Genomic DNA, 144,179 nt, shown 5'->3' with positions numbered 1-144,179 from the left:
CTTGTCCCAATTGACTCTCATGGCTGGCATAAGCGTTTTCATTAATGTTATTATTCGCTGAGGAAGAGCAGTAATCAATTGATCGGGTTTAGTAGCAGCCACTTGTCCAGCATCTGCCGCTGTAATGGCAGCCCAATCACCACCTAATTTATTTGCGTGATCTTGGTGACGAATCTTAGCCCATACCGGTTGCGGTACGACGTTGCCAAACAACATGTCGATATCGGCAAGATTCATTACCGTAGCATCTACGAGCTGCGATAATTCCTTATAATACCCAGTAGGATTTTTACGAGGATCGGGCAAAGATTGTTTCACCTGAAACACTTCCGATCGTTTCCATGGGAGGTGTATCCACACTCTCTCAAAATGCGCCAATACCGGAGGTTGAGCATTAGGATCAGCTGGTATCCAAACCGGCGGAACTTCACGCATGGGGTACTGGCCAGATTCGTCTGGTTGTTTTTCAATATCCTCCAGAAATAGTGCATGAGGAATGGGAGCGGGACGAAGAGATAGCAACCGCTCAATAGCACGTCGAACATTAGTATCTACTATCAGTCCAGTTGCGAACTGAAGCCGAAGTTCAGACAGGGCGGTGAGCACCTCGTCAGGCGCATTGGCCGCTATCTGATCATGTAGGAACTTGCACATTTCGTCAAACACATATCTCTGAGTCGGTATGTTGAATTGACTAAATGTTTCAAGAACAACTCGGGGTGGATTTCTCTGAGGATTTACCATCCAACCCATCGCCATATTATATAGCGCAACGCGTTCCCTGTTTCCAGGAAGCTGACTACGTCTCTGAGGACCATCGGAACCAGCAGACCCATGAACAGGTCCGAGCGACTGAAAGAAGCTTGTCGCAAGGGGAGAATTACGGTTACGAGTAGAGGGAGAGTGATACGACACAGGACTAACAAGAGAAGGAGTAGAAACAGTAGCAACAACAGGGGTTAACAAAACAGGAGCAGTAACAGGAACAGTAGCGGGAACAGGAGTATGTGGAAGCGGAGGAGCAGTAGGAATAGAAACAGGCAAAGGAGCAGGAACAGTCGGAAGAACGGGTGCAGGTTGAGGAACAGGCGGAGGAACAATAGGTGGAAGAACAGGTACGGCAGGGGCCACAGGAGCTGCGGTACCCTGTACGTACGGAGGTGGCGACTTCATAAGATAGGACATTAAAGGATCCTCAACTGCCTCTTCCTTCTTATCCGACTCCGTAGGCAAAGCAGGATAACATTTATCTATGGTCATACGCTGTAGCCTCTCAAACACTTCCTTATCCTTATCCTCCTTATCACGCTGGAACTGCTCAGCTTTCTTCACTATGGTAGCAACAGTATCTCGCTGACTACGTTTATTTTGTCTGATCTCTTTCTGTCGGGCTTCTTTACGCCACAACCGAAAGGCATCAAACATGGCCGGCCTTGATTTACGTTCGAACAATTTTATTTCCAGATTATCTAAGATCGACGCTTCGAAGCTACCGTGAGGTGGCCAACGAAGGTCGCCGTCTTTCTTTGTATATTTTATCCAATAATCGTTAAAAGCAATCGGGCCTAGCCCATGTTTGCTATATAAGTCATAAGTAGGAGTTCCAACCGGAGGTATCGGACACGAGTCCTCCAGCAGGGAATCCGCACCACAAGGTCTAAAACAGCTAAACAAAGTACTGCGACCAGGCATCTTGCACGCTAGCCGAGTTTCACAAACTTCAAGGGTTACGGGATTTACCAAGTCCCAGCAAAGAACAAAACCCTCGGTTTTTGGCGGCTGCAGTCGTCAAATAATACAACAACAAAGTACGCTAGCAAAGTGTCACCGACAAAAACACTCACACAGCGTTAACAACAAAAACACTCGCTAAAGTGTTCAACAACCAAGAACTCTGGGAGCGACCCACAAATACTTAACTCAAAGATCGATGGCGTCACCAGGAAGGCCCGTCAATCGTCTCGCTATACCAAGGTCTACGCCAGGCGCCAAAACAGGTCTACAGTCAGGGCAGCAGTCCGTCGCAGCCGTCAGGAGGCGGGAATCTTCGCGGGAAAAGTCTTCGGGCCACTTATTTCGACAACAGGATCGATGAAGCGGGGTGCACCTTCCCTCAGAGATTTCACACGAAGTTCCTCACGATCGTCGGGCTTGGACCGGTACCACTGATGCAGCCCCACGTTGGGCGCCAACTGAAGGACTGGGTTCTTTTGGACCCAGCGGTGCCAGGGCACAACACCTGAAACCTTCGTGGGTAACCTGCTCCGGCGTACAAGTCACAGAGACACGGGACACTTCCTTCGGCGTCAAAGATTCAAGGTTTATTTGCTGCAGGGAACACAGAAATCACAGGAAGTACATCGAGTGTAGTTCGGGGAGACTGCTTCAAATTGGTTCTGTGGATCGCTCCTTTTATACAGTTTTTACCCATAGGATAACATTGAACACAAAAGTTTACAACCCGGTTCCCACAATTAGCCCCCAGAGGGGTCGCTTTGGTCACTTAGAAACACACAAGGTCCGGAACATAAGTGCGGAAACATTTGGCGGTTCCCAACTGTAAAAACCATCTTCCCACCATTAGCAAATTCCAATCAGCAGTAAAGTAGATCGAAATAGGAACGAAGACAGGTGTAGAGGAAGGCAGAGACAGTGGGGAGATCGGAAAGGGTGTAAAAGGGGAGGTATCGGGAAACACGAGATACAGACATCAAAGGGACGTGCCTAATGAGATGCACGGCTGAGACAATAAGTCCGTGCGGCAAGATGAGCCTCAAGCGGCGCCATCTGCCTTACAGCAGCAACCCCCTCATCATAAAGACACTTACAAAGAACATGTGTCTTCCGCAAATATCTTGGGAGTCCCAGGGTCGCGAAGCGGACAGCGTCCGTTCGCTGGCTACTTGAGGGCAAGAGACAAAATGGATGCCGTATCTAAGATGGAACCCGTGGGTACAGATGAAAAACCCACATAACAAACGAACGGTTTAAGTTAGCACAGCGAAACTGCGCACACTTACTAAACTCGTCATTTGCGGTTCATAGATACCAGACTCGACCATATTCGTGCGAGTCGAAGACACCACTTACAATCGTCACGGAACCTCACAGTTACAGTTAGGAATTAGCATTTAAAAAACCTTAGAAATTCACTAGAAAAACCAGAGGTTTCAGGCACATTATAGTTAGGAATTAGCATTTAAAAAACCTTAGAAATTCAATGAAAAAACCATAGGCTTCACCCATGTTATAGTTAGCTGGACATTGCTCTCATACAAAATCATTGAAATTCCTCCTTTATAGTTAGTTCAGCTAACTATAACTCGCGCGCCCGCAATGCACTGCTGATGACGTCACATATTACATCTCTCATGACATGGTCAGTGACATCACTCATGACATTACTGATGACATCTCAAATGACATCACTGATGACATCACTGAGGACATCATCCAGTAAATGTGTGTCTTTATGAAAAAATAATTTTTTTTATATATGTATATCTAAAGGTTGATCGAAGAATAAATGGGTAAATAAGTGTCTAAATGGATTTTTCTTTTTGTAAAATTGATTGTATGACGTACTCATTAAGTGTATCTTAGTGAATACATGTATTAGCGAGTAATGTTTAAATATGTAAATATCTGTATTAGTGTCTCTCCTTGTGTATAAGTGGCTGCATGGGTTGGTGAGTAGCTACATGAGTGTCTATATGGGTTATTAGTTGTTTTTTTGAGTATCAGTATGAGTGTCTGTATGGTTTGGTGGGGGGTATTACTTAGCGCATAGATGCATGAATGACTCACTGTATGTGTTTTGAAGACAGCATGTGTGCAGGACTGTATCGATGGATGAGTATGTGTATGGGTGTGTTAGTGAGTGAACGACTGTCTCAATAGTATCTTTATAAGTAACTACATATGTTTTAAACTAGTATATGTGAGTATTGATGTACATAAGTGAGTATAAGTGAGAGTGTGAGAGATTGGAAGAGTTCCTATATAAATAAGTATGTGTTTCTATAAGTGATTGTTTAGGAGAATAAGTATGTGTATCTTTCTGTAGAAGTAGGTGTAGTGGTGTGTGCATAGCTATATATGCAAGTAAATGGATGTTTGATAGTTTATTTGCATGTGTGAGTATGTGTGTGAGTAACTCTATGGATGAGTATCGTGTGTAACAGGATGTATAGGTGTATGAGTACATATGATGAGTGAGTACATGTATGTGTGACTATATAGAACTGTTGGTGAATGAGTGGATGTGTTTGTAGATGTTGGAATTACTGAACAGGTTGTTGTAACTCTTATTGGTATCTCCATTGTTTAGACATTTTTAGTTTCTATTTTTCAATGTGTGCGTCAAAGGTTATATTACGCTGAGAGGAGGTCTCCCACTCTTTCACAAGGATAATGTCATCAGTGATGTCCTCAGTGATGTCATTTGAGATGTCATCAGTGATGCCATGAGTAATGTCACTGACCATGTCATAAGTGATGTAATATGTGACGTCATCAGCAGTGCATTGTGGGCGCGCGAGTTATAGTTAGCTGAACTCACTATAACAGAGGAATTTCAATGGTTTTGTATGAGAGAAATGTCCAGCTAACTATAACATGGGTGAAACCTATGATTTTTTCAGTGAATTTCTAAGGTTTTTTAAATGCTAATTCCTAACTATAATGTGCCTGAAACCTCTGGTTTTTCTAGTGAATTTCTAAGGTTTTTTAAATGCTAATTCCTAACTGTAACATCCCTGAAACCTATGGTTTTTTCAGTGAATTTCTAAGGTTTTGTAAATGATAATTTTAAAATATACTAATTATTATATTTCTTTCTTTTTATAGTAATTTCCTACATTTTTATTATAAATACTTATATTTATTTTATTTTTAAAGTTACATTTCATATTTTTAATGTAAAATAATAACAAAAGTAAATTCAAAAAGAATGCACTGCTAGTGAAACTGCCTGGGTGAATTTGTAAGTGTTTGTTAGAGGCAGATTTACAACACCCTTGTGCCTCTTTTACACCGCCGTTGTATCACTTTTCTGATGAAGCGATGGTGCAAGGGATGCACCATGGTATGCGGTATTTAGAATGTGACGTCTCTGGGAGGTGCGTCACATTTTAAATCCCTGTACCCGAAGGAGACATTCCTACATAGAAGGGGGGGGGGGCGTTCCGGCACAGGAACACCTCCTAAAATTGGCTGACTGAAATATACAAGATTTCACTTTGTCACTTTTGGGCTCATACTGTGTCAAAACCCTGCACTACCTTGAAGCAGGTATAAGGATTGACACAGCAGTCTGAGCATAGGGCCCCCAGAGCATTGCTGGAGATACGTTCCACTTGCAACATAACTCAAACAAAGCACCACCTTTACTGCACAGATACATCACATATATGTGCCATTTATGTCCCATGGTACACCGCATTGTGAATACAGCACATCCATGGTGGTGGTGTCACGAAGCACAATAACTAACATATTCCTTGGGATATGCCAGTTATTGTGTATGTGCCCATTAGCGTTTTAATATAGTGAATGGATTACTACATACCGATGAATGAGTCACTACAAAACTAAAACAACAGTGACAGAGTGTTTGGTTGAAGTGTAAGGATACAAACTGGTAAATTGAACATATAAAAGACAAATTTGCAAGTACATAGAAGACTGCATACATCGTCTATAAGGGTTTGAAGTAGTCTATGCCCTAAGGCCTATTTTAATGCATGACTACTTAGGTAGTGACTGGATGATTACAGTTCTGCAAGGAAAGAACCTGATTGAATGTATAACAGCCTCAGTTTTACCACAATATACAGATAAACACATAATGCTGAATAGCTCACTACAATATTGAAACACTAGTGTGAGAATGTTTGCTGGAAGTATAAAGATACACATTGAGGAATTGAAGGTATAAAACATAGGTTTGCTGGTGCATAGAACAATGCATGCACAATCTATAGAGGTTTAAAACAGACTATGGACTAAGGCCTCTTTTAATCCATGAGTACCTACATACTGACTTTATCATTACACTTCTGCAAAGAAAGTTCCTCGCTAAATTTATTAAAGCTTCAGTTTTACCACGGTACAATGGAAAAGAACATACTGCTGACTGGCTCACTACAATACTAAAACAGCAGTGTCAGAGTGTTTGGAGGAAGTCTAAGGATACAGACTGGGGAATTGAAGGCATAAAACACAAGTTTACAGGTGCATACAAGACTGCATCATTACTCCATACGGATTTTAAGCAATCCATACCCTCAGACCCACTTCGCATATTTTAAATCAATACAAACGATTAAAGAATATATAACTGAATCTATAAGTGCTTCACTTTTAGTACAATAAATACATTAGTAGATAGTGCTCAAACCTTTATTATTTGTAAACAATACATTTATTATATTAACATCTCATAATTTAACACACATTCCAATAGAAGTGCATCAGATATGTCATACAGATCAATTCCCTCGTTAGCAATTTCTGAATTAATTTGTTCTAAACTTTCGACATAGTTTAATACTTCCAGAAGTTCTCCATCCAAGCTTTCCTCTTCGAAATCACACCTCATGTCTCCAGCACTAATTTCCTCTTCTTCACTCTCATTGCCTGTGACAGATACGATTAGTTCTTCAATTATACTGAAGGAAATATCCAAAATGTCCTCAGTATGAGGCTGTTCTCTTTCCATAATTTTTCCTTTATGTTCTCGTTCCTTGTATAAAAATATAAATAGTTGATTTTATCACTTTTCGTAATATATAATACAAAACTAAAGTTTTCACCTATTTTGGCCTCCAAAAAATACTATATAAATACTATTATCTAATAACATTCCATAGTAGAGTTTTAGTCCATGGCAAAGTTATATAAATCTAATTACTTATAACGATATCCTGTTCTTAGCTTTTCATAAATTTCATAAATTTATGACTATAGGAAAAGACTCAGGCTTCCTTCTTAATTCAAAAGTCTGTTTAGTATTCCTTACTTAATGTGTTATTTTCCTTTAGGACCTTGCTTAACACGAATGTTATAGTTTCTTGTTTTAAGTTATAGAAAATACATTGACTGAATACATTCAATATTGTCTAAAATGTCAGGTAAGTTTACTTACTCACTAACTTGTCATACAACGTTCTTTAACTCTCTCAGAAATATTTTCACTTTCTCTTCAGGAATGTCTAAGGAGCAATTGAAAATGAGTCTGAACTCTGGAACGTCTTCAGTGAAGTGCGCACTCGTTAGTGAGCGCGCGCCTCACCAAGGATTCCCCACAAGTCTGTGGTAAATAACTAGATAGCTACCACGTCTTTCAGCCGCGGCCCGTGCAGGAAGTTGCGGTGGGGCAGGCAGGCGGGGCGGGGGAGGGGCATGGTGGGTGTGATAAACAATGGAATCTGGATGATTGCAGGTAAGTAAACAGTTACATTAATAAAATGAATTTCGTTCCGTTCCCTGCATCAAAGGCTCAACAAAGGCCATCAAAGATTTTGACCTTGGGTATCATTGTAAATTCCACTAAGCAGTCCTACGGGATCCGTTAGTCCTATAGCAAATAGAAAACTTTTCCATCAATCTACACACTCAATCTACACACATATACAAATAAATAAAAAATCACATTTATTCCCACAGTAAATTAAAAAAGAAGCACACTTTTATATTGCTTGAACTTTTGCACCCTTTCCAACTAACACAACTTTCAACCTTCCCCCAATCCACAATACGCCAGTTACCATAGAAACACTTCAGGGAACACCTAACTCAGCACACAGGTGAAGGGTTCATCATACATTGTTGCAAATCAAAACAGCAAGTATGCTTGACTTGAGAATATACCAGCTTATCTTATGTAACGTTCTGTTCTATCAGTTTTTCTTAACCAATTAAAATAAGGCTTTTAAAAAACAGAAACATACACCCTAGTTTTCTGTAAAATGTTGTCAAACAACCAATCATTTCTTTTCTTATTTCAAAACTGCATGTTGTCCACCATTTTAGAAAAATGTTACTTTTCAAACTGCCATTTCATTTACAGAGACCATTAGAGTGCATCCAGACGTCTCTTCAAAATGCTTACAGTGTGGATTGTGGGACACAGCTACATTTTCTGGAGTCAAAGGTACGCACAAAAGAAAAGAATTCTCAAAGACCTACGTTTACCAAATGTAGACATTAAATGGATTGGACAGAGAGGATTAAAGTGGCATCAATTGATGCCATTGGTGAAATCCTTTGTACATCTCCAACATCCTGACCTCATAATTGTGCACTGTGGTGGCAATGACCTATGCACTGTGACTGGGGTAGGTCTGGAAATGCTTATGAAGGACTCCTTTAGAGAATTGATGGCACTTTTCCCCCAAACTGCCTTTGCCTATTGTAATATATACCAAAGGCAGAAATGGAACTGGTCCAACCACTAATGTCCACAGAATTGAAAAAGCTAGGAAACATGTGAATAAATCTGTTTCTGCCTTTCTCCGAGACTATCGAATGGGGTCCATCTACCACATCAATTTGCGTTTCAATATGCATGACATCTATAGGAGAGATGGTGTGCATTTTACAGATGAGGGGAACAGAGTCTTCCTCATAAACGTATTACTCTGCATCGGTACTTACTTGAAGGTACTAAAATCCCCCAATAAACACAAGGGCTTTTTTTAGAGCCACCCAACATTTAAAAAATAAACTTGATAAATATCTAAAATAATTTTTATTTTTCTTGCTTACGTACGCTTACTGGACGACTTCCAATATAAAAGCTGTATGTCAACCATACGAGCTTGGTACGCGTACGATAAATTTACCATATAAAAAAATAGCCTTTATCACTAATATTCTATAATTCCCAAGGACCCCATCTCCCGGGCCTCAAATCTAACGTTGCGGATCGTGGAAACAGCCCCAAGGCCTACATGATCCCCAGCCGGCTCCCCACTCCCTGCGGGAGCCGGCATTGCTATTCCTCACAGAGAGCAGCTTACATGCTTCCTTTCTAATTTCAAACATGATTTCAACAGTTTCTTATTTATAAAATAATATAGTACTGCACGCTAAAGCAGAAAAGTCAGCACAATTATGACAGAATACAAACTAGTAAAAAAATATATATACTTCTACACTCAACAAACTCGTAAGCAGAGTACACAGTTTAATTTAAAAGCACCCTACCACAACTAGTTTTTGAAACGCATTGTACAATAAAATGCGTCACAAAATAGGCTACATACATGCTGACTCTATAACTTCACATAGAAAAAAGAAGGCACTCTTACGGTACTAGGAAAACACAACAAAAGTACAAGTCCCAAACTTCTATTGTACTGATTTCTTAGTTGCAGGTCTAGTTGTCAGATTGACACGCACACTCCCTCATGGCTGGTATACACTCACACCACACCCATCCAGCGCATTCGTCACTACACACGTGACTCTATCTATAAAAAAGACGGAACGCACGTGTTGTAAGCCATTTTAGAGTTGTTCCCAAAGCACCGAACTAGGGGCCCACTACTACATGCGTGGCCTCTTTGGTCACTGAGTTAGTAGTGCCCGAAGCACTGAGCGGGTCAAGAACCTGCGATGATGGGAGCACAAGTATGTCGTTAGCCATAGAGATATCAAGACTCGGCACCATATATGAGACGTCTTTGTTGGAGATCATGACTACATCATGAAGAAACTGTTGTTTCCCCAAAAGGTGAGCAGTGACACTTGAATAAGCATCAGAAGGAGTCAAAAGGTTGTAGCTGAATACATACAAAAATGTGACTTAATATTTTACAAGAACGCACTCCTATATAATGTATTAATGTACATGTATAATTTTTTTTCACAATAGCACTACCGTTTTTTATAATCGCTGAAATGTCCAGAATATATTCACAATACAATCAGGGACATATTATCAAGAACCACTGTTAAAATGATAAAACGGCGATAATCAGCTTGATAATTCGCCCTTGTTAATTCCCATAGAAGCCCATGTTAAAACCAGAACATGGGCTTCCATGGGAATTAACAAGGGCGAATTATCAAGCCCATTATCGCTGTTTTGTCACCAGTTTCCTGCCGATAACATGGCCATAATTTTATCACCGGTTCTTGATAATATGCCCCCTGGTATGTACAAATATGACAATGAACATCTATAAAACTGCGATATTATCTAACTCCAAATTAATTTTGCAACAATTATCAATCATAACATCTTTCTTTTAATTCCTTTTAGATGTACAACTTCACAATCAATCATGTAGCAATGACGACGGCAATAGCACAAGGTGAGCAAAGAAGCTTGTTTCTGAAACAACAACTTATCTGTAAAAGGAGACAATCTATAGTATCCAGCAGGCGCGCAAAACACACATTGGGCTAACGAGGCTTTAGCTAGGATGACATACCTTCCTGCGCCCACACACAGTCGCACCCTGGTACGTCACAGGTCTTTTAAAGACATTTTGCTTGTTAATGAGGCTTTGATGATCCCCCCCGCTTACAGCCCCTGCAACTCCACTCTTCTTTTTGTTTGAACTTAAGCCCCCCAAAAAATTTTTTTGACTGTGGTTGCCCTTCTGGCTTCATGTACACCCCCCCTGTTGTATGTGTGTGTCTCCCACGTTTTAAAGTCCTTTTTTCTCTTTCTGTTTCTTACTCTCTCACATTAGTTCTTTTCCTTTTTTAAAGATTTCGATGATACTATCTCCACTCTGCTGAATACAACCTTATCTGAATTCAAATAGTTAACTGTCTTGATTACAGTGAATACTTCTTCCACACGTACAGCACCATCTTTCAATCACCCCGATGGCACTAGGTGACAAAGAATTGAGGGCCATATTATCAAGCAATGGTGATACATTATCGCCGCTTTTATCGTCAGGAAACTGCCGATAAAGCGACGATAATGGGCTTGATATTATGCCCTTGTGAATTCCCATAGCAGCCCAGGTTCTAGTGTTAACCTGGGCTGCTATGTGCATTCACAAGGGCATATCACCAAGCCCATTATCGCCGCTTTATCGACAGTTTACTCCCGATAAAAGAGGCGATAATGTATCGCCTTTGCTTGATAATATGGCCCTTTCTTTCCGAATCAACAACAAATTATTTGTGAAAGGAAAGACTCGGTAGTCTGCAGCAGCTTCACAGTGTAGAAATGTATAATTACCTCCAACAAATGACAACAGATAAGTTACAACAGTCTGACAAACAGATCTACAAGCTTATTACGCCACTTCTCTGTCACTTTTAACATGGGGAATGTGACGCAAGGAGTTTGTAAATCTACGTCTGACTTTTCAAGAAAAACTCTCAATTCCAGACTGTGCGAGACAGTTTTAATGTTCTTTTCTCTCTCTTTCTCTCCCTCACTCTCTGTGACATAATTTCTCTTTCTCTCTTAAACTTATAGACACTGCTGTCTACTTGCACATGTAGAAGAACAGCCCAACTCAAGTTGTGAATTCAACTGGCCGAAGCGTTTGGCCGCAGTGTTTATACAACGGTAAGCACAGAGGCCTAGAACTACAAAACCTTCATTGCAATGCATTAGAAATAAGTCTGCATCTTTACAATCCCGTTGTGCGACTTTTCTGTCAGTAACGCAATGGGCACTACCATATAGACACCACTTAAAGGCGGCATTATAACAGAAGTGAATTGTGCCAGGCACACTGCACACGTAAAACCGTAGAGTTACCTTGACTTGTAAAGCTTCAGCTCATTTACTCACATCTACAAAATTCTAAACTCTAATTTTCTTTTTTGTTTTGCAGATTACCAATTGGACATCTTTTTGACTCCATTTCACAATTTGTGTATAATATTGTTCTTTTTTAAAGTTATTTTTCTAGTTGCTTCTAATATAGTTATAATTAAGTTTCATTTACAGTAATTGTTTTAATAAAAGTTAATTAAAAAAACTACATACTTCTTTTATTTTGGGGGGGGGTGGGGTTTGACGGTCCACAGTACAAATAATGTTGAAATACTATAGTAAGATGTTCAAGACTAGGATTGAAAACTACTGAGTTATATTTCCTCTGGATAGACTACAACTTACAAAAGAAATCAAAATAATAAGAAACAATGTGTACCACATTTACAAACTTCATGCCACATTTTCCCATGCAAAACTTACCCCACTACAAAATTAAATGTGTGGACCTCATTCACGCCCCTCAAACCACGGAAACAATCACCCCACAAAAATGTCTATATTGTATGAGGAGCTGTGTGGCCCTCCGCCTACTGCACTGAAGTTCACGACGCCCAGACCCGGTTGCTGCAGTTTCCTGGGGGGAAACAGCCATTACAATGCGGTCATAAGCACGCATGATCGTCACCACGAACCCATTAGCACGCATAGCTTTACTACGCATGCCTTTACCACACATGCTTTTAAAACTACTATGCATTTACCACATATTATTATTATTATTATTATTATTATTATTGCATTTATTGAGCGCACAGCTACCCGGAGGTTTCCCGGCGCTTGCCTTGGGAACCCGTCCTGGCTTTTCCCTGTGAGATAGCCCCTACAGGGCATCCCCAAGGTGAAAGCCAGGCATCCCGCCGCAGGGGGGCCGTTGTGGAGATTAAGCAAGCTTAATGCCCAGAGTTGCAGAGTGTGAACCCACGATTAGGTCAGGCACCGAAGCGAGAATTATTGAGTCCGTGGACATTTGAGCTCAAGACCCTGCCGCGTCGGGAATTGAACCCTGGTCCCGGGTCTGACCTCAGCTTCCGGGTCTGCCTGCTCTACACCGTGAGCCACACTTCTCCACACATAATCTTCATAATGTCTTTGTGTTGACGGACACGCATTGTAATGGCTGTGGCTTACATCCTTCAAATTAGTTTTTACGTATACGTCTCACCAAGTCTGATAACATCAGAGGCCAAGGACAAACACAGTGGTGTCTGTGGCAGGAAATATCATCGATCACAGAAAATAGAAGACGGTAAAATGAAAGTATTAGATATAATAAAAAAACTGTGAAAAACTACTAAAATGGCAGTGGGCGGAGTACGTAATCAACGTTTGGCACCTTGGCACTGCGTTTCAAATAAATATAGATAAAGCATGATTATTAATATATTACAAAAGTACAGCAGCGGATGACACACATGACCCGGGAAAAGAAAGCGGCAAATTTAATACCTGAAATAAAGAAAGGTTTGCTTGTTAAACTTGAAGAAAAAGAAAAAAACGTGGGCTTCTAAACGAGGCTGCGCATGAGTAGAGAGTACAACTGCTGCACAAAAAAACAAACGGAAAGTTTTACATACTATCATAGAAATATACCTCTTTTTTTAACCAGTAAACTTAGGTGCATATTATGAAGGACCGATGTTAAAATTAACGCTGTTTTATCGGCAGGAAACTGCAGATAAAACGGCGATAATGAGCTTGATAAAACGGCCTTGTTATTTCCCATTTAAACACCAGAACACGAGCTTCTATGGGAATTAACAAGGCCATATTATCAAGCCCATTATCGCCGCTTTAGCTGCAGTTTCCTACCGATAAAAGCGGTGATAATGTATTGCCCTTGCTTAATAATATAGCCCTCTTTTTTTTTTCTTTTAGCCCCAAAGCCCCCACGATCCCAGATGGCTCCGCACGTCCTACCAATCTCCTTTCCTACTTGAAAGAGAGAGCAGATTAACTTGCTCTCTCTTTCAAATAGAAAAATGGTTTGCTGTGGTAAAGTGGGAGCGGCGACGGTACCGCCCTACCATACCAACAGCAGTGTCCCGGGAGTACGCAACCCGACACACTGCAAAATGGGAAATGGTGCTCCCCTAGACCATCAATGGTTCCACTAAGAGGGCCGCGCAACGCCCTCCCAGCATTAATAAAAAACCCTAGACAGTGCAGGTACCCAGAGCTGGAAGGTCATTTTACATATTACTGCCCCAGAAAGGTGGCGTTCCCCGCAACGTGTACGGGGAGAGAGGGAGGGAGAGCTCAAATTTTTTTTTTTTAAAAAGCCCCGAAGGGTGCCGCTCCCCGAGACTGCGGGGAGTAGAACCGTAACCCCCCCGCATACTTCAAAATAAAACCAGACGAGTGGCATTCCCCAGTGCTCAGGGCACCTTAAAAGCCCCCCATTATGGAAAGAAAATGCACCCGTAATGTGCCCCCGGGGACCTAATGAATAAAACGGACTTCTAGTTTTTTTTCACCTTTTCCACCGCATACGAGTACCCCGTGATTTTTTTATTTAAAAAAATAAATAAAAATTGAGCCTAAAGATCCATGTACCACCCCCTGAGCAAGCCTATAGACTCAGAATGTTTCTACCCTGCCCCCTTTCCTAATTTCTCAACTTTGTTTTACTGTTTTCTTGTCACTCGGTTCTCACGACAAACAAGATGGCTGCCAACACTTCCTGGTTAGGAGTGTTGACAGCCAATCAGCATGCAGCTCGTGCTCGTAATTGTACAGATTTACATACACGTACACCGCGATTTTTCCTTTAACAAAAAAAAAAGTAGAGCCTAAACATCCATGTACGACCCCCTGAGAAAGGCTACACGGCTGGAGGGTCAGAATGTTTCTAGCCTGCCCCTTCCCTTATTTCTCAACTTTGTTTTACTGTTTTCTTGTGACTCGGTTCTACCGAGGCACAGGATGGCCACCAAAACTTCCTGGTTTCGAGTGTAGACAGACACTTGACAGCCAATCAGCATGCAGCTCGCGCTCCTAATTGAACGGATCTCAGTCCGCTTGTAGAACTCTGTCTCTAGATATCGCTATTATTTTACTTGTAATTTTCTCAGAAACTACTGAACGGATTTACACCATTTAACAAAAAGCACAATCTGCAAACCGAACTCTACCTCTCTGCCAAATTTGTTGTATTTCCGTTCAGCTGTTCGAGCTGTAGCCCTGGCTAAAGGTCCCTATGGAAAATTGCATTGGGAAAACATGTTTTGGGACCCCCTTTTTTCTCAGCCCCCGCTTCACAAATCACCCCCAAACTTTCAGGGAAGGAGCGGAGCAGAGCAGGCCATTTTCTTGGAGAATTTCGAGAATATTCGTTGACCGACGCCAAAGTTATTCCAAATAGAATGTTGCGAATTTCCTATGGAAATTAGGCCCTAACTATAACTACCTACTGGCGACCGACAGTAGGTAATATATATATATATATATATATATATATATATATATATATATATATATATATATAGTAGGTAATATATATATATATATTATATATATATATATATATTACCTACTGGCGGTCGCCAGTAGGTATATATAGTTAGGATTTTTTCCCTACGGGATTTCTGAAAATTCTATGCCTAATAACTTTTGCGTTTGTGGACGGAATTGGCTGAAATTTTCAGGAAAATGGCACATTTTGTTTCTGAGCAGCCCTTGAAAATTTGGGGGGGTTTTGTGGAGGGGGGGCGAGAAAAAAGGGGGGTCCCAAAACGCCTTTTTCCCATGTTAATTTCCATAGGGCGGTTGGACTCACTTTTAGCCCGAACGGCTGAATGGATTTTCACGAAAATTGGCAAAATTGTAGGGACTGTTAGCCCGATGTGCCTTTGCTAGGTCTCAATATATGTGCTTCAGTGGATTTTGAGAAATTAACGTTTAAATCAAGATATATATCTGTAACAGCGCTCCGGACAGCGATCCGGTTAGCGAACCTTTCGCGTATCGGAACTTTGCGATGCGAAGCTGATTGGCCCTCCGGTGTCTGTCAACATTCTAAACAGTCCGGAGCGGCCGCCATCTTGTCTCTCGGTAGGATCGAGAGACAAGAGGAGGCCAAAACAAAGGGGGAAATTACCATAAGGGGGCATAGTAGATCCTCGTTGACCCCCTAGGTTTTATGTGGAGGTTTTAAAAGGGCCTAAGAGGGTCCAAAAAAAAAAAAAAACAATTTTTTTTGCGTGGTAAGCGCCAAGTTCGCGAACCGGAAAGCGTTCTGGGCAGCGAACTTTATGGATAAAAGAATGAAAGACTTTTCTAATACTGTATGTTAATTGTTTGTTGTTTTTCTTGTTTTTTTTGTTTTCTTTTTTTAAAGTGTTTTTTTTATTTTGATTCTTTTTCATAATTTATTAAACTTTCTAACATTTCAGTGTCTGAAATGTCATTATTTTCTTGAAATATTGTTTGCAATCTGTGAGGTTGCAAAATGTCCTCATTTGCAAGGAGGACATCTACTGCTTGGACACATTGCAGCAGTTCATTATCCAAGCTTTCATCCATAAATTCCATGTCAATTTGTTCAATTAATTCCTGGCTGCTCTCTTGCAGGTCCATCTCAAAAGAAACTTGCTGCTCGCCTTCCATTTTGCCTGAAATTTGGATTAAAAAAATATAGTAGTAGAGATAGGGCACTGTTGGGATTAATTTTAGATAGGCAGTTTTTATCAGTGAATTTATCTTTTGGCAGTGTATAGTATGAGAGTGGAAATAGGACTATAAAAAAGTGTATGTGATTTAACCAAGACAAGCCTTACTCCATTCATAACTATAACAGAGAAGTCTATCTAAATACATTACTACTATAGAGGGATAGTGTATATCTAGCAGAAAAAGTCTACTATATTAAGTTATAGTGCACAATATATTAAATTATAACTTACCTTCACAAAGAAGTTGAAGTTTTTTGAAGCTATTGAAATAGGAGGTACAACAAGAAGTAGTAGTCAAAATGGCTGTGTTTCCTTCTCTCCCTTTATATATATACAGGTATATAACCAATCAAATGTCAGGTAATAAAAGTAGAAAATGAAAGTAACATTTTCATTGGTTGTCAATTCCAACAATTCAGATGTGTTTTGTGAAGTAATTTACCTCACGGTACTTGGAGAGGTCTACAGGCTAAATGGCTAAATGAAATTTCAATGAAATTTGTGAGAATGGAAGGGATTGTTATGTAGTATGAGCTAATCTATATTTGGTGAGAGTGTCTCTAGTCGTTTTTCTGTAAATTACTTTCCCACCTTTTTTTAGGACCGCTTTCCGGAAAGCGGCCCGGTTAGCGAACCTTAAGCGTCACGGGAGTCCACCATTTTGTGTTTCGGTCGCATTAAGATACAAGATGGAGGGCAAATAATGTTTAGAATGGGTAGAAGGGGTCATGGTAGACTTATCTTGACCCCCTAGGTTTTCTGAGCGTGGCTGAGGAGGCTTATATGTGCGGAAAAAAAACATTTTTTTAAAAAATCCGCGAGGTTAGCTTTCGGTTAGCGAACCGGGTAGCGCTCCGGGGAGCGAATTTTGTGGAAAATTAGTGAAAAAAGTTAGAAAAAAATAATAATTGTGAGTGATCAGATGAAGGGTAGCTCTGAGAAGAGCTTTTGGGTTTATGGTACATTTAGGTACTTATAAGTAGGTACCAATGCACAGTCTTAAATTCAGAATGAAAATTCTGTTGCCCTCATCTGAGAAGTGAACTCCATCTCCTCTGTAGATATCTTGCATGTAGTAACGCAAGTTATTGTTGTACAGAGAGCCCATTCCATGGTCTCTCATGAAAGCTGAAACAGATTTGTTTACATGCTTCCTCGCTTTCTCAATTTGTGGACAAAATTGGTTGGACCACTTCCATTTCTGTCTTTGGCATATATTGGAATATACCAAGGCAGTTTGAGGAAAAAGTGCCATTAATTGCTCAAAGGTGTCCTTTAAAAGCATTTCTAGACCTACCCCTGTCAAAGTGCCCAAATCATTACCTCCACAGTGCACAATTAACAGGTCAGGTTTTGGCAAATGCATAAAGGTTTTCACCAATGGTATCAATTGGTGACATTTTAATCCTCTTTGGCCCAACCACTTAATTTCCACATCTTGTAAATTGAGGTTAGGTAAATTTCTGTTCTCAGCATACCTTTGAGCCCAGTGGATGTAACTATGTCCAACAATCCAGACCTTAAACATGGTGGGAGAAGGTTGTTCTGCAGTCAGATGAAGTGTGGTAATGAAAGGGCAGTTGAAACAGAAGGAGTTTCTAAAGAAAAAAAACTGTGGATTTACAATGCTAATGATTCATTAGCAGTGATTGGTGCATTTCCATTTCTGAAAACAGAAAGTTAGGGTGCATGGATGTGTTCTTTGAAACATGTAATTTGAATGGTCAAGGAAGAAACATTTAATGAAAGATTGCACTGGATACGCAGGTGCACTGAGAGTTCAGAGTTCAATTGAAACATTGTTGTGTGAATTTGCAAACATGAGAGGTCTTCCAGGAGGTGGTTGCTATGGAAACAAGGCAGACAGGGCAGAGGGGGGAAGGGTTTTGATTTGAAAAAAGTGAGGGAAGAGGTATGATTGGCTAATATGAGACATATGTGAAATGAATATCTGTATTTCTGTGCTTTCAATAGCTGCAGCCTTTGGAGTGCATCCTTTTTCTTCTGCTGAAGACAATTTGGTGTATTTCTTAGACTGTTTTCAAAACTCAAAAAATATTTGCTAAGGTGAGAAAAGATTTATTTAATTTAGATAGAGAATAGTATGATTTAAGGAGAAAATGATGAAGAAAGCTGTGTTTTTAAAATGTGGTTTTGTCTCTAGTGATATAGTAATAGAATTAGTTTCATAGAGAAATTGTAATTGCATATTTGGTGTAACATTCTGGCATGCAGTAACACAAGTTATTGTGGTACATGGAGCCCATTCCATGGTTTGTTATGTAAGGTGAAACAGATATGTTGCTTTTAAAAACGATTTAAGAAATCAATTACATTTCTGGATATGTACTGCTAGAGCTTCATAGGTTGTTTTGAGCCATATTTATAAGGTATTTGAGTGTCTAAGATGTTATGTTTTCCTTTTAAAATGTAAAGTGTTCCTCATGGGGCAAGTGTCTTGTAAATACGCTCCCACTTGTGCTTGGCAAATTTAGATTTTGATTATGGGAGTTACCTAGCCATGTTAATAGTGTCCCAAAAATGGTGCTAGGGAATTGCAGAAAACACTTTCATGTGTCTCAAGGACATTTTTAGTCATTTCTTCATGAATGCAGGTATACAATTGATTTATATGCTGTGTTTAAAAACGAATTTTGAAATCAATTAAATTTCAGGATATGTACTGTTAGAGCTTCATAGGTTGTTTGGGGTCATATTTAGAAGGCATTTTAGTGTCTTTGATGTTATTTTTCCCTTTTTAAATGGAAAGCGTTCCTCATGGGGCCCTGAGCAGTTCTTAGCCATGTTATTTAATAGCAAGTGGATAACATGGCTAAGAGCATTTGCTGGAAAATGCATGAATATTGCTGACTTTTCTGCGATGTTATGTTTACCTTTTTAAATGGAAAGTGTTCCTCTTGGGGCAAGTGTCTTGTAAATACGCTCCCACTTGCGCTTGGCAAATTTAGATTTTGATTATGGGAGTTACCTAGCCATGTTAATAGTGTCCCAAAAATGGTGCTAGGGCATTCCAGAAAACACTTTCATGTGTCTCAAGGACATTTTTAGTCATTTCTTCATGAATGCAGGTATACAATTGATTTATATGCTGTGTTTAAAAACGAATTTTGAAATCAATTAAATTTCAGGATATGTACTGTTAGAGCTTCATAGGTTGTTTGGGGTCATATTTAGAAGGCATTTTAGTGTTTTTGATGTTATTTTTCCCTTTTTAAATGGAAAGCGTTCCTCATGGGGCCCTGAGCAGTTCTTAGCCATGTTATTTAATAGGAAGTGGATAACATGGCTAAGAGCATTTGCTGGAAAATGCATGAATATCGCTGATTTTTCTGCGATATTCATGCATTGCGGCCGTTTTTTTTCACATTTGCAAGCACTTCTTAGCCATGTTATCCAATGGGAGGTGGATAACATGGCTAAGAGCATTTGCTTCAAAGGTTGTTTGGGGTTATACACCATTTTTGGGAAATTATTAACATGCCTATCTAACTCCCATAATCAAAATCTAAATTTGCCAACCGCAGGTGGGAGCGTATTTACAATAAATTTGCACCATGAACAACGTAAAATAGCATACTAGACACTCAAATGCCTTATAAATATGACCCAAAACATCTTATGAAGCACTAGTAGTGCATATTTCCAGAAATGTATTGGTTTTCATTTAATGATTTACTTCATTGGTAGGCCTTCACATGTTTTTTTACCTTGGTTTTTTTCAGTGATAATCTTATCTGCAACCATGTGTTGGCCTCACCTCAAATAAACAAAACAGGTGATGGACTGAATGTGGATCAATGACACACATTCACCCCAGTCTAAAGATCTGGGCCTAAACAAATCTTTAGATAGGCTACATCTTATCGTCATCCTGAATTAATGATTTAAAATATTAGGGAGTGATTTATGAGTGTTGTATGCCTGTTTTGTACCATTGAGTGTCATTTTTGTGATGCAGTGCTGGTGGAAAATATTTGCTATGTTAAATAATTAGTACGGCATTAAGTTTTAGATGACTGTTATTTATTTACTGTTTGGTAATAGTGGTTAATAACATTTTATATTATATTTTTCCACAGATTCAACTGCAGATTCTTTCATAGTTTGTAAAATGCCTTCCAAAAGTAGAATAAGAAAGGCTAGAAAACGTCAAAGACAGCAGGATGATGTTTTATTGCAGCAGTCCTCTTCCCCAAATACTTGTCAAAACACCAAGAAAGGTCCGGGTAAGAGCACGAAATCATTCTTAAGAAATATTTGTAGTAAAAAAAGTTTTGCTCAAAAAAATGTTTCAGTTCACAAAAAGAAAAGTAATTTAAATGGAAAGGAGAGACCCATCACAAATGTTACTGGTAGAGGAAGAGATAACTCTGTGCATGATAGTAGAAGGAAACAACAGTTTAGGGACATTCGAAATCGAATGTTCCGTAATAGGATATTAGTTAATTTATTGAAAAATATTAAAAAGAAAGGCCAACAGAAAGCGGCATTTTATAAGAAGAAGAAAAATGTAGAGAAAATTATTGATCATGCTTTTGAAATTAAGCGAAAGTTGTTTATTTTGGTAATCAATAGAATTAGGAAACTAAGCAAGGTAATTTCTGATTTCAAAACAAAAAGTAGATGGAAGAGAGTAGTAAATCGTACTAACTTTTGTGAAGTTTTTTCCGGAGAATGGATGCATAGTTCAAGTTCTGAGGCATTTTTTAATGAGGAGACTTATTTTCAGGATAATGATTTGGTGCATGCAGTTGACATCAGTGGTCGAGCTTATGAAGTGAAGGATGGTTGTCCAGTTGAAAAAGAACAACTTGTGACAACAGAGACAGAAGAGGCGCTAAGTGATGAGGTTTTAGGAAGACGTCCTAAGGGTCCTGTGTACATTTGGAAGTGTAGTTCTATTTGCAGTGTGCGACAGGTTTCCATCAATTTGCTTTGTGATTTTATACGGACATTTAATAAGAAAAGTTTGAAGCAGAAAATGAAGTTGTTGCAAGATTTAGATCCTTGCAGAGTGAGACAAATGACAGGTTTGCGTGGTCATTCACTGGCTTGTCTTTCCAGGAGAGTATGCCAGAGTGTTTTTCATCATTTCAGGATGCTAGCAGTGCATCATAATAAAGTGAGAAAATTAGTGAGAATGTTGTATTATGCTAAGAGTCCAGCAATTATGCTTAAACAATTATGTGCTGCTCTTTTGCATGGTTCTGAAATAGATGTGAAGAATATTTGTGAAGAAATTGAGTTTTGTTACTTTGGTAGTAAAGATGAGAATGTTCAAATTGACCCTGAAGTAGAGGGTAATGTGGAAGATAATGTACAGGTTTCCAGTACAGATAATTTTCAGAAGGAAATTGCCACGTTTCAGATGAAATCAAGTGAGAGGCCTAATTTCACTTGTGTATGTTGTCGACGCACTTATTATAAGAATCAGACTAAGGTAGTGGATTTATATGCAAAAAGTGAAAGGGAAAATAATAGTGAATGGAAGGATTTTGCCACATACTTGATGGTAGAAAATTATTTTGATTTGGGATCGGATCAACGTGTGTGTACTTATTGTTGTAATAAATTAAACCAAAACCAGATGCCTGCTAGGGCAGTTCATAATAATCTGGAATTGGTTGAGATTCCTTCTGAATTGAAGGATTTAAATACTTATGAATCTATTTTGATTCAAAGTATCCATCCCTTTCAGGCTATTGTAAGAATGGAGCCAAAGACAGGGAAGTTGCCTCCAGCAGATTTACAGAGAGGATTAAAGGGAAGAGTTGTTTATTTGCCTCTAGATTTGAACAAAAACATTAACACAATTGGAATAGAAAAAGTGGAAGAGGAACCTCTGGTTATCTTGGTTAATGGGGTTCCGACAAAGAATAAGAAAATATGGCAAGATTTAGTGGATGTTAGGAAAGTCAAAAAAGCAACAGTGTATTTGAAGAAAAATATTAAGTACTATAAGAATGTATATGTTGCAGAAGAGGAAGTAAGTGATGAAGAGGATAGCGATTTGTGTGCTGGCCAAATTGAGAAAGTAGAGGCCTCTAAAAGTGAAGAAATATATGAACATTATAGTGTTCATCCTTTGCATTCCAAGGAAGTCATGGGGAATGCTATTGAGTTGTTTCAAATGAAACAAGCCAAAGGGAGTCCCATTAGTGTTTGGGAGGAAAGTTTGGAAGCTCGGTGTTTCCCACAGCTATTTCCCACAGGTCAAGGAGGAAGATATGATGAGCGACCTCATCAAATTCCTGCGTCTGAATACCGGACTTTACGATTGTATGCAGAAGATCCTAGGTTTCGGCAATGCATTCCCTATTTGTTTCATCTCCTGTTTGAAAGCGATCTGTCTGGACTGTCATATGCAGTGAACCACATCTTAAAAAGTGGTATACAGATGCGAAACATCTCGGCAAGTGACTTTATGCATAAAGTCAATGTCCAAGACAGTATTTTGGATTCTCACTTAATTAATCTCATGGCGTGTCAGCGTGGTACTAATGAGTACTGGTACCGTCGTCATGGTGATTTAAAATGTATGCTGAGGAACTTAGGAACTCCAACATGGTTCCTCACTCTGAGCTGTGCCGAGTATGGCTGGGAAGACTTACTTGAATTTCTACGAGAGGCAAATGGAAATATTGAAAACATTGAATTCAAGACACCTGGAGAACTGTGTTCTTTGGATCCAGTGAATGTATGCAGGTACTTCAATCATAGATTTGAAGCTATGATGTCTTTCATCACAAATAAAAAGAATCCACCTCTTGGAGAGGTGTTGGATTTCTTCTGGAGAAAGGAGTACCAAGCAAGAGGTGCCCCTCATATACATATGTTGTTGTGGATCAAGGATGCACCTAAATTTGGAACAGATCCGGATGACTTAGTGATGAATTTCATCGAACAGTATTCTACGTGTGCTGTTCCAAACGCAACGGAGAAGAAAAGTCTAAGAGAACAAGTTCTACGTTTCCAAAGCCATCGTTGTGGAAAGTACTGTCGTCGTAAATTCAGAAACAAGGACAAGTTCTACACCAAATGTCGTTTCAACTTTCCACGACCGGTGATTTCTAAAGGAAGAGTGAACAGTTTGATGTCTTCGCTGCGACATAATGTGACGAGGAAATCACCCAAGAATACATACAATTTGAAAAGGAACGAAGAGTCCAAGTACATCAATGACTACAACCCAGTGATTTTGTCCATGTGGAATGCTAACATGGATATACAGTTTGTGGCTGACAACTGTATGGCTGTGGCTCGGTATGTGACATCTTACATCACCAAAAAAGAAAAGACCGAACTGAAGGATATGTGGGAGGACATTTCCCATGAAAAGAGCCTCAGCAAGAAGGTGTACAGTTTCAGTCTGAAGATGTTGTCGCATCGAGAAATCGGAGCTTACGAATGTTCTGACCGGTTGTCTTCAGCAAGTCTCTATGCCAAATCCAGGAGTCTCGTTTGGGCGAGTCTTGGTCTTGCTGCAACGCGAAATCGAGTTCTAAAACCTGTCCGGGAAATTGAGTATTTGGCAGAAAAGGAACCAAACAGTACCGACATTTTGAAGACCAAGATGTTGGATACATATTATCCAAATCGAAGCAGTCACTTTGAGAATGTTTGTCTATATGAGGTTCTCCAAAATTATATATTCAAGAGGAACATCAAAGAAGATATTGAGAAAGGAGTGTATGCTGTAATTGGAAGTGAGGGATGCCTGGTCAAGCAAAGAAAATGCCAATTAGTAAACCATCGAAAATTGAGTGGTGAATCTCCAGAAAAAAAGGAGTTTTTTTATTTAGCACTTTTGCAACTTTTCAAGCCTTGGCGTGCAGAAGAGGAACTGCTTGGAGATTTCCTCTGTTACGAAGACTCTTTCAATGCAGCCAAGGAGTCCATAGAATGTCCTGCTTTTTCTAAATATCAAGAAATGCTAACTTTGGAAATTGAGCAGGAAGCAACGATTGCAGCCGAGATTGCCAAAGACAGTTCTCAGGACAGTCAGAGTTCTGTTTCATTGAGTCAAGATCCACTTGGAGGACCTATTATCGAAAATGAAGCTGCCACTGCTATGAATGAAGTAGAAAGAGCCATGGCACATGCTCAGGAGGATTCAGTTAACTTAGAAGACTTGGAAAAACAACTCAACGTTGAGCAGAGGAAAATATATGATGAAGTTACCAAGGAAATTGAGCACGGATTAAGTCATGAGAAGAACAAGTGCTCATGTACATCGTTGAAACCTGTCCGACTGTACGTGAGTGGAGAAGCGGGAACTGGAAAAAGTTTCCTCATTAAAGCAATCTCTTGTTATTTGCAGGAAAGGACTGAGTCATCGCTGTCTTGTGTTGTCACCGCTCCTACTGGACTGGCAGCACATAACATTAAAGGTATTACTTTGCATCGTCTACTGATGCTGCCGGTGGAGCATGACAACAAATTACAATACAACAAGTTATCTGGAGATGCTTGCTGTGAAGTTTCAAGAGTCTTGAGGAAAATGAAACTACTTATCATTGACGAAGTAAGCATGGTTTCCAATGTCATGCTTGCCTTTGTGCATTTGAGAATGCAAGAAGTACTTAAAACTGAATATGATGTGTTATTTGGTGAGAAACACATCATTGTTTTCGGAGATCTTCTGCAGCTGACACCAGTAAAAGGTCAACCTGTGTTCAAAATACTCACGCATGAAGATACCAGGAAGTGCCTAGGGAGCATTGGCAACGTCAATATATGGTTAAACTTCAATTATGCAGAACTGCATCAAAATATGCGTCAGGCAAAGGATGAAGATTACAAGAATATTCTACAAGATATTAGAATTGGAAAAGTGACTGAGCATGGGAAAGAAGCTTTAAATGCACGATTACTGTCAAATTTATATCCCACACAAGAGATTGTGCCTGAGAATATTTTTCAGAAAATTACTGAGAAGAAATCCGGGATATGTCTCATGCCAACTCTTGCAGAATGTGCCATCTTCAACAACAAAATGTTGAATTTAGAAAAGCAAGAGATTGTGAAACTTGAAGCTATCGACAAATTAGAGCATATGGGATCAACAATTATTTTGTCAGACAATTTGAAATCAAAATTGGATTCATTAGAGAAGACTATATCTAAAACAGCGGGTTTTGAAAAGACTTTGAGTGTGTTTAAATTGCCGAATCATTTTGAGAAGGAATTTACATGTAGAAAGAGGTCTGGTAAATGGATCAATGGGTAATGTTGTTGATTTTGATAAATACAGAAATAGAGATGGAATAGAATTTTTAAGAATTAAATTTGATGGCATTGAGGAAGTACAGCAAATTGGTCGTTGTTCTGCTAGGTTTTTGCTTGTTAAAGACTTATATGTTCGCCGTAAACAGTTTCCTGTTTGCTTGGCATATGCGGTGACAATCCATAAATCGCAAGGTTTAAGTGTAGACTGTGCATTGGTGAATATTGGCAGTTCTGTGTTCAAGGAGGGTATGGCATATGTGGCATTGTCACGAGTTAGAACTTTATCGGGATTGTACTTGATTGACTGTGATGTCAGAAACATTTGTGCGGATCTAGATTGTGTTAAGGAATACAATAGGTTAAGAAGAGAGTATGCGCCACATTTGCCTCAATATCCTTTGTTTGAGAAACGTGTGGTAGGCCGGAAACGTAGAAATAGCAGTAATAGTAGGGAGGTTGTTGCAAAAAGACTAAAAGTCAATGAACCGAAAATTGTTAGCAGAAAGAAAGTGGATTCTGTTGAAGATGTTGTTGGTTTTCAATTTGAAAACAGTTCTGGTGTCAACTGCTATGCAAATGTAGTGGTTAATGTTCTCTTTTCACTAGAGAGTTTAAAAGAACAGATTCTGTTGAATTCAGAACAAATTTTATGCAGTTTGTTGAATTCTGTTTTCGAGAAATGTAGCACTGATCGAACAAAAGTAGAAAGTGTGTCTGAAGTTCGTTATCTGTTAGATGAATGTTCAGGTCAAACAGACTTCTCTGAAAATAATCAGCAAGATTGTCAGGAGTTTTTAATGTATATGCTTGATATATTGCAAGATGAGGGTGTAGATGTAGATCAACTGTTTGGGCTTTCTTATCAATGGCAGCATGACTGCGAGAATTGTAGGGTATCAAGTACTACTAGTGTAGACTCAGAAAGATTTATATATTTAACTTTGCCAGACAGTAAATCAGTCTCCTTTAATAAGCTAGTAAATGCAGCTGATCACAACATGGAGTGTAGCCAATGTAAATCTGAAATGATGTCAACATTACTTATACGTAGATATGGCCAGTATGTCATTTTAATGATGCAACGATGTAGGCCTGATGGATCAAAATTGTCAACTTTAATAAAAAATTTCGTGGCTTCTCAGCTTTCAATATCAGGAAGGACTTTTGTAACTGTAGCAATTATCTATCACGATGGTCCTTCAACTACTTCAGGACATTATACAGCTTATTTAAAGTCTCGAAACGGCTGGTCATTCTGCAATGATTCCGTTGTAAGTTTAAAAAAAAAATTGCCGTTTGACCTTAAAAATTCTTACCTGGTGTTTTTAAAACCAAAATTTTAAAGAAAGAATCTCGAGATTTCCTATGAAGAATTGGAAAAGGTTCATCAAGTTGAGGGAATGTAAGTCTGCAATGCTGTCTAGATTATTGGTCCAAAACTTTTAATTGTAATGTTATTTTGTAAAATCCGACTATATAAACCTGATGCAAGTAAGTCTGCTTCATAGTAAGCAGTATCAGTGTCATAGGAAAAGGAGAACATGAGTGACAAAGAAGGGTAAGATATTAGTAGTCCAGGATTGTGAAAATTATCTTAAATGTTTTCTTTTTGAAAGTTGCGAATATAGAAAATGACGGGATTTGATTGGAAGAATTACAAGACTTGTGAATAGCTGCATCATGATTTGGCCAAGTGGAAACATGTGGTAGATTGTGAGAAGTCTTTTCTTGTATGTAGCATATTTTTCGAATCGTTGGAGGTTTTCTTTCAGAAAGTGGCGGGCTGACAATATTTATAGCACAACACAGTGGACGCTGTTCATAGGACATCCTTCGACGTCATTGAAAGTAAGTTAATTTTAAGGAGTTTTGAATTCAGATTTCTTATGTTGAATGGGTTTTTTAAACACAATCATTTTGATTGTGTTTTTTTTTCCCCGCTGTTACATGATGAATACCTTCAAGTCACTGATTTAAGTGAAATTTGATACATTCTGAGAACAGCAAAAATAAACCATTTAACATGTATAATTAATGTTTTGCTTTTTGTACTTATGATATACATTTAGAAATGTGAAGTAGATATGGAGAAACTGAGTCTTCTGTAAGTGTCAATTTTAATCCTTACAGTGCTGTACTTCTGGGTACTGTTTTTTTTTTAAAAAAATGAATAGGCCTCACCTCAAAGAAAGCTGTTGAAAGCAGACATCTTATTTGCATCCTGAAACAATCATTTAAAATGTTAGACACAATTTTATGATGGCTTTACATCTTTTTTGCGCTGCAATTGCATCACTATTGTGAGACATTAGCAGTGCAAAAAAAGCACCATGTTCCAAAATAGGCCTCAGTTCATCAACATCAAGATACAGTTCTTTGTAAAATATATATATTTAGGATTGTGTAGGGGACGTAGAGAAGCAGAGACTTCTGTAAATGTCAAAGTTGTTGAAAAACTGTTTGTTCTTGAACCTTTTCCCTTGTCTTTTCTAATTTTTAAGTACATGTTTTAATATTTTTGGAAATGTTTGTTCTCTGTTTTACAGATTGAAAGTATGAAAAAATATTTTAAAAAGGTAACAAGAATTATAAGGTAAATGTTTTCTACTCTTTTTACCCGCAATGCACTGCTGATGATGTCACTGACACTATCTCTCATTTACTCTCTATAGCTGTCTTTCTTTTTACATTATTCTCTGTTTACTTCCCTTATACTAACTCTTCTTTTTTTTAAAAAAATATTTTTTTAGTTCGCTTACAGTTCGCGAACCGGTCAGCAAACTTGAAGCGAACCAAAAGAAATAGAGCTTGCCAGAGTGATAAACATTGTAGCAATTTTATTTGAAAGGGGAGGTAGTTCTGAAAAGAACTTTTTGTTTTTGTTTTTGTTGTTTTATATATTTTTTTTTTTTTTCTGAACATTTTTTGATTTTTTTGTATTTTTAGAACAGTTTTATGTTTTTTTGTGTTTTTTATGGAGGGGAAACAACAAAAAAACAGGCATTGAAAACGGCTCAACAGGAGCAAAAAAAAAATTACTGCTTGGGTGCATTAGGGCACTTATGGTTTTCGAACACCATATTAATCAAGTTGATGCTCATGTTCCCATACGACAACATAGCACCACAATATATACAAGTAAACCTCATATGTTTGAAATTTGGTTGAATATTTGGCACAGTTTCCTGTGCCTCTCTTCCTGACAAAGACATTGTTGAGGTAGATCTGGCCACAGGAGTTGTCGGGGGATTGTCTTGTAGGTCCCTTAACTCAGCCCGGCTGTAGTTCAAGGGATGCCACCTGGTCATATGTCGATGCATAGTATAGTTGCCCATACTATATTTCTTCTCTGTGCCTCTAGACAATCTGTAATCACAGATGAGGCAGGTGGCATATTTCGCATTCACCTTCTTCTCCCCTGGAGGGATGGAAAAAAACTGCCAGATGAAACTTGTTTTTCTCTTAGAAACACGGGGCAACTCCGGGATAAATTGTTGTTGATCTGTATCCTCTTCTTCTTCTTCCTCCTCTTCCTGCTCTCTGTTGGAGGTAAATTGACTTGGTGGTCCTCTCTTCTTATGAGGAGGTGGAGGTGGTGGTGGGGGTGCACCAGCTGCAGCAAGTATGGAAGCCATTGTTGAACTCCAGGTAAATGGTCTTTCTCTCACCAAGATGAAAGTCAGAGTGAGGAAAGAAGGAGGGGTTTACATGATTTGGGAAAAGCAAAAGTTCTGAACCAATGAAAAGTGTTATTTTTAGGTCACATGACCTAGTCATACATCATTTGGAAACCAAAAGTGAAATGAACCAATGAAAAGTTTGATAAACAAGTCACATGACCTGTTCCGCTTACGTTACGCGGTGCGCGCCGCGTCTCGGATCGCTTCCGGTTCGCGGTCCGGAGCACTTCCGGGAGCGCTAACGCAGCGCGTCATTAGACGCATTACGCGACAACGTGATACGTCGCGCTTCCGCGACGCGTCACAGTTCCGCTAACGTAACGTTGACCGGTTCGCGGACTAGGTCGCGGCATCAAGATGAGCTAACGGAAAGCTTCCCGGTTCGCGAACTAGAAGCGAAGAAAAAAAATATTTAAAAAAAAATTATTAATAAACATCTAAAATATATTTTAAGATTTAAAGAAGAATACATATTACAGCTACAGATGTTAGCTTTTAAAAAACCAATGAAATTCACAGAAAAAACCATAGGTTATAGACCATATATAGTTAGGAATTTGCATTTACAAAACCTTGAAAATTCACTGAAAAAACCATAGGTTATAGAACATATATAGTTAGGGTATTGCATTTACAAAACCTTATTTTACTCGCATAAAACCATTGAAATTCCATATATAGTTAGTTGCGCTAACTATATATCGCGCACCCGCAATCCACTGCTGATGATGTCACATATTACATCATTCATGACATGGTCAGTGACATCACTGATGACATCTCAAATGACATCACTGATGACATCACTGATGACATCTCAAATGACATCACTGATGACATCTCAAATGACATCACTGATGACATCTCATTTGATATTACTGATCACATCACTGATGATATCATTCATGTGATAATACGATGAACCTCTTCAGACTCTAATATAACCTTAGATACAATCAGTGTAAACAGACACTCACAGACTGTCACTCATCCATGGAGTTACTCACACACCTAGTCAGTCATGCAAAGAATCAATCACACCTCCATTTCCTCAACTATACAGTTATACACACCTATCTTATTCAAACATATACTAACACACATTTACTCTCTTATACAATCCCTGATACAAGTTCACAATGATCCATACAGCCACTCACACATTCACTGGCTCTCATGCACAGTTATTTATATATGTCAACTCTCACATGTACTGTGTTTTACATATGTACTTACTTTGACATGTAGCACTGAGATATCCATTCACTCACCAATACACTCATGCACACAGTCAACCGCCCATACAGCTGTTTCCACATGCACTTTTGAAACCATACATCTAGTGAATCAACTGCTCACACATCTATGCACAGAGTCATACACCTCCCAGCCACCCACACACACACTCAGTCTCCCATACAAATACCTGGGCTACCAATCAATAACCCATATAGTTACTCATATAGCTACTTATCAACACATGCAGCAGTTTACAGAACAACAGACATAATAATGCACAAATTAAGACAGTTTAGTCACTAACCCATGCACTCAGTGAGACATATTTAATCACTCACTCATACAGTCAGTCATGCACCTACTAAATCCTTCATCCAAACACTTATACATCCACTCATTCATCAATATGTAAGACATATTTACACTTTACAGAAACATACAGTCACTGGATGTTGTCATCAGTGATGTCATCAGTGATGTCACTGACCATGTCATGAATGATGTAATATGTGACATCATCAGCAGTGGATTGCGGGTGCGCGATATATAGTTAGCGCAACTAACTATATATGGAATTTCAATGGTTTTATGCGAGTAAAATAAGGTTTTGTAAATGCAATACCCTAACTATATATTTTCTATAACCTATGGTTTTTTCAGTGAATATATATATATATATATATATATATATATATTCAATGAAAAAACCATTGGTTTTAAGCCATATATAGTTAGGGATTTGCATTTACAAAACCTTCTTTTACTCGCATAAAACCATTGAAATTCCATATATAGTTAGATGCGGTAACTATATATCGCGCACCCGCAATCCACTGCTGATGATGTCACATATTACATCATTCATGACATGGTCAGTGACATCACTGATGACATCACTGATGACAACTCAAATGACATCACTGACAACATCACAGATGACATCATTCATGTGTTAATACGATGAACCTCTACAGACTCTGATATAACCTTAGATACACTCAGTGAAAACAGACACTCACAGATTGTCACTCATCCATGGAGTTACTCATACACCTAGACAGTCATGCAAAGAATCAATCACACCTCCAATTCCTCAACTATACAGTTATACACACCTTACTTATTGAAACATATTCTAACACATATTTACTCTCTTATACAATCATTGATACAAGTTTTCAATGATCCATGCAGCCACTCACACATTCACTGGCTCTTAAACACAGTAATTTATATATGTCAACTCTCGCATGTACTGTGTTTTACATATGTACTTACTTTGACATGTAGCATTGAGATATCCAATCACTCACCAATACACTCATGCACACAGTCAACCACCCATACAGCTGTTTCCACATGCAGTTTTGAACCCATACATCTAGTGAATCAGCTGTTCACACATCTATGCACAGAGTCACACACCTCCCAGCCACTCACACACATACTCAGTCTCCCATACAAATACTTGGGCAACCAATCAATAACCCATATAGTTACTCATATAGCTACTGATCAACACATGCAGCAGTTTACAGAACAACAGATATAATGATGCACAAATTAATACAGTTTAATCACTAACCCATGCACTCAGTGAGACACATTTAATCACTCCCTCATACAATCAGTTGCACCTACTAAATCCTTCATCCAGACATTTATACATCCACTCATTCTTCAATATGTAAGACATATTTTAACTTTACAGAAACATACAGTCACTGGATGTTGTCATCAGTGATGTCATCAGTGATGTCACTGACCATGTCATGAATGATGTAATATGTGACATCATCAGCAGTGGATTGCGGGTGCGCGATATATAGTTAGCGCATCTAACTATATATGGAATTTCAATGGTTTTATGCGAGTAAAATAAGGTTTTGTAAATGCAAATCCCTAACTATATATGGCCTAAAACCAATGGTTTTTTCATTGAATTTTCAAGGTTTTGTAAATGCAAATTCCTAACTATATATCGACTATAACCTATGGTTTTTTCAGTGAATTTCAATGGTTTTTTAATAGCAAATATGAAAAGCTTTAAAATGTCAAGTACGTGATAGATAAAAACTTTTTCGTGTTTATGCACGCTGATGTGCTTTGAACGCTGCCCCCTCCCCTCTTTTCTCTTAGTAGTACTCTCTCTTTGCAGATAGTGAAGAGTAGTTAACGCAGGCCTTTACCCCCGTTGTAATCCGTCCTGCCTGCTTGTCTCTCCATTTGATTGATTATTATCCAAGCATTTACTGTTTTACAATTGATTCTCTTTGGTTCATTCTCTATTTACAAACAAGCACAAAGTCGCAATACTCTGTTTAGTCTTTGCAGATCGTGAAAAATCGTGTAAAAAAATAAAAGTAATCGAGCAAAATCAGTAGGCCACTAATTGGATCTCTTTTTGACCTCGCTAAAATAGAAATATTATAAACAACCCTTCATGAGAAATACGAAAATAGTGAGATGAACTGAGCTCCACACCATGAGGGCTGCAAGACAGCTCGGCTCCGTCACCCATCCCGCCCAAAATAACGACAAACCCTATGCAAATATTGAAAATATAGACAACACACCAGCAAAGAAACAGGGTAAAACATTTTATTAAATAACTATTTACATAACGTTGGTTTATAAGATGATGTCAGTAGTGGACCGATGTGTGAATAGGTCGGAAGCAGCACAAGGCGCCAAGATCCGGATGGCAAGTCCTGGATGTTGGGTGCCATAGTTCAGAGTTCTGAGTTTGAGCCTTTTTCAATGCCTGTGCTTTGTTGTTTCCCCTCCATCAAAAACAAAAAAAATATATAAAACTGTGCAAAAATACAAAAAAATCAAAAAATGTTTACAAAAGCAGTGCTTGTAAGACTGTCTGAAGCTTATTTCCACCTACTGCAGCTTCACTATTCTCAAAGTAAGTGAGGGTCGTTTGTAGACCTGACTGCATTTGAAAACAATGTTATATGGTACCTCCCTAAACCGCTTGACGGAGGCCCCCGAGGGGCGGTGTGATGGCACGGACTCGGAGAAGACGCTTGGCTCCGACCCCCTCCCCAAGTCTTATAGCACTGGTGTAGCCTGAGATCGCCCCCGACATAGGCGGCCGGCTCCCGGGGTCCGGCGGAACTTTTTGCCTTTTGATGACTCTTCTATTCTGGACTTTGTCCCACAATCCGTTTGACCTGAAGACACGCTGTAGTGGGGCGCCCCTTTACCGTTTTAGTTGCCATTCCGCCCGCTTTTGCTACACTGTGCCTCTTCCGCCATTCAGCTGTTTACCGCCCGCTCTTGTGACTACAGCGTCTCGCTCACCATGTAGTTAAGTTGCTCCCGCTCTTGCGGTGCAGCGATAGGCGGCTGCCACAGGACTCTCAAAATGGCGGCCGGCTCTTCGGTTTTGGGCCTGGTCCACTAAAATGGCCCTGGGACACCTTGGAACTCGGACGCTTCCCTGATAGGGCTTGGGTCCCATTCTCGAAAGCGTCCCCTCAGCCGTGAAGATTCTACAAAAGTCTTGGGGACCCCCGACTCCCGCAGGCTTCTGGTGGGGAGCGGCTGCCATGTCTGCTCGTGGAATGGCCACGACGGAGCTACGAGATGGTAGTGCTCTCATGCTGACGCCAGCTTTATTCTGAAACATCCAGAAACACTGTAGACTACCAATTCGATCAGTTCCGGTAGCGCCCCAACATGACCCGGAAGAGAAGAACTTGCCCTCCCCTCTTTGACTGATGGTTCTTGTTGCCTGTCCCCTCTGTTGTCATTTAACAGAACTTTTTGGACTGCTGAAAGGGGTTGTGTTCCGAACGCTGGTTGGTGGAGACATTTTGACTATAATCTTGACCTACGTTGTCGCGTAATGCGTTATATGACACGCCGCGTTAGCGCACCCGGAAGTGATCAGGGGCGCGGCGCGCAGCGCGTAACGTAAGCATAACAGGTCATGTGACTTGTTAATAAAACTTTTCATTGGTTCATTTTACTTTTGTTATTTTAATGATGAAAAGCTTGGTCATATGACCTAAAAATTACGCTTTTTATTGTTTTCGAACATTATTTTTTTTTAAACATATATGTTATAATATTCCAGGCTAATGTACTTTCCCGGAAAATTTACAACTGTCCTGCAAGTAAAATATATTCCTCTTTCGAGAAAAAGGGCGTTTCTTCGTTCCATGACGGAGCCGTTGAGTAAAAGAGACTCGGCCTGCTGTCTTAGTCGCCGATACGCCTGATTATCAGATTCTTATCGATCACTTTATGTTGCAGGAGTGGAAAACACAACTGCCCTTGACCATTTATCTTTACTACGTTCCTACATATTATACCTTTTATCCGTCATGTAATTGGACTGCTTTATTTCACTTGCCTTTTACTGATTCGAAAACAGTGACTAAAAGTAAAAACTTTACCAATGTAAATACTACTACCGTGTTTTGTTTTAAAAACCTTTATTGTGAAAATGTCAGTATACAAATACGGGCCTATAACCACGTGGGCCGGCCACGGAGCAAACTGAAATCGTATATGATGAGGAGACATTTACACTGTAGAGGAACGTAACGAGCGGGCCATTAGGTTGCAAGAACTAAGGTGTCTAACAGTTGCGGAATCGGTGGACGTACATTTTGTAATTAAAATAAGACAGGGCCACTTACAATAAAATTTTCTAGATATACATTTGCGGGCAAGGAGTTACGAGTCCCATTTATACCGGCGCCATTTTGGGCGAGACCGGGCAGGTCCAAGATATAGTCAAAATGTCTCCACCAACAATCGGCCAGACCAGAACCCCTTTCGGCCCTTTATGCTACAAGATGGTGTCTTCCATTCAGAAAATATTGTTGGCAGCATTTTGAAAGGAAAGATAAACAGCCGTTCTCCTAGTGAGTCTCACATTGTTACATTTAGGAAGAATGTTGAAGAGTAATATGTGGAAAATCTGAAGCCATTTTTCTACAAACTCTCAATCAGCCTTGGATGGAAAAAAAAATCCTGAAGAATGTACAAACTGAAAACCAATTTTTGTCTGTATAGCATCAACAGCAACGCTTGAGTCAGCTTTGTGTCAAGCTGCCATTTTCATTCAATCAATAGCGTCGCCCTGCACACATTCAGGAACCTGGTCGTGTCTTCAGGTGAAACGGATTGTGGGACAAGAAGCAGAAAGGAAAAGGAAAAAAGTTCCGCCGGACCTCGGGAGCCGGCCGCCTATGTCATGGGCGATCTTTGGCCACACCAGGGCAATAGTGAAGCTGCAGCAGGTGCAAAAGAGCTTCAGACAGTCTTACAAGCACTGCTTTTCTAAACATTTTTTTGTATTTTTGCACAGTTTTATATATTTTTTTTGTTTTTGATGGAGGGGAAACAACAAAAAACAGGCATTGAAAAAAGCTCAACAGTGCAGGGCGCCTTGTGCTGGTTCCGACCTATTCACACATCGGTCCACTACTGACATCACCTCATAAGCCAACGGGGCACCCCACACTGACTTTCGGCGCAGCATTGTAGGATGGCCACACCAGTGCGGCAACTTGCTGGACACCACCTCGGTGCCATCCGGATCTCGGAGCGTTCGAGTCACTGTACCACAAGAGTGACCGGAACTCAGCTGGTCACGCCGTCTTTCGGCGCAGCATTGTAGGATGGCCATACCAGTGCGGCAACTTGCTGGACACCACCTCGGTGCCATCCGGATCTCGGCGCGTTCGAGTCACTGTACCGCAAGAGTGACCGGAACTCAGCTGAACACGGCGTCTTTCGGCGCAGCATTGTAGGATGGCCACACCAGTGCAGAAATTTGCTGGACACCACCTTGGGCAATAGTGAAGCTGCAGCAGGTTCAAATAAGCTTCAGATAGTCTTACAAGCACTGCTCAGAACTCTCAACTATGGCACTCAACATCCAGGACTTGCCATTCGGATCTTGGCGCCTTGTGCTGGTTCCGACCTATTCACACATCGGTCCACTACTGACATCACCTCATAAGCCAACGGGGCACCCCACGCCGACTTTCGGCACAGCATTGTAGGATGGCCACACCAGTGCGGCAACTTGCTGGACACAACCTCGGTGCCATCCGGATCTCGGAGCGTTTGAGTCACTGTACCGCAAGAGTGACCGGAACTCAGCTGGACACGCCGTCTTTCGGCGCAGCATTGTAGGATGGCCACACCAGTGCGGCAATTTGCTGGACACCACCTCGGTGCCATCCGGATCTCGGCGCGTTGTGCTGCCTTCGGCCTATTCGCACATCGGTCCGCTACTGACGCCGCCTCACGTGCCAACGGATTTTCTACGCTTTTTGTAGCCCTATGCCGCATAACAGGTCATGTGACTTGTTTATAAAACTTTTCATTGGTTCATTTTACTTTTGGTTTCCTAAAGATAGAAGGCTTGGTCATATGACCTAAAAATAACACTTTTCATTGGTTTAGAACATTTTTTTTTTCCCAAACGATGAAAGCCCCACCTTGTTTCTGGTTGATTCAGACTGAAGCTGGCGTCAGCATGAGAGCACGACCATCTCGTGGCTCCGTCGTGGTCATTCCGCGAGCAATCATGGCAGCCGCTCCCCACCGGAAGCCTGCAGGAGTCGAGGGCCCCCAAGACTTTTGTAGAATCTTCACGGCTGAGGGGACGCTTTTCGAGAATGGAGCCCAAGCCCTAGCAGGCAAGCGTCCGAGTTCCAAGGTGTCCCAGGGCCATTTTAGTGGACCAGGCCCAAAACCAAAGAGCCGTCCGCCATTTTAAGAGTCATGTGGCAGCCGCCTATCGCTGCACTGCAAGAGTGGGAGCAACTCAACAACATGGTGAGCGAGATGCTGTAGCCGCAAGAGCGGGCGCAACTCAGCTGGATGGCCGCCACCTGGGGAGGCCCGTTCACGCCGCCTCCCCCACGCCCCCCCCCCCCCCCGGGCCGCCCCACGCCAATTTTTGGAGCAGCATTGTAGGATACCAAAACCAGTGCGGCAGTTTACTGGACATCACCTGGGTGCCATCAACATCTCAGCGCGTTCTGCTGCCTTGGGACTATTCGCACAACAGACCGCTACTGACGAGGCCTCCCTCCGCACCACCCTGGACGCCCCACGCTGTTTTTCTTTGCTGCATTGTAGGATCCCAAAAACCAGTGCGGCACCCAGGTGACATCACCTGGGTGCCGTCCAGAACTCAGCACGTTGTGCTGCCTTGGGACTATTCGCACAAAAGACAGCTTCTGACCATTGTTGCTTTTTTTTGTGAAAAATGTTTAAATGTTTTTACAGTTTTTGTTCCGTTCGTTATATTTAAAAGTTAATAAAGTTTTATAATCCTACTTTGTTGGAGTGTTATATATTTTTTTTAAAACGGGTGAATGGGGCCTTGAATCGGGTTATTGTCATGTGTGGGCTTTGCAAGTGTACTGCTACAGGATCGGACATTTCAAACTCAAATGCACGTTCTTTTTCTTACCTTTCCGAAGCATGGAGCGCAATAGCAGGCAGAGAAAGGGTGATGCAACTATTGAACACTGCCTGGCCTGGAAGTTGCTGGCAGTGCCCCCCCCCCCGCCCGCTCCTGAAAGAGGACACACACACACCGCCGCCCCGAGTACTTCACAGATCTTTAAAAGACCATGCGCTTGTTCATGAGGCTTAAATGGTTTATCACCCCTTCTAGAACCCCTGCATCGACCCTCTGACGTTTCCTGGAAGAATTACCACGTAACACAATACCAAGCCTTGTCAGCTGAAACCCCCGAGGAATCGTGGGGCATATTATCAAGGGGGTTTATCTCCGCTTTTTTGGCTTCAAAAGCCAAGAAAGCGGAGATAAAATTATCTCCCTATTACCAAGCTGTCGCTAACACCAGTTAGTGACAGCTAAAAGGAGATAGCGACTATCTTGGGCCCCGCTTTGCATGTCAGTGATATTTATCACTAATGACATGCAAAGTGGGCGTGCCAAGATGTTAGCGACTGGAAACAGTCCCTAACATCGCTATCTCCTATTACCAACTTTTGGAGATATTCGCGCTAAGCGCGAATATCTCCAAAAGCTAACACCTGACCTGAGCAGTTCTTAGCCATGTTATCCAATGGGAGGTGGATAACATGGCTAAGAGCATTTGCTCGATAATACATGAATATCGCTGACTTTTCTGCGATATTCATGCATTGCGGCCGTTTTTTATCGCATTTGCGATAAACCTTGCTAAAAGCAAGGTTTATCTGCGATAAAAATCGCCGATGTGCGGCGATAATTTTTGTCTCTAAACAAGTTAGAGACAAAAATTATCGCTAGTTGTTGGTAATATGCCCCCGGGTTTTTGCTTGCAGAAATCGGGAGGCGGGAGACTAGCACTGAAATCAGTAGTCTCACGCCTGAATCGGGAGGGTTGGCATGTCTGGATTCTCTACAGTTGGGGCCATAAACTACATCCGCAGGGGTAGGTGATAGCCTGGGACCAGCCTGGCATCTAAAATGGCTGCCGTGTACGACAAAATTGTGGCATTGGAAAAAAAGCAAGATGGCGCAGACAATCTTTATCAATAAGGATTCATTTATAACAAAATATTTTATCGCAGTGACAAATTGGCGGTCAACACTTCCTGATTTCCATCGAATCGAACGTTAACAGACGTCACGCAGCAAAAAAAAAAAAAAGCTCACGCACAGCCGCTGGAAGAGATGTATCAACATATATGAGCCTCCTCAGCCACCCTCAGGAAACATAGGGGATTAGGATACGTCTCCCGCACCCCCTTATACCTAGTAATTTAATTAAAACGAAGCACAAAATGGCGAATTCCCGTTTCGCTACCAGTTTGCGGCCCAGTTCGCGGCCCGTGAAGCGCTTCTACCGTGAAAAATCATTTTTTTTTATTTTCCCCACGGGACCCTTTAATAACCCCAACAACATTCCTAGGGGGTCAAGAGGGGTATACCTTGCCCCCTTTCATTAAATTCCCCCTTTGTTTTTCACCTCTTCTTCTCTCTCGATCCTACCGAGAGATAAGATGGCGGCCGCTCCGGACTGTTTAGAATGTTGACAGACACCGGGGAGCCAATCAGCTTTCTGCGCGCAAAGTTCCGTTTCGCGAAAAGTAAGCGAACCGGAGCGCAGTCCGGAGCGCTGTTACAGATATATATCTTGTTTTGAACGTTAATTTCTCAAAAACTCCTGGAGCACATATATTGAGACCTAGCAAAGGCACATCGGGCTAACAGTCCCTACAATTTTGCCAAGTTTCGTGCAAATCCATTCAGCCGTTCGAGCTAAAAGTGAGTCCAACCGCCCTATGGAAATTAACATGGGAAAAACGCGTTTTGGGACACCCCTTTTTTCTCGGCCCCCCCTCGACAAAACCCCCCCAAATTTTCAAGGGCTGCTCAGAAACAAAATGTGCCATTTTCCTGAAAATTTCAGCCGATTCCGTCCACAAACGCCAAAGTTATTAGACATAGAATTTTCAAAAATCCCATAGGGAATAAATCCTAACTATATATACCTACTGGCGATAGCCAGTAGGTAATATATATATATATATATATACATATATATATATATATATTACCTACTGGCGGTCGCCAGTAGGTATATATAGTTAGGATTTTTTCTCTATGGGATTTTTGAAAATTCTATGTCTAATAACTTTGGCGTTTGTGGACGGAATTGGCTGAAATTCTCAGGAAAATGGAACATTTTGTTTCTGAGCAGCCCCTGACAATGTGGGGGGGTTTCGTCAAGGGGGGGCCGAGAAAAAAGGGGGGTCCCAAAACACGTTTTTCCCATGTTAATTTCCATAGGGCGGTTGGCCTCACTTTTAGCTCGAACGGCTGAATGGATTTGCACGAAACTTGGCAAAATTGTAGGGACTGTTAGCCCGATGTGCCTTTGCTAGGTCTCAATATATGTGCTCCAGTGGATTTTGAGTAATTTAGGTTCAAAAAAAGATATATATCTGGGCGGAGCCTAACCACACATCTGATCTGATTGGCTGTCAGCACTTCATCCAAGAAGTGTTGGCAGCCATCTTGGGACCAATATACATGATAGCACCTCATTAAAAAGCATTGTAGTTAATAGAGGGTTTTAGGACTTTAGTTACATTATAAATCATTTGTTGATGGTACCATACTCGTTTTAGGAATTGTGGTGGGTTCTAAGGTGATTTTACCATGTGAAAAAACCTTCTGCTGTGATATCATGAATATTGTTTGAAAGAAAACTAATATCTCATGATTTTCCCACAGTGGTTTGGAAGGGGATCTATAAGCTAAACTGAAAGCATATTTTCTGTAAATTCACATTATCTTTCTCAGTCATGTGAAAATGAAGTCTGACATTCAAGGTAAAGCATGTACATCCAACAAGGACAGAGACTGTCAGTTTATTCCTTTGTGTTCTACTGCAACCTCCTAGAGTGTTCTAAAGAACAACTAGAGCGCTAACAGTCCTACTTATTACAAAGGTATGGCACACCTGAAGCCATCTTGATTGGAATAAAGTGGTAACTCTTAAAACATTTAATTTAAAAAGAAACAACATGAGGGGGTATATTTTGCCATAGAAAGTATGATTAGTGCTGCAGAATGAAAAATTAGGGCACATTTTGAGTGACTTCTCAAATCCTTTTCTATTTCATTAAAACATTCTGACATGCAGTCTCCCAAAATAGCCACCAGAGACAAAAGAGCCCAAATGTAGCCCAAATATCACCCAGATGTAGCCCAAGTATAGCCCAATGACAGAATGTCCCAGAGTGTTATAAAGAACAACTAGAGCGCTAACAGTCCTACTTATTACAAAGGTATAGCACACCTGGAGCCATCGTGATGGGAATAAAGTGGTAACTCTTAAAACATTTAATTTAAAAAGGAACAAAATGAGGGGGTATATTATGCAATAGAAGGTATTATTAGTGCTGCAGAAAGAAAAATTAGGGCACATTTTGAGTGACTTTTCAAATCCTCTTCTATTTCATTAAAAAATTCTGACATGCAGTCTCCCAAAATGGCCACCAGAGACAAAAGAGCCCAAATGTAGCCCAAATATCACCCAGATGTAGCCCAAGTATAGCCCAATGACAGAATGTCCCAGAGTGTTCTAAAGAACAACTGGAGCGCTAACAGTCCTACTTATTACAAAGGTATGGCACACCTGAAGCCATCTTGATTGGAATAAAGTGGTAACTCTTAAAAATTTTAATTTAAAAAGGAACAAAATGAGGGGGTATATTTTGTCATATGAATTATGATTAGTGCTGCAGAAAGAAAAATTAGGGCACATTTTGAGTGACTTCTCAAACCCTCTTCAATTTCATTAAAAAATTCTGACATACAGTCTCCCAAGATGGCCACCAGAGACAAAAGAGCCTAAATGTAGCCCAAATATCACCCAGATGTACCCCAAGTATAGCCCAATGACAGAATGTCCCAGAGTGTTCTAAAGAACAACTAGAGCGCTAACAGTCTTACTTATGACAAAAGTATGGCACACCAGAAGCCATCTTGATTGGAATGAAGTGGTAAGTCTGAAAACACTCAATTTAAAAAGGAACAACATGAGGGGGTTAATTTTGCCATAGAAAGTATGATTAGTGCTTCAGAAAGAAAAATTAGGGATCATTTTGAGTGACTTCTCAAATCCTCTTCTATTTCATTAAAAAATTCTGACATGCAGACTGAAACATGCACTTTGAATACCAGCAGCAGACGTCCCTGGTGAGCAGTAGCTTTACTACAGTGATCTAATGTGCAACTAGAGTGCTAACATTCAGAATTTATGGCAAATGTGTGACACATCTGAATGCCTTCTTGATGGAACCAAAGTAAACAAGCATTGAAAATGCAATAGATCTCGCCCTCGTTTAAGTTAAAGCCATTCTGTTTGTAATGAGGTGGCTTTTTATATATATATATGTGAACAAGGCTCCTCGGAGCCGAAACGTTATGCGGCTGAATGACGGAGCAATTAAGGGTCAGTGTGTGTCTGGGAGGCCATTTGATGTCAAAGGCTCCCCCCTCTCCTCTGAAGAAGGCCGATGCGGCCGAAATGCATTAGGACAATGGAGCCGGTGTGAAATAATTTGAAATAAACGAGGTGTTTCCCTTACCTGTGACGTGTGCTCCTCTACTTCCTCTCCGAGCGGAGAGACCTTGGACGAATATATATATATATATATACTCGAAAATGGACCCAAGTCCGAGAATTTCCACATTAAACTCTGCTGGCGGAGGTTTTAATCGACACAGTGGTGTGGGGACCACAAAGACCATCAAGCATTGCGAGGACTACAATGGAGGCGGTGAAAAGGTGATGCCTCGAGAACTGGATTAAACCAGGCTCCAATGGGAGTGTGACTAGCAGCATGGACCCCTAACGCTAAGAACTGCAGAGAACACTATAAGGGCAATGATTAAGGCAAAATGCCGAAACGCGTGTGCCACGTGTTACCTACCAGTGTCTTCTTGATGGTGCCAATAAAGTTTCCTGGATTGCTCCTAGTGCATGTGTCGGACCTGTTCCTTTATTAAGAGGGCAGGACTGGAGGAGGATGTTAAGCAGCTGTCGGCGCTGCATATCCGGCACGCCTCTCGGTCTGGTGCTCCACTTATGCCGGCATCTTTTCGTGGTGTTGCGTGCTGAATGCACACAGTGGCGCCCCCCCGCCCAGGATTGTATTTTGGTATCGGGGAGAGAGCAGCACAATCTGTGCTGGACTGGGACGAAATCCGGGAGACGATTGACGCCATGCAAGTAATTCCGCAGCAGCATGTGTTGAAATTCTAGAGCTGAATATCTGGGGCAAAGACAGTGCCTGGACTCGAAAATGGACCCAAGTCCGAGAATTTCCACATTAAACTCTGCTGGCGGAGGTTTTAATCGACACAGTGGTGTGGGGACCACAAAGACCATCAAGCATTGCGAGGACTACAATGGAGGCGGTGAAAAGGTGATGCCTCGAGAACTGGATTAAACTAGGCTCCAATGGGAGTGTGACTAGCAGCATGGACCCCTAACGCTAAGAACTGCAGAGAACACTATAAGGGCAATGATTAAGGCAAAATGCCGAAATGCGTCTGCCACGTGTTACCTACCAGTGTTTTCTTGATGGTGCCTATAAAGTTTCCTGGATTGCTCCTAGTGCATGTGTCGGACCTGTTCCTTTATTAAGAGGGCAGGACTGGAGGAGGATATATATATATATATATATATATATATATATATATATATATATATATATATATATATATATATATATATATATATATATATATATATATATATATATATATATATATATACATATATATATATATTATATAGTTAGGATTTTTTCTCTATGGGACTTTTGAAAATTCTATGTCTAATAACTTTGGCGTTTGTGGACGGAATCAGCTGAAATCTTCAGGAAAATGGCACATTTTGATTCTGAGCAGCCCCTGAAAATTTGGGGGGGTTTCGTCAAGGGGGGGCCGAGAAAAAAGGGGGGTCCCAAAACGCGTTTTTAACATTGAGTTTTCCATAGGGCGTTTGGCCTCACTTTTAGCTCGAACGGCTGAATGGATTTGCACGAAACTTGGCAAAATTGTAGGGACTGTTAGCCCGATGTGCCTTTGCTGGGTCTGAATATATGTGCTCCAGTGGATTTTGAGAAATGAACGTTTTAAAAAACAGATATATCAGTGACAGCGTCCCGGGTAGCGCTCCAGTTCGCGTACTTTTCGCGTAACTGGACTTTGCGAAGCGAAGCTGATTGGCTCTCCCAGGTGTCCGTCAACATTCTAAACAGTCCGGAGCGGCCGCCATCTTGTCTCTCGGTAGGATCAAGAGACAAGAGGAGGCCAAAACGAAGGGGGAAATGAAGGAAAGGGGGCAAGGTAGACCCCTTCTGACCCCCTAGGATTGATGAGGGGGATATTAAAGTGACCCGTGGGGCAAAAAAAAAAAAAATTGTGATTTTTCGCTGTAGAAGTGCGTCCCGGTATGCAAACCGGGCAGCTAACTGGGCAGCTAACCGGCAGCGTAACGGGAGTCTGAGGAGAAGCTGATTGGCTGTCAACATTGTAAACAGTCCGGAGCGGCCGCCATCTTGTCTCTCGGTAGGATCGAGAGACAAGAGGTGGAAAAAAAAAGGTGTAAATGAAGGAAAGGGGTAAGGTAGACCCCTTCTGACCCCCTTGGATTGATGAGGGGGCTATTAAAGTTCCCCGCGGGACAAAAGAAAAAAAAATTGCGATTTTTTGCGGTAGAGGCGCTTCCCGGTACGCCAACCGGGCAGCTAACCGGCAGCGTAACGGGAGTCCGACATCTTGTGTTTTTGGAGCGTCCGGTTTGCGTACCGGGTAGCGTTCCGGTAAGCTTAACAAGGGGAAAACAAAGAGAAACAGTAAAATAAGATTTAAAGGAATAGATTTCCACCAAACTTGGCAAAATTGTAGGGACTGTTTGTTTGATGTGCCTTTGCAAGGCTTCAAGATACGTGCACGTGTGGATTTTGTCTAATTCAGGTTAAAAAAAATATATATATCTGTAAGCGTGCTCCGGCACGCTTACGTTACGGGTTTTGTTTGCGCTGCAGAAACGATACGTCACGGTTATGCGACGCGTCATGAGGCGTCTCACGTGGCTACGTGATACGTCACGTAATAAAGAATATATTTTACAGCTATAGATATTAGCTTTTAAAAAACCAATGAAATTCACTGAAAAAACCATAGGTTATAGACCATATATAGTTAGGAATTTGCATTTACAAAAACATTGAAAATTCACTGAAAAAACCATAGGTTATAGATCATATATAGTTAGGGATTAGCATTTACAAAACCTTATTTTACTCACACAAAACCATTGAAATTCCCATATATAGTTAGTTGCACTAACTATATATCGCGCACCCGCAATCCACTGCTGATGATGTCACATATTACATCATTCATGACATGGTCAGTGACATCACTGATGACATCACTGATGACATCTCAAATGACATCACTGATGACATCTCAAATGATATCACTGAAGACATCACTGATGACATCTCATTTGACATTACTGATCATATCACTGATGATATCATTTATGTGATAATACAATGAACATCTTCAGACTCTAATATAACCTTAGATACAATCAGTATAAACAGACACTCACAGACTGTCACTTATCCATGGAGTTACTCACACACCTAGTCAGTCATGCAAAAAATCAATCACACCTCCATTTCCTCAACTATACAGTTATACACACCTTACTTATTCAAACATATACTAACACATATTTACTCTCTTATACAATCCCTGATACAAGTTCACAATGATCCATACAGCCACTCACATATTCACTGGCTCTTATGCACAGTTATTTATATATGTCAACTCTCACATGGACTTTGTTTTACATATGTACTTACTTTGACATGTAGCACTGAGATATTCACTCACCAATACACTCATGCACACAGTCAACTGTCTATACAGCTGTTTCCACATGCACTTTTAAACCCATACATCTAGAGAATCAACTGCTCACACATCTATGCACAGAGTCATACACCTCCCAGCCACCCACACACATACTCAGTCTCCCATACAAATACTTGGGCAACCATTCAATAACCCATATAGTTACTCATATAGCTACTGATTTAAACATGCAGCAGTTTACAGAACAACATATATAATGATGCACAAATTAAGACAGTTTAGTCACTAACCCATGCACTCAGTGAGACACATTTAATCATTCTCTCATACAGTCAGTCATGCACCTACTAAATCCTTCATCCAGACACTTATACATCCACTCATTCTTCAATATGTAAGACATATTTTAACTTTACAGAAACATACAGTCACTGGGTGTTGTCATCAGTGATGTCATCAGTGATGTCATTTGAGATGTCATCAGTGATGACATCAGTGATGTCACTGACCATGTCATGAATGATGTAATATGTACATCATCAGCAGTGGATTGCGGGTGCGCGATATATAGTTAGTGCAACTAACTATATATGGGAATTTCAATGGTTTTGTGTGAGTAAAATAAGGTTTTGTAAATGCTAATCCCTAACTATATATGATCTATAACCTATGGTTTTTTCAGTGAATTTTCAAGGTTTTGTATATGCAAATTTCTAACTATATACGGTCTATAACCTATGGTTTTTTCAGTGAATATATATATATTCACTGAAAAAACCATAGGTTATAGACCATATATAGTTAGGAATTCGCATTTACAAAACCTTATTTTACTCACACAAAACCATTGAAATTCCATATATAGTTAGTTGCACTAACTATATATCGCGCACCCGCAATCCACTGCTGATGATGTCACATATTACATCATTCATGACATGGTCAGTGACATCACTGATGACATCACTGATGACATCTCAAATGACATCACTGATGACATCACTAATGACATCTCATTTGACATTACTGATCACATCACTGATGATATCATTCATGTGATAATACGATGAACCTCTTCAGACTCTAATATAACCTTAGATACAATCAGTGTAAACAGACACTCACAGACTGTCACTCATCCATGGAGTTACTCACACACCTAGTCAGTCATGCAAAGAATCAATCACACCTCCATTTCCTCAACTATACAGTTATACAAACTTTACTTATTCAAACATATACTAACACATATTTACTCTCTTATACAATCCCTGATACAAGTTCACAATGATCCATACAGCCACTCACACATTCACTGGCTCTTATGCACAGTTATTTATATATGTCAACTCTCACATGTACTGTGTTTTACATATGTACTTACTTTGATATCCATTCACTCACCAATACACTCATGCACACAGTCAACCGCCCATACAGCTGTTTCCACATGCACTTTTGAAACCATACATCTAGTGAATCAACTGCTCACACATCTATGCACAGAGTCATACACCTCCCAGCCACCCACACACACACTCAGTTTCCCATACAAATACTTGGGCAACCAATCAATAACCCATATAGTTACTCATATAGCTACTTATCAACACATGCAACAGTTTACAGAACAACAGACATAATGATGCACAAATTAAGACAGTTTAGTCACTAACCCATGCACTCAGTGAGACACATTTAATCACTCACTCATACAGTCAGTCATGCACCTACTAAATCCTTCATCCAGACACTTATACATCCACTCATTCTTCAATATGTAAGACATATTTTAACTTTACAGAAACATACAGTCACTGGATGTTGTCATCAGTGATGTCATCAGTGATGTCATTTGAGATGTCATCAGTGATGTCATCAGTGATGTCACTGACCATGTCATGAATGATGTAATATGTGACATCATCAGCAGTGGATTGCGGGTGCGCGATATATAGTTAGTGCAACTAACTATATATGGAATTTCAATGGTTTTGTGTGAGTAAAATAAGGTTTTGTAAATGCGAATTCCTAACTATATATGGTCTATAACATATGGTTTTTTCAGTGAATTTTCAAGGTTTTGTAAATGCTAATTCCTAACTATATATGGTCTATAACCTATGGTTTTTTCAGTGAATATATATATATATATCCACAAAAAAAGGTTGCCCCACTGAAGATGCCACCATCGAAGAGGTAATCACACAAACGCCGCTGGCGGCAGCAGTAAAAGCCTTTCTCACATGTCCAATGTGCCAAACCGGTTTCGAGCATTTTCTCTGCTCTTGATCACTGGCAAAATACACTGAGACATTTGACTTTAGTCGGAATAACTGATTTATTTAATTTATAAAACCCGCCCCAGTGGGCGTAGGCAAAGCATAGCATCATGGTTCATGTATCATCTGATCTACTGTCAAAGTACTTATAGTCCTTTTAATAAACCCAAGTGGGTGCTAATGAATCCATGTCCCAATTCTACCACAGTGGGTTAATGTTGAATCTCTTGAATCTCTTACCCCAGTGGGGTGCATGCACTGCCAGTGCCAACAACCTGCCAGGCCACTGCACAACACTTGCATCACCCTCTCTCTGCCTGCCATTGCGCTCCGTGCTTCTGAAAGGTAAAAAAAAATGCATTTGCGTTTCAAATGTCCGATCCTGCAGCGGCACACCTCCAAAGCCCATACATGCCAGTAACCCGATTAAAGGCCACATTCTCCCGATTTTTTTTTAAAGTCTCCCACTTTGCTCTCTGAAATGTTGGCATGTATGCTCTCTATCCCGTTATCTGGAGGTTGGACGCATTCCCCATGGTCTACGTTTCATGCTGGCCCCTAGCTATGAGAACCCTGACCAAATATGCTCATGGAATGGGCTGCATGCAACCTCGAGTCTGTTACACGCCTGTCAAGTAGCATGCATCACCTGTGATGCTAGCACAATTTGAAGATATTTCCGCATCCCTGCACATTTGGAACTAATCACGCATGTTTCGAAGGTAGGACCGGGTTTGGTATTTACAGGACAGGCTGTGGCTGGTAATTAAAGGGCAAGTATATCCCTTAGAACCGGCCTGTGCCGCAGGTTGTCTCTGATCATTACAGAACAGGCTGGGGTCAGTATGTACAGTACAGGCTGGGTCAGTATTTACAGGACAGGCTGGGTCAGGATTTACAGGACAGGCTGGGTCAGTATTTACACAGGACAGGCGCGGGTCGGTATTTACAGGCCAGGCTGGGGTCAGTATTTATACTACAGGTGTAACATATATAGACCCCACCCACCTGTGCTAAATGTTGTCTCTGATTGCTACAGGGCTGGCTCGGATCTGCAATAATAGAGCAGTGCTCGGTCGTTATTTACAGGGAAGGCTGGGGTCATTATTTATAGGGCAGGTATATCCTAGAGACCCCGCCTGTTCCTCAGGTTGTCTCTGGATGCTAAAGGGCAGGCTGGGGTCGTGTTTGGGGTAAATGTTTGTGTCGTTGTTTCTGCAAAACAGATAACAATGGATATAAATGTACTCTGGCACCGTCCCCTTTACATTGGCCAAAAGCACATTTAAATGATGCAATCCACTGCCTTTGCACTGGCGCTGAATTGCAGCAATGTTCTGCTGGTAGGAGATGGGCCTAATGGGTACGTGAAAAACGAAAAAGAAAATACAAAACGAAAATCAAGAGTGATTAACAGCGAAAAACTAAATGTTTTCATTCTTTCGCTCATTTCCAGCAAATAGGCTCCAATTTATTATAAGCACACTTGCGTTTGAGACAGCAAGTGGTACGGCCTCATGACCTGCTGTCCAACTCTGGCCGCCTGCTGCTGCCATCACTTCATCAAGAGGGAATTGAATTCCTGTGCCTGCACGTTCCAGGTATTTTATGTGCATGAATAAAACCCCATACTTGTTGCATTCCCTGCCATTTGCACCTCCGCGCCTTCACTCTTTCCAATTATCGTCACACCTGATGTGTGATGACTCATCTAGAGTGACCCCCGTGTGAAGCCCTCTTCTTGTCCTACACGGCCAATGCGCCCTGGAGTCGGTCTTGCGAGGTGACCTGTCCCTGTCCCACCCTCGTCGTTCCGTCACAGCCGGTCTTACAGTCGGATTTTCACTCCTAGAACAGCGGGTCTTTAAATACACACAGCAGCTGTAGTTCTCAATCTGAGGACCCCCAGGAAAGTCTCCGGAGGATTCCCAGGCGGCCACTGAAGCCCCCTTTGGCTCCATTTGAATTATGACACCAGATTTGCAAGGAAGCAATAGGATTGCCATTGGCCATTTATACAGGAAGCGGTCAGGCCTTGACCATTCCTTGACAGAGCGCGAGGCTGCACAGGGAGCCGATTATAGAACTTCTGACAGTTTGCACTGGGGCAGCATAGTTGAAACGTCAAACCATGTGAACTGGACTCGACAAATAAAGTGATAAGGGTTACCACCAGGTACCCAAGCATGCTATTAGGCGCTGTCAATCACTCCCAGCATGCCGGGCGGTGGGGGGAGGGGAGTGGAAATGGGGTCGTCGTGAGGCATGAGGGGTTTAGTTTAAAAAAAAGAAATTTTAACTTACTGTCCCGTATCACCTCCGCTTCCCATCGTCTGGTAGTGCGTTTTCTAATTCCGGCTGCAGCTATACTCTTGATTATGAAAGACAGTCCCCCCCCTCCCCTCCGCCAATCACAACACTGCAATGGCAGCGTTGTGATTGGTGAGGCGCATCGGAGCGCGCTGTACCCGGGCCATTTTCTCTGTAGGCTGAGAAAAAGGGAGAGTGGTCAGTCCTTCTACAAGGCAGGGGGCGAGTAGCTTGTTGTGGGTATTGACTGTTTGGTCGGCCCCAGGGCTGACCAAACAGTCAGTACACACAACAGTGGCTAAGCCACTCCCCCCTTGCCCTCGAGCAGGACCGCCCACCCCAACCAGGCACTACTGCTTTCTCGCCGTGCGAGAAGCAGAATGAACATAAATGGTAGTCATTACCAATATGTTTCTGCCTTCTCGCAGAGAAGCAGGGGGGCGGCGCCCAAACACCCCTATGGAGGAGTCGCCACTGAGTGGACTGCTTGTGCCAGAACCGAAGGTCTACTTTACGACCCCGGAGCACAAACACCAAAGGCGCCAAATAATCAACCGACAATGTCGGAAAAGAAAGCAGTGCCACCACAAGCAGCAAACCAAATACCAACAAAAAAATCATGTCAAGAAAAAATGGAACCGCAAGTAGTGCCATTTACTGATAGCATGCCATCACAATCTGTCATCAACCTCACCAACACCCCGTTGAGAGCCTCAGAAATTCAAATACTATAGATTAACACCTTATAGATTTATGCTGTAGCAGTTCCTTATAGTTCTGCACTTTCACATTCTCCATACACTAGTAACATATTCATTCATTCATTTATGAACTACACATTCATTCTGACAAACTTTTACACACTAACCTAGAAATATAGTTATTTCTTTGACCAGTGAAGGTAGTTCTAAAAAGAACTGTTTTTTTTGTTTTGTATTTTTTGTGTTTTCTCAAAGAATTTCAAGCGGAACAAAAGAAGGAAAAAAAGAACAACTAATGTTGAGGACAGCAATGATCCTGCATCCAGCGTTTCATCAAGTCTATAGACTGTTCCCCATAACACAAAATTTTATTGCAATAAATGCATAGAATTTTAACTTTAGCAAAGTCAGAATCAATATGTGGGTGTGGACTGCTTGCTGAAAATGCTGCTGCCGCAGTTGATGTGCTAGGTGTAGCAGCAGGTGGGTTCTCGTGCAACCTCCGTCTTGCAGCTCGAGCAAAGTTCTTGGGGTGCAAATTCTTCACGTGTCGCACCATATTTGCTGTGCCAAAGGAGTATTTTTTACATGGATCACCCCTTGAAAGAGTTGTTTCGCAAATTTTACAAGTTACTTTTGGAGCATTAACCTTTTTTTGACCTTCTGGAAAAGTGAAAAACTTCCAAATTAGAGCTTCTTTCCTCTTCTTTGGAGGTTCTTCAGGAATGAAATCTCCCTCTGAAGAACTGCTGGAATATGACTCCATTGCTCTTATTATTGTGATCTGCCTTCTATTTGAGAAGATTCTCAGAACAAATGCTTCTTCTTAGAAAGTCAAAGTCGAATAATTATAATGGGACGGAACTTTCAACAGTCGCAATTGGAAAAGTTATGAACCAATCAAATCTCTACTTTTTAAGTCACATGGCTTTACGTACGCTTATGATGCACTTGCGCAACTCTTTCAATACGAGTACGCATGATGTTCTACTGCGATTTGCGTAATTCTTTTTTAAAGTAATATATGATTATTACAAGTATTAAAAAAATTCATAGTTATCCCAAATGTCTGCCCTTAGTATATACATTAAATACATACATGTTTTAAACCAAGTAGAAACATTGCCCCCTTTTGCATACAGAACGCCGTACATGATGTGACACCCAAGCTTTAATGTGACGCGTAATGTTAAAGCATATTCGTACTGTATGTGTGGGTACACGCTGAGTATGATAAGCAGTATAAACTATGGTGCGATCACCCTCTAAGTGACAAATCAGAGCTCAGGGCGCGCTAAGGAGAATGATTAGAAGTGCTGACTCAATGCAGATCCAATTCTGGGCCTGCCTCTGCACACATAATAACACCGCCCCCATCTCTCTCTGTTGTTAATTGTTGGTGCACACACTCACACTTGCACATGCGCGGTGCACGCCCGCCCACACTACACACATGCCACCACCAAGCATGCTTGCTATCATTAAGCCTGGAAAACAATACATTAGCCAATGGGATGCCCCCAGGGCCATCATTCTTGCAGACCGCCAAAACGCTACCAATGACGGCCCTGGGCTTGGTTTGGTCAGCCCCCGCGATTCCTATATAATGCGGGCACTGACGTGAGCACACTCTCTTTTGCCTGCCTCTGCTGCGATGACACACAGACTGTCGAAAACACCCCAGACTCAGCGAAACCACAGCCTTTCAAGACATGACAAAAGACGACAAAAACAAAGGTAAGAGAAGACGTCACAACATCAGCCTCCACTGTAAATTGTATATGCATAATACTATATTTTTATCCTTCATATGGCTTTCCTACCCCTCAATGGTTTTAAATTGTACTTACATAATTATATTAAATATTGCTTTATAATTCACGAGGTCCTATACACCGCTAATCTTAAAAATTGTGCGAGCATAAATTTCTGTGTCGCATTTCTGTACTATGCCACGTGCTTGAACCTCTATTATTGCGTCCATGATAGTATTTTTTTTTCTGCGTCACGAGGCCGTCCCAAGCCTCAATTAACTTATTGATCTTCCTTTGTTTGCTGTAGCTGCAACACTCTTAACTACGGAATATTAAGAACTCACATTAAAATTCACTATTGATAGTAGTTACGCAACTCCGTTTACGATGACTAATCAAAATGTCCTTTTGTTTCCTTCAGCAAACATCATTCAGAAGCAACTACGACCTATCGACCAACAGCAATGGAATTCTCTGCAACTTATTGAATATACTTTGACGTATAGAAGCAGAGTTCAAGTGGAGTGGTGAACTCCGGTGGCCGCACTCTTTATACAAGGTAAGCACAGCAGCCTAGATCTACAAAGCCTTCACAGGAATGCATTAGAAATAAGTCTCCATAACGAGCGTCAGTAACGCAGTAGGCACTTCCATACAGACACCACTTGAACGCGGCACTATAACAACTGAAATATACCAGGTACACAGCACTCGTAAAACTGTAGTGTTAGTAGAGTAAAGAGTAAAGTAGAGAAGTGTGGCTCAATGGTTAGAGCGGCAGACCCTGATGCAGTAGTCTGGCCGGGACCAGGGTTCAATTCCCACCTCAGCGGGTCTCGGGCTCAATTTCCTCTGACCTGATAATTCTCACCTTGGTGCCTATTCTGATCATGAGCCCCACTCTGCACCTCTGGGCAATAGCTTGCTTAATCTCTACAAAGGTCCCAACAATGCTGAGGATGCCTGACTTCACCTTGGGGGTGCCCAGGAGTGGACTTCTCACAGGGAAAAGCCAGGAAGGGTTCCTCAGCGGTATTCATACAAGCGCCGAGATGACTCCGGGTAGTCGTGCGCTATATAAGTGCGTAATTATCCTTTATCCTTATTTGTGAAATGAGAGAGGGCCATATTATCAAGCCTGGGCGACAACATTATCGGCAGGAAAGTGGCGTACTGTACAGTAGCTTCTGTTTAAATTCTATAATTACCCCCGAGCAGTGACAACAGATAGGTTACAACAGTCTGACAAACAGATCTACACCTTATTACGCCACTTTTGAGTCACTTTTAACATGGTTAAAGTGATGCAAGGAAAAAATCTCAACTCCAGACTCTGCGACACAGTTTTAATGTTGTTTTCTCTCTCTCTCAGTCTCTGTGACATCATTTCTCTTTCTCTCTTAAACTTAGACACTGCTGTCTGCTTAAGCATGTAGAAGAATTGTTGAAATCAAGTTGTCAATCCAACTGCCTGAAGTGTTTGGCCGCAAGGTTTATACAACGGTAAGCAGAGAGGCCTAGATATACAAATCCTTCATAGGAATGCATTAGAAATAAGTCGGCATAACGGCCGTTAGTAACGCAGTAGGCACTTCCATATAGAGACCACTTAAATGCGGCACTGTAACAAATAAAATGTACCAGGTACACTGCACTCGTAAAACTGTAGTGTAACTTCTATTTATGAAAGGAGAGACAACCATATTCTCAAACCTGGGCAACAAAATTATCGCCACTTTTATCGGCACCAAACTGCCGCTAAAGTGGCCATAATAGGTTTGATATTATGCTCTATAGAATTCCAATCGAAGCTCATGTTAGATGTGAAGGACATCTAACATGAGCTTTGATTGGAATTCCATAGAGCATATTATCAAACCCATTATCGACACTTTAGCGACACTTTCCCGCCGATAAAGTGGCGATAATTTTGTCGCCAAGGCTTGATATTATGGCCCAGAGTTTTAATGTTTTCTCTCTCTCTCACTCTCTGTGACATAATTTCTCTTCTCTCTTAAACTTAGTCACTGCTGTCTGCTTGGACGTGTAGAAGAATTGTTGAACTGAAGTTGTGAAGTCTACTTTCTAATGTGTTTGGCCGCAAGGTTTATACAACGGTAAGCACAGACGCCTAGATCTACAAATCCTTCATAGAAATGCATTAGAAATAATTCGGCATAACGGGCATTAGTAACGCAGTAGGCACTTCCATATAGACACCACTTGAACGCAGCACTATAACAAGTAAAATATATCAGGTATACTGCACTCGTAAAACTGTAGTGTTAGCTTTATTTGTGAAACGAGAGAGGGCCATAATATCAAGCCTTGGCGACAAAATTATTGCCACTTTATCGGCAGCAAACTGCCGCTAAAGTGGCTATAATGGATTTGATCTATAATTACCTCTGAGCAATGACAACAGATAGGTTACAACAGTCTGACAAACAGATCCACAGCCTTATTACTCCACTTTTAAGTCACTTTTAACATGAGTAAAGTGACACAAGGAAAAAATCTCAACTCCAGACTCTGCAACACAGTTTTAATGTTGTTTTCTCTCTCTATCTCTCTCACTCTCTGTGACATCATTTCTCTTTCTCTCTTAAACTTAGACTCTGCTGTCTTCGACGTGTAGATGTGTAGATGAATTGTTCAGAATAAGTTGTGACACCAACTGCCTAAAATGTTTACCCGCAAGATTTATACAACCGCAAACACAAAGGCCTAGATCTACAAAGCCTTCACAGGAATGCATTAGAAATAAGTCGCCATAACGGGTGTCAGTAACGCACTGGGCACTTCCATATAGACACCACTTGAACGCAGCACTATAACAGAACTGGAATGTACGAGTCACAATGCACACGTAAAACCGTAGATTTACCAAAACTTGTAGGGGCATAGTATCAAGAACAGCAATAAAACTATTGCCGTTTCAGCGGCAAGAAACTGCCGCTAAAGCAGCGATAATGAGCTTGATAATATGCCCTTGCAAATTCCCATAGTAGCCCAGGTTAACACCAGAACTTGCACTGCTATGGGAATTCACAACAGCATATTATCAAGCCCATTATCGCCGCTGTAGCTGCAGTTTCCTGCCACTGAAACAGCGATAATTTTATCGCCGTTCTTGATAATATGCCCCGTAATGCTTCAGCTCATTTACTCACATCTACATAATTCTAAACTCTAATTTTCTTTTTTCTTTTGCAGATTAACAATCGGACGCCTTTTGGAATCAATTTCACAATTTGTTTATAACATTGTTTAAGTTATTTTTCCAGTTCTAATATAGTTATAATTGAGTTTCGTTTATATTTATTGTTTAAAAAAAGTTAATAAAAAAAACTACATACTTCTTTTAATTTGTGGGGGAGGGGTATGACGGCTCACAATAAAAATAATGTTGAAATACTATAGTAAAATAGTCAAGACTAGGATTGAAAACTACTGAGTTCTACTAAAATGGCGGTGGACGAAGTACGTAATCAACATTTGGCTCCTCGGCACCACCTTTCAAATAAATATATGAAAAATATGACTATTAATACTGTACAAAAGTACAGCAGCGGATGACACAAACCGGGAAAAGAAAGCGACAGATTTACTAACTGATATAAAGAAAGGTTTGCTTGTTAAACTTGAAGAAAAAGAAAACGTGGCCTTCGAAACGACGCTGAGCATGCAAAGACAGTACAACTGCTACACCAAAAAAAGGAAAGCTTTTCATACTATCATAGAAATGAAGGAGCATCTTATCAACAAAAGGCGATACATTATTGCCGCTTTTATCGACAGGAAACTGCCGATAAAGCGGCGATAATGTGCTTGATAATAGGCCCTTGTAACTTCCCATAGCAGCCCAGGTTCTGGTGTTAACCTCGGCTCCTATGGTTATTCACAAGGGCATATTATCAAGCCCATTATCGCCGCTTTATCGGCAGTTTTCTGCCGATAAAAGCGACGATAATGTATCGCCTTTTGTTGATAATATGGCTCATTGTTTTTTTTTTTACCAGTAAACCTAGGTGCATATTATCAAGGACTGGTGTTAAAATTATCGCCGTTTTATTGGCAGGAAACTGCAGATGAAACGGCGATAATGAGCTTCATAATACGGCCTTGTTATTTCCCATAGAATATGACTATTAATACTGTACAAAAGTACAGCAGCGGATGACACACACGAACCGGAAAAAGAAAGCAACAGATTTACTAACTGATATAAAGAAAGGTTTGCTTGTTGAACTTGAAGAAAAAGAAAATGTGGGCTTCGAAACGAAGCTGAGCATGCAAAGAGAGTACAACTGCTACAGCAACAAAAAAGGAAACCTTTACATACTATCATGGAAATGAACGAGCATATAATCAACAAAAGGCGATATATTATCGCCACTTTTATCAACAGGAAACTGCAGATAAAGCGGCGATAATGGGCTTGATAATAGGCCGTTGTAACTTCCCATAGCAGCCCAGGTTCTGGTGTTAACCTCGGCTCCTATGGTTATTCACAAGGGCATATTATCAAGCCCATTATCGCCGCTTTATCGGCAGTTTCCTGCCGATAAAAGCGACGATAATGTATCGCCTTTGGTTGATAATATGACTCATTGCTCTTTTTTTGACCAGTAAACTTAGGTGCATATTATCAAGGACTGGTGTTAAAATTATCGCCGTTTTATTGGCAGGAAACTGCAGATGAAACAGCGATAATGAGCTTCATAATACGGCCTTGTTATTTCCCATAGAATATGACTATTAATACTGTACAAAAGTACAGCAGCGGATGACACACACAAACCGGAAGAAGAAAGCAACAGATTTACTAACTGATATAAAGAAAGGTTTGCTTGTTGAACTTGAAGAAAAAGAAAATGTGGGCTTCAAAACGACGCTGCGCATGCAAAGAGAGTACTACTGCTACACCAACAAAAAAGTAAACCTTTACATACTATCATGGAAATGAACGAGCATATCATCAACAAAAGGCGATACATTATCGCCGCTTTTATCGACAGGAAACTGCCGATAAAGCGGCGATAATGGGCTTGATAATAGGCCCTTGTAACTTTCCGTAGCACCCCAGGTTCTGGTGTTAACCTGGGCTCCTATGGTTATTCACAAGGGCATATTATCAAGCCCATTATCGCCGCTTTATCGGCAGTTTCCTGCCAATAAAGGCGACGATAATGTATCGCCTTTTGTTGATAATATGGCCCATTGCTCTTTTTTTTTTTACCACTAAACTTAGGTGCATATTATCAAGGCCCGGTGTTAAAATTATCGCCCTTTTAGTGGCAGGAAACTGCCGATAAAACGGCGATAAGGACCTTCATAATACGGTCTTGTTATTTCCCATAAAAGCCCATGTTAACACCAGAACATAGGCTTCTATGGGAATTAACAAGGACGTATTATCAAGCCCACCCTCCCAACATTAATAAAAAACTCCACACAATGCAGGTACCCGGAGCTGGAAGGTCATTTTACGTATCACTGCCCCAGAAATGTGGCGTTCTCCATGACGTGTGCGGAGAGAGAGAGAGAGAGAGAGACCTCAAGCATATTTTTTTTTTTTAAAAGACCTGAGGGGTGCCGCTCACCGAGACTGCGGGGAGTATGACTGTAACCCCCCCCGCATACTTCAAAATAAAACCAGAGGAGTTCCGTTCCCCAGTGCTCGGGGGTCCTTACGAGCCCCCATTATGTAGAAAAATTGCCCCCGTAATTTGCTCCCAGGTCCTAATAAATAAAACAGACTTCTACTTTTTTTTTCAACTTTTCCACCACGTACAACTACTGAGTAACCCGCCATTTTTTATTTTAAAAAAAATAAAAATTAAGCCTAAAGATCCATGTACCACCCCCTGACCAAGACTATAGGCTCAGAATGTTTCTACCCTGCCCTGTTTCCTTATTTCTCAACTTTGTTTTACTGTTTTCTTCTGACTCTGCTCTCCCGACAAACAACATGGCTGCCAACACTTCCTGGTTTGTAGTATTAACAGCCAATCAGCATGCATCTCCTGCTCCTAATTGTATGTATTTCCATACGCGTACGCCGCGATTTTTCTTTAAAAAAATAGAGCCTAAACATTCTTGTACGACCCCCCTGAGCAAGCCTAAAGGGTCAGAATGTCTCTACCCTACCCCCTTCCCTTATTTCTCAACTTTGTTTTACTGTTTTCTTGTGACTCGGATCTAGCGAGGCACAAGATGGCTGCCAACACTTCCTGGTTTCGAGTGTTGACAGACAGTTCACAGCCAATCAGCATGCAGCTCGCGCTCGTAATTGAACAGATTTCAGTACGCGTGCTGAACTCCGTCTCTAGATATCGCTATGATTTTACTTGCAATTTTCTCAGAAACTACTGAACGGATTTACACCATTTAACAAAAAGCACAATCTGCGAACAAAACTCTACCTTCTCTGCCAAAATTTGTGTAATTCCGTTCAGCCGTTCGGGCTGTAGCCTTGGCTAAAGGTCCCTATGAAAACACGTTTTGGGTCCCCCCTTATTTCGCGGCCCCCGCTTGACGAATTACCCCCAAACTTTCAGGGAAGGAGCGTAGCTGAGCAGGCCATTTTCTTGGAGAAATTCAAGAAGATTCGTCCACCAGCACCAAAGTTATTCCAAATAGAATGTTGTGGATTTGCTATGGAAACTAGGTCCTAACTATAACTACCTACTGGCGACCGCCAGTAGGTAATATATATATATATATCATGTCATCTGTCATGTGATTAAGGCTTCGACCGAAACGTTATGGCAACAGCTGAAAAAAAAGGTTGCCCCACTCAAGATGCCACCAATGAAGAGGTGAATGCAAAAACAACAATTGATGGTCAGAATGCAGAACAATGGGTATGCTCAGACGTGGGTGCCTTGCTCACTGTGCCACTGGATTCAAGCTAGCCTGGCTGAAGAAGGGTCACATACCCTGAAACAGGTCCCAGGATGCTTCTTTCCGGCCCAGAGAGGACCTGGCCTGGCAGTTGGGTCTGGACTGTTCCCATGGGGCACAGGTTCAAGACTGATTTGCATATGACTAGGTCCAAACTGGGGAGGCGTAGTGGGCAAAAGAATGATGGATTTAACCCAGATCTTTTGACTGGGGGAGAATGTTTGCATTGTCAGCATTCCGTCCATTATTTGTTTGCTGTAACACTTTTCACCCTAAGTGGGATGGGTATGCCCAGACGTGGGTCCCTTACTCACTGTGCCACTGGATTCAAGCTAGCCTGACTGAAGAATGGTGACATACCCTGAAACCGGTCCCAGGATGCTTGCTTCCAGTCCAGGGAGGACCTGGCTTGGCATTTGGGTCTGGACTGTTCCCAAGGGGCACAGATTCAAGACTGATTTGCATATGGCTGGGTCCAAACTAGGGTGGCGTAGTGGGCAAAAGAACAATGGATTTAACCCAGATATTTTGACTGGGGGAGAATGTTTGCATTGTTAGCATTTTGTCCTTCATTTGTTTGCTGTAACACCATTCAAGAGGTAATCACACAAACGCCAGTGGCGGCAGCAGTAACAGCCTTTCTCATGCGTCCAATGTGCCAAACGCGTTTCGAGCATTCTCTCTGTTCTTGATCACTGGCCAAATACACAGAGACATTTGACTTTAGTCGGAATAACTTATTTATTTATTTTATAAGACTCGCCCAAGTTGGCGTAGGCAAAGCAAAGCATCATGGTTCCTGTAGTCCATCTTATCTAATGCCAAAGTACTTATACTCCCTTTATTAAACCCAAGTGGGTGCTAATGAATCCATGTCCCAATTCTACCACAGATGGTTAATGTTGAATCTCTTACCCCAGTGGGTAGAAGCGCTGTGGAAACAACTGTGCTGTTGCCAATATCTACCAGCAGCAAAGGCCCCCTTCATTCCTTTCAGTGCTGCGTTTCTGAACACTGGGGACCCAGCGGCGGGGCATCTTCGCGGCTCGACTGGCCCCTTAATTTCCACGGTAAAAGGCTGTTACTGCTGCCGCCAGCAGCGTTTGTGTGATTACCTTTTCGATGGTGGCATCTTCAGTGGGGCAACCTGTTTTCGTGGGAATATATATATATTATATATATATTAATATATATATATATATATATTTTTTTTTTTTATATATGTGTGTGTGTGTATATATACATCTATAAAATACAGAAATTACTTTCTGATTCTAAAGTAACTCGGGTTTGAAACAGTCTATGGTCACTGGGGCATCTTTCATCAGAATCACAACTCAACAGGGTATTTTCTAGGGAGAGATAACCGTTCAAGAAATTTCCTATCAATGGCTAACTTTTGCAGTAGGAAGGCTCCCTCATGGGTGTAAATATACAACTAACAGAGCACTTGTAATTCATCCAGTTGGCGGGAATCTGATTATCATGGTTTAAGGCCCATGCAAAATGAATGGGAAACAACTCTCTTGATCAAGAGAAGTCTAAGCGAACTAACAGACATTTGATTCCAGCCTCAAAGGGGAACTTTGCTCTCTGAATCTCTGAAATGTGATTTTTTACTTCCAAGAGCTTACATCTGGGACCTCACTATCTGCCTGCAGGTTCCTGGCTGCTCATGGCTCTCCCTGAACAAATCTATCGAGGGTCTCGCCTTCAAAAGGCACAATACAATGATATGGGGAGCTTGGAAGATGTGTAAGAAAATCCATACTTGAGGAAAGGTGTTCATAAGTCTATGATTTCTCTAACAGCACACAGCACTATTTTAGAATTCTGCATAGATTCCTAAAGGGGAAAAGCGATAATGATTAAAGAGGCAATGTTCCTTACAGTGCTGGGTCACAAAATCTAGCGGCAATATATTCAATTTTACATTTTATATTTCCAAATTAGAAGAGAGTTGGAAAAGAATACGAAATAGAGCAGAATTCCAGCCTCCTGGTAAGTCACTGCCCAGTTACAAATCAGGGATCTATTAATTATTCTAATTATGTTATAGATCTGGATGAGCGTGCAACGTTAATAAAACAGGATAATTAATTGAACTACTTTGTGAAGCGTAGTGTTAAACGTTTAGTTACATTTCCCAGTGTTTTCAATAGATGGTGTTCTAGAGAATGTTACTGTTACTCATACATTAAGTTGAGCAGAAATATAAAGCCACATGTCCACAGGCACAGTTCACAGGGCCCACAAAGTAATTCTGCATTGTGTTCAAATGAATACAATGAAAGCATTTTTATTGGCACTCATTCTGCTATAAAAGTTTGATTTTGAAACAGCTTTAATCTCAATGTCAGCGACCTAGAAACATGTGACGTCATTGTGCTCTCTGCATGGTTCTGATTCACAATTGTTCAAAGATTCCTTGTATTTAATTGAAGAGTTAAAAAAGGTAAATACAATACAGAAGTGTGTTCCATATTTGAAAGTAGACGCTATTCTTAGAATGCGCCAAGCATCAAGCCTTGTACACTGGGCAGCGATAAGAGGGATGTGTGGTGATTTATTCTTTGACAGATGCAGGACACATGCTAGAAGGCAACAAAAGTCCTGTCTACCCTCGTTGGACTGCACACCGATATACTCGAAAAAAATGGCGGTGGGGACATCTGCAGCATTTCGGCGAATGCTCAGCATCTGTCAAACTTAAAATCCTCTCTTTTTTTAATAAGTTCAAGGTTAGATTGCATTGAAGCAAGTAGATATTGCAGAAGCTGTAAATAGGAGCCTGTTATGCATAAACAGAAGATCACATTTTGAACCAAAAATAGGGGTGACCTTGACAGGGTGTCAATGAAGTAAAATGTGTTTTTGCTAGATATATTCCTTCAGATTAAGAATTCATAGGTATCTGTAATGAAGCAGAAGTGCATGTTTTTCGTAACAAGGCTTAGTTTTAGCTGTTACAACTGTGACATGATGGATTGCCATCGGATTTCTGTGTGGGGCACAATGAACCTGAAACCATTCATATGTCACATTTGAGCCCGTACACACAGCAAACCAGTTAGGATTGAACTTCACTAGCTTGTTATTTTTTTTATTTCAAGCTCCGTTATGGGGCAAACATTCTTCTTCTCTTCCGTTATTATCCTCTTTCGTTTTTTTTTACATCTTTATTTATATTTTCCCTGCCCCTTCATTCATAGTTCTTTATTTCGTTTATTCTCAGCTGTTGACCTTATCTTTCTTGAGTTCCTGCTCTGTTCTTCTCTTTTATGTTCTTGTATCATTTCATCTTTTCTCCTAATTCTCTTCTTTCTTTCTCTTTTTCTAACCCTTTCACATGAATTTCCTCTTCTTGTATGATTCTGATCTGATAATAATCTCAACATGAGGTGTCTCCAGGTCATTGGTACTCGCCATTGTCCCGGGGCCACTTACAGCCTTATTCATCAAGGCCAAATCGGCTCGCAAAGGGCCAGATTCTGAGAATCTGACCCTTTGCGAGTGCGATTTTGCATTTGGGATTCAACATCCCAAATGCAGAAATCGCTATTTGCTAATTCGCATATTTGCGAGGATTTACATTTAAGGAATCTCTATTTGAGATTCCTTAAATGTAATTCATCATCCATTTTACAATTGCGAAATCGCAATTTTGGGCCGCAATTTACCGCGAGGTCAAACCTCGTGGTAAATTGCGAAAACTCAGAAAAATGCATTTAAATGCATTTTTCTGAGTTGCACGTTACACACACACGTCCTTTGGACATGTGTGTGTGCAACACCTGTGTTAATTTCCATTGCAGGGGTGCTACAGGGTGTCCTTTGGACACCCCTGGCACCCTTGTACTCACAATCTCATTTGCGATTAGCTAATTGCTAATCGCAAATGAGGAATGACTCCCCATGCATTCCTATGGGCCTTTTGGCCCATAGGAATGCATGGGGAGTTATTCCTTATTTGCGATTAGCAATTAGCTAATCGCAAATAAGGAATCAGTGGGAATCGCAATTAATATTGCGATTCCTACATGATTACCGTTTTGCGAGTCTCAAATAGCGATTCCTTATGATTCGCTATTTGAGCCTCGCAAAACGGCCCGTTCATGAATCAGGCTGAAAGTACTTTCGGTGGCATGCGGCATGCCGGAGGGCTGCACTGATGCCAGCAGGACAAGGGTCGGGGTGATGAAAGGTGGGCATAGGGGGACACGAAGCAGATGCATGGTGTTGACAACAAACCAAGCCTTTGTGTGACATGTCTGGCAGCACCACTCTATTCTCATGCACCAAGAATTAAGGACAATGCATTAATCTCTAATGTTAAACTTGAAAGGGAGAGAGATACTCACCTGGTGCCTGAATTGCAAAATGTGAAACCAGAAAACCTGGTATCAGTCCTGGTTTCCCCATTTGATCAAACTGTATGATCCTCTACAATTGGTTAATTTCACTTTGCCTCCTTTTTCGTCATTGCCACTTATGACTGCCTCTTAAAATACATGAGTTCAGGATCTGTGCTGTAAGAAACCTTCCTTTGTGTTTTAGTTCATAAACTATAATGTTATTCCAAATATATAACAACCAAGGCTATACACAAGGTGCACCTGACAAATGGCTTGCCTTTGGTTCACTAATGGTATTGGTTTCAAAATGGGGGGCGGCATGAATGTCTCCAAGATCATGTTTGAAAGCTATCACTTCTAATAAATGCTTCTCAATGCAGTGACATGATCTGATCTACTAGGGTAAAATGCTCATGCATGTTAATAAAATACACTTTTTTGAAATTTGTAGAGAGTTTATTATGTTTTTACATGTTTAGAGCAAGATGTCTTTAAAACTCAGGGGCATATTACCAAGCAATAGCGATAATTATCGCTATTGCTTGGTTAGAGACAAAAATTTACTGCTGAGCTGCGGCGATTTTTATCGCAAATGAACCTTGATATTACCAAGGTTTATCGCAAATGCGATAGAAATCGGCCGCAATGCATGAATATCGCTGAAAAGTCAGCGATATTCATGCATTACTGAGCTAATGCTCTTAGCCATGTTATCCACCTCCCATTGGATAACATGGCTAAGAACTGCTCAGGGCAGGTGTTAGCTTTTGGAGATATTCGCACTTAGCGCAAATATCTCCAAAAGTTGGTAATAGGAGATAGCGATGTTGGCGACTGTTTCCAGTCGCTAACATCTTGGCATGCCCACTTTGCATGTCATTAGTGATAAATATCACTGACATGCAAAGTGGGGCCCAAGATGGTCGCTATCTCCTACTAGCTGTCGCTAACTGGTGTTAGCGACAGCTAGGTAATAGGGAGATAATTTTATCTCCGCTTTCTTGGCTTTTAAAGCCAGAAAAGCGGAGATAAACAACCTTGATAATATGCCCCTAAAGGTGTTCCTAAGGATAAGTTGTCTAAGCCACCTTTTTTTCTTCTTCGCCGTTACTTTAGCCCCGTTTCACAGCTTTCTGAATGTTCCTGCTCTGTCGAATGAACAGCATCCCAGAGCTGCTGTTCACCAGGGGGCCGCAATTAAAGGTCAGGAAGGCGCATGTGGACCTCAGCCATACTTTGAGTGTCCCTGCTCTAGATTAAGACATAAAGGAACGTTACCCCAAATGTTCTCATTTTCAGTTTTTTCTTCTTTAATTCCTTATGTATATATATTCATCTATTCTTACCTCATCTCTGACTAAACCCCCACCCACAAAACTATATACCGATTTTCTGGGACGAAATTCAAGGTGCAAGCTGTTACACCTTGAAAAGAGATGAAAAATGTTTGGGGATTTTTTTTAAACTTTAAGTCAGATCTACTCGGAGAACACTGATAAAAACTTACATTTCCATAAACAGTGAAACAAACATTGGTAATGGTATGCCTAAAAAATGAATTTATAATAAACAAGGAGTGGGAGAGAAGGTAATAGAATCCTTGCAAAATGACCCCATTATAATTATCAGGGTTTGACCCCTGCAGGTTGCGATAATATCATGCATAACGTTTGTAACGTTGCGTGACCGGCCTTCATTGTCGGACGCTTGAATAACATTTGCTTTTCAATCTATACTTTGCGCTGGCAGCTTGGCTGTTTATTCCACCACATCGAAATTATCATACATTCCTGCTGTGAACAGGCTGTTTACTTGTCGTTTTAAAAAAAAATGTTTTCTTCTTAGAATTTCTCTTTATTTACTTTCAGGTTAGAATTATATTTTCAAGACCACCTTCTTTAGGAAAGTATATCAAACAAAATGGTATTCCCATTCATCCGCCCGACTCACGGAATCATTTTCAGACCGTGTATTGTTCAGGGATATTTAACAATAACCAACATCTAGCTATACTTAGCTTTATATTCAGAACAGCAGTGATGTGTCTAATTTATATTTTTTAGAGATCGATATTGTGAGTTTTCTTTGCCCATTGCCAACATTTTCCCATGACTTACCTTTGTGCCCATAGGCAATTTCATCTAAGCACACTGGGCAGGTCATGCTATTGGGGGAACCCAGTTTGATTGTTTTAAATTCCCCTTATCCATTTTTGAACATTTTTAACTCTAACATAACAGGTGGAACCCTAAATGACAGGTATAAACACATGACAAGAAATATTGAGATAAACACTTTGGGACCAATTCACAAAGTTAAACTTTTTCGGTATTCACAACCTACGATTTAATAGTAACTTGCACAGGACTCTCTTTTTATGTGCAGAGTTCTCAGCCCTGACAGTGGGGTCTCCGAAGTCATAAAGTACCAATTAAACAGCAGTTTGTGAATATTAAAAAAGAGTAAACTTACACAAAAGTGTAAGTTTACATCCATGAATCAGGCCCAAAAGACCTATGATGGTTTTAGGTAGAAGAAAGATTGAAATGTAGATCATGCAAAGGCACTATCTTCTCTTACATTGGAAGTATGGAAGTATAACAAAAACAAATACATAGATTATTTTAAAAAGGGCATGGCAAAGTTAGCTTGTGTATCACGACTTATGTACTGTGATAATTGTTCTTGATAAATGTTTTGGATGGAATCAGACCAAAAATGATTAGCAATATGAGATTCATCGACTATATTGGAAAAATTGCCCATTTGAGAAACTATGAAAGGATGGTGACTACAAAAAGATAGAGCAAACACAAGTAGATGATTGACGGAGCACTGAACTTTTCAGACATTCACCCTCAGTCACAGATCTGGGTTGAATCCATCATCGTTCTTTAGCTCACTTCACCACCTCAGTTTCGACACAGCCATATGAAAATCGGTCTTGACTCTGTTGTAGTGTAGTTCCTATATTCCCAATAGGCTCTGCGCATTGGAATAATATATCCTATAGATGTGACGTAGGACTTATGTCAACTAGGTCTCTATCGAAATATATTAGACTTAATTGTAAGTGTCAGTTAGCTCAGAGGTCACTAGAAACTTTCTCGAGTTCACAAGAAGGGATTTAGTTTCTGACAACAGCATAAACATGACAACTTTGTTTCCCCAAGATAAAACTGATCTTCAGAGTCGTGGAAACAATAGATAAATATTTTACTCAGTCATTCATGCATGCTTCGTTTCACCAGAGGTGCAGAGAAATAGATAGACTGGCGTTTTCAATAAAAGGATTTATTGACCAGTCTTCTTTCTCAAGCATAAGAAATGAACTGCTACAATCATAAAACTGGTTGCAAAACATAGTGCATACAGTAAAAAGAGTAGAATAAAATAATACTGTAAAAGCATTATATGGTTCCTAGACCATAGATAAATACATACATAAATAACAGAGGCTAAAAAGTGCTCAACTGGTGCTTCTAAAATACACCTACCCCGATGTACCTAACCTAAGCTTAGTACGAGGGAAGAAGAAAGTGAGGTGTAGCATAAATTCAGTATTCTTTGCCAAGAATCTATCCAAGATTTCTCTTAGGGTCTAATCAGCTCTGTACCTTGGTTTAGAATGAAGACGGTCAATCTCAGGACTCGATTTCCCAACAACCCGTGAGGGTAGCTTGGAAACACTGGAGCTGGATTTCTTGGCAGGAGAAAATACAGCGTCTCTCTTAGTGCGTCTGCTGGAGGGTTGGCTTCCTTCGGCACTTGCCGTGGCAGGATGCGTCGGGTAAGTAGATAGTTGAACTGCTCCAAACCACTGTGTGTTTGCTATGGCAAGTGTGGGTATATTTATACCTTGAAGGTGCCTAGTTTGAGGTAAAGGTGGACATAATAACGTCATCAAAGAGTCTCAGTTATTTGAAAACTCCATGAGTTTCTGGACAAGTCAGTATCCGAGCAAGGAGAAGTCCCTAGCAGCTGAAGCCGAGTTTCCCAAGAAATCGTTGTGGATTTTCGGAACTAGTGGAAGTAGCCCTGCCGTATTTGGACTGCATGAGCTATGTCTAAATATGGTTATGATTTCTATGCCTTTATAAGGATATGGTGATTTATACCTCTATAAGGGCATGAATCGGGAAAATTACAAAAGGGTCCTAAAATGTTATACAACACCCACTCCACGCTATTATGTTCAACTTAAGTTCAAGCACTAAAATATATAATCTATTGCATTTGGTTACAATCCCACCCCAAAAAATATATAAAATGCATTTGTAATGGTTGCACATGAAAAAATGAGCATTTGTACTGAACGTATTTAAAAGCAATGATTGCATCGTAAGCACATAATATCAAATCGGGAATGCTAACTAAATGAATCACGAAATTATATTTATGAAATCGCTCTCAGTTACAGAAGAAAAAGTCGAGACCATCCCATAGCAGAATATACAAGCTGTTTTGGTTTGTGGATTTAGGTCCATATTATTTCTAGGAAGTATTCAAAGAATCCTTGTTCTCTAAGAATAGTTCTACTTTAAGCTGATTGCTTTGTGCCAAGGTTTATTATGTTTGGAAAAAGTCAAATCAAAAAGAAATTCCAAAGTTAGAAGCTTTGTTTTGAAAAAAGTGAAGGTCGAATTTCAGAGTTGAAAGAACGCTCTGTGCTAAATTCAAAAGTTATTCTCGGTGTCAGGAGAAAACATTAATTCGTCAAGGCTGGCAAAGAAATCGTCTACCACAGTAGATGAAAGTTGAACCACCTTATTAAGTAGATCAATCATACACAGATGAGAAGCATCGCCATCAGCGTCAGTCGCATTAGCAATGTTCATAGTAGATGGTACCTGTGTGCCTGTTGGTCCGTGTATCACACCTTCATCTGGAATTGCCAGTGAGATCTCAATGAATGCCGTCATTAGGATTGGTAGCCGTTGTGGGCAACACAATACATGAGCCATTACAGGACCCAGTAAGGTGTCAACATCCGTTGGCATTGCTGATGGAAGTGTCAGTCAGATATCTAACACGCATTCCTCTCCACAAAGCAGACATCGTAGAACATGTACGATGCAATCTTGCTAGATTGGTCTGAATGATAGGAACCATGTGGTATTCGGATCTCTCAAATGAGCCAAGCCAAGGATCTGTGTTATTCTTTCACGATACTCTATTGCCAAAAAAGCATTCTCCATGGTAATTTGGGTATCGTTGGTGACTGGACTTGCCAAAATTCAACCCATGGTGAAGCCAGCTATGTATTTGCAAGCTGGTGACCAAGTTCTGATAATTGTTCCTTGAAAGTTTTGTTTGTTGGCGTTGTTTCAGGCTCACTGGGATCCTCAGAAAAGGTATGAAAGTTGATGAAATAGCCAGAGGCAGTTCTGTCAATTGTTGGTATTGCATCCGGATTCTTTGAAATTGCTGGAGCTGCGTGTTCCCTTGACATGTTAGTATAGTCAGATGCTACATCAATGTAGACGGGAGTTTCTTGACAAACTGTTATTTGGGTTTCAAGAGGCACAAGTTCCATGGCTTTGTTGCAAAGTCCTTCTTTTCTCACTGCAGATTCTTCAAAGGTGATGAGTCTTTCAGTTTGAACCTTTTGGATGGTAGCAAGATTTGGTTGTCTGCTACATCTTTGGAGTCCACTGGGCCTACTACTTAATATCGGCCACATGGTGTGGTTTTACCAGGTCAATTGATACGAACCAGTTCTCCTTTCATCCTGCAAGGGGCGGCAGTAACACTGTTCTTGATCCGTGGACTGATAGTATAGGTACTGGTTTTCTACAAGAAGGTCCAAATTCCTTCTTATCCGCTATTTTCTCTCTGACCAGATCCCCAATCTTTGGAATCCAGACAGGTCTTGCTGGGACAAGTGGTTTTTCTTCAGTGGTCGTTGGCTTTTGTATGGTGTTGCTTAGACTTCTTCCTGTTTCGTTTAAGTCCTGTAAAACAGCCAAACGATCTTTGATATCAAAGGGTTTTTGTTCTACCACTGAAATATGACGATCGAGGTCTTCAACCATCATTCTAGTACCAAAAAGGTTTTCATATGGAGTTATTCCACCCAGAGATTTCCTTGGCAGATTATTAAGACTATGTTGGACACTTATTAGATGTTTGACCCATCCGTCACCCGAACCTAATACCCTAGCTGTTATAGATTGCTTTATGTTACGTTTTTTATTTTCCACAACCGAATTTCCCTCAGGATGGAATGGACTTAAGTACCGCAATGCAATGCCCAAGCTGACCATGGCCTCCTTGTAAGCCCTAGAGCTAAAGCAGTACCCTGGTCAGAATGTAGCTTGCCGATTGCGTATGTGCCGATAAAGACTCGCAAATCTTTTATAACAGTTCTGGCATCAGCCAAGCGCTGAGGCCACATCCAAATGAATCTCGAACATGAATCCACTGCGACCATCATGTATTTATAGTTACTATCACTTTGCAAGGGACCGCAGTGGTCCAGGTAGACACATGCTAATGGTTTATCTGACATTAGAAGGGGCGTCTGTGCCGGGCGTTTCACTGTTGAAACTTTCATTTTCTAGCAGATTTTACATTCCAAAACATAGTTTCTGGTCTGTTTCCTCATGGGCGGCCACCAGTATCTCTGCTTTAATATTGACACTGTGGCAGAAACACTTGCGTGTGCAGAGGCAAGCCCTTCATGTGCTGCTAAGATTAGTCCTAACCTGTGTTCCATGTTTGGGATTACTCTATCCCCCACTCCAGGGATTCGAGCAAACTGAACATTATTTGCATCAGTTATATATGAGCACTTGAGTGGAAAGCCTTTTGGTAATGTTTTACCACTGTCTTTTATTGAAGCAGTGACAGCTTGCATTATTTTGCTGTCTATTTTTGATTTGAATGAGTGATAACAGCTACAGAGTGTATGGATCATGTGAGTCTTTTGTAGTTCTTTCTGTAATACAACTACTTGTTCCAAAAGCATTTTATGCTTGATTGTGCCACCTTTTGCGTCCTTAAAACCATTTTGAACCCAGTTCTGCAGATATTCATTATAAGACTGGACGCAGTAATACGAATTGCACACTATGAGTGTGGGGAATTCACGATCGGTATTCTCAAGCGCCATCTTGAAAGCCTGGAGTTCAGCTCAATGAGTTGTACAGTTTTCGAGAGATTGAGTTTTTGTGACCATCAGTCTGACTTTACCATCGCGCCAGCGACCTTTAACAATTGGGCATGCAGCACTATAAGCTTGTTTACCCCCAATTGCGGGCTGTGCTGATCCGTCTGTATATATTATACAGCCGTAATGTTCTAGTGGAAGAATTTCAGTGGGCAGAGGACATTCTTGTTCGTATTGGGGAAATTCTTGTGTCTTCAAGTAGGGGTCAAAACCGTATTCAACGTCTGTCGCAGCAAGAGAATTAACCTATTGTATCCATCTTGGATGTAAAGCTTTTGTATTTGGAATGCTTGCCGTTGTCACTGCCTCAAGGCAGGTATGGGAGTAACGACTTTTATGCGTTATCCCTGTGCGAGGGCTCTCTCTTTAGCTACTGCAGTTTTAACAGCTGTCAGAATTTTTTCTGTTGAAGTGAATTTCATTTCAGCTTGTGTGTACAAGTGTGATTTGTAAGCTATTGGTACCTTTTCACCTTCATTGAAGGTTAGGTATTTGAATCTGCATCTCCCTGGGATGATTCGGATTGCAAGGTTGCGTTCATTTACACGTGTCTGTAAATGTGTTGTTGCTAACATGTCTGTTTGCACTGAACGCAAAATTTCTGTGGGTTTTTGAGTCCAATTAGTAGGTTTTAAATCAGGTTTGATTAATTCGTAGAGAGGTTTAACCCTCTCTGCGTAGTTTAGAATGTACGTTTTTCCTAAATCCAGGATTCCTAGAACTGAATGCAAATTTTTCAGCGTTTTGGAGGTTGGAGCAGCGCACATTTTTCTAAAAAGGTTTGCCGCCAAGCTTTTGCCTTCACTTGAAAGTTTGTATCCCAAGAATAGGACATTGAGGTGGGCAATTCTTGATTTCTTAAAATTGAATTTGTAACCCTCAGAGGCGAATCCAAGTATTATGGTATTCACCCTGTTCAAATGCCTGTCCAAATCATCGTCTGTAAGATAGATGTCATCGGCATAACATAATGCCTCATCATCATACGTTTGTAGTAACTCTATTACTCTGGCTGAAAATAACCCTGGACTATTCTTGAATCCCTGGGGGAGACGACAAACGTCATCGTGTCCCCATTATTGAGAAGGCGGTCAAATACCTTCTTTCAGGTGCAATGTTTTGACTGAAGAAACCATTTGAAATATCTAATGTGGTATTATATTTTTTGCGCCTGATTTTATTTTGTACTGCAAACGTTTTGCAACAAGAGTTTAAATGTCTGTAGTCCAAAACTAGACGATATGTATTGTCTGGTTTAGAGACAGGAAACAAAAGGATTGTTCATTGATGAGGTGCATGTTTCAATCACCCCCAGGTATTCAAGTTGATCTAAGATCTCCATGACCTGTTTTTTAGCTTCTTGCTTAACTGGATACTACCCTTGTGCAGTGGGCTGATTCTTTAACTGGATTATGTGGTGAGGAGAATCCTCACCCCATCCCACATGATTTTTATATAATGCTGGTGCCTGGGCCACAGCCCATTTTCTGGCATACGTGTATTTTTTGTTAATAGGAATAGGATTTGAGAAGGCTGGCCTAATGATCTCTTCGCCATGTGGGCACTCCCTGACAAATTCTGGTGGCCAGGCGTTTTCAGCCAGAAGAATGTCATAACCCTTAGATAGTTTTCCCCAAAAGAGTGCTTTTATTTTCCTAGTTATGTCCCCCTCTATTCGGAGTGAGACTTGATATAACTTATGTGGTACACTAACCCTGGTATCTGCAGTTTCAACCTGAATGCATTCATTCAGGTCCACTGTCTCCAGATGACCCTTCAGGATCTTGCGAGCTATGGTAACCTCTGCTGCACTGTCCAGCATTGTCTGGGCCCACTCCCCGTTCTTGAGTTGTGTCCTCAAGATCCTCGGCATGTCTGATCTTAAGATTTGCTACCATCTTTTTGGTGAATTAAGTTTTCTTATTTTTTGGAATGTGTTGATCGTCTTTCGACTTCACACGTTCTTCCTTGTGCTCTGATCATCCTCTTCTTTCGGATTTCTGCAAGTCTGAAAGGTACAAGAGGAATGTGTATCAGTATCTTGATATCTATCAGGTTTTCTCAAATTATCCCTGTTTCTGAAGTTATACCTCTTTTCAGAGGGCTCCTTTTGAGGAGACCTACCTCTTGATTGAGAACGCTTCTCTTTAGGAAGTGTCTGTCTAGTATTTTCCCACTTCTTTTTAGGAGTAGTGAGTGTGTTTTTAATAAAAACCTTTTTAGGATTTTCTGTTAGTTCAGGCTTTACTGGTTTCCCTCCCAAACTATCTCTTCCTAGTTCTTCATAGGATTTTTCTATAATTCTGGCAAGATCATATGGTTGCTCAGTTACATCAAGTTCTTTTAGTTTTTGGCGGATTTCCACGGATGCTTCTTCACCTTTAATATTAGCTAATATTATAGCTGAGACCTGTTTAAAATCCTTCCGTACTTCATACCGAGATTTAAAGCAGGCTCTGCCCCGTACTCATTTTGAATCTGTTTCAGGACGTCTGGTATTTCCGCCATGGATGGAACACCATGTGTTTTTGTGTAGATAGCAGCAAAGACTGTACCCCAAGTGTCACAGTCCTCCAGGTGCGGTGCAATCCCCATTGATAAACAAATTGTTAGAATCTTGTGTTTCTCATGAGGTGTACTATCGGGGAATACTGCCTCGAACTGAGTCATTTTTTGAGCTAACCAGAATGGAATTTGTTCTCTTTTTGTTGGTAATTTACCGATGACTGATTGAATAGTCTGTTGTGTGATTTTACGTCCACATGACATATTGTACTAATTGTCTATGGACTTTAATGAATTGTTTTAGCTGAGCTAATAGTTCTGGACCTGTCATTTATTCAATGGCAGGATGTGGTGTATAGCTGCCTAGTACCGGCCATGTTGCTCCTGGTCTACCTAGTGGACCGAGCCTGGTAATGTGATTTTGATGTTGTAGGGCGCCTTTAAACCAGAGCTGATGCTCTTGGATAAGTTAGGGGAATTTCAATGTGCTCGAAAGGAACATATTACGCTGGAGGTTCCTCTATCTTATAGAAGTGGAACACATGTGTTGTTGGATTTGCTTGTGGAAAGATAATCCATGATTAGAATACCTCTGTCTGCCGATATTCATGTGCTTCTAGGACAAAAATTACCCTACCACCTCTTGCTGATAGGCCATTTTCTATAAGCTTTATAGCTATTGTTTTTAGCACCTTTCCCGGGATATTTATAGCATCCGGGTCGTCATGTCGGAAACCTATAACGTCAAACCGTGGTTGGTTTGCATTTACTGCAGTTCCACTGCCTCCAGGATTGTCATCGTCTGACATTTTGTCAAGAAGTTCTGCAGAACAAGTTTCAAGGAAATAAAGATAAGATGCACAATATTTTGGAACACTGTATCCTTCAACGTTGAACAAAACCAAAAACTAATAAATAGGATTTTTCGTCCTACTCAGTTTAAGGCGGATTTTTATCATTTAACCCACTCCAGTCTATTTGAGTATTTCATGGGATAAAAGAGGTCTCTGTGAAAAGCACAACTGAGTTACTGTTGTATCTAGCATTAAATTAGTGCCTTACCAAACGTTGGGCGCCATGTAGTGTAGTTCCTATATTCCCAATAGGCTCTGCGCATTGGAATAATATATCCTATAGATGTGACGTAGGACTTATGTCCAAATATATTAGACTTAATTGTGGGTGTCAGCTAGCTCAGAAGTCACTAGAAACTTTCTTGAGTTTACAAGAAGGGATTTAGTTTCTGACAACCGCATAAACATAACAACTTTGTTTCCCCAATATAAAACTGATCTGCAGAGTAATGGAAACAATAAATAAATGTTTTACTCAGTCATTTGTGCACGCTGGTTTCATCAGAGGTGCAGAGAAATAGATAGAGGGGCGTTTTCAATAAAAGGATTTATTGAATATTCTTCTTTCTCAAGCATAAGAAATGAACTGCTACAATCGTAAAACTGGTTGCAAAATATAGTGCATACAGTAAAAAGAGTAGAATAAAATAATACTGTAAAAGCAGTGTATGGTTCCTAGTCCATAGATAAATACATACATAAATAACAGAGGCTAAAAAGTACTCAACTGGTGCTTCTAAAATACGCCTACCCGATAGACCTAACCTAAGCTTAGTACGAGGGAAGAAGTAAGTGAGGTGTAGCATAAATTCAGTATTCTTTGCCAAGAATCTATCCAAGATTTCTCTTAGGGTCTAATCAGCTCCGTACCTTGGTTTAGAATGAAGAAGGTCAATCTCAGGACTCGATTTCCCAACAACCTCCGAGGGTAGCTTGGAAACACTGGAGCTGCATTTCTCAGCAGGAGAAAAGACAGTGTCTCTCTCAGTGCGTCTACTGGAGGGTCGGCTTCCTTCGGCACTTGCAGTAGCAGGATGCATCGGGCAGGTAGATAGTCGAACTGCTCCAAACCACCGTGTGGTTGCAATGGCAAGTGTGGGCATATTTATACCTTGAAGGTGGGGGGCGGAGCTAGCACGAGCCTAAGATGGAGGCTTAACTCTCGAGCTCCGCCGAGCCGACAAGCTATCCTGCATAGTCCTTAGCCCCTCGGACTGCCATTTGTTCTGATCTGCTGCGGGGATTGTCGAAGACAAGTTCCGACCCCCGCTGATCTGCCGCGTGAGCTGTTTTCCGCCCTCTGCAGGAGAGCTGCGGCTGGAGAGTGACCGGTGGCGCTCGGGCCTCAGTGTACCCAGCCTGCAGTGATTTCCACACTTGCCAGATTCACTCTGTGTGCGGCGGCGGCTGCCCTGCTCGTCCAGGGGTGGCGGCGGCTGCTGAGCTGCGGCAGTTTTTGGGGCGGTGGTGCCCACCGGCTGTCCCCGCCTGTGGGGCGTTCAATTGGCTTCGCGGCCCCTACCACACCTGACACGGGAGTGAGGAGCGGCGCTCGCAACCCCCAATGCTGCAACACTGAGGAGAGGCACCAGCGCTACTCTGCATGGGGCCAGACCACGCAGTCCCCTCACCTGGACTGGGGGGGACCACCCTATGCCCCCCAGAAGAGTAGTTTGGAGGGGCCCCTAAAAATCTGTCATCGTTGTGGAGGCTATATGTGCTTGGGCCATGCTTTGCACGCCTGGAGACGCGGAACAGCGTGGGTGCGCGCTGGGGTCAGGCTGCACCTACATTGCTGGTGGGGACTTCCACGCTGCCCTGAGGGCCGCCTGCATAATCCGAGCACGGTTGGAGCGCTGATACCTGCGAATCAGGTGCAATTATACTGCGGAAAGCGCCAGGCCCCCCACTACCTATGATTGCAATTGCCCCATGATTGCTCTGCCGGAACCACAGTGTGATACCACGCATACCATTGCGACAGAGGGTCGAGAGGCATAGAGGAGGACATGAGTTGTGGGAGTCATGCCGGAGCGCTTCCTGGGCGCGGAAGTGAGGGATTGGACCCATCACTGTCTCCAGACCTGTAAATGTAAATGTAAATGTACAGGAATTTATATAGCGCAAATCACCGAGCGGTTTCTAAGCGCTTGCTTAGGGAACCCGTCCTGGTATTCCCTGTGAGATAACCCCGACAGGGTGTCCGCAAAGTGAAAGCCAGGCATCCCGCCGCGAGGGGCCGTTGTGGAGATTAAGCAAGCTATTGCCCAGAGTCGCAGAGTGTGAACCCATGATTCGAGTAGACACCGGAGCGAGAATTGTCAAGTCCATGGACATTTTTTAGGACTCAAGACCCCACAGAGCCGGGAATTGAACCCTGGTCCCGGGCTGACCTCTGCTTCCAGGTCTGCCTCCTCTAACCAGTGAGCCACACTTCTCCAGACTATCCTGTACTATTCAATGGGTGCGCCCTGGTGGCCATCTTTGCCGCACATGGGAGTGTGACGATTGCTTCCCTGCTCTGACTCTGTTTGGGACACTTTCTGCTTGCTGGAGTTGTCATCGCTAGGGTGGTCGCTTGTGCGCTGTCCTCCGCTCCTGGTCATTGAGGGCGCCTGACTGCCAGAGACTACTTCGCTGCTCCATCTTGTCTACCAGGATGGATAAGCCAGATCTTAACCAGTCCAAGCTCCCCTTCACTCAATCACGTGCAAAGACTCAGGACAGTGGTGCTGGAGTTGAGCGAGATCCCCCACGCCATCGGACCAAGACCAAGACATAAGGAGCCTGTTGAAATCAACAGAGAAAGGGCTGCAGGAAAGTATTACCTCCTTGAGTGCGAAGATGGATGCATTGACATACAGGATGGATAGAATGGGGGAGAGATTAGATAAACATGCGGAGAGGCTAGACATGTCCGAGAGGAGGATCACGGAAGTGGAGGAGGCGCAGATCACCATAGACACTGACCCCAAGCAGCTGGGCAGGGTGATGCAGCTTCTTTAAGACAAAACTGAAGATTTGGAGGCCCACTCTCGACGCTGCAATGTTCGCATTTTGGGCCTGCCGGAGTCGACTTCCACCGGAAAGACGGTGCCCTTTATTAAACGTATGCTGGTGACTATGCTAGGTGTGGAGACCTTTTCCAATATGTTTATCGTAGAGCGGGCCCACCAGGCGTTGGCCCCACGCCCGAAGCCCGGGGCTCCCCCGAGGCCGATCATCGCTAAGCTCCTCAACTATAGGAATAGGGATGCTGCTCTGCAGGTCGCTAGGGAAAAGCAGACACTGACGTACGAAGGCTCCACCATATCCTTATACCCCGACTTTACGGCCAAAGTTCAGGAGGCACGGAAGCACTTTATCCCACTAAAAAGGCAATTGCGCAACCAAGGAATCGACTATGCTATGCTCTATCCGGCCAAGCTGAAAGTAAATAGACATGGACAGTCGCAAATCTTCACGGACCCGAGAGCTTTGCAAAAAGCACTTAAAGACTGGAATAAAGAATGAAGGAAAGCCCCGGAGCGAGACCTTCTTGATGAAGCGGCAGGTGGTGGTCTGGACGAGCAAGACTGAGGGGTGCCATGCCCCAGGAACTTGGCTGATTTTCCATCAGGTTGGAGGGGCACACAGAGGTCAGCTAGTTTGGCTGGGTAGAGAGTCATGTTATGTGTTCTCATTTGGATTATTCTAGAATGGCCGGAAGCCACCTCCGCCCACATGTGGTAACACCTTGCTTGTTCTTTCTTTTTGCTCTAATAGTTTTGGGGGTTGGGGGAGGGTATGACACAGGGATTGTTTTTTCCCGACCTGGTTGGGGGTGGTCTGCAGTGGGTGGGTCGGGTGGGATTGGTAAGGTTGGGGTGTTTCAGGTTCATTGCCCAGAGGTGCCGGCCATTATATTTTGTATATTTGCTTACAAGCGATTGCCCGCCTGGCGCGGGGTGTGTCATGATTAGCTAGTGATCCAGGATGAGACAGAGGAGACCAATACGAGTGCGGGGTGTAGTCTGAATGCATTGTCGTGGAATGTTCGCGGCTTGCATGATTATCGGAAGCTACGGAAAGTGTTAAACTATTTGACACCCCATCAGGTAGACATAGCCTTGCTTCAGGAGACACACTTACCAGAGAACAGCGCTAGGTTGCAGGCAATGGGGCTGCAGGGTCAGATCAATGCTGCTGATTTTACGTCCCATACGCGAGGGGTTCTCACCTGGGTTAACCCGAGAGCGAGTTATACTCTGAAGGGGCTGTTAACTGACCCGGAAGGTAGATATGTAATCTCACAGTTGAAGGGAAGGGATGTCGACACGCTGGTTGTGAATGTGTATGGTCCTAACTACGATTGCCCCGAGTTCTATAAAAAGATAGCGGAGTTGGCACGTGGGTTTCCCGGCCCGGCTGTTTTGCGGGGAGGGGATTTTAACATGATACGTCGCCCGGACATAGATCGTTCGAGTGGCCCGGACAGACGGCAAACTAAAGCAGCGGGGGAACTGGACAGATTACTTATTAACGAGGACCTGGTTGATGTTTGGCACACCCTTTACCCTACTCTGGGGGGACACACTCATTATTTGGCTTTTCATAACATACACACAAGAATTGATTATTGGTTGGCGTCGTCGGGATGCTCTCACAAGTTCGTAAGTGTCAGGTGCTTCCCCGTACTCTTTCGGACCACTCTCCTGTGCTGTTGAGCTTATCACTACCGCAGAAGGCCCTGCCGCCGTTCACTTGGCGGTTTCCGCCATACTCGCTTCAGGATCCCGTTTTCCATGAGGAATTGCATGTAGCGATGGAGACGTACTTTGCGGCAAACATAGGTTCAGTGGATAGCTTCCTAACAGTGTGGGAGGCGTTTAAGGTATATATTAGGGGCGTTGCCATGAGTAAACATTCGGGGATCCTCCGCGCTATCCGACGGCGGTTAAAACTGCTGGAGCAGCGTTTGGCAGAGTGCAAACGCTGCCTGCTAACAAAAGACTCGGACGGCATCTGAGAGGAAATGAAGGGGCTACTTGGAGAGTACCAGGAGGAAGCAGACGCTGAGGTCAGGCATCTGGGTAAATACGCCACAGCTGGGGTGTACGGCAAAAAGGACAGGCCAGGGAGAGTTTTATCTAACAAGGTTATAAAGCAAAGGAGGAGAATAGCAATCACCGCTATCAGGTCAAGGGAGGGAGACACACTTACTGGAGAAGGTGAGATAGCCCAGAGATTTCGGGAGTACTACTCCGATTTATACACATTGCGAGCGACTGGAAGTGACGAGGAGATCCTAGATTACTTGGAGCATATCAAACTTCCGTTTTTAACGAATGTGCAACGCAAATTTTTAATATTGGCAATAGAATTTGATGAAATTTGGGAGGCCCTGGGCGGGATGGTGGCGGGTAGTGCACCAGGCGCGGATGGCCTAACAGTTGGCTTTTACCAAGACTTTTCAGGAGCTACTGCTGCCGCACCTCTCTGCCTTATTCGCGGAGATGAGTGAAGCAGGACACATGCCGAGAATGATGAGGGGAGCCTTAATAGTAGCCATACCGAAGCCAGATAAGTCTCCAGAGGAATGCGGCTCCTACAGGCCGCTTTCACTTCTCAATGTGGACACAAAAATATTTGCCAAAGTCCTGGCGACTAGGCTGGCCTTGCTGACCCCGGAGCTGGTAGCCCCGGAACAAGCGGGGTTCGTGTCGGGCAGGAATATCACCTATAATCTCCATACGGTATTTGGGGCTATTCTGCATACGAGACCTGACACAAGGGATTTTGGGGTATTTTTAGACATGGAGAAGGCCTTCGACTCTGTGCAATGGCTTTTTATGTGGGCGGCACTGAGGAGAATCGGGCTAGGTGCTGCGTTTCTGCAGATGGTATCGGTCCTGTACAATGACCCAACCGTGTGTATTTGTCGCGTGTATTTGTCACCAGCGTGTTATTTTTCCTGAGGCGAAAAGCCGGGAAACATTGCCCTTTGCACATTGTATTTGCGTGTTAAAATTGTGACTTTACTTTCAAAATTGTGATTTTACTTTCAAGCTTTTAAATTTGCTAATTTGCACATCCTCGAAATATTGACACTGTTTCCGCTTTCCCACCTCGGACCGCACAGCAGATTGAACGCTGTCGCGGCTCGAACCGGGGGTCAGCCGCCATCTTAGGGAGGTGCAGGGATCGCGGTCTAGGCTTTCAGACCCTCCCGCCCTCCCGGGTATTTAAACGCTCTTTCTGCACTGCCTGGTGATTGACACCAGCGTGTTATTTTTCCTGAGGCGAAAAGCCGGGAAACATTGCCCTTTGCACATTGTATTTGCGTGTTAAAATTGTGACTTTACTTTCAAAATTGTGATTTTATTTTCAAGCTTTTAAATTTGCTAATTTGCACATCCTCGAAATATTGACACTGTTTCCGCTTTCCCACCTCGGACCGCACAGCAGATTGAACGCTGTCGCGGCTCGAACCGGGGGTCAGCCGCCATCTTAGGGAGGTGCAGGGATCGCGGTCTAGGCTTTCAGACCCTCCCGCCCTCCCGGGTATTTAAACGCTCTTTCTGCACTGCCTGGTGATTGACACCAGCGTGTTATTTTTCCTGAGGCGATAAGCCGGGAAACATTGCCCTTTGCACATTGTATTTGCGTGTTAAAATTGTGACTTTACTTTCAAAATTGTGATTTTACTTTCAAGCTTTTAAATTTGCTAATTTGCACATCCTCGAAATATTGACACTGTTTCCGCTTTCCCACCTCGGACCGCACAGCAGATTGAACGCTGTCGCGGCTCGAACCGGGGGTCAGCCGCCATCTTAGGGAGGTGCAGGGATCGCGGTCTAGGCTTTCAGACCCTCCCGCCCTCCCGGGTATTTAAACGCTCTTTCTGCACTGCCTGGTGATTGACACCAGCGTGTTATTTTTCCTGAGGCGAAAAGCCGGGAAACATTGCCCTTTGCACATTGTATTTGCGTGTTAAAATTGTGACTTTACTTTCAAAATTGTGATTTTACTTTCAAGCTTTTAAATTTGCTAATTTGCACATCCTCGAAATATTGACACTGTTTCCGCTTTCCCACCTCGGACCGCACAGCAGATTGAACGCTGTCGCGGCTCGAACCGGGGGTCAGCCGCCATCTTAGGGAGGTGCAGGGATCGCGGTATAGGCTTTCAGACCCTCCCACCCTCCTCCTGTATAAATGTGTATCATTTCCCATCCGCGCAGCGGGCGGGCGCAGCGGGCGCGCCCAACCGGGTCCCGGGGCCAGAACCCCTGGTTCTTCTCCTTTGGCTCCGCGCCCATACTCCAGAAAACAATTATTTGACTTAAGATCTTCCAATACGCATATAACGCACTCCTTTGACCTGCTTGGAAATTTTCCTTTGCACTGCCCTGATTGCCCTTTCCTATTAAATACTCCTGATTTATGTAAAAGTCAACAACAATTAGTTACTATTCCTTCTCCTCCTGGCTTTATCTTTATCAGTCATAACTGTCGCTCTCTGCCCAAACATAAACGCAATATTTTTGACTTGCTTACTGATGAGGCGCCTGATGCGCTATTTATCACTGAATCTTGGTTCCACGATAACTCTGGCCCTGACATCGCCGAAGCGCTGCCTATTGACTATGCCATTGTCCGAAATGACCGTCCTGTAAGGACTGGAGGCGGTGTGGCAATAATTTTTAATAAAAAATATCAATGCCATTCTGATTCTATTACTCTGAGCAAATGTGATGCTCTTCACTTCAAGCTCACTCTAAACCCCAACTATACTATTACTGGACTTTTAATGTACTGTCCCCCTGGCACTACTAATTCTTGGTATACCCAATTTTTGGATTACATAGCTTCAGTGCTCGTTTCTTCCAGTAACTTTTTTGTCATTGGTGATTTAAACTTACATTTGGACAACCCCAATGATAAGGCTGCTGGTAACTGTATCACCGATCTTGCTGCTATGAATTTAATCTTACATAACAAGGGCCCCACCCATAGGGGTGGGCATCTTTTAGATCCTATTTTTTCAAACTCTTCGTTAATAACATGCTCTCCTGCCTTACCTGTCTCTTGGTCAGATCATTATCCAGTTAAATTTACTGTAGCTACCAACAAAACTTAGACCACACCTTATTCCTCTCTCAATTTTAAAAAGAGAATCTGGAAGAATTTGGACACTACAGCTCTCAACACAAAACTGCTTGATCTTTTGCCTAAATACCGACCTAACTTAGACAACATGAACTCAGCTGCTAACTCGGTGAACTCTTGGCTCTCTGATGCTATAAATATCTGTCTTCCTCTTACAAATAAAAAAAATGTTGTCCATAATTCTCCCGCCCCATAGTACAATGAAACCCTTCGTCTACACAAAGCTCAATGTAAGAGCCTAGAACGGGCCTGGAGGAAGGATTACTCTACCGCTGCCGGGCTTACGTATAAAGCCGAATTGAAACTATACCACAAGGCCTGTGTTCACACCAGAGCCACCTATGTCACAAACTTGATTACAGAAGCCATGAATAAATCAAATGTTTTATTTAAAGTGGTAAAATACCTTGCTGGCTCACAGACAGTTGCTATACCCCCTCCTCTTTCGAGCAAGAAATGTGACGAACTTGCCCAGTATTTCACATCTAAAATCGACACAATCTATAGAGATATAAAATCTCTTGAGGAATCGACTGCCTGCCCTTGGTTATCCCCTATTACCTCTTGCCCTCCCCTGGCTTCTTTGCAGACTTGGCCTGACCTTGTACCTGCCACTCTTTTGGAAATCTTAAACAATATTAAATCTGGCTCACCCATGGATCCCGTACCTATTTCGGTTCTACGTCAGCTTGAATCTTCCCAACTTGAAGTGATCTGTTCCTTACTTAACGCTTCTCTTGCTTCAGCCACGGTCCCCCATTGCTGGAAGCATGCAATGGTTACCCCACTCCTTATGAAATCCACTGCAGATCCTAATGTTGCTGCCAATTTCCGGCCTATCTCATTGTTGCCAGCCTTCTCAAAAATTTTAGAAAGACACGTTCATCTACATCTCTCACGCTTTGTCACTTCCAATAATCTTCTTCACTCATCTCAATCTGGCTTTCGCCAAGGCTTCTCCACAGAAACCACCCTATTAGGTGTAACTGAGAACATTCACCAATTATTAGATCAAGGTGAAACGGCTGCACTGATTTTGCTTGATCTCAGTGCAGCCTTCGATACTGTCTCCCACAGTATCCTTCTCAATAGCCTTGCCTCTTTTGGCATTTGTGACAAAGCCTTACTCTGGTTTTCGTCCTTTCTTTCTGATAGGACTTTCCAAATCTTTTCTAATACTTCCACTTCTAACATCTATCATTCCCCTCATGGTGTTCCCCAGGGTTCTATCCTTAGCCCTCTCCTCTTTAATCTTTATGTTGTCCCGTTAGCTCATGTCGCACAGCTTTCTGGTCTCAATCTCTTCACTTATGCTGATGATTCTCAGATTGTGTTTTCTTTATCTCAAGCAGACCCTTCTTCACCTTCCTCTCTGCAATCTGGTCTTAGTGACATTTCTCGCTGGATGAGCCGTAATTTTCTAAAGCTTAACAGCGATAAGACGGAGGTGCTCGTCTTTGGCAACAAGCCTGACCTCTGGAGTCCGAGACACTGGCCGTCAACCATGGGCGTTCTACCCACTCCATCGGAACGTGCTAGAAACCTAGGGGTTCTCATTGACAGGGATCTGTCGATGAAAGACCAGGTCAAGAAAGTCTCAGCCACCTGTTTTACTATTCTTAGATGGCTGAGAAAGATCTTTTGGATTCTGCCATCTGACACCCAGAGATCTGTTGTGACGGCCCTGGTGACCTCAAGACTGGACTACAGTAATGTGCTCTATCTGGGGGTTACCAAGGCGATCCTGCGTCGTCTGCAATTGGTTCAGAATGCTGCTGCCCGGCTCCTGTGTGGATGCCGGAAATACGATCCAATTACGGAACGCATTAAGCAACTTCATTGGCTTAATATTGACAACCGGGTAAAATTTAAGGCACTATGCTTTATGCATAAGATTAAAATTGAATTTGCTCCCATTTATCTTCGAGCACTCGTCAAGCCTTACTTACCCACACGCTCACTTCGCTCTTCTTCCCAACATCTGTTCTGCGTACCTAGGTTCAGGCTTTCCATAGTGGGAGGCCGTTCCTTTGCTGTACTGGGACCCAAACTGTGGAACTCTCTTCCCTTGGACTTACGAATGGAGCAGTGCCATCTCCGTTTTCGAAAAGCCCTAAAGACCTGGCTGTTTGCCAAATAACCCCTCTTCTTCAGGATCAATCATGCTGTTTACTGTCAATTAGCGCCAGGAAACCCTTACGGGTAGCTGTTGCGCTCTATAAGATTAATAATAAAATAAATAAATAAATAAATATTAAGATTGGCAACCTCGTTACTGAACCCATCAAAATTTGCAGGGGCACTCGTCAGGGCTGTCCTTTGTCCCCCACTCTGTACGCTCTGGTAGCTGAGCCATTGGCGGGCACTATGCGTAAATATCACTCACACCGGGGCCTTACTTTCCCTTCTTACCAATTGGTCATTTTGACTTATGCAGATGACACCTTGCTATATGTTAGAGAGTCATCGACAAATCTATCACCGCTGCTGCGAGAAGTAGTACGTTTCGGAGCGTTGTCCGGCCTAACGGTCAATTGGGACAAATCCATAGCGTTTCCCCTCACCGCCGCCACGGAGCGGTTTGAGATGGAATGCCCATTGAGGAGGACCACCGACTCGGTACGGTATTTAGGTATCCAACTCCACATTGACTCGGAGGTGGTGTTCCGCGAGAATTAAGGAACAGCTATGTCTTGTCTGGAGGATAGTGTAGAAATATGGATTGGCCTACCTCTCTCCCTGCTCAGCAGGATATCGATAATGAAGATGGTGGTTTTGCCAAGTCTGCTGTTTTTATTCATGAAATACTTCTTTACTCGACTCACGGCCCTCATGGTAAAATTGGCTTAGGCTGGCAAACAGGCAAGGGTCCAATGGAAAATTCTAACCCTCCCGTATTGGCAAATTTGGGGGCCCCCAATTTTGAATTATACTACCGTGTGGCTCAAGGGGCGCATCTGTGCAGTTGGATACATGATAGGGAACATGCGCCATTTATCACGCTGGGGAAACTATTTGCTGCCCCTCTGCCGTTACCGACGGTGGTGTTTGAACCAACAGATCATCGCACAGGCCTACTTGACTCCTTAAATTCGCCGCGACATGCTTGACATGCGTTGTTACAGTATCACGCTGGTGCGCTCTTGTATTCCCAATTAGTGCTTATAGAGTGGATTATGTGGTTGGCCCCATGTAGGGATAAAGGGGTGGTTATGGCACTGAAGGCCCTAAGTATCCACACGGCGGGAGACATGTTTATTGGCGGGACTCTTAAAACTCTTTCTGACGTGATGACCAAGAATTCTTGGCCTACGGGCCTACGGGCCTGCAGGATGTACCATGTTACAACGCATACTATTACAACTACCTACTGTTACAACGCGACCATTACAACGCATACCATTACAACACATAGCGCTTTGAGGTGCTGGATAGTGGTAAGAATAATTTACTATTCTAACTCCAGTCCCCGTGGACCCTAGGGAAGGTGTTGGATAGTAAATTATACTTATTCCCTATCCTAGAGCGCCCCCCAGCGCAATGCGTTGTAATGGTATGCGTTGTAAAAGTCGCGTTGTAACAGTAGTGCGTTGTAACAAATGCGTTGTAACAGGTGTATACCGGCCTGCAGCGCTTTCAATTTCCCAGAACCAGAGAGGCCTGGCGGGAACAGCTAGGGAAGGATTTTCAAGAACCCCAGGAGCTAAGGGAGCTTTCGTATGTTATCAAGACGGAGGTCCCGAGGAAAATGGTCTCTATACTGTATAAAATGGCCATTGCTGAGCGGGAGGCTGAATACAGCAAGGCCCGCCTGGCAGCGCGATTTAGATACAGATATTGCTGATGACATGTGGCGCTATTGTTGCTCCAACACTAGGTCTGTCTCCCTGAATGGTAGGCATAGGTTGGTGTACTTCAAGTATATTAACAGGGTTTATCACTGCCCGGAGCGGCTGCATAGGTTTGGGCTGCGTGATAATGCTAACTGTGATAGATGTGCTCTGCAGGACGTGGGTTTCATACACTTGGCCTGGAAATGCCCGGGGGTACAGCAATTCTGGGGGTCGGTGTTTGAGGAAATAGGCAAGGTACTGGAGGTTGAGATTGCCCCATCCCCTGTGCTTGCACTGCTCGGTTATTCCAAAACGCTTCCCAAGGCACAGCGACGGTTAATAGATATGGGGATGATGATGGCGAAAAGGAGACTTGCTATGGGTTGGATGCGTGGTCCCCTCCCCACGATTGAGCAGTGGATCAGGGACTTGACATACTGCTGTACACAATCGGAGACTTATAGTGAGCTTCTACTGCCCAAAAGTCCTCCCAAGAACTTCTGGGGACAATATCTGGACTACATCCGGCTGCGGTGGGTGGCTGCCTTTGAGGGGGTGGTGGATGGGCCTGGGGGCTCCCCACAGGGAGGGACAGTGGAATCGATGGCTTGTGGAGATGATAATTAAATGGTGTGACTGCTTTCCCTTTGCGGATTGCGGCTGTGCTAGTCGACACACCCCTGGGCTTATAGAGTATTACATGGCTGGTTAAAAGTTGGGCCACATGGGCATGCTTGGACGCAGTTCAGGGGCGGGCACCTCGGGGTTGTTCAATTGTTTTAATAATAAAAAGTTGTGATTTCAACATTAGAAGTTAGCCGATGCTGTTAGGCACACTGCTGGCACTAATATTACCAATAGTTGCTTGCCACCCGAACCTCGGGATGTGGGCTGAAAGGCTGTCTATGTTTATTTGGAATGTGAACCAAAGTCATGGCTATGTAATATGGGATAAGTTTTCTTTCATCTGTAATGTTGCTGTCACTGCAATAAAAAATTAAAAAATAAAAAAAGTTGTCACTAGGTCCTACCAGCATATAAGCCTACCCCACCGAGTTTGAGTCTCACCTAGGTTGATGTACTTTTGGTCTTAAGAAATTACAGCAAAAACTCCAAGACCCACAAGTATCTGCCACAGGTATCCACTGCTCACAAGGTGAAATATCACATAGATGTCTGAAAGATAGGAGTAAAAAGCCATTCTACATTTACCACAGCATAATTATGTATTGCTGTGTGGTAAGACCCATTCAAAAACATGCTTTCTTAGGATAACCTCTAGTTTTATTCAATCCTGACGAAAATCTTTACAGTGTATTTAATAAAGATATCTAACTACAAAAAATATATATATATACCTTGAAGGTGCTGAGTTTGACGTAAAGGTGGACATAATAACGTCATCAAAGAGTCTCAGTTCTTTGAAAACTCCATGAGTTCTTGGACAAGTCAGTATTCGAGCAAGGGGAAGTCCCTAGCTGCTGAAGCAGAGTTTTCCAAGAAATCGATATGTGGATTTTCGGAACTAGTGGAAGTAGCCCTGCCGTATTTGGACTGCATGAGCTATGTCTAAATATGGTTATGATTTCTATGCCTATATAAGGATATGGTGATTTATACCTATATAAGGGCATGAATCGAGAAAATTACAATAGGGTCCTAAAATGTTATACAACACTGTGTCTCATGGGAACAGTTCAGCCCGAACTGCCAAACCATGTCTTTCCTGGACTGAAAACAAGCATCCTGCGACCGGTTTCAGGTTATCACCCCTCATCAGCCAGGCTAGCTTGAATTCAGTGTCAAAGTGAGGAGGTGACCCACGTCTGGGCATACCCTGCCAACTTAGGGCGAACAAAGCAAACACAAGGAGATGATGGCCGGAGCACTGAAACTTTTCAGACACACCCCCAGTCACAGATCAGGATTGAATCCATCAACGTTCTTTAGCTCACTTCGCCACCCCAGTTTCGACACAGCTATATGCAAATCAGTCTTGAATCTGTGCTTCATGGGAACTGTTCAGCTCGAACTGCAAAGCCATGTCTTCCCTGGACTGGAAACAAGGATCCTGGGACCGGTTTCGGGGTAACATCCCTCATTAGCCAAGCTAGCTTAAATCCTGTGGCAAAGTGTTACTGAAATAAACAATTGGATTGTCTAAAAATGTATGATACCATATCCTCATTCAAAACATTAATACTCATTGGGGGATATTCTCAAGAATGTGTGATAATTACAGCAAAATTAGCTTAACGCAACTCTTCATATCACAGTCTATCGTGTGAAAATAACCCTGTGTTAACTAAGTATTCACAACACGGCGGTACCATGCGATAGGCCCACGACTATGCGTCAAATGTCCACGATAAAGCCAACGTGATGCCACAAAAATGCGAAACACGAACGCAAAAAAAGTTGCGATGAGGCCAATTGCGATACAAAAAGCAGTGAAAACCAGTGATAGGCCTGCAAATCCCACACGTCATGCAGGAAAATGCACTATAAAAGCTACAAAAAGAACACAGCAAAAACAATCCAAAGTGCGTAGCACCATGGATGCTCCCGGACCGAGTGCAGAGGTCAACATCAACCCCAGAAGCCCTACCGACCACCAACAAGGAACAACTGGGTTGGGGAAGGCCAAGGAGAAGAGGAAGAGGAAAATGGGGTGAAGTCCGCAGGAAAACCAGATCAGCGTCACGGAGGTGACAGAACACTACCATCAACTGACCCACAATAGACTAACGTGAATGCAGTCGGAGTGTCGAGGAGGTCAATGAAGGAGTCCAAGAGGCCCTGCAGGAAGTGAAACGCCAAACCAAGCACAAACCTGTTGCCAACATTAAAGTAGCAACAGTGGCAGGAGGTGGGAATCCAGCACCACAAGAGGAGCCGGAGGAAAGGGAGGCCACAGCCATCAGTGTGGAGACGGTGCAAGGAGTTGGGAGTCCGGACACAGCTCGAGAGGACCTGACACTGATGCAGCACTACTCCGGAAATAATTTCTAAACCCATGACACCTCTCCCTGAAGTACGAATTCATACATATACTCAACAGTGGGGCCCATGACACTGCGAGTCACTCACATAATACTTACACACTACTTCATGGATCGGTGAGATTCAAAAGAGAGCTGCTGTGTCATAGCGGAGTGTCTAAATCAAAACTAGATATTTATACTATTTACACCTGCAGTTTAAATGAGTCTTACCATGGTTTTTCATTTAACAAAACATTTATTTAGACACACCACCACTAAGATTGACGGATTTACTAGTAAAAAATTAGGCGTAGGAAAACTCAAGACCAGCTTAATTCTCAATTTATCTAATTTTTATTAAAAGCAAATTTAGCATGTCTAAAAAGTTTATTCACTTTATTATTTTCTTTATTCAAAAACTACATTTAAAGAATAAGAGTTTTTTCTCAAACTGTTAATTTCATTTATTGCAGAAAAATTCAGAAATAGACATTTATTCAAATTGCAGAAATGCAAGTATTTTAGCAAAAGACAGATAGTTCCCAAAATTCATTTTCTCCTATTTCCCTAACTTCCCTATCTAATAACCTCACCTAAAGTTCTGATCTCATTCAAAAGAAATAAGAAAATTATTCAAAGTCTTACATCTCAGGATAAATCAGCAGTCCGACAGCATCTCTCGAAGAAAATCAAAAAGAAGTTTTTTCTTTACTAAAACCAGCACTTTTTATACCTTTTTTCATTAGCTCTATCTATCTAAAAAGTAACTTATAGCATAAATTCAAGTCCTGATTGGACAAATTCGAGGTGGATAAGCATCATCTCATCATTCCAACATCTATTCAGCTTCTGTCAGCTGGATTTCAAATGGGGTATTGTTTTTAGGCCATGTCCGGCCTAGTCCTGTTCTCAGTTGGTAACTTTACCAGACTTTCTCACGTTCATAACCATTGTGCTCATTCTTTTGGCAGCCATCTGGACTTCCAGGCCACTCTGTCCTTGAACCACTTTTACTCCAGGCACAAGCAGCTCGCATTCAAACTCGGGATTTGGCTCGCGCATGCCCAGTCCATTTTCTATTTGCAGTTCTACAAGTCAGCCATCTTTTGCAAGGCCTCACAGGCCTTAATGGGAACTATCATAGAAACAAACACAAATGAACATTAATTTAAGAATTTTAACCCTTCTGTTTACCTCGCCCCTTACTAAAGTTTTCCCTATTAGTAGTTACCTAGCAAATAAGCAACACTTAAGCGTAATATACTCACCTAGTCCCACGATTTGCCACTAAAGTACATAAACAAAAGCACATTTATGCCGCATTCCATTATTTCAAAGCTGCTTATTAGTTTAGGACACGACAGAATCACATAATTAGTTAATTATAATTGCAACATAAGCAAAGTTTATTCCCGTGTGTACTTGTGTAGGTGCAATTTTACTCTAGATTGATTAATTACATGCATCATTCAATTAGTTCATATTACAGTTATGGAAGTGTACACAACATTTTGTTTCTCCATCTTGCTCCAGCAACACAACATCAACAGGGTGAGTAATGACCAGGGATTGGAGGACCGGGGGGCGATGGGCACAATGGCACACATGCAGAGCGATGTGTAGCACATAGCACACCCACAATGACCCTGGATCAGGTCCCTGATCCCCAAGGCACACTGCAGCACAATCACATAACAATTACAGCACATCCACATTGACAACAATGTGGTACAATGTGCAACCCCGACACTGCAGAACAGAGGACACAACTGGCTCCGCACATGCGTAGGAACAGGCCAACGACATCTAAGAGGGCAGGAACTGTGAAATGGAAATATACACGTACAAACTCACATCCATCATGCAGTCCAAATGTCCACTGTCCCGCATCAAAATCCAGCACCTTTCAAACAGTCACAATGTATTTTGTCATACAGTCTTCATGTAAACAAGAACAATGCACCAACATACATGTCAACACAATGTCAACATCTCCCCTTTACATTGCAGAAGGACAAACAACACCTCCAGCAGAGCAGACCAGACAACGCATCAGTGATGCTGGAGAGGACTACCACACCTTCGACACAGACATCCTACAACAGCTCATGGACATCCCTGGCAACCCACCACCAGCTACATAGAGGAGAACCCAGCCCCTGCCCAGACCACACAGCAGGAAGCACCCACCAGCACGGCTGGCTCCCAACACTTTACTGAGTCACACATGGCATTCCAATGCCAGGTATCAGAATGCCAAAAGGAGGTGGCCGAACAGGTGCGGGTGGGGTCCGAACCCATGGAAGCTAAACTAGATCACATACTTGGGTGTCTAATTCCCTTCATGGACCACCAACACCCCACAAAGGAGACCCACACTGTGACAGAGACACATGATTTTGCACATTTCCAGTACTGAACCACACCCAGAGGCACACAATCATCATTCACACACCAATGCTGGATCTGCGTACGATGGCCCAAGCCACTCCTCTTACGTATTGAGTGGGTGACAACAAAGCTACATGTTCAAGGTCTAACCTGCTGCCTGCGGTGATGTGTGCATCCACTGTACTCAGCACAATGTAATATTGGAGGACCCGGTGCCCTCATGCATACATTATGACCATACAGACACACTTAGATAGTTTGTGGAACAGGCTACGGGCACATGCGCCCGGTGCCTTTATTGGTAGGACCACATGTACAGTGATGCCTGTCCTGGATGTGTGTGTGGTGAGTGTAAGCCAGCCCTCATGGAGTGGTTGGCGCTAGCAACAACTTGAACAGTGAACACCATTAAAACTGAAACTGAAAACCCCAGCATAATAGAGACAACTGTGGAGAATCATGGTGGTAGCCGGAGCAAGTACAGAGGTCCCCCAATATGCAAACAGAAGTGTCCGTGAGTTGCAGTGCACTGAGGTTGGAGCACTAGAGCTGAGCGCGCTCATGTGAAGAAATTGTCTAGGATTGTGTCCACACTGCCTGAGGTGACATTGCTGCATAAGCTCTCCTCAGCCAAAACTCAATCAGTACCGGTCCATGGGTTGTGGTGCACTGAGTTAGTGGCACCTTGAGTGCTGAGCAGGGTATCAGGCAGATGATGGCATCCAGGACAGTTGTGAGCAACTCCGCTAGTCTGTCAGTACAACTGTTTTGACTCTGGCAGTTGGTGGTTGGAGGTGCTTCTGCGGTGATGCGACATCCAGGCCAGTCATGACTGTACTTGATGTGTGAGACTTGGTGGACCGCAGTTGAGGCCGGAGGCAGCGGACAGTGCAAGGCCACATACACATGCCGTCGATGACCCCAAAGACATTGTCTCAGAGCCCATAAAATATCTCAGAAGACAGGGTCCCTGACTTGAGCTGCACAGAGTTAGTGGCCCAGGATGCACAGCGGCCGGCACAGGCACACCACCACGGGACGGTGACTTGCGATGCACTGAGGTAGGGCCACGTGGACTGAGCGGGTCCTCGTCGATGTCCAAGGGGAATGTGGCAGAGGTCTGTAGTGGAGGGGGACAGTGGAAGGTGTCCTCCAGGGCATGATGCAGAGGGAAGAAGCCACCCGGAAGCGGCAAATCGGGGAGTGGAATGCTACAGCTTCATCATTACCAGCACATCTGTATCAGCTACATGAGGATGAATACAACCCCCAGTCCATCGACTCAGATGCCACCAAAGTTCAACCAGAGAGCGTCCATGAATGTCGGGGAACAGACTTAGTGGAACCGGGGCTGAGAGGGGATTTAGGCTGCGATGATGCCAGTACAATGATATGAACGTGGCCATTGCTAAATCAAGACCCAGTCCCAAATGCGTGACCTACTAGACCGCAGTGTAGGCCGGAGGTGGTGGTCAGCAGTGGCCCACAGCCATGTGTTGTTGGCTCGCGATGCACAGAGTTAGTGACACCAGGGCAGTTGTCTGTAGAGTTCGATCACCTCCATAACGATGATACCTTTTTCCTCCTGACTGAAATGTGTCATCCTCTTACACTTCTCCTTGCTTGCAATGATATGTAAAATCAAGACTTAGTTCCAAATGTATGACCTACTCGAGCTTAGTGTGGCCCAATGGCAGTAGTCTGCATGGGCCCACACACACGTTTGGTCGGAATGCTATACACAGTCTTGGTGGCACCACATCGAAGGGAGTATAATGACTTAAACACAGCCATAAACATTGTCCTCTGCCATAGTGTAATCAAGAAGTAACACAAAGAGGGTACAAAGTTCCCCGGGAAGAGTGAAGAAGTGCGTGTATAAGAAAGAGGGGGGAATCCCCTTGTTGGAACTAAAACCCTCACATACCCAGCAAGCTAGGTGTCATGCTTCATCATATGGGTTCTGCTCCTCGTCAGACTGGTGCTGCAATGTCTGACGGGCTCCCGAAACCAGGGCTCTTTATCGGAGATCTTCTGTTCCGGCCATATGGTGCATGCGTGTGAGAGGGCTGGGGGGTGTGGTCGTGACGTGAAAAAGGTGAAGCTAAAAAAAGGTAGGTCAGTCCACAATCTAATTTATTCGCGTGGTAGACTCCCTTGATTAAAAGGTGGGAGGGGAGATAAATGCCCTGAAACTACTTGAGCATATTAACTACTAACCTCTAGATAGGTCGACATGTTTCTTGCCATGATGGCAATTCCTCAGGACCTCAGTAGATAGTACCACACAGTGAAAAGATTGTTTAAACCTGTAATACAACCTTCTTTGGTCGGTAATACCGGAGTGCAGGCCGCTTGGTCCTGCTGAAGTATTGCGACCTGTAACAATAAAGACAATTCACAGGACAGCATAGTGAATGCAATATTCCCATGTGGAAGGTTCGCAAAAGTTCAATCAAAGTACACACACATTTTAAAAGGGTGAAAGGTTATAAACAGACAAACAGTATAGTGAGGCGGTAATTGTTTCACTTGTGCTGAATCATACAACAGTGAAGTTTGGAAGAAGCAACAGTTACTGCAACAATGAAGAAGATCGGGTTAGGTTGCTTACCCCAGAGAAATCCCTAAGGTACCTCGCAGTCTGCTCCCATGGGACCGGCTGTTAAGGTATGGTATCTGGTAAGGGGAAATACAATGGGTGATGTGTAACATCATCTGGGTTAAATGGCCATAGTTGGGAGGGGGTAGGGAAGCCCCAACCGGGTAAACACTTAGAGGCAGACAGTCAACCTCGTACCCGGAGTAGCGATTGTTTTGATAAGGCCAGTGTCCCATAACAAAGCAGCGGCCAGCAGCTGGAGTATGCCCAAAGTGCGCGCGAAGACCAGGCAACATGCCCCGTCCGCGTCGCGCCCCTCCCGGGGTATCAACAGTGGACAGCTGCACAACACCGCGCAGTGACCCGGCACTCAGCGGACACCCAGGCACCCAACCAGTCCCTCAGACGGTGCCCGTGGCACGAAAACACTTGGTTACCTCAAAACCTAAACTCTAGGGTAGACAAGAGTCAGGACTGCACAGCTCGCCGGTGTCATTTTATCCACCAAAGGTGGTTGCAGGATGGGAGGCTTACCTTCGGCGGCGGATTGATCAGGGCTGCAGTAGTAACCGCACATGCGCGGCTGGTGACGGGGGAGTTACTCTCGCGGTAGCACCGATCCGGCGCATCATGGAGGGCTACTTATACTACAGTTCACCCCGAGTCTTGTTACCAGCTGCTCTGCGCCTTGATCGGACGCTGTCTGTGGGGTAGGTTCAACGGCCAGGACCGTGCGCCGCCGAAGGTAAGCCTCCCATCCTGCAACCACCTTCGGTGACCATCCAACCTTAGTTAAGAGCCAGCCATATGCAAATCAATCTCGAACTTCCTACAATAGGAAAAGTTCAGTCTGAACTGCCAGGCCAGGTCCTCTCTGACCAGAACCCAAGCAGCCCAAGACCGGTTTATCCCTGACGGTCACCCTCAGAGACAGTAGTGTATCCTGTGGAGCTCTGCTGCTACTCCTCCTCCAGTGGGGGCCTCTATAAGAGAACCCCAGCATGGTGTTTCTTTTTTTACATCATTGGCTCCATGCATGATGACCTCCTCCAGGTGATAGAAATCTCCTCCCACATTCTGCATTTCAGCATGAGCAGCAACCTGCAAGGTATATCCATCAGAAGTTGAGAGAGACTAAATACATATAAAATCAATAATTAGGAAAGCAACATCAAGCCCCTGCTAAAATGATATGAATTTAAAAATAAAAACAACATATGAACCCATCAATATAATAGTGTTTGTATAATCCTTTTACAGATGTTTATCAGGTCTTAAAGCTTTATGTATTCAAAACCAAACGATTCAGCTCTGAATTCAGCTTTGGTTAACCCCCTCAGTGCTCATGGCGAAATGGTTCCGTCTTGAGCACCAGTACTCGTGTACTCATGACGGAACCAATCCATCATGCACATACCAGCACAAAATCCCTCTGCTGCAGATAGCAGAGGGTTTCCTTTGTTTAATTTTTGCCTCGGAAAGTGAGGGGAGCTTCCCCAACCTCCAGAGGCTTTTTTCCCAACTGCAATGACGATCATGCGCATAACGTGCTGATGTAATTACAATGGAAATGTAATAACTGTTTCAGTGCTTGTGGGACTATCTTAGCCGCCGAGCACCGAATCACATGGGAGATGTATTGTTGGAAAGTGGAGAATCTCCCCATTCCAATGGTATCTTTCTTTAGTAGATCCCTGCTTGGGGATTGCCAAAGGAAGTTGATCCCCAAGCAGGGATCCACCCACTAGGCACCAGGGAGGGAGGAGCAGCCCCTTGGGCAAGGGCCTTTGCTCCCCCAATAAAACATTGCCATAATCAGTCCTGGGGGGCAGATGGAGGCAGTAGCCCCTGATCTGCCCCCAGGGGGTAAGAAAGCCCACTAGGTACCAGCGTTTTGGTTTTTGTACATGTAGGATTGGGGGCTGCCCAGAGTGAGCTTGCCAATGTGCCCACCCCAAAGAAATTGTCATAGTATTTAGGCCCCCCCAGGAGGCATATGGGGGCAATAGCCCCTTACTTGCCCCTAAGGGGGGGGGGGCAGAAAGTCCACTAGGCACAAGGGATTTTTATGTCAAAGTTCAGGGGTCAGTCGGATTGGGGGCTCCCAGAGTGAGCTTGCCAATGCCCCCACCCCAAATTAATTTCCACAGACTTTCTACCCCCCCCCCCCGAAGACAGATGGGGGCAATAGCTCCTTATCTGCCCCTCCTACTAAGCAACAGGGATTTGTTTTCAAAGTTCAGGGGTGGGGTCTGCCCAGAATGGGCATGCCAAGGGGGCTGCCCAGAAAGGACAGCCAATGCCCCCACCCACCCTAAAAAAATACCACAGTATTTCTTCCCCCAAGAGGCAGATGGGGCAATAGCACACTAGGCACCAGGGATGCTCACTAGACATTGACCTTTTTTGCAATGTGCCTAGGTTTGGATTTTGGGCCCTAGCGCAGCTGGCACCTAGGGAAACCTAGCAAACCTGTACATTTTTTAAAACTAGACACCCAGTGGAATCTAGGATGGGGTGACTTGTGTGCCTCTCAACAGGTTCTGTTACCCAGGTTCCCTTGCAAACCTCAAACTTTGTCAATAGAAACACATGTTCCTCACATTTCTGTGATGGAAATTTCTGGAATCTGTGGGGAGCCATAAACCTCACCCACCAAGCATTCCCCCAAGTCTCCCGATAAAAATGGTACCTTACTTGTGTGGGTAGGCCTTGCTCATGGCAGGAAATGTCCCAAAATGTAACATGGACACATCACATTTTTCCACTGAAAACAGTCTCTTTTTTTGCAATATGTTTAGCTGTGGAGTTTGGACCCTAGTTCAGCCGTCACCTAGTGAAACATAGTACACCTGTAAATTTTTGCAAACTAGACACCCAAGAGAAGCCAGGATGGGGTGATGTGTGTGGCTCTCACCAGGTTCTGTTACCCAGATTCCATTGCAAACCTCAAACTTTGCAAAGAAGAAACACATTTTCCTCACATTTCTGTGATGGAAAGTTTTAGAATCTGCTGGGAGCCCCAAACTTCCACCTATCCAACATCCCGATAAAAATGGTATCTCACTTGTGTGGTTAGGCCTAGAGCCAGTGACAGGAAAAGGCTCAAAGCCTACCGTGGAGACTTCAAAATTAACAATCACAAAAAGACTTGGTTTTGTAAGGGAGTCATCTGTGTTTTTGGTCCCGGGCTCGGTGGGCCTCCCTCTAGGGAAACCTACCAACCCCAGAAATTTCTGAAAACTAGTCAACCTGAGGAGTCCAGGGATGTGTGTCTTGCGTGGATCCCCCAACATTTTCCTACTCAGAATCCCCTGAAAACCTCAAATTTAGCTGAAAATTCATATTTTCCCTACATGTCTGCCTGGGATCACCGCGCCCGCACAAATATCCTATCACCAGTGTTCCCCGTGGTCTCCTGATGACAATCATACCTCATTTGTCTGGGTGTCTAATGCAGAGTCGGACTAACAATACATATAAAAACAATATAGCGCTTATAGCTCACTGTGCTATCCCCTCAATACCAATTTCTTTGGGCCCCATCCCAGTCGCAGGCCCTGGGCCCACCCACACAAGTGAGGTATCATTTTACTGAGGAGACTGAAAGGAATGCTGGATGGTAGGTCTTTTGTGTCCGCCTGGTAATCCCAGACAGAAATGTGAGGAAAATGTGTTTTTTAGCAAAACTTGAGGTTTGCATGGGAATCTGGATAAGAAAACATTTGGTGTCTAGTTTAGAGAAATGACTGGGATTGGTAGGTTTCCCTTAAGTGGCCACATACCCCAGTACCTAAAACTCAGGTGCTCCCCTTGCAAAACCAGGTTATTTTGTGATAGATCATTAGGGAATTCTGGGTAACAGGTACTAGGTCTAAACTAAAAAGTGAGGTACCTTCTTTATCGGGAGAATTGGTGGAACACAGAATAGCAGAACAAGTGTTATTACCAATGGACTTTCTTTGCATTTCTGCCTTGTAAATGTAAGACAATGTATAAAAAAGAAGTCACTTTGAAGAAAAGGAAGCAAATTTGGCATGGGTACCTTAAATGGACCAAAGGGGCTAAGAGTAAATTGCCCCAAATAGCCAAAGAAAGGTTTAGCATGGGGGGGAGGCCAAGCAGCGAAGGGGTTGAATACTTGATTAAATGCAGTATTCAGACCAGTGTGAAGGGGCACAGCACAGAGGGTTCACTGGTGCAGAGAACATTTTGTAATGAAATATTTGGAGTAACAGACAAGTTCAAAACCAATATATGCACAGACCTACCCATGCAAAAATTAAATTTTTCTCGAGGCTGCACAGTTTAGATATAATTGCAGTGGTATTTGATCAGTCCAAATGTTGGGTTTATTAGCACACCACAACAGCAATGTTATATGTTTACCTTTACAAAGGTAGCAGGGACAAAACATGTTGCACATCCCCACAATGTGTTGCATGAAACAGTAGAAAGTGAGAAATAGCTGTACGCAATTTGTCAAAGGTTTGACGAAATAGGTGCTCTCACAACACAAAATACCCTGCTACTATTGGGTGCTGCCTATAAGTACAGTGAACTGTTAACAGAAAGCATACAGTCCAGATATGTTGGGAAACACAATTAGACGATGGCATTGAGTAGTAATTTGGCAAATGTCCATAGTAGTTTGTACTTAAAAAGAGCTGAAATGTGTTGTTCCTTGGTAAACCACACAAGTGAACTAGAGAAATGGATGGTATCAGTCAACAGACTAGTAATAATGATTACCAGTTTTGTTATTGGTAGGCCGTTGACTGATACAATCCATTGGTTTTGTTAACACATTAGTTCTCCAAGGAACAATACATTTCAGTTCTTATCAAGTACAAACTACTATGGACATTTGACTGATATCTACTCAACTACCTTGTCTAACTGTGTACTCCAACCTATGTGATCTATCAGCAATGTTGTATGCCCTGGCCCTATCTTCTACTTTCGTCCAAAATACTCTACCTATATCTCACAATGCAAATATTGCATCTACTACATTGCCTACCACTAAATCATCAAGGTAAGAAGCATATAAAAATAATAAATATATGTTCATTTTGAAGAAATAATGGTAGGCAATGCATAGCTGAGCGATGCAATGTATGCAAATATTTTTATCAGTCAGTATTGTCAACCTTGATCTGGTGACATACACCCCAGAACCTATAAGACTGCCTCATATATCCATTTTGCCTCTTCCCACTAGTGCCAGGCTCAGAACTCCTCAATTCCAAAAACTCTACTGTAATTGAAGAAATTGGTGTATTAATTTGGGGAGGTGAGTCCCCCCTCGAGTAATAACCACAACCCTTGTCAGGGTCAACCTTTGAAGTCACTTAATTAACCTGTGCTCCTCCCCAAAGTGGCTATGGCACAGAGTAGATAGGCTTAACTTAGAGGAAATGTGTAATATATTAATGTAGCACCAAAACAATAATAAAGTCAAAACACACCACTAAAAAAATCCCAAACCAATCTACACAAATAAAAAATATTTTAATAAATACAATTACATCAAAATGACAGAAATCCAGTAAGGGTAACTAGAGTTATGAGGTTTTAAAATGTAAATGTGAAAATAGCTCCTTAATGCATTAAGCGCCAACCACTTCATCTGCTTGCACTTGACTGACACCGAGGCACAAGCTAACGCTGACTGCAATGGAGCCAAGGTCACAAGTTTTAACTTCTGACATAGTCTCTAAAATGGAAGTCAAACATCCTCAGCGGGACAAGGCAGCATACTGTGAACGAAGAGGACTTCATGTCATTGGATAGCTGCTCGACAAAGTCTTGGTGAAGCAGTTGACTCAGAGTGGGGGAAATCTGAATTCCACACAAAGGGAAGGTCCATCACTGGCTGGATACTTTTGATGCCTTCCACGTGACATTTTCTACCTTTGGACTTAGTCACTTTTTTATGGAGCTCGGATTCTTCCAGTGGGCAAGGCTGCAGACTGTAGCCAAAGAGGGATCCTTGAATCTAGATACTGTTGTCGGGAGGTCCAGCTGAAAAGGATCTGCTGCTGTGAAAAAGCTCAGAACTGGAGCAACCTGACTCGGTGGCCCAGCGGCAACCATCATCAGATCGGCTTGGCAGGTTGGTCCTGGTACCCCAGACATCTTTGGAGCCAAAATGTGTTTAAGTCCAAGGTTTCAGGAAAAGTCGGGAGGAGTACACTTAGAAACCAGCCAGTTCCTGCATTCCCTGTGTGCCCTACTGCAAACAATCCCACATTACCCCTCTCTACCTGAAACCAAATCAGCTGAACCTTTCTTCCTTGTGTAGAGCTGCTGTGACCATCTTAAAGGTGTGGCCAGGGAAATGTGCAACCCATCCTCTGTGGTTAGTTAAAAACTGGTTCAGAGGCAGCCCCTTTCCCACTGGAAATGGTGCTTGGCTGACTAAAAGGTGAAAGGAGGGGCAGGCCCAGGTGTCAGCTACATCTGACTGTAAGAGGGTAGAACTCTTTAAAGTTAATTAGGTTCCTGGGAAAAACCTAATGGTCATCTTGCCATAGGAACTGAACACCTCGCCATACCTAAGGCCATTGTTTCAGCTCCGGGAGCAAGTTCCCACCTCATCAAGGGGCTATTCAGATCCTGGGTGACACTTGAACCACATGCAAATGGGCCTTTGGAGGCTTTAAGGGTAGAAAAGGTAGCTTTCTATAAGTACCTTTTCCAAAATATGTATTACAAATCTGACATCACTAGTGTTGTAACAAATATTTCAAAAAGTCCCAAAATGAAATATAAAATCAAACATTTGATCACATTGCTTTCTTATGGAACAACTAACCCCGCTAGAGTCAAGATAGCATTTAAGGCTTTTTCATTGAAAGGACCTAATAACATAACATTTCTACATGTCCTACCATAAATACCATGCCTCCTGCCTTATGGGCAGTAAGGCCTACTTATGGGTGGCTCATTCATATTTAAAAGTAGGGTGTTAGGCCTGTTAAAAGGAGTTACTTTAATAGGTCAAATTAGCAGTTTAAACCTGCACAGCCAGGGTACAGATGGCTGGCCTACAGTCATGTTCGCAATGTCATTGTAATGGGGTGCGAAACGGGTGTATCAGTCCACTACACAATGGGTGCTTCAGCCCACTTGTGGCATTTACATTTGAGGCCCTGGGTGCACTTTTGTACCATATACTAGGGACTTTTAGGTAAGTTAAATATATCAACCAGGGGAATGTCAATTTCATCATGTTGAATGAGGAAGCACAGGCACTTTCCAACTGGTTAAAAGAATGTAAAGTGCTAATTGCCTCATTTAGGAGGCCTCTTGCGGTAGTGGAACATCACTTTTTTGGTGTTCCAGTGGCGCAATGTGCCTCTGCATATTTAAAATGCCACGCAAAACCACTATACATGGCTTTTCATGGGCTTGTAAGTATGCGCCCCTTTCATGCAGAACACTGCATGAAAGGGGCGTTCCATGGGTGTTGCTGTGGGTGTTCCCATGCAACACCCATAGACTCTGACACATTCCCAGATTAAAGAGAAATTGTAAACCTAGGAATGCATCAAAATCTAATGCCATTCAATGGGTGGTGTTAGGGAGGCACAGCGAGGAGAAATGTTTTCATTTCTCCTAGTTTTTTCCATTTTATATATGTACTGCCTTCTGCAGCACACATAGAAAGAGGAAATTGCCTGAATTGATCAATTTTGTGCAGGAAGGAGCCCCTTCCTGTGCAAAATCAATCAGCCCCACAACGCAGGCACTGTTGCACCATGGTGCAAGGGTGCCTGCGTTGGCACTTGGCAGCCCATTGTGCACCGGCGCTGGGGGAAAGGACAGGAGTGCACTGCATCAGAGAGATGTGGAGCATTCCTGCCCTTTTGTTTTGGCATAGGGCAGCGCAGCAAGATTCCTTAACCCCTTGTATGCTGATGACGAACCCCAGCCGTCATGCACTACGGTGCTCGTGTGCTGATGGCGGCTGGGGTTCGTCATGGCCCGCCCCTGTTCAGTTGTTTGCCGCACAGCGGCGGAAACGGGCCAGCAGCGAAGGGGTTAAGGCACTGCCCTACGTCAAAACCTCATAAATGAGGCCCACAGAGTTCTAAAGCAAGCAAAAGCAGTCAAGGCAAAAACCTGGGGGGTGCACTTGCCAACAGATGGTCCTTTTTAACAGTAATCAATTCACAAAGGTACATTTGGTTTAAACATATGTATACAACCACATTTTCTATTTCTGCATCTGACAGTAATTCACAAAGGGATTCCTAGCAGGTGTAAATGGTTTTACAAGTTAGGAATTCTCAGGCAGGACTGCAGAAAAATATGCACAAGTAAATCTAAGTCGTGGTTTGCCTTCAAGTTTGGAAACACCGACAAACACTCACATTACTGATCTTTCCCAAATTCCACTCCATCCTATTTCCATTCTGAAAATTGTCAGAGATTTACTACAGCACAGTTTTGGTATAATTACCTTTCCAGAGTAGGAAGGAGAAGAGATCACCTAAGCCTTTGGTGAGTGCGTAGGCGAAGGGCATTGCACAGGGAGAAAAATGCGTTCCCTGTGAAGAAATAAAATGTGCCTTTGCATAGAAGGCTTCATTCCCTTGTGTTTACTTCTCTGCTCAGGAGAACTATGCGCCCAGGGAACAGGAGACTTTTAAAAAAGTAACAGGACATTCCAAGATGGCTGCCTGAAAATCTATGCCTACTGCAGCTTCTGCATTACAGAATGGGAGGGGTACCGCCTATGTTCCAACTGGAAAGGCCAGCTATTGTACACCTATTTGTTTGATTATTCCAGGGGAGTTCTGGTTTGGGTCACACCGGAAGTTCTGTTTCAGCCAGATTGGCAGAGGATGGACACTGAAGGGTAATACGCATTTGTGAGTGGGAGACTAGAGGTTCCCCGCTCCACATTCTTGTGCTCTACTTCTCTAACACAATTCATTTAAAGACATTAAACAACCTAATGGAGAAGGTCTTAAATGAATCCTTCGTGGTGGGCAAGGGGGGGGGGGGGGGGGGTATAATCTGTATTTTGGATACTGTGGTGGACAGATTCCACCCTCCACTACTGGAAGCATCAGCACATAAAGTAGTGACTGGATCAAAAACGGGCAATTATTGGATGCATAAAGGCAGGCACGCCCATTGCTCAGGAAATACTAAAGAAAATCCACATTCACAAGTTGCACATTGGAATAGACCTGTTTCTAACTTCCAAACCACTTGCTGGGATGGATGACACGTAACACATAGGGCTTTATTTATGAAAAGTGATGCATCGCTGCGTGAAAACGGCGATGCGTCACTTTTCACTGCACCCTCCTTGTGACGCCAATGATGCGTTATATTTACAGTATGACACTTCATGTCGCAAGGAGTTACAGATATGTCGGTATTTCTGACGTATATGTAGGTGCCAGAAAATGACGCATTGCTAGAGTGTGTCATAAAAGTAACACAACTCCAGCAATGGGTCATTACACATGGGCAAGTCCCATGTGAAATGTGCCTGTGTCAGTCTTACGCCTTACATGAGTCAAGCGTAAGATATTGACGCATTTGTGTCCTAGAAGTGGTGCAGTGAAATCTTATAGATTTCACTGCGTCACTTCTACAACCCTTTCTTGCGTTGGAACGCCCCCCATGCATACGTTATACATGGCGCAGGTATAATGCGGCGCAGGGGTTTACAAAGTGACGCATCTACCTAGATGCAACAAGGCTAATTTTTTACGCCACTGGTGCGTCACAAAAAGTGGCGCGACGGCTGCGCAAAAGTGACGCATTGGCTCATAAATAAGCCCCATACTATTTAGGGTTGACCTACTCAGACCACTGCCTGCTGTTGCTGGTCCTGCGAAGGGGCCGTTGAGAACTCTTGGACCATCCTGAGACCTGCAGTACTCAGAACTGGAGGACGCTGCCTATTAAGGTGCCCTGAGTGACAAATAATGCACTACTTTGAAATAAATGCCAGCTCCACATCCATGACGCTGGTCGAATGAGACACCTTTCTGGCATACATTAGAGGGATTTGTACCTGTGATCCAACTGGACCATTATGAGGGTGAGCTGCATTTCTTTGAGTTACCAAGCAATCTTGCATGTGGAGGCATAACATGCCCTGGTCGAACAGCGGTGGGAGCACACTTACTGGAGCACCAAGATGGCACAGCATGATTTTCGGGAATACACTTTTGTTTATCATCTTTGATTCATTCGGACCAAAGCAGATTCATCCCATTGAGGAGTACTTCCTCAAATATTAGGCACCTGTTTGACTTGGCTGTGCCTGCAGGGTCATACCCAGACATTTTGCCTTCACCCTCCTGGTTTCCGTACCTGTTTGTGTTGGCTTTTAGGACTCTGCACACTTGACCACTGCAAACCAGTGTTAAAGAGCTTGTGCTTGCTCCTTAAAAGAAGGTAGAATTGCCTTACACCCAATTGGCAGAATTAATTTACCTATAAGTCCCCTGCCGTACTCAGGACCTGTAAATTAAATGCTATTAGTGGGCCTGCAGCACTGATTTTCTCACCCACTTAGTTATCTCTTTAAACATGTTGCAAGCCTGCCATTACCGCCTGCATGTACTTTTCTAAAACTGACATGTTGACTTGGCATTTGCCAAGCCCAACCCTTCCTGTCACTGATCACACTTGCACATCACAAACGCACTGCCTGAGCACTCTCACAAAGGGGTTGTTACTAGTCTATTGTGACCCCAGACAAGCTGGGTCACGGACAATGAGGAAGGGGATGCCTGATACCTCATGGGTTGAAAACCACTTGAAACGCCCTCCACTTTAAAATGGGCACTAGGTATAAATGTTGGACCTCAGACCCCCAACTCAGGACACTTCTGGACCTGTGGACAATGTGAGGAAGAAAGACTGCTGTATTGCTGGAAGGACAGCAACTTTGCTGAACTGCTGCTCTAAAGGACTGCTGCCCTGTTGTGTGTACTTGCTGTATGCTGCCCTCTTGCCTGGGAGAGAAGGGCTGGACCTGCGTCTATTGCACCCAGTACCCTAGAGTTACTCCAAGGGCTAGTTGGCTGACCCTCTTAGCTAAAGCCTTAGGGACAGAAGACTCCAAAAACCTTGAACCCACAATCTAGACTTTGCCATCTGTGAGTCCTTTCCTGCCAAGTGGCACCACTCCAATCCTGGAGCCTTGGCAGTGGGCCTGAAGGTGAAATGCCAGCCCATCTGTGGATCCAGCAGAACTGACGCATCTCCTCTGATTCGCAGTGTAATTCCGAGCGGAACCAATGCATTGCATCTGTTTTAGGGATTCTCTCAGTGCAGGTACTCTACATCAACCTAGCACCTGCATCAAAACCTTCACTGTGAGAAGCTCCACCAATGTAGGCCCTCGCATTGCAAATATCTAGTCGACAGCAGCCTCAACGACCACGCAGGTTCTTACATCACAACTTTGCAGATGCATCGCCTCAGCTGAGCGACGAGTCCTCGATGTGTGACCTCACAATGATATGCTACCAGGATCTACTGTACTTTTGTTCAGCAGGTCTAACTGGGTCCCTATAACCAGACAGTACTCCTTCACAGCATAAACTTGTGACTTTGTTCCGATCCAACGCAGTCAGATTTTCACAGTTGGTCCTCTGTGCTTTTTGGCGCTATTTTCAATTACAACTTTAAAATTGCATACCTCTCGTTCTACTATATTGAATTTTTGTCTAGATTTATTTATTAAAATGTACTCTATGTTCCTAAATTGTTGTCAGATTTTCCTTGTATAGTGTTTTTACTTTATTACTGTTTGAAGTGCTGCATGAATACTTTACACATTGCTTTTAAGTTAAGCGTGACTGTTCTGCGCCAAGCTACCAGAGGGTTGAGCCCAGATTAATTTGGGGTTTGCCTGTGACTTCATGCTGACAAGGATTGTAGTTGTTGCTTGAGTAGGGTTTTACTCCCTCTCATCCAGTAACCCACTTTCTTACGTCTCTTTCATACTTTAGACACGCTGCCAGGGAATGCTCATGGGGCTGTAGTGGTCTTGGTGGACAGGGCAAAGGCCTTCAACAATATCTCCTGGTTGTCTTTATTTATTCTCCTCTGCCACATGGGGTTTGGGATGAGCTGTTAGCTAGATTTTGGATTGTGTATGAAGCTCCGATGGCACGGGTGAGAGTTGGACAGGAATATTCAGAGCAGTGGTGGTTTCATATGGGCAGCCGACAGGGCTGCCCACTGTCACCCCTGCTGTTCGCACTTACAATGCAACCCATAGCATGCAGTCTGCAGGCCCTGAGCGGTGAACACAGCCTCCAAGTGATGAACCAGGGGCATATCATATCATTTTATGTGGATGAGATCCTGATTTACTTGAATGATGCCACTTCGGGTTTGATGCCAGTTATGAGACTCCTAGACTCTTTTGGTGCACTCTTGGGACTCTGCATAAACACACAGAAGCCTTGTATTTTTCCCTTGACTGACACTTCTGCAATCTTTTTCTGGCAGTGTTGGGAACTGACGCAGTCTCAGTTGCCACACACATCTTCAAATATCTGGGTATCCATGTCTACAGAAAGCCAAAGGACATCTGCAAGGGCAACTTAAATAGGGTGGTTTCCTTGATTTGCTTGTCATTGGAGTTCTGGCAGAGACTCCAGCTTTCCCCCATCTGCTGCGTTGCACTGCCAATGATGGTGGCCTTGCTACTGCTTTTGTATGTGTTTGCCATTGTCCTTCTGCTGCTGCCCCTTGTGGTGGTTCGTGATTTAAATGAAAGCCTCTTTAACTTTATCAGGACAGCGGGTTGACATTAAGTGGCTCTGGAGAAAATGTTTATTTAGTGGGTCAGCTGCCGTGGCTAATGACGTCGATTGCTCCAGAAGTATTGCCCGAGGTTGGGTACCTCTGGCCCACAGTGACTCAAATGCAGACTATGAGTTGTACTATTTAGTGGGGCAGCTGCAGTGGCTAATGACGTTGTTTGCTACGGAAGTGTTGCCCGAGGTGGGGTACCTCTGGCCCACAGTGACTCAAATGCAGACATTCAGGGAAGCCCTGAGGGTGGACCCTCTCAATGGGCGACTGCCACTCCTGCTCAGGGTGTTTCGGCATTGCTGGTCCTGCCACCTCTGATACAGCAGCGCAGCATACTCTTCAGATCTTTCTTTGTGGTGTTTGCCAGATTTTGCACATTTTGGGGCATCAGTGCACTGATGGCTGTGGCAGCAAACCTCTATAATGAACCTGGGCCAGGTGTTTGCAAGGGTGGGCATCCTTTCTTTTGAGGAGCTCCATGAGGCACACCGGGCCCCAGCGGGGAAGATCTTGACGTACGCAGCACTTAAGGAGAGGATTGGGGGAGTGAGGAAACCCAGAAAAGGAACCTGACACAGACCCAGCACTAAACAGGTTGCTCATAAGGAGTTCCACGATTCAAAGGATTACCAATATGTACAGGGTGCTGGGGCTGACGGAGAGGCCAACACTGCCTGGACCGAGAATCTGCTAGCATCAAGACTTACAAATTCCTCTTACGGATATAGATTGGTGCCAGGCTCTCTGTGCACTCAACAGATATCCAGGAAAGCACGTTTGAAATGATTACTGTTTAATTACCTCCAATGCACATATTTGACACCCTCGCGATTAGACAGAATGTTTAATAGTGTGTCACCTACACATCCCTGATGTGGTTCAGAACTTGCAGACTTTTATAACTTGATGCAGAAGTGTGCAACGCAGCATCTTTTCTAGACTGACATTTGTGAATTCATTGCACAGGTAGCAGATAGGCAAGACAGATAAAGCTGGGAATAAATATATGGACTTAGCACTTGCTTTGGCATGACAAACAATCACAATGCACTGGAATGCGTTCTCTCCACATGTGATGTCTGCCTGGAAACTTGATCTGCATCGCTAGGCACAGGTTGAGGATGACGTGAGGCAACGGCTCCGCTACCGAACCGGACATGGTACACGGACTACAGGGTGGGACATCATATTGATAGCACTGGAGCATGCCTTCAATTTGCACCCATAGTGACTCCCAGCTGGCTGATCTTGCCCATGGGCCACTCCTCGCGATTAGACCTGCTATACAGACCACTCACTCTGGCACACAGAGAGCGACTGCAAACTTGATACGTCATGATTGGTGGCTGCCACCTCTCTATACACCGCAGATTTGTTACACATATGTTTACAAGATTATGACCCCTTTGTACCCTGCATGCTGTATTGTATTTCTGCAGTAACACTGTATCAAACAATTCAATTTGCACTCAGTATGTGAAAGATTCTGTTTTTCTTGGTATACACAACATTCAATAAAGAACAATTAAATAAACAATGAACAAGATTTCATAGAACTTGACATCTTGATTTGCTATATTTCAGTTATTGTTTTTTTAACAAAATCACTCTTCCACAGAAATTAAATAGGTGAGAGGCTAGAGGGTCCTTCATTATTAATTGTGTTTTTAGACAGATAAAAGCTTCATTCTAGAAATTTGAGCCTGAGGGTCACCCAATTGATTCAAACACCTTTTTTCCTGGAGGCTACAAAGAAGGCACATCAAGTCCTCCATTCAACCTAGCTTATCTGCCAATCTGGAGGACAAAGCCACTAAAAAGTGGGCACAGATGCAGCAGATGTTGTTCCTTTTTTGAACACTGCTTTCATTGTTCCAAATGGTATACGGGTGCAAACCATGTATAAAACACATATAAGCCCATCTTCAGGGCTTAGATTAACTTAGCAAGGTAAGGAAAGGGAGGGGTGGGGTTGGGCATGCAGAGGAATGCTAGAATAATGTCATCATGTTAAAATATTTTGTATTGGTCTGCCTGCTAACAGATATCATAGCTGTTTATTTTTACAATAAGTACTATTCACATTGAGGGCACTAGGATAGTATTTGGTTTTTAATAAAACTTGAAACTGTATTCCCATTTTCCTAGTGTTCTGGAGTATGTCTACACATGATGAAAGATAGTTTGGGTTCCATAAACTATTCCTATGATGTTTCATAGGACTTATCATTACGAATTATGCACCTATCTCATGTAATGCTCAGTGTGTTCTGGGGTAGGTTGCAGTCCTTTGGATTCCCTGTTTCCCCCTGCTACATAGACTAAGTCCTTGGTGCCAGAGGGTCAAGAGAACCCTCTCTGTGATCCATGTTCTAGGAGATCCAAAAAACGTATCATTTGGAGACTACTTTGGCTTAAAATTCTGGGGGGAGGAAATGGAAGATCTTTCCAAAAAGATACAATATGCACAAACAAGATGAGGAAACTGCATTAATGTGTGCTTTAAAAGATAGGTCACCATCTAAGAGGACCCTTACGGACTTACCCTTAACACATGGGAAAAGATGGCCACGGCATATTCTGTCAACATCTCTTTTCTTTGGCAGCCAGCAAGACCTCTGTGTTGTTGGCATTTAATTTCATCCTGAAGCCTTTCAAGTTTCCTTCCCAGTTTACACAGGTATCAATTAATCCAAAGAGCCCAATCAGGACTTTTCTATGTTTAGATCTTTTTATTCCTTGACTAATTTATCTTACTGAGTTAAAATACACCGGAGCTTCAGGTGGGTAGCCTATCTCACTGTGTGTCCAGTTGAAATTGTTTATATTCTCTGCCCTGTTTATTTGATGTGGCCACCCAAGAGTACATTTTGTTTCGCTGGTGGTTTTCAACATATAGCTGGATCCACTGACAGATGTATTTGCTGTTTGAGGTCATCACCATCCACTTCTAATTTTGTGCATTGTGGTAGTGCCTGAGGAGATGCCTCTCGCTGATTGAGGCTTCAATGAAGATAGCATGTATAAAACTCAATCTGTGCTCAACAGTTCTGGCAGTCCAATTCTGTTTCTCATAGGAGAAGAAGGGACAGAGCTGAGTAGACAAATAACATTTCGAAATGGGATTCCAATGCAGACAGAAAATCCAAAATTGCAAATTAAATAACTTTATTTTGGGGTATTTTCATTGATTTTTCCATGGAAACTGCAGTATGAGGAAAACACTCAACAGGTGTTTTGCCCCCTCCCGGCGCCCACGCTTGGGGCTTTTTCAAAGCTGAGAAGTGGGATTATTATATAGGAGGCAACATTTGGGGTAACAATGGACCACATTTTGCAAATCCATAAGCTCATCGCCCTTAGATAAAAGTGAAAAATAGAAAAAAAGAACAAACAATCAAATAAGTGAGAAAATCACCAACAGAAGAACAGCCCATAAATTGGGAAAACAAAAGGAACCAAACCCAAAACAATCAAAGAGATTCAAATCAGTTACAAACAGTATTTGAGGGTATCAAAAAAATATAGACAAGCCACCAAATGTAAACAGCAATGCAATATGCATGTTAGAAATGGGGAACTCAAGTTGGCAGTTGTATTCACCCTGTCCAAGTAGGAACCCTTCTTCTGGTCAGGATAAGAAATGTACATACCCACAATAACCTCTGCTCACCCCCTTGGTAGCTTGGCACGAGCAGTGAGACCTATCTCAGAGGCAATGGATGAGTAATGTACTTGTACATAACACACACAGTAACACAGTGAAAACACCAGTTTAGAAAATAATCAATCTTTATTTAAACAAAACAAGACCAAAATGACAAAAATCCAACATATATAACTCAAAATATCACATTTTAAACGTTTCAAGCAATTCTGTTTATAGAACTCTATGGATGCAGTGTTTTTACACAAAATATCTTAGATGTGTCAAAATCCATAAGGAAAAACAGCTGCAGAAGAGGGATGTGTCAATTCTTGAGTCCCGGGGGAGGCCATGCGCCAGTTCTGCTGCATGTCGAATCCGGAATGTAAGGGGTAGCGATGCTTTAAAATCTAAGATGGTTCTGGTCTGCGGGTGATGTGGTGGAAAACTTGGTGAACAGGTGCTTTGCATGGAAATCTGGACGTGCTGGAGGTTGATGAGGCAGTGGCAAACAGGCACTGCATTGATTTCTTCAGCGCTGGTCCCACAATGTATCGATTATTTCACCCGCAGAGGAGGGCCTGCGTCGAAGTCAGTGCAAATGTCTCGGACTTCGGAGATATAGTGCATTGAACTCAGGCTGTGGTCGTTTCTTCAAACGTGGGCAGGTGCTGCATCGATTTCTTCGGCCGCAAGGTGGCGGTGCATGGAAATTTCTCCCGCACAGTGGTCCAAGGGCTAAGAACTGGAATTGCCTCCACTTGGCAGATCGAACTCCCAGCAGTGGAGTGCAGGGATGCTACTGGTGAAGTCTTTGATGGCCTTGAGACTTCTTAACAGGAGGCAAGCACACACAAGCCCTTGGAGAAACTTCTATAGCAGGATACACAGCAAAGTCAAGTCCTTTTCCTCTCCAAGACAGAAGCAGCAACTGCAGGCCAACCCAGCAAAGCAACTCTTAGCAAAGAGGCAGTACTCCTCCTTACAGCTCTTCTCCTTGGCAGAGTCTCCTCTTGATCCAGAAGTGTTCTAAAAGTCTGGGATTCTAGGTCCAATGCTTATACCCCTTTTGGCCCTTAAATTAGTCATACTTCAAAGGATAGCCATTGTAGTGCACAGGTTCTTGCCTTACCCTGTCTTGGCTCCAAACACACTTCAGAACGGTGTAGACAGCATTGTGAGAGACCAGGCACAGCCCGATTCAGGTTTCAGTGGCAACTCCTCCCACCAATATAGCTCAGGAAGACCCCTCAGCCTGGCGATGGGCCATCAGGATATGCAGAGCACACCTCAACTCCCTTTGCGTGACTGTCTAGAGTCAATGCACAAACAGGCCCCTGTCCATCTAATCCACTTTCTAAAAGTGGCATTTTCAAACACACTATTTAAAAATCACCTTTTCTAAAAGATGTATTTTCACATTGTGAACTCACAGTGTCCAAACTCCAAATCTCTAGCTGTTCCCAATTGAAAGTTACAATTGTAACATGTTACAAGGCAGCTCCAATGATAGCCTGTGGGAGAGCTAGTCCTTGCAATAGTGAAAACCTAAATTAGCAGTATTTCACTATCGGGACATGTAAAACACACCAGTATGTGTCCTACCTTTCACATACACTGCACCCTGCCCATGTGGTACATTTGGCCTACCTTAGGGTTGTCTTGCATGTAGCAAAAGGGAAGTGTAGGGCCTAGCAAGTGGGTGCACTTGCCAGGTCGACATGGCAGTTTAAACTGCACTCACAGACAAAGCAATGGCAGGCCTGAAAAATGTTTATCTGGGCTGTTAACGTGAGTGGCACAACCAGTGCTGCAGGCCCACTAGTAGCATTTGATTTACAGGCCCTGGGCACACATAGTGCACATTACTAGGGACTTACCAGTGAATCAAATAATTCAGTCACTAATAACACAGGGAACACTTGTGCTGTAGCACTGATCAACGGTGGTAGAGTGCCCAGAGTACCTAAACTAGCATAAACAAAGTCCAGCGTAACAATAAAAATACAGGTGGTAGAGGCAAAAAGAGAGGGGAAGCCACACTAACGATGCCAGGTCTAGCAATGCATGTGAATGTCTCCTCCTCCCTCCACTTCATACTCAAAACCATCAGGAAAATTCTACCCTACCTTGAGAAGAAACACAGGAAAACAATAGTCACTGGTCTAGTGCTCTCACGCCTAGACTATTGCAACAGCCTGATGCTAAACGCCCAGCAGAGCATACTGAATAAACTCCAACTTCTGCAAAATGCAGCCGCTCGCCTAATCACTGACACACCCAAATTTGCCTCGGTATCTCAGGAGCTGGTTAAGCTACATTGGCTGCCGATCCATAAAAGAATCACTTTCAAGGCAGTATGCATGGTCTTCAAGGCCCTCCATGACTCGGAACCTAGGCACTTGAAATCTCTTTTCTGCTGGCATAAACCAGCAAGAACTTTGAGGTCAGGACAACTGGCTCTGGTTAAGGTCCCCAGAATTAAAAGAGCTCGCTGGGGAGGCAGGAGCTTTTCTCTTGGGGCGGCTGAGGCCTGGAATAAACTTCCACTTGCGCTCAGACAGACCCAGAATCTGATGGCCTTTAGAAGAGGTCTAAAAACATGGCTCTTCACTCAGTAAGCACGCTCCGTCACACCAGTCTATCTTTCTAGCGCCAGGACACCTCCGGGTATTAGAGCACTCTATAAATATGCAAAATAAAATAAATAAATAAATATTTAAGAATACAGTAAGATGAATCATAGGTTAATATGACAAAATACAAATGAAATCAAAGTTTAAGCATTATAGTCATAATTTACCACCATGGTCAGAGAAGATTGCATGCTGACTCTTCCCTCACGTACTGAGGTGTTGAGAGTCTGGTCTAACTAGTCCATACCATAATTTATTATTCAGTTGACTCACGTGGGATTTTTGACACCAGGTGAACTTTAGTGACACCTCTGTTGTTCGCTTTGGGTAGCACCATCTGTAAGTGTGGCACATGGAACCTCATAGCCACTTTCTTCTATGACCACTGCGGTAAACAAGGGAACTAGATATCCATCCTTTTAGTCTCAAATATTGATTTACCCCCTTTTTTACCTTAAGTATCTTCTCGAAATACATGACGGTACCTACTCTGAACTGCATTCCGGCTTCCTGCTGATTTGGGGACATATATGTATGGCTCTTTCTATCCCTTGTTCTCATATGTATTTGATTTCATTTGTAATGATGAACATAATGCTTAAACTTTGTTTATATTTGTGTTATGACATATTTACCTACGATTACTCTTACTGTATTCTCTCCACCTAACATTATTTGTGTTATGACATATTTACCTACGATTACTCTTACTGTATTCTCTCCACCTAACATTCACATGCATATTGTATGTCTTTTTGCATTCGGTGACCTGCCTACATTTTTTAGGTACTCTAACATACTGTTTGTAACTGATTTGAATCTCTTTGATTGTTTTGGATTTGGTTCCTTTTATATTCCCAATTTATGGGTTGTTTTTCTGTTGGTGTCTTTTTCACTTATTTGATTATTTTTCCTTTTTTTCTATTTTTCATTTCTATCTTTGGACCATGGGCTTATGGATATGCAAAATGTTCATTGTTACCCCAAATTGTGTCTCCTACATAATAATCCAACCTATCAGCCATGAAAAAGTACCCGTGCTGCATGCCGGGAGGGAGAAAACACGTGTTGGCTGTTTTCCCCACGCTATACTTCTCTTTGGAGAAATCAATGAAAATATCACAAGAATAAAGAGTATTTTTAATTGCAATTCTGGACTTTCTGTCTACATTGGAATCCCAATTCGAAATGTTATTTGGCAACTTAGCTTTGTCCATTTTTCTCCTGTGGAATACATTTTAATGGGTTAGGAGTTTCCCATTCTTTGGACACCTGAGGTCTCTTGATTCTAGCCATTTAACTAGGGCAGATATTCTCTGGGACCTTCTACCCAATGTTTTTGTTGTCAATTCTGTTTCCCAGTCTCAACTTGTGCAAAAGACGAACTTGTTCCTAGTTTGATTGATTCCACTAAATGTTCAGCCCTTTTTGCTGGATAGTCAATTGTCTCTTTGTTAGTATAGGGCAAAAGAGACGTAGCAGCTCAGTACCAGCAGCCTCTCCTAAGAGCAATCAAGACATTTTTCCCAACCCACAGTTTTAGTTCTGTTGTACAATCACTTTCATGTAGAGGGGAATAGGCTTTTGAATGAATTATTTAAGGCTGCCCATTGGGATCCTAGATCTGTTCTGTTTCATGGCCTAATATGGCAGTGCAGAATAGTGAAATGTATCTATTATTTTTCCATCTAGTGATCTACTCGGTTTAAGTTGGGTTGTCTTATTTATTAAGCCATGACTATCAAGCAGCTGATCCAGGGATAGGATAGCTGGCATGAGAACACCATTTTGTGCTGTATGCAGGAACCTTGAAGAGCATAAACAACACCCAGTTACCATGAACAACAGACATGGACTCAAACATATAACACAAAAACAAGTTACATAAAGGACCCATATACGAAGTGCTTAGCAGGCTTAACTGGGGACTGTAGATATTTTTCTCACGAGTGGTACAGGAAAATGGCCTGTACTCCTAAACTAGCAAGTTGCGTTTGACAGAATACCAGTATCCATTATGTTTGGACTGGCCTGTAGGGCAATTAGACAGTGCCCAAGGGGTTGGTCTGATAAGATAGAGTGTCAGGCGGTTTTTAGGAGGTTCATGGGCCAGTTCTATGGTCTGGTGGGCAGATTTTTACAGTTGATTCCACTGATCACCACAAACATTGCTTGCAGGCAACACAAATGCATTCATATGTTACAAAACACCTATACAACGTGTCTCCGAAAGTTAAAAACTGCCCTATTTGCAGAAGTGTACCACTTTTGTTTTAGCTAGCTGAGGCTCTAATTGGGGGCACGTTTATTGTGGTGCAATGGCCTATTTTCTGTCCCAATCTGACCCTGGTCTCAATATAATGTGATTGGAGAGTGCAGTAGTCACCCTTTTCTGAGGTTACTGGTTTAGTTTGGACTCACCTCCTTGCAAGTAAAGCCTGTTGCTCTTATGGGAAATGTGTGTCAAGGAAAACTTGAAGCACTCTCCATGGACTCCCTGATGGTCAAAATACAAGGCGGGGCACAAAAAGTTGAAAAAGGAAATTTTTTTGCATGCCACATGAGTAAATTTGTCCCTACGCTAACTACAAATGTTACCACATTGGTTGAGGAAAATCTCATTGCTTAGCCAGTCATTGACAAAGTGAATAGGTTTGGTTCTTGTTTCAAGCATGCAGGAGGAGGTACAAAATAAACAGGTACAAATGCACAGATAGATCATAACACATGCACTGAAGCCAACACTATCTATGTTAATAAAGCCAAGCTAACATAAAAGCACCCATGCACACAAGGCAACATACAGCAGAAGAGCATCATGGATGCATCTCAGGTGAGTATTTAGTACATGTTCCTCAGGGGTGCAAAGGGAGGTATGCCACATAGCAGCATCAGATGCTTTACACTGGGGGCGAAGTAAGCTCTGAGCGTTGTGCATGAGATGACCACTAGACTTCTCCCATCAGAGGACGACGTATAGTTCAGGACATCAGGACCACAGGGTGATTACAATGTCTGTACATGATGATGTACAATAGGGGGCTGTGTTGATGTGACCCAGATCATGTGTGACACCTTCAACCAGTATGAAGATTTTTGACCAGCAAAGTTTTGCATACGGGAATTTTCAAGCCTGTGCTTATTACTGTAACGACAGACACGCACCTCAAAATACGAATTCTAATGTCAAAAAAATAGAATGTCTGAAGGTTTCACAAATGAAGGGTCACAGAACAATATGTCCAAAAAGCACGTGGCATATGCCACTTCGCAGCTACATAAATGGATGAAAAGATGAAAATGAAAAAAATGTACTTTCTCCTCATAATAATTTGAAATGCATGTTTTCACATACATTTCCATCAGAACAAAAAAAAAGTGTCTTTAAAAAAATATTTTTAATTTTTTTGATCTATGCTGCTCCTCTGTAGTATTTTCAGACCAGGCCTAGGCCCCTTGTTTGATACAGTTGTAATGGAGCATTGTAAAAATTAAGAAATGTTCACTGATTTATTTCAGCACTACCCACTAAAACAGATAAAACAGCTAGAGTTGAGAAGAGAGCAAAATCCATTCTGAAGCTAGTAACAACAGCTCAGCCAACCTCAAAGACAGTAATTCCGCTTCTTACACTTCATTTTTAAAATCGGACCAAAAATGTATTGTCGTCGCCAGTGCTTTAAATGGGCCGGTACTCACCGGTACGGAGTACCGGCACTTCTCCGTTCCCCCCCCCCCTGAGTACCGGAACTTATTTATGCGCTCAAGAAGAGCACCTGTACTCCATGAAGGAGCAGGGCTCAGACCGTGGCGTACGGGTACGTGTAACAGATGGTGCGTGAGGTGTTCTGGCTGGCAACAGGCAGCCTGTGCATTTCTGCGCTGGGGTGCTCTTGCAGTGTTAGGTTCTCATCACAGGGCTTCAGATGTCAGCCCGGGATGAGACAGTTTACAGGGTGCACACAAAGTGCACCGAGTACTTCACAGGTCTTTCAAATACCAATTGCTTTTTTATAATGAGGCTTTGTTGTTTCTCACCCCTTCTTAGAGCCCCTGCATCTCTGCTGTCTATTTCTGAAAGAATGAGCCCCCGCCCCTCTGAAATTTGACTCTAGTTGCAGCTCTGGTTCTGATTGGCATCCAACAAGAATGAGGAAATGGTCAGAGGTGGCAAGAGTGGAACTGAAGAACCAGGGTCGAATCGCGACGTCCGCTCATCATCCTGTGGTTCTGGAGAACTCCCTTAACCAGGGACTTAAAAAAAGTAAGCTTTAATGCAGATGTTCTGATTGTAAGTCAATCGCTTAAATGCCCATGGCCCAAATTCGCACAATATCAAGCTGCCAACAATTAGGCTCTGCACTTATGACATAGAAGCTGATGCTTGCCATGTCTCTTATGTAAGAAGGCAGTTTGATTTTGCACAAATTAGGCCCATGGGAATCTAAGCGCTTTACATGACAATCAGAGCATTTGCGTTATGGCTTATTTATTTGGCTATTATTACATTCCTGGCCCACAGACACGCCCCCCAGACACGCCCCTAAATACCTACCCAGTCTAATTAGTGAGTACCGGCACCAGCTAGCTACAAAACATGCCCAATTGACAGGAGCTCTTACCAAGGAACTGTTTTCCTCACATACTAAACCAATTAGTCCGGTTTTAAAAATCTATAATGCAAAGGTCGGAGTGGCAGTCCTTTATGGGGCCGAACTCTGGGGGCTTAGTAACCTTAAAAAGTTGACGGTAGCACAAAACAAATTTCTCCGCAACATTACTGGCTTACCAATGTCAACACCTTTGCTACCTCTACATTACGATCTGGGATTTCATAGCTTTGAGGATACGGCTAGGTATAGAACAGTTGCCTACTGGAGGAGGTTATGGGTAACCCCTGAACTCTCACAGTACGCCCAAGGCTTCCTCGAGGTTAGATCCTTGGATACAAGTCAAAAAATAGTATGGATGAGAGAGGTTAAAACAATCTACAGGGCTATGGGACTATCTCATTTGTGGGATGACCCTGTAAGTAATGTTTTTCCACCCAAAAAAATACTTTGAGATTTGTATTGGAGCATGGTCGAGGCTAAGTGCTTTGGAAGTTGTATTGATCGATCCTTTACTAAAGACTTCCTAGAACTCAAGCATGCTCCGGCCCTCGAACCCTATTGGGTCCCAGGGGATCGGAAGAAGTATCATCAATTGAGGGTGGGGACACTACCATTGAATGCCCTAACTGAAAAATGGTACAAGAACCAAACTTCAAGGTGCCCCTTTTGTTCCGATCATAAGGAAAATATTGGACATGTTTTGTTCGCCTGCCCTGAATATAGCGCCCCTAGACGATCATGGCTAAAACCAATTTGTGCCCAGTTGGGCATAAAATCAGCAACTGAGGCTGTTAGGATTTTGAGAACTGACACTTCCCAGCCGGTTGTTATAGCCATGTCGAAATTTCTTCATTGGACATGGATAATTCGGGCTCGCAAATGAGCTTGGAGTAACCCTAGGGCTAGCTAGCAAATGCTGCTATTCAAATTTGTACATTGTATTTTTTATACTATGCATACTGTATTGAGTAACTGATGTATACTGCACTGACGAATTTCGTTTTTATAATTGTTTTTATCTTTTTATATTTTAACAAAAAATGTATATGTAATTATGTAAATAGGATGAGTTAGGTTGATATATCTTTTTTATACTAAATTGAAACGACTCATTGTGGATCATATATATTTGAGGGGTAACAAACAAATAACCATTTTTTTTAATTGTAAAATGTCTTTGATGATTGAAAAATATCGAATAAAGACTATTTTGATTTGAGTACCGGCACTTCTAATTTCCCATTTAAAGCACTGGTCGTCGCCAGTCTTCTATTTAAATGTTCATTATATATTTTCCCAGTTGAGGCATTACATTTGTACGTGCAATCATGTTAAATAGCCCAGTTATAATATGTTGAGAGGCGTTGATAACATTGTACTCATATTTTGCTTTTGCCACTGAGGCTGTGGCTATAAGTATCCCAAATCGTTTTTTCTCCACCCACACATCGCTGCTTTATGTTTTTTCACACTGAAGACGTTGCTTCGCTGTTCGTATGTTCCTGAGAAGGTTGTGGGTGCTGCTGCTTTTAAATTCCCTGTCAACCTGAGCTAACAGCATATGGCAACCAGGGAGGGTGGCACTGAGATGCGTCACCTCCAACCCCCACCACCCACGCTCGCAGATGAATCCCTAGTTACACAGATCTATACATGGCAGCAAGAGCTGTGCAAGTGAAATAAGAGGGAGCGCAGTCCCTGCTTTCCATCATTAAATCGTTTGACCCGTATTACTGTTCTCCAAAAATAAAAGTGTTTCTATAAAAAAAAAAAACTTTTGACCCAAGTGTCAAAATGATTACCTCCCAGTTAGAGGGACAGTTGAGAGATGTGGCCATCAGCGACCATTTCTGCGCGATTAACCTCTTTCTTTTTTAAATCTGTGTTCGAAAAATGTGTGTTATACTCTGCAGATTTTTCCCCTACAATTGTTTTCTGTGCACAGAGCAGTGCCAAAGCCGGGCGCCTTTGTTCTGTAAGGGCGCGCGCAGCTCCGGATCCACGCGCCGGAGAACGCGAGCTCTGTGAACGTGACGTCCCGCAGGGCCCGCAGACATGATCGCACATTCGCTTCTGTAATTCATTAATCATTCCAGGAGTGCTGGCACAGCACCTGTGCCGGCAAGAGCCATCCTCTCTGCTGCATGAGGGAGCCGAAGACGCCTCATTATTCTGTTTTCATAATAATAGGGAGCTCGACGTTAACAGCTTGCCATTATTTAAAAATACTTTCCACTTGACAGGCTGTACTTGTGTAACTTTTCTTTTCCTAATCAGAGTGACCTGGGTCTGTTCAAAAGAGCGGCTCCGCATCATCTGAACTGAAAGCAGAAGCAGAAATGCAGCGTTTCATGGGAGACGATGTGTGCAGCATAATTGTAAAAGTTCATGCTCAGCACAAACATTGTTGGTGCTCAAAACAAAAACGATCTTCCTGTTTCAGGCCAAGTTAACACAATGAGCGACCTTTGCTTTTAGGCCTATAAAGAGCTTTTACCAATCAATCAATCATGTGTTTGTTAAGCGCAGCTACTCACCTGTGAGGGTCTCAAGGCGCTAGGGAGGATGGGAGGTGCAGGTCCCTGTCCATCAAGGAGGAGGTCTGTCGAAGAGCCATGTTTTGAGGTTTCTCATGAAAATGGGGAGTGATGATGTCTGTCGGAGGTGGAGCGGAAGGGCGTTCCAGGCTCTGGCTGTGAGGAAGGAGAAGGAGCGGCCTGCCGATCTGGTCTTTCTCGGGCGGGGAACCACGGCGTAGGAGAGCTGGGCTGATCGTAGGGTTCTTTGGGGTGTGTGGAAGTTGAGTTGGCTGTTGAGGAATGCTGGTCCGGTGTTGTGGAGGGTCTTGTGTGCATGGGTGAGGCTCTTGAAGGGGATTGTATCCTCAATGGGGAGCCAGTGGAGTGTGCGCAGGTGCTGGGAGATGTGGCAGTGTCTTGGTAGGCTGAGGACTAGTCTTGCTGCGGCATTCTGGATGTTTTCTAGCTTGCGGGTAAGGTTTTTGTTTATTGCGGCATAGAGTGCGTTGCCGTAGTCAAGTCTGCTGGTGACGAGGGCTGAGTGATGGTTTTTCTGTGCGTGAGGGGGATCCATTTGAAGGTCTTAACGTAGGAAGCAGAGGGTGTGGAAGCAGGAGGATGCAACGGAGTTGATCTGGAGGTCCATTTTGATCTCGGAGTCTAAGATGATTCCAAGGTTGTATGCGTGGTCCATGGGGTGGGTGGGCTTCCGAGGGCCGGGGCCACCAGGTGTCATTCCAGGTGTCAGGGTGTGGGCCCATGATGAGTACTTCTGTTTTGTCGGTGTTGAGTTGTAGGCAGCTGCTTTTCATCCATTTGGTGACAGCTTTCATGCCTTCTTGGAAGTTGTGTTTGGCTGCGTTCGCTTAGTTGGATAGGGAGAGGATCAGTTGGGTGTTGTCTTCATATGAAACAATGTTGAGTCCGCAAGTTCTGACGATGAGGGCGAGCGGAGCCGTGTAGACGTTGAAGAGCATTGGGCAGAGGGAGGACCACTGGGGGACTCTGCAGGTGGTTAGTGTAGGGTCTGATAGGAAAGGGGGATTCCTGCCCACTGCGTTCTGCCTGAGAGGAAATAGTGGATCCAGTTGAAGGCCTTGTCCCGGATCCCTGCGTCGTGGAGTCTGCGTATTAGGGTCCGGTGGTGAAAAAGCTAGATGCGGTGGGGTGGTATTACCAGAGACTTTTCTGCAAATGCAAACCCGTTTTTCAGAAGATGCGTTTGCCCATAAAACATAGTCCGGGTGTTGTTTCATAATTAGCAATCCTGGAACTGAAAAAAAAGTAGCCCAAGATGCAATAAATTGACGTTCCTGGATTGGAAGCAACAAGGGGGTGGAGCAAGGAGCAGTGACATGAGGAGGCAATGTATGCATGTATTTTTTCTTTTTAAACTCTGCTATAAAGAAATTGGCAACAAGGACAAATGCAGCAGCGGCTCCTCCATAGGGGCATTTGGGCGTTGCCCCACTGCTTTCTCGCAGTGCGAGAAGCAGAAACATAAAATGATAAACACTACCATTTTATGTTTCTGCTTCATGCGCTGCGAGAAAGCAGAAGTGCCTGTTTGGGGGCGGGATCGTGGGCGGTCGTGCTTGAGAACAGGGGGGGAGTGGCTTACCCACTGTTGTGGGTACTGACTGTTTGGTCGGCTCCAGGGGCCGACCAAACAGTCAGTACCCACAACAGTGGGTAAGCCACTCCCCCTGCCCTCGAGCACGACCGCCCACTGTCACTTTCTCTTATTGCAGGAGAAAACGGCGCGGCTGGGGAGCTCTCCCCTGTGCCTCACAGCATTGTGATTGGCGGAGGAAGGGGAGGGAGGGAGGCTGCCTGCTTTTCCCGATGACGAGGAGCTGCAGGATTTGGCGCAGGACTGACCGGCGGGAGTCAGGAGTTGTCGGGCCCATCCAGAAGCTCAGGTAAGTTTTATTTCATATTTCAATTTTATTAACCCCCTCCTGCCTCCCCCCTAACCCCCCGTGATGACCCTTTCCACCCCACCCCATCATCCCGTAATGCCGGCCGAGACTGATTGGAACGAGAAAGGCCGCACCTGCACAGCCATGGTAAACAGGATCAAAGCACGAGGTAATTTAAGGAAACGCTGGCCTGGTAGGATAGAGTGAAATGTCTTGTTTTGGGCATTTACATTTTCATTTGGTGAGGGGGTGCTGACTGCAGTGCATCCCCTTTGTTCAGCTGTCTGGACGTGTGCGCGGCCGCGGGAGCTCAGCCCTGGAACAGGTATGGTGGGCGCTTGGTTTATGGGGCCCTGGGGCATAACTAATCCCAGCTGCAGACCTTCGTGACTCGCCAGTCTTTCAGGCAGTCTGAAAGGCCTGCAGTGCCAGTGCCTTCCCAAGTAGGGGTATGGAGGGACTCAGTGCTCCCAGGCTGCCCAGGTCTAGACTGAAGGTGGAGGTCCAAGACAGGGAGGAGAGTCTAAGACCTGACCTACACAGTGCACCATTTAAGCACTGGCAGCACATTTATAAAAAGACTTGTTTGAGTGAAGTTAATGCCTGTTTTCCTATAGCGCTTCATATTGTACCCCTGTCGTTTCTAAGCACTGTATATAGCAAATATTGGTTTTCTTTAGCCCTGGCGTCATGTTGCTATTTTTCATGGAGTCTGGGCCTATGTATTCATTTTAGTGAATTAAACGATTAAAATCACAATTTTTGAGATCTATGGTAAATCCCACAGTTCCAGGGAGAAGGGGGCTGCTGTGAATCCTTATGAAAGCATGGTCAGATTTTTTATATAGGGGAAGGAGTGTTTGTTCTTGTACACATATACGTAGAAATATATGCTCAACATTGCTGATGTTTTTTCACTCATTTAAGTTGCATTTATATAGCACTTACTACCCCTGACGAGGGCAGTATCCCCAGAAGACGTGAGCTTGCAGAAACGCAGCACCATTTAAGCACAAATCACTGCTGAGGATTCATATTTTTTCTACGCTTGTCTGCTTATTGTGAAGTTCATCCGTCCTAAAAAGACATTTTCCAGTTTCCACTTGAACATATAAAGTACATTATGTTTCTCATAGAGAAGTAGAGCATTTTCTTATTTATTTGGAAAGAGAAAGTGCACTCAGACAGAGTTTACGCCTCACCACTTTCGAATGTCACCAGCCACCACTGGACAAATGTAATAGTAAATCAGTTCTGGCTTGTTCAATATCTCACAGACAGGCTGCATAAGGCGCATAGTTATAACAGAACTTTGGGAGGTGTTGAGGGGGGCAATGATGGCAATCATTGGAGGAGGGGGAAACACTTCAAACAATGGGGTGGAGCTATCCTCAGAGTCATTACAAGTACAAATAGCGATGAACTGCAGATTTGAAACATATTGGTCAAACATGATAGGATAACAAAAAAACATGTATTAGGGGCTTCAAAAATGTGTATAGTCTACTGGCAAAGATCTTTAAAAAGTGCAATTAGTGACTGACAACTAAAAAGTAGCTTCAACAGATCCCAATACTAAACAGTTTAGAACCAATTTTCACTTATAGGACAGTGGCATCTTTTGCCAATTATCTAAAAATTACTTGAGTGAAATGACAGTAAGCTCATGAAAGACTTCTGTCTGTTGACAAAAGGTATGTTTTCAGTCTGCTTATCATAACATTGCAACATTTGCTTATATTAACACGCAAACATGTACATGTCTCGGATTGTTCAGCTCAGTGGGTTAATAGTCCTGATTTTGGGATGTATGTTTGGGAAGTCTCAGGTTTAGGTCCTAATGCATCTTCCATTTTCCTGAGTTTGAATAAGTTGCCAATCAGATGGCAATATTAACACCTGTTAATTACTCTGCCCATTAGTGTTGCTATTCTAAATCAAAATAAAATAATTGTTGTTACCATCTCATTTTGAACAGGCCTCATATGGGATGTCTGAGCTACTTCCACCAGGCCAAAGGAAAGGCACAAAAGTAGTTGCCTTGAATAACTCTGCAACAAATAGTGTTTCTGCATGCAAACTATACTAGTATTGCTTCAAGCTCCATTACATATACATCTGTAGGGATTGAATTAACCAATTGAGCTAGTAAGAAAAAATATTATATTGCATTTCCTACCAAACAACAAATAGCTGCAGAACATCTTGTTCTCTTTTAGCCACATCTCTAACCCCAACCTCTGCACTCAAGATCACAGCTTCATACTTTTTGTATGGGCTTTGGCTTCTGGGTGGCCTCTGGGTGGCATTCAAATTACTTTGGGCCTGATTTAGATGTTGATGGGCAATGCTCATTGTCATTGTATCCACTATCATGATACCTCCATTTGTAATGGCTCTTCTTTAATCCACACTGGGACCCCCCTCGTTGCCCGTGTACACCTGCTTATTGTATTTCCCTCCTCGGAGCAATTGTCCCGCATTGTGCGACCATTCCAGTCTTTTTTTTCTCTCTCTTCTGGATGATGGTATTGCATTTATGTTCTTCCTCAAATCATATTGTAAAGCATTCTGATATCCTTCGGGATCTTGTTCGCGCTATATAAAACTTGATAAATAAAAATAAAAAATAAATGTTGGCGGGCAATGTTACTCTGTTACAGTGGTGACGGATATCCCTTATAATATAATTCCCATAAGACATAATAGGATTTCTATTTCAGCAGACGGAATGTCCATTACCATTTTCACAGAGTAACCCATCTACCAAGATCTAAATCAGGACCTTTGTCCATGTAATCACTGAGACCCCATCTCCAGCTCAGGAAAGCACACATCAGCTAAAGAATTTTGTGTGTCCAGAAAGACACTGTCATGTCTTGTGTATCCACCTGGTCTAAGAGACAAGACAGGGGCGGGGCTGAAAGCCTTTTAACCCAATGACCATTCCATGTCTTTTAAAATACCTTATGGGGGTAAGACGCCTGCTGCAACTGCAGCTGTACATTGCTAGTTTAAGCGTATGATAGCCATAAGATAACTCTGGTGTTTAATGCAGCTGCTAGAGAGATGTGTGTGCAGTTTAGTCACAGGTTTGAGTCATCATAAAATAGCATTAAGGTGAAGTGGTTGTGTTGCACCTGGCATTTTTAGCGGCTTTACCCCGAGACTTTTTGCTCTTTGGCCTCCTGCTTTTGACCTATTTTTTATCTGCTTTAGGACTCTGGGCACTTTACCACTGCTATTCAGTGCTAAAGTGCATATGCTCCCTCTGTAAATTGTGATATTGATTGGTATTTCCTTGATTGGCTTATTTGATTTACTAGTAAGTCCCCAGTATTGGGCACATGTGTGCTCAGGGCATGTAAATCAAATGCTACTAGTGGGCCTGCAGCATTGATTGTGCCACCCTCACAAGTAGCCTTTTCAAAGGTGTCTCTGACCTGCCACTGCAGTGTCTGTGTCTACAGTTTTAAACTGCCATTTTGACCTGGAAAGTGCACCCACTTACAATAAGTCAGCGCTAAGGCAGGCCCAAGGCAGCCCCATGGGCAGGGTGCAGTGTGCATAAAAGGCAGGACACATAGTGGTCTGTTTTTGCATGTCCTGGTAGTGAAATACGCTGCATTTAATTTTCACTATTGTAAGGCCATCTCTTCCAAAAGTTAACATTGGGTCGGGCTGGAAACACCTTTCCAGTGCAGATTCCCATTGGAAGATGATAGAAAGTTGGAGTTTGGGATGTCTGAATTCACAATTTTAAAATGCACCTTTTAGTAAAGATGGTTTTTAAATTGCATGTTTGAAAATGCCAGTTTTAGAAAGTGGGAATTTTCTTGCTTAACCATTCTGTGCCTGCCCGTGGAATCCATGTCTGGTTTAGACTGACAATGGCTGTTTGTGCTCACACAAAGGAAGCTGAGGTGTGCCGTGCAGATCCTGATTGGCCTTCCTGAGCTAGAGTGGTGGAAGAAATTGTCACCAACACCTGAAGAGGGTTGTGACTGCATTTTACAATGCTGTCTCTACCCCCTGAGTGTGGCTGGATCAGGGAGGACAGAACTGGTTCTAGTAAGACAAGAAACACTTTTCTTTGAAACTTGCCAACTTCAAGACTAAAACTGGTATATGTATTTGGACTCTGACCCCATAACTAGAGAACTCTTTTGGACTAAGGAACCTGTCAAGAAGAGAAGTTGGAGAGCTGTCCGGAGGGACGTCCACTTTGCTGTGTTGGCGTGATGCTCGCTGCTTCTGTCTCGAGCAGTGAAAGGACTGGACTGAAATGTTTGCAACTTACTTCCTGAGTTTCTCAGAGAGCTTGAAGTAGAGCTTGCCTCCTGTTAGAAGTCTCAGGAACATTAAAGACTCCAGGTTCATCCACCAACAGCATTGGAAACTGTGTATTTTGAGCTGCAACAGAAGAAAAACAACTGCAACATCGTCAACAACGTCGCTGCTGGCTGCGTGACCTGAAGACACTGCACGAATCACCGCCTAGCCTCACTGACAATGATGGTCCACACTGACATCAACTCCACTGCCTGCACTGTGGCATGTGGACACTGCTCGTCAGGTACACAAATCTACATAAGTGTCCACTAAGGAATTGTTTCTCAATTATTTCTTATTTATAAGTAGTCACAGCAAGTGAACATATGTTGAACAATACATGGGATTCTTCTCAAATATCATTATTTATTCTGATCAAAATTCAGTACGGCAACAACAATACTACTAACATTTCAAATCTTATTGTAAGTAGTATAAAACATCTTTTGCTTCATTTGTATGGACAAATAAAATACCATACATCACAGATTTTTCAAAGGACATATAAATGTTTAAAAAAACACAAAGGTTCATTTGTGAGCAAATCGATGTTTAAGCGTCGACGTTTCGGTCCAATATTGGTTTACGAATTCCCCAGGACCATCTTCAGGACGTAAACGTTGCACATCCCTAATACTTCCAGCCGGAAGTTTCAATTCGCCAAGTGGACCTCGATGTCCAGGCATCTAAAAATATCTCTTACGGAGCTGGTGTTCCCAATCATCAACCAAACTCAGTTCGGAATTTTCAATTATCCACGTCTGTGTATCCTAAGTTGTACACTAGAGAAGGTAACCACTGCCGCCAAAGTCCGACCGATATTCTTCGTACCTTCGTCAGGTACACAAAGCATCGCCCGTCCCACACCACAGCCCTGGTCAACCGACGTCAGCACCATCAAATCCAACCTTGTCAACTGATGCCGCTGCATGCAGCATGACCTGTGGGCACTGCACTAAGCATCGCCCTGCTTTGCGTCTCAGCCTTGGGCCTACCAATGACAGCACTTCAGCAGCGATGATGAAGCTGCCTGCAACATGAACTGTGGATACCGCACATTGTGTTGCCACCTTCACACTGCAGCCCTGGTCTCACTGACGAAGCTGGATGCCGTCACCGAGCCGCTGATGCCACTGTGAACTGTGGGCATGGCACATTGCATTGTCCTGCTTTGCATCGCAGCTCCGATGCCATCAACACCAGCGTGCCTGACTCCAAACTCACAGAGTTTGAGCCACAACATGTGCGACTTAAAGGGCTTGATGGCTCCTGCACCGACCTCCGGAACCGACGCCTGCCGATGCCTATGACGCAAAATTCTCGGAGCTCATCGCAAAGACCACAACACCCTGCATTTCCAAGGTACTATTTGCAGGTTTTCCCGACACCATAGCTAGTCTGTGACCTCGTGGTAGGCCTGAACTGTTGGATTTGTTTGTTCACTGCGCCGTGATAGCCCTGAATGGAGCTAATGCCTTAAAGGAACTGTATTTAAAAGTTATTCTTGCAATATTCATATCTTTATTACTGTATGTTGGATTTTTATCGGTTTGGTCTTGTTTTGCACCAATAAATATTTACCATTTTTCTAAAACTGATGTGATGTAGTTTTGTAGTGTTACTGTATTACTGTGTGTTATGTGCAAATGCTTTACACATTGCCTCTGAGATAAGCCTGACTGCTCGTGCCAAGCTAGCAATGGGGTTAGCAGGGGTTATTTTAGAAGTGTAACTACCTTATTCTGATAAGAAGGAAGGGTCCCTACTTGGACAGGGTACAAACCTGCCAACTATAGACCTCCATTTCTAACAGGCCCCATGCAAATTACAGCTTATAACAGTGAGTTAGTAAGTACTACATGTGAGAAATTTGGATATTGGTTGACTAGGTGGAGTCCTGGTCAAGCAACAGCCGCAATACCTGACATGGTGAAGCACAAAAAGTCAGTAAATTAACCTGTGCTTAACACTGGGTAGGTTAAACCAAAACTAGCAAGGCTCTACTTAGAGGCAATGTGTAAAGTATTTATGCAACACACAAACAGTAATAAAGTGAAAACACAATACAAGAAATCCGCCATACCAATTTAGAAACAGAGTACATTTTTGTAAATTATTTGATGCAAAAATGGCAAAAATCCAGTAGAACTGGAATTATGAATTTTTATAGTTTAAAGTAAAAATTAGCACCTAAAAGATCAAAGGGCTAAAAGTGAACATCTAGTCACGTGAGACCAGGAAAAGTAAAATAAAATATTGCCAACTGCGATCAAGCGGTGGTCAGATACAAGTACAAGAAGTGGTAGGCACTTACTTCGGACTTAGAAGAAATTTTGAAGAAAAAGTTCTGAGAAGGTAAAGTTCAGTGGAGCAAGCCTGCAGGTGGTGTCCGAGGAGGGAGTGTCGTTGTCGGTGAGTCGTTGGACAAAGTTGCAGTGATGATTTCTACATTTGGACTTAGTCACTTTTTTAGAAGTCAAAAACCTCCAGCAGGAAGAATCAGGAGGCTGTGGCCGGAGAAAGTTCCAGGACGCCCGATACCTCCTTGGCGAAGGACTTCTGAACAGGATTTATTGCTGTGAAGAAGAGCATAGCGGGAACTGCCGCATTGTCAGTCCAACCTCTTGGGTGGATAGACTAGCAGGCTGGTCCCAGTCTTCTCTTGGTTCTCAGAGCACCTTTTAGTCAATAAAATTCAAGTTTCAAGTCTCAAATTGTGGATTTTGGGTATCTGGACATCTTTAGCACCAACGGTCCAGGACTGAAAGAGCACCACTTGGTGGGGTTAGGAGTCATTCAAGCTGGCTTCCTGTGCAGGGATGGGGGCATTTATGCCAATCTGGCTCTGAACAGAAACCAGAAAACTAGCCCTTGGAGACACTGTGGTAGTTCAGTGTTTACCTAAAGAAAGAGGGCTCAAGCAGCAGGGTAGGCCTCTCACAGTTCAAGGCAGCTCCAGGCAACAACATTCCTTCCAGATGTAGCAAAACAGTCTTGTGGGGAACACAGCAGGGCACGAAAGCAGACAGTCCTCTGTGTATCCTTCTGCAGGTCCAGAAAGTGAAGAGAAGAGTGGGCTGAGGGTCCTATTTTTTATACCTGGTGCCTTCTTTGTTGTGGTTGAATTTTCTAGAGGTTTGTCTTTGAAGTGCTTAGAATTTCCCGACTCCCCTGCCCTGGCTCCAAGCTGGCTGCAGAGACAATGCATTGGTGATAAGCCCTTTGTTTGAAGGCTGAGCACAGCCTATTAAAGCTGTGCCCAGCTCCACGCGCATTCTTCCAGCAGATGGCCCATTTAAGCACACTTAACCCTTCTATTGTATGTTTGTCTGTGAGGAATTCCCATATTGCTAACTGCCAACTTCACCCAGTCATGTGAGCCAGGGGAGGATGCAGGCCCCAAATGGCTATGGGCAGAAAAAGGCCAACTATCCAAAAGTGGCATTTTCAAAATTGTAATTTAAAATCCGACTTTACAGTTAAAGAGTATTTTAAATTACAATTTCATAGATGCCAAACATGAAATTCTGACCTGTTTCCAATCAAATTTTAACACTTATTAAATGTATTAAGGCAACCAATGTTATCCTATGGGACAGGTAGGCCTTACAGTAGTAAAAAACCATTGTAAGGGGTTTTCACTACCAGGACATGTAAAATTTAAAAGAAGATGTCCAAACTTTTTATTGCAAGGCACCCTGCCCTTTGGGCTACCTAGGGCCTAACTTATGAGTAACTTATATGCAATAAAATGAGAGTTTAAGGCTTGGCACAGGGGCTATATTGCCAAGTCGAAATGGCAGTTTAAAACTACATTCTGGCTGCAAAGGCAGGCCTGTAACATGTTTTAAATGGGCTACTTAAGATGTGGCACAATAATTGCTACAAGCCCACTAGTAGACTTTAATTTACATGCCCTGGGTATATGGTATACCACTCTACAAAGTACTTATAAGTAAATGAAATATGCCAATCAGATGTTAACCATATTTAGGGATGTGAGCTCAAGCACTTTAGTACTGGTTAGCAGTGGTGAAGATACACAGAGTCCTGCGGCCAACAAAAATGAATTCAGCAAAAAAGTGGATGGTAAAGGCAAAAGGTTTGGGAGGGACCCTGCAGAGGGGACCAGGTCTAACACTACATAAGTGGCTATTCATGTTATTACTCATATAGATAAATAGATGTGCCATTATTTCAGTTCATAGCACCAGGATGTGCTAAGACTTAGAGAATGCATACACCTCGCTTATGTTAACCTCAAATGAGTGCTTCATTATTTCTAAGACTGGAAAGTCTTTTCTTTCTACCTCGGTCAAGATGTTTTCCAAGTTACTCGTTATTTATTGACTTGAAGATCTTATCAATAATTTCCAGCTATATTGTCTACATCTACCAATACTCAACACGGTCAGCATTAGTGTGAGCCTTAAAAAAGTCTCAGGAAGAATTAAACATGTTGTTGGCTGGTTTTATGTTCAAAGGCATACTACTCCTCAGGTACAACTTTCAAGCACCCAATGGTTATCAGCTATACTAAGAAACTTTTAGATGATGACATCATGCATTTGAACTGTCCAATACTCATTAACCAATCAATGCAATTTCATGGCATTAAATATAAGAACTGTTATTTATCCACCAAGAACAGAAAGCAGCAGCGGGCCCTCAGATGCCGCACCTTAGTCCCAGTTCAACGATAGTTATATAGTTTTGTGCAAACAACCCCTGCGTCAGCTGCTGGGTGACGTCACAGAGCTTCAGATCACTAGGATATTTGTAATTTTGGTTGGGGGTGCACGTAGTAAAGAAAGTCCAAAGCGAACGATATTTGTATGCAAAAAGTTTCTTCTTTATTTATATATTCTTTTCATAAAACAGCTTCTCATTATCAAACAGATCAGCCTGATCTGTTTGATAATGAGAAGCTGTTTGAAGAAAAGAATATACAAATAAGAACTGTTATTATTAACAACAGATTGCTGAATAAGCTATCCTGTGAGACAAGACGTTTGGTGTTTAATACAGGTGTATATACTATGCTTCTGCTGTTGATCTTGAATAAACAAACATAGTACACAATTTGAAACTTCAATTCACACGTAAAAACAATTTATGGGAGCGATACCTTATTTATTCCTATAGTGCTTACAGTTGTGGTGGCTTTGTACTGTAGACAGTCAAATGTCTTAAAAATAAATCCACAGTTATGCTTTGCACCGGTGCACCAAGGAATTCATTTTGTCCTCCTTGGACACTTTGATGTTACAGAAGGGGTCACGGATGCCTCTGAGGGAGTGTGTAATACAAAATGTGTGCCAGCATGTTCCCAAGTGGGAATTCTCTCACTTTATGGTGAGGTACTCCATGCAAATGAGGAAGTGCCTTTGTCTTAGTGTCCAAAACATACAGCAGAAACATCCAGAGGGGCAAAGAAGCTTTTGGGAGGCTCCCTAATTGTGCACCGCATATGAGGTGGTGCCTCCCTTAAGTGCACCCCATAGTAGGGGTGCACAGGGGTTCCACAGAATCCCTAGGCTCCCATTGCCAGGGCAAGAGGTTATAGTCCGCACCCACCTTTGGGGCGGGAACCTGTCACCTCTTCAAAATGTGTCTTGATTCTGTTGGTAGTACAAGGTGGAGAGGTGCTTTCAAACGGGGCTCCGCTTTCGCTTTTACTGTCAGAGTTGAAACCAGGGCTGGACTGCGAACAGCAACCAGCCCTGGCAGATTGCTGCTCGACCGGCCCTGGGATCATGGGGGCGGGGTGCTAGCAAGAAGCACCGCTCCCGGTTTTGTTACAGGGGGCCGATATTGCAGCACTGCTGCAAAACAGGCCCTCAGTGACAAATTCATCCCCTAAGGGCACAAAACCGGATCCCACCCCTCTCTGGCCCACTGGGGAAATGCCCGGTGCCCCCTGGGGAAATGCCCGGTGCCCGCTACAGCCAGTCCGGCGCTGGTTCCAACCTGTACTGTGAAGAGCTAATTTTCTCCTAATCGGGTGCACTGTCCCAGTATGTGTTGAGTGCACAAAAGCGAGGGTGCTCTGAGACGCAGACATGAATATCTATGTCAGCCACACTTCATGGTGCAGTCCCAGACTTATTATGTGTCCATTCCCCAGCAATACTTCACTGCTAAGCTATACACTTGGGAAGATGAGTGCAAACATTCACAGGAGAACTGCAGCAAGTAAGTTATTAGAGTCCTTTGAAATAACTAAGCATTACTTTTGAATTCCCTTGGAGCTCGCCGTATTATTATTAATCATAATCAATTCCCTCGGGGTTTCCATGGCGATAGGATGTAATTGCATGAAGATTTAACAATTAATTAACCCACCATTCGAATCTACACGCAGGAGCGTGGCTTGTTCTCAAAAATAGCTGTGCAGCGTACGGATACCTTGGAGACACGTCGCACATTGGCTCTGGTAGCAGCGGGTGGGGGCGGGGGGAGTGGTGTGACTGTGGCTAGTAAGACATGTCGAGGTCTGTGCCTCCTTGGAGCGAGCCACTGTTCAAAGGTGGATGGAGGGACACTGCCAGGACTAATGGAAAGGGATGCACACTGTTTTATTCAGTAACAAAAAAATATGCACAATTTTATTAGATAAGGGAAAGTGATATAAATGTTTATTCGGAGATGGAAATTCATCTGAACTGTGCGAACAGTATTGGAAAGGATTGTGCGCTCTTTTGTTCCATGATAAAACAGAACTGCACTGTTCTGTTCCATGAAGAAAAAAGAAAGAACGCTGTTTTATTCCCTGATGAAACGGATCTTGCGCTGTCCAGTTTAATAATAGAAGGGAGTGTGCACAGTTTAAGCCCAAAAATGGAAAGGGACGAGTGTTGTTCATTTACTAATGGAATCAAATATGTCAGGGTGTATTCAGTAATTGAAAAGAATGTTTTGCGTCTGCAAAATAAGGAAATGTGCATAAAAATCTATGTATTGCGTATATATATAAATAACTATTTATTATTTGGAATGAGAATTGTTGTAAGCCTTGATGAAAAGGACCAACCACTGTCCAAGCAAGTATAGGGAAGGAAAGTGCACTTCTTTACTCCAGCCAAGTAATACATATACACTGTGCATTGAACTTTACCAATGAATGTGCAGTGTTTGGATGGAGAAGTGGTCTAGAGCTAAGCTGCCCACTTGAAATGCAGAGCCCTTCATGGCCTTGAATGTAAATCAAAGTGATTCTGGGCAAATTACTTAGGTTCAGATCTACTAAACCAGGGCTTCCCAAACTTTTTAGAACCAAGACCCAATTTTTACAACAACTTCTTTTGCAACCCACCTTGCTTCAATGGACATAAGGCAGGCGGTTTTTAATATCACTAAACCATGGTGTGGTAGCACACTGTCATTTACAGAGAGCACATTTTCCATTGAAATGGGCACTGAGGGGCATATTCACCAGAAAGTGGCAAAGCGTGTCATTAAGCCAAGAAGGCTAACGACACACTTCATCACTTTAGAAACGCAGAGCTGAACCATATTAAATAGAATATGGGGCGGCCCTGCGTTTCCCCCTGCCCTGGTGCTAAATTTAGCTGCATAGAGCCAACAAAAACACCCTTGCACCATAGTGCAAGGGTGCTTGTGTTGAGGGGAAGACTGTTGATGTGCAGGAAGGTCCCCCTTCCTGCACATAAACAATCTGCAAATGCCATTTTTTAAATACTTTTTTATTGGTATTTTTCACATTTACAACATATGACATTTAACATGTAAACTTCGTCGCATTTGCTCATGCAAGGACCCCAGCCTATGAGGTTTAACTTCTATGTATGCTGCTTAAGGCAGCACACAAAAGAGTTACAAAACGGCATTTTTTTTAAATGACTGTTCATATGCAGGAAGGGGCACTTTCCTGCACATAAACAATCATTGGTGTATTGCTGTTTGCATGTGTACTGCACAACGCAGCACAAATGGAAACAGCAAAAACGAGGAGAAATAAAGCATTTTTCCTTGTTTCGCCTGTTTAAGACCAGGTTTTCCATGGTCTTCATGTTGGTGCTGCCTCCTTTTTACACTGCTCTTGTAAACAGAGGGCAGAGTCAAAATCAATTAGTATTGCAGTGAAACGCCCACCACAACCCTTTCAAGGTAAGTGTAGCATGAAAGGGTGCCTTATTTACAAGGCGGTACACAAAAGTGAGCAACCCAATATACCCTTGAGGGTTTGGGCAATAGATATGTTATGGTAATTGAACCTTCAAGTGTTTTAATTGTCTTATTGTTTCGATTATTATTTTAAATATCTACAATTGTACGACCTGATATATTTGATGCCGTTAATGCACAACAACTGTGACAAATGTCTTTTTAAGTTAATTTCTGTTTGTCACTGAACAGTGATCTTTTTGAGACAAAAGAGAGCAAGAGAAAGGGTGTATATGAAAGAGTATTCGGATTTAATATTTGTTACAAGGGTACATGATAGATAAACAACGTTGTAAGAGAACATACAAATAAATTGATCTATAAAAATTCTCTATACAACAATTGCAAAAGCTTTTCTACCTATTTACAATCTAATTTATTATCCGGTAGAAAAAGCAATCGTCGACGTTTCGGTCTCTATTCTTGCGTTTCCGAGACCATCCTCGGGACATAAAAAATCATATCTTGGGAGACCCTCAATCACGAAAATTCTGAATATGGTGGTAATGTGCGACACAGCATAAATCAAAATGATTGTATGTCTCTTAGTAGAATAACCTGTTTGAAGTCCTTATTCGCCTGACTTCATAGATGTATAGAAAAGGAATTGGGCAGATAAGATATCTAAAAAAATTGGTGAAAATCTCCTATCGTATTATTCTGGCGTTTGTAGTTACAACGTTGAGTCTATCGCAGTCAGCTCTCAACAACTGAAATTAATTTGCTGCAGCCCGTCACTTCCAAGTCAGTTCAGGAGCAGTTCAGGAGTCTTGCTCCTGAACTGACTTGGAAGTGACGGGCTGCAGCAAATTAATTTCAGTTGTTGAGAGCTGACTGCGATAGACTCAACGTTGTAACTACAAACGCCAGAATAATACGATAGGAGATTTTCACCAATTTTTTTAGATATCTTATCTGCCCAATTCCTTTTCTATACATCTATGAAGTCAGGCGAATAAGGACTTCAAACAGGTTATTCTACTAAGAGACATACAATCATTTTGATTTATGCTGTGTCGCACATTACCACCATATTCAGAATTTTCGTGATTGAGGGTCTCCCAAGATATGATTTTTTATGTCCTGAGGATGGTCTCGGAAACGCAAGAATAGAGACCGAAACGTCGACGATTGCTTTTTCTACCGGATAATAAATTAGATTGTAAATAGGTAGAAAAGCTTTTGCAATTGTTGTATAGAGAATTTTTATAGATCAATTTATTTGTATGTTCTCTTACAACGTTGTTTATCTATCATGTACCCTTGTAACAAATATTAAATCCGAATACTCTTTCATATACACCCTTTCTCTTGCTCTCTTTTGTCTCAAAAAGATCACTGTTCAGTGACAAACAGAAATTAACTTAAAAAGACATTTGTCACAGTTGTTGTGCATTAACGGCATCAAATATATCAGGTCGTACAATTGTAGATATTTAAAATAATAATCGAAGCAATAAGACAATTAAAACCCTTGAAGGTTCAATTACCATAACTTATTTACAAGGCAGCGTTTAGCCATGTTAAGTGGCTTCATGCTGCCTGTAAGTTGGGTGAAGCCCCTATCTCCATCACAACGTCAACAAAAGTGACGTTGTGGTGGCAATAGGGGCTTGTAAATATGCCCCTAATTTTGCACGGACACACAGATTACCGATATATTGCGCACAAAGGTTACTATGTGGAAATCAGGCTATTGTGATTATTTATCATTTGTGCATCGCCATTTTGCCATCCCACTTCAGAATTTCAAAAAGTGTGCTTAATTTCTGCTTCCTTAACTGATGAATGTGTCCAGTTCATTTACAGGAATTTACATTTTGCCGTGTTACAAATAAATTACATCATTCAGCCTTTCCATTCACACTCACAGTACCACAGCAAGACTGTTACATAATTCACTTTGCTTTTCTTTCCCGAGTGCAAAGTGATAAGAGTTTGCAAACACATAGCCTGGCATTTGACCTCTGTCTTTGAAGTTCAGACTATGTGACAAGACAAATGGATAATTTAAAGGTATCTTTATTTATTGTTTGGACTTTCATGACCCACCAAAACCCGCTCACGATCCACCAGTGGGTCACTTTCCACAGTTGGGGCAACACTGCACTAAAGTGGTTACAAAACGTGTGATTCGCAAAATCAGAGCTTTTGCAACATTAAAATACATTTCAGACAAAAAAAGCCTTTCCAACTCGCAAAAGGAGTTTTGCGAATAATTACAAATCCCAATTAGGAGGGGGTCTGAAAGGGGCATCCCTTCCTATTTGCAATTTGTTGATCAGCAACATCACACATTGCATATCCATCCTCATACCAGTTGGTGTGTAAGTTGAACATCCTAGTTTGCGAGTGGACAATAGTGCATCACACCCAGAATCTCCCTTTGCATTAAAGTATGAAAAAATGAAATGCAAATGTAAATATCTGAATTGTAATCTTATTGTGCAATGCAAATGTGCAAATCCATAAATGTTGCTACTCAGCTATGTTTTGCCTTATTAATAACAATACCAGTGCTATTTTTTAGAATGATCATGCACTGTTTATTCAGTTGTGAAAGGACTGTGAATTGTTTCATTTTGCAGTAATAAAGGACGTGCCTGCCCTGTTTTCCGTCAGTGTTATATCGGATGTGCACTGGCTCTTTCTATAACAGAAATTAATGTGCAACAAGGAGCCAGACCAGATGTTGCCAGACTCCCCCATGTGTCAGTTTCAAGGCATAGATCAAGATTAAAAATTAACATTTTTGGTGGGAGAGTCCGTCTACCCTCGAGGTTTGGCTCCTCATCAACACCATTCCTTGTAGCTCCAAGCACTTCCCCCTTTAAATAGGAGTTTTCCCTGATTGCAGTTACTGGATTTCACTGCCAAAGTCTTTTCATGTTGGAGATGAGCTGAGCATGAGCGCCAGTACACACAGGGGGATATTCACAAAGACAGGCGATAACTATCGCCATCGTCAGTCATCGCAAGGAAAGTTAACGCTGCCAAACCCAGATTAATATCGCCATGTCAGCGGGGTATTTTCAAGCCCGCGGTATATGACGATAGTAACAGGGAAGGGGTGTCAAAACCCACGTACTAATCATCGCAATTTAAAATCCTGCGTTAGCCGGTGATACGTTGTGTATGGCCGATAATAAGCTGAAAAGTCCCATCATCGCTACTTTTAGCTCCCGGCCCAACACTGCCCCTGCTGGAAGCCAGGTGTCACTGTAAGACTGGCAGCATGGTGACCGCGGCAATCAGCTTCCTCCAAGTCTGACCATTTGCTTTATCCAAAAATACTGTCATTTTAGTGGTGCTAACTTAGGCAGACACCTAATTGGAATACCTGCACCTTAAAAGGCTCCTGGCTGTGTTCCCTTCCATGCTGCAGGTAGTCATCCAGCAAAAGGCAGTTGTAAAATCCCTATTGCTAATGCGGGTTATCCCTTGTTTTTGCTTCGCTTTGCAGATCTGGCAGTTCGTTGTGAATGTGGTGTTGTGGTTTTCTCATGTGTTTTTGCACGGGAACGCCTACTCCGCATCTCATTAGTGTTAGTTGGTGGTGCCACCGTGGAGATAAATTTGGGGGCAGTTATCGCGGGAATACTGGTGTTGTCTGCAGTTTTCACCAGCTTGTGAATGGGATGTTAATTCTATCACCATTTTTGATGCGTTTAAGTGGGGATAGTTCCTTGTGAATATGCCCCAGAGTCCTCCGGAAAGAGACGGATGCAGCCGCCAAGGCCTTTTGAACGAATACATTATAGTTTTGTTTCTTTTGAAAGTTAGTGTAAACATTTTTATCTTTGTCATTTAAGAAAATTTAAATATCTTCTGTGAATTGGAAAGTTTGCATTGTACTAGCTGATGATCTTTCTGTTGATAACCGGGCGTGGCACTAGAGACCCTTCTTTTTTCAAAAGGCTATTTATGAAGGTTTTTGGGTTAACAGTACCGCGTGTTTCCATAGTCAGTGTATAGAATTGTAAACATCATCACATCCATGTAGGAAACTCACTGTAAGTGTTTCACCACCGTCTAGATATTTCATATTATAGCTAAACTAAGAAAATGCTGTATGTCGTGCAGGAAGCAGATACTAACACGCACTACACAAACTAACATTTCCCCTTCAGCCAAGCCGTGCTAATCAATCAACCCCAGGTCTGATCATCAATCAGTCCACAGATAATGCATATGACATTGGCACGCTCCTATATCGGATTACAAAGGAAGGGAGGTACCCTACTAAATACAATAGGGACTGGGTAGGATCCAAAGAAACAGCAAAATGTCCCAAGGTTTTACGTACAGTTATGTAAGTACAGTTTAGCAAAAAACCTGTATATAAACACAAGAATTTTATATCGTCAAGAAAAACTAAAATTTCATTGTGTCAGCCAACACTTAAATAATACACGTGAATCCAAAGATTTGATATATCAAAAATACATTTGTGTAATTTACTTATACAGACAATTTAAAAACAATTATTTAATAAAAACATAAGTATCATAAACAATTAAAATACATTTCATTCGAGAAAACTACTATTTTATATATATATATATATACTAGCAGCCCGCCCCGGCGTTGCCCGGGGCAGAAGGGGGCTGGGGGCAACATCGCAGCAGGAGAGGCGCAGTAGAGCGGCCAGGAGCAGCAGAGCGTACTTACAGTGTTTCCTTGCTCCCGTTTTTTTGGTCCTGGCTGCTTATTCCCACGCTCGTGTCCGCTGTTTCTCCATGCTCGTTTTCTTGGTCCTGGCCACTTCTGCCGACGTTCCTGTCCGCTCTTACTCCGCGCTCCCCTGGGTATGTCGATGCTCCTCTATGCGCTCCGGACCTTGGAGGGTGTCGCTTCCTTTCTCCTGTCCGCTCCTCGCAGGGTGTCGCTTCTGGCTTCCGCGCTCCCCCATGAGGTCAGCACGCATCAGCACGCACGTCGTTAGCTGGCGCTACTTCTAAGGGACTACTTTTCCTTAAAAATTACTTTTCCCTTCTAACTTATATATTTTTTTATTATATAGCCTATGTCCTTCTGCTTGCCCTGATGTTTTCTAAGATGTATTGGGTGTTTGGATTGGTGGTGTATTTTTCGAGTTTACCTAGCTCAAAGGACACAGTTCTCGCTTTATAATCTTAGTCATAAAAACAGAAATTGTTAGACTATGTTTTCAAGGGGCAGATGTCTCTCTTTTGGAGAGACACCTATGCCGATACACGGCAATATCAAAGTGTAGCTGTATTTGTTTAGATACAGAAAATGAATGCTTAAATGTGCATAAAAACACACTCAAAGAAGGCGCCAGCCTTGTCACCGGCAGGAGCAGAGCTATCGGCCTCCTGGTAGGAGGTGGGGCTAGGATCATCCATGGCAGGCACAGAGCCATCAGCCGCTTGGCAGGAGGTGGAGCCAGCATTGTATCAGGCAGGGCAGGCTATCAGCAACTACTCTCCCCCTACTCTCAATGCAAATGTCCCACTCATCCCACACTGACTCATTCAGACCTCTGGAGCCACCCAGCTCCTGTCACGCACACACAAGACCAGCAGAAACCAGAAATGGTTAGACAAGAAAATAGACACTTTCTAAAAGTGCTATTTTCAAACCCAGAGTCCAAAAACCATCCACACCAACGGATGCGTAATTAAACCCCGAGTTCAGGGATACCAAACTCGACATTGCACCATGCTCCCCGAGCCAGCTAGGATCATAGCATTAATAATCCCGGCGGCCCATTCTAACTTAACGGAGAGCAGGTTACCTCGCAATAGTGAAGAACGAAGATGGCTGTAGTTCACTATTAGGACATGCCAACTTGGTCAGGCGTGTCCTACCTTATACTTCAATGCATCCTGCCCGCGGGCCTACCATAGGGGTGACTAACATGAGTTAAGGGAAGGTTTGAGGGAATGGCAAGTAGGTATACTTGCGCAGCCCGCGTGACAGTACCAGACTGCACGTAGGTCTCGCAATGACCGACCCGTAGACATTCTTTTACAAGGCCGCTCTTGTGGGTGGCACAACACGTGCTGCAAGCCCACGAGCGGCATTTGTATTTACCAGCCCCGGCACTCCTGGTACACTAGACTAGGGACTGACAGTAAACTAAATAAGCCAAACATGGAATACAATCGATACATCAATTTAACATAGGGAGCACTTGCGCTGTGGCACTGATCAGCAGTGGCACAGCGCCCAAAGCATATACCAGCAAAATATCGTAAAACAGTGGAGGCAAACAGAAAAAATGGAGGAGAGACTCAAGCCAATGATGTCAGGTCTAACACTCCTTAAATCCTGAGGGTCCCTGGAGCCCAACTAGCCCACCAGGTACTTCCAGTAGGTGCCACAGAGCTGTGTTGCAGAGAGGTTTTCCGAGGCCACACGCTTAGTATATATGTTGTGGCCCCAGGAGATGGGGTCCTCATGGCCCAGAGACCAACCATGCATTGCATATGTCAAAGGCTGTATGCGGTTGACAGCCTGCTGCAGGCTTCAGTACAAGACCTGATGGCAGACCAAGTCCTATGACCAACCCCTGTTGCGCACGGTCAAAGGTTGTGCGAAGCGTGAGCTTTGCTGCCTGCAGGGGGGTCAACTGCCTACAGGTGGGTTTGTCACAGTGCCTGGCTACAGGGCAAGCCCTGTTGCTAAATCCCTACTGTGCACGGCCAGAAGCAATGTGCAGTTCGGGGTTGGCTCTCTGTGAAGTTTTTGCCACAAGTTCTGACCACAAGGCCTGGCTGCAGGCGAGGCCATGCCAGGCTTTGCGGATAATCCCCTGTCATGCATGCCTGAAGGCTGTGCGCGGCAGAGGGTTGGCTTTACATATAGTGATAAAATATTAATTAGAGGATGAAGATCCTTTTGTTGGTGAGAAAGAAGATACAGATCCGCCACCAGTTAAGAATGGGGGAGCTTGGTCTAGTAATACTACAACATCCCATTGGGAGAGAAAAGGTTACTGCACGATATATAAGGTGCAATATATGTGGGAAGCAGCTGTCCTGTGGCACTGCAAAGAAATATTCACATGAGAACACTTCCACGTGGACGCACCTGCAGATCATACATGAGAGGGCATATAATCATCTAATGTGGGAGAATTCACAAGACACAGGACCATCAACCTAAACAGCAGCAGTGACACAACCTTCTGAAGGCAACATGGTTACTATTCCTGCTGTGTATGAAAATCTAAAATTTATTATTGGACACTGTGTGAAATGCCACATGCCCACAAGGCTGAATACTATTTCAGTGGCGGTTCACTGATAGAATATCAATGCTAAAAATATAGATGTAAAAAATATCAGGGAAAATTTTAGTCTACAAAAATATCGACTCCCATACCTAAAAGGTAATTACAAAAATATAGATGTAAAAAATATTGATTCAAAAAATATAGATGTAAAAACCCACAAACACACCTAAAAATAATTTCAGTTACCAACATTGATTATAAATTAATTATCTAAAATTAATTAACGACCAATTAATAATTTATTAATAATAATTTACATTACATATTTAATACTATAACACCTCAACTAAACAAATATTAATATATTAAATAAATAAATAAAAATGAATTAAAACATTTAATATGATTACAAAACTTCTTACCCTATTCCCCTATAAAGTCAAGGGGTGCACAATGTTACCGTAATCCTTCACAAACCTCCTGTAGTAACCCGTGAGACCTAAGAAGGCTCTCACCTGAGTTTGGGTTTTGGGCGGCGCCCAAGCCAGGATGGTATCAATCTTGGGTTGCAGGGGGGCAACCTTGCCGCTCCCTACTTGGTGCCCCAAGTACACCACAGAACCCTGCCCAATCTGGCACTTACTGGCTTTGATTGTGAGGCCTGCTCTGCGCAGGGCCAACAACACTTCCTGGAGGTGGCGCAAGTGTTCCTCCCAGCTGGCGCTGAACACTGCGATGTCGTCCAGGTAGGCGGCACTGAAATCCTCCAGTCCAGCCAAGACCTGGTTGACCAACCTCTGGAAGGTGGCAGGGGCATTCTACAACTCAAAGGGCATCACCCGGAACTGGTATAGCCCATCTGGTGTGGAGAATGCGGACCTCTCCTTTGCCCCATCGGTTAAGGCAATCTGCCAGTACCCAGACGTCAGATCAAACATGCTAAGGTACTGGGCAGCCCCCAACCGATCTATGAGCTCATCAGCTCTGGGGATGGGGTGCGCATCAGTCTTCGTGACTGAATTGAGTCCTCGGTAATCCACACAGAACCGAAGTTCCGGTGAAGCACCAGGCGCTGCAGCCTTCGGGACCAAGACCACTGGGCTGGCCCAAGGACTGCTAGAGGACTCAACCACCCCTAACGCAAACATTTTAGGGACCTCCTCCTTAATGTATGCTCGGACCTTGTCAGTCACCCTGTAAGCCTTGTGCTTCACAGGAGGGCTGTCTCCGGTGTCAACGTCCTGGACACACCAATGAGTGACACCCAGAACCAAGGAAAACAGATCCGGGAATTGTCCCAACAGTTGGCGACAATCCTGTTTCTGCTCAAGGGTCAGTGTGTCAGAGAGGACAACACCATCCACTGACCCATCTTGCTCTTTAGCACACAGGAGGTCAGGAAGAGGCTCACTCTCCTCCTCCATTCCAGCATCTGTAGCTAGGAGCATGCCCACTTCGGACCTTTCTAAGTGGGGCTTCAAACGGTTGACAT

The sequence above is a fragment of the Lissotriton vulgaris genome, chromosome 4_1 (assembly GCF_964263255.1).
Source record: "Lissotriton vulgaris chromosome 4_1, aLisVul1.2, whole genome shotgun sequence".
Lineage (NCBI taxonomy): Eukaryota > Metazoa > Chordata > Amphibia > Caudata > Salamandridae > Lissotriton > Lissotriton vulgaris.
This window is presented reverse-complemented; position numbering follows the sequence as displayed.